Raw genomic sequence first — 144,179 nt, 5'->3', positions numbered from 1 at the left:
ATATCCGCAGCAGGTCTCCAAGGTGAACAGCCTCTGGCGTGTTAGAACAAGGCGGCGTAAGGGAAGTCGGCAAGTCAGATCCGTAACTTCGGGATAAGGATTGGCTCTAAGGGCTGGGTCGGTCAGGCTGAGGTGCGAATTGGATGGAAGTTCAAATTGTAGCCCTGAATACCCCCATTCCATCAAACCCAAACACAATAATAATCATTACAATAAGCCCAATTCAGCCAGTATTTTCAGCGTTTAGCTCTGAATGACCTCGACAATGCACATATTTGTAAACTGCAAATGTTAAGCTTTAATTTGATACTAAATATGTGATAATAGCTTAAGATTTGGCTCATTTACAATGATTTAGGTGAGAACAGGTCCACAACTCAGCTCTGAATGACCTCGACAAGGCCTACTTGACCTCTGATCTCTTTGCCTGCGAGCAACGCACAACACTGAGGTTGGGCTAGAGTGAAACTGCACAACACGAGCTTTCCAACGATGTGATACACATTCTGATTCAATATTGTTTTAATGAACAATAAATAAATCCGTACAGGCATCTGAACCAAAACAGCTGCCGCTCTGCCAAGGCCCTCATACAGGCTCCACTTTAAATCTCCTCTTTCACTCTCTGTACAAGACACAGTAAAATCATGCACATATTTGTAAACTGCAAATGTTAAGCTTTAATTTGATACTAAATATGTGATAATTGTCACGGCAGGGATCCAATGAGGCACGGAGATAGAACCAATTGCGAGTAAGTCTTTTATTAAGGGCAATCCAAAAGGGTAAACAGTCCAGGCAGAGGTCGATACCAAACAAAACCAAACCAAACATAAACATATACATAAACATAAACAAACAAGGACACAAGGCAAGAGCACGACAAGATGACGGACATGAATTAACAACGACTCCGTGCCACAAACTAAGACAGACCGGGTTATATACACAAGGAGAGACAATTGCTAATGGGAAACTGACAGGGTGTGATGATAGGTAATTAGTGACAGCTGGGTGCAATAATAAAGCAGGGACATGAGGAATGTGATTAAATGTAATTTTATTAATAAGATTCGGGGGGAGCGCGTCAGATACTTAGCCTAATCAACACAGGTGGACCATAATCAAGTAATCAATCCCATAGGATAAATATCGCTGACTTACCTCTATCCATTGACGGTTTATCAGCATGATGGTTCGCTTCGTCCGTCATCTTACCACAGACCCAATTTTCGTACCAACGAAGAGAGCTACACAGGGGATTTATAAGACCTGCTGCTGCTTTTCTCGGACCCGAGATCATTTCTACCCAGCCAAACACGGCCGTTGAGCAGCATTAAGCGTCATCGTGACAGCTGCTCTCCTCGCCAAGCCACACGTCGTGGCCAATAGACCGTGCAAGCTCCGAGCTCGCCTTGCTCGACACAACAAACTCAAAATTCATCTAAAACGTATCCGCTATAGTGTTTCAACGCAGGATAGCAAGTGTGAGTAAAATAACTGTCGCCTTTTAAAGTCCACATGAAATCAAAATTGACTATATTTACTTTGTTTGCCTAAATTGATCGTTTTGTGCGGAACAATTCATCCATGCGAGCCAATCCACACAAAAAAAAATAAAAAAAAAAATTCTGCCTTCATAATCTTTAATCAAAATCTGAAAATGCCCCCCCCCCTCTGCATTGGAGGACCTTCACTGATGATGTAGGCTTGAGGAATTTGGTGTCTGCTTAATCCATAACCACGCCCCTCAAACTGACACTGACAGGCTGCCTGTGTGTAGCGAGCTTTGACAGCGTGTGAAAGGAGAGATGGCAAGGAGGTGCATTTTTGTAAATGATCCTCGGTGTGTTCCTGTTCTCATCTTCCTTTTCCTGCTGAAACTAAATTGTGGTGATTCAGGTGGCAAGTAATCCTCAACAACCGATTGTAAACTTGCATTTAGATCTGCCTCTATTTTTCGAATTAAACGCCTACTTATCTAGATCCAATCAGGTGCTAGTTGGAAAATAAGCCACGCCCACTACTTTCCTCATTTATTATTCCGTTTCTCTCGGAAATACGTCACAACACTGGAGAAAAGTCGTTTGCAACTTCCGTTTCACGGGGACTTTAAGGACCGTAATACGAAAAAACTGGCAAATAAACATCTTTAGAAACCACTTGGAAGCGAATAGCACATAACTGCCATTAACCCATTTGCTTGCAAGCATCGCCAACCGCCCCAGTTTATTATCGTTCATTTTCACAGCACGTTAAACATCACTCCCTTACTTGATCTGGATAAACCCGGCATCAATTGAAAGCCAATTGACCAATATTTCGATAAAACATCATTTCAGTGACAGTTATTAAGTAATTATGTCAGGAAAACAATTCCTATTCCTGAACCGTAAACATTGAAGTGTTAGCTCGTGGACAAATGTTGATCATGGATCTAGTCAGAAAGAATCATGAGCAGAAACATCTTTATTTTGGGTATGTAATTTCTGTCTCCATGTCAAAAATGGGGGGTGACTGGTAAGGGGTTAATGTTATTGCTGTAATCATGTCTTTCGGTACAACGTCTTACAAGACTAAACATGCTTCATCTTTCCAATAGCCTCTGTTTCCACAGTCCATACTACAACGTGAAAACAGCGTTCCAAACGTATCCGCTCGGGAAACAGTCTAAAGAGCCCGGAGGCCAAACGAGAGGAAAGATGCTTTTCCAACAGGAACCTAATAATGTGGACAAGGCTTGAGGAATTGTCAAATCAGGCAACCAATTGCTGAGCTGGTGACACAGTAGGCTACCCATTCATTTTTAGCTTGCCCCATCAAATGTTACTAACCTTTTTTTTTTTTACTCTTCCCACAGCCAACATCTACAGCAGCCGAAGCAAGTAGCCTTGCACGTACCTCCTCACTGCCGCAGCAGTGTCTGCTCCCGCAGAGGCCTTTCCTATACCTCCTCACTGCCGCAGCAGTTACTGCTCCCGCAGGAGCCTTACCTGTACCTCATCACTGTCGCAGCAGCGTCTGCTCCCGCAGGAGCCTTTCCCGTATCTCCCCACTGCCGCAGCAGTGTCTGCTCCCGCAGGAGCCTTTCCTATACCTCCTCACTGCCGCAGCAGTGTCTGCTCCCGCAGGAGCCTTTCCCGTATCTCTCCACTGCCGCAGCAGTGTCTGCTCCCGCAGGAGCCTTTCCTATACCTCCTCACTGCCGCAGCAGTGTCTGCTCCCGCAGAAGCCTTCCCTATACCCCCCCACTGCCGCAGCAGCGTCTGCTCCCGCAGGAGCCTTTCCCGTATCTCCCCACTGCCGCAGAAGTGTCTGCTCCCGCAGGAGCCTTTCCTATACCTCCCCACTGCCGCAGCAGTGTCTGCTCCCGCAGGAGCCTTTCCTGTACCTCCCCACTGCCGCAGTAGTGTCTGCTCCCGCAGGAGCCTTTCCTGTACCTCCTCACTGCCGCAGCAGTGTCTGCTCCCGCAGGAGCCTTTCCTATACCTCCTCACTGCCGCAGCAGTGTCTGCTCCCGCAGGAGCCTTTCCTATACCTCCTCACTGCCGCAGCAGTATCTGCTCCTGCAGGAGCCTTTCCCGTATCTCCCCACTGCCACAGCAGCGTCTGTTCACAAGCAAAAAAAAATAAATAAATAAAAAAGTAATAATAATAATTTCCGCTTCTAGGTATGCCAGGCATCCTAGGTTGCGGTGACAGCATCATGTATCGACAATAGCCAAGACGATATTAGGCCCATTCTCCAATCAACGTTTTTTTTTTTTTTTTTTTTTATTATAATTATCAGGCGGCCTACCATAATTCGGCTATCAAACCGCTCCGTTATCCCATCTCAGCACTGCACTTCACGCTCGCCCGTGCTCTCAAAGGATGACGTGAGCCTGCAGGTGGCAAAGAAGTCTCCATCCACAAATAGACATGCATCGTTTGCAGATATAAGGTATTCCATCGTACTTTACCAGGTAAATCTGATACGTGCCACATTTTAAAGGAGCTCTCACTAACGGAGTTTAATGCCACAGTTACATTAGAATGCATCTCATTCTGGTCTCAGGGGCGGCGCGTCGGTCCCATCATGAGGCATGTGGTCCGGAGCGCGTAAGACCAAGGCATCATTTCAACCGAACTCACTCCAAATATATGAACTTACCGGTTTTTGAATACCTTATATTTAAGGCATTTGTTTACGTCCATATTAGGGTTAAATCGTTGGACTTTAAATGGAATCTACTATAGTTTAAAAAAAAAAAAAAAAAAAAAAAAAAAAAAAAATACTTTCACTGGACAAGCGAGATGACAATAGTGCCGACTACATGAACTAGCAGTTTTAAATATAGTATTTTATATTTAATGCCAGTTTATCAGTACGTCCAAAAAATATATATATTTTTTCCGATTATTGGTGATTCCATAGGCTTTTTCGTGCATCTGCATGGTTAAAATGGCAAATAGTAAGCTCAGACAAGTATAAAGAATCTTTTCTTACTCCACCCATGCACGATTACATCGTCGATATGTACCATCGATCTCATGTGCTGACAATATGACAATACGACAACGACCACATTGCTGATACACGGCACCTATTTGGGGTACACTGGCACAGGATATCCTATTTATTTTTGCACGCTTAATTTCGAATACAATGACTGCAACAAGATTTTTCGGACTCATTATCGGAAGCAGCTTATTGGATTTGCTAAACAATTATTCAAGTAAGCCTCACAGCGTCTACCCTCGTAGACAACCAAATCCTCCTCAGTATCGAACTCCCTGTCAGGCGCTGCAAGAGTGCTCCCGGTTGAGCCAACCTTTGCCTTCTTCGTTCAACTATCAGCAAAGCTTACTCGTATGACATCGTGAGTATTAAACTCCTGTCAGACGCTTTCCCGCTTAAGCAATCTTGGACTTTCCATCCGACCACCAGCGAAGCTTACCCGATTAAAAAGCTAGATTAACCCAAAAAAAAAAAAAAAAAACACCGGATGCCGGCCATAGCCTCCCGGCCAGATAACCTTACCTTTTCGATCCTATGACCAGCGAGGCTTCTCTCTTCGATGACAGGAGCTCGAGCTCCCATCGGATGCCGACGAGAGCCTCCCGGCCAGACAACCTCACCTTTTCCATTCTGCGGCCAACAAGGCTTACCCGTTCGTTGCCTGGAGCTCACACTCCCTTCGGACGTAGGTAAAAGCCCCTGGCTACCTGTTTTGCCATTCTGTCTTACGTACGGAGAGGTTTACCCATCCAATGCACGGAGTCAGGGCTCCCATTGAATGTAGGTGAGAGCTTCCCGGCTAGACAACCTTACCTTTTCGTCCTTTGGCCAGCGAGGCTTAACCGTTCGATTCCGGGAGCTAAGCTCCTGTCGGCCGAAGGTAAGAGCCTCCCGGCCGGACAACCTTTTCCGTCCTTCAGCCAGAGAGGTTTACCCGTTCGATTCCTGGAGCTAAGCTCCTATCGGACGTCGGTCAGAGCCTCCTGGCTAGACAACCTGACCTTTTCCATCCTTGGCCAGCGAGGCTCACCCGTTCGATGAGAGTGCTCCCATCGGACGCTGGCGAGAGCCTCCTGGCCAGCCAATCACGACCATTCCGCGTGGTCTAGGTTACAAAACCTACAAGCAAGCCGTTCGATGCCGCAGGCACCAAACACACAAATAAACCCTCCCTCCTTCCTACGGTCGCCAAGGCTTACCCGTCTCTTGCCGTGAGTAGCAAACTCCCATAAGACGCTGACGACAGCCTAACGACCACACAAACTTACCTTTTCCATCCTACGGCCTGCGAGGCTCACCCAGTTGTTTTTGGGGAACAGGAAGTCCCCGTTGGATGCGGACAAATGCCTCCTGGCCACCTATCGTTACCTTTTCTGTCACACATCTGGAGAGGCTTACCCGTTCGATGCGTGTGCTCCCTTCGGACGCCGGCGAGAGCCTCCCGGTTAGACAACCTTACCTTTTCCTTTTCTATGGTCAGCGAGGCTTACCCGTTCGATGCGCGTGCTCCCTTCGGACGCTGGCGAGAGCCTCCTGGACAGACTTGCTTTACGTTTCCACTCTACGGTCGGCGAGGCTTACCCGTTTGATGCGTGTGCTCCCTTCGGACGTCGGTAACAGTCTCTCGGCCACGCAACTTCCCTTTCCATTTGACGGTAGGCGAGGCTTAACCGTCCGACGCTACGAGTCTCGTCCTCTCGCCAAATCCTGCAAAAAATAAATAAATAAATAAATAACAATAATAACTCAGCTACCCTCAGCTACCCTCACATCTTTTAACCCCGCCTGGCGAGGCTTACCCGTTCGATGTTCTGAGTCTAATGCCCCATCGGATGCTGCGAGAGACCTCCCAGTCGGGTTTTCCTTTCCACTCTCCCCGTCCGGCGAGGCTTACCCGTCTGATGCGTGCGCTCCCTTCAGACGTCTGGCGAGAGTTCTCCCGGGCGGGCCTATGCTTGCCGGCCGCAAGTGAGTCTCATCCATCTAATGCCGTGAGTCGGGATCTCCCATCAGATGTCGCCAGAGTCCTCTTTGTCGGCCAGCCCAAAGCTTTTTATCTGCCAAACCGAGAGGACCCAGACGTCCGTCATTCTGAGTCTCAATCTCCTGTCGGAGGCTTCATGGGCCCTCTCGGTCAGCACTAGGCCCTTCACCCACTGAATAGCAGGGGCTATCAGCCAGTAGGGCCCGTACGCCGACACCGTGACCTATTCCGGTCGAGGCAACTCGGGTCCTCCCGGTCGGGCACCACAACCACGCTGCTCCTCCTCATCGGCCGGAAGGGCTCACCGTTCCAACGCCAAAAAGCTCCAGTTGAGCATCGGCTCGAGCCCTACTGACCGGGCGCCAACAACCACGTAGTTCACTAGCTGCAGCAGGTAGGGCCTACTCTCCCAACGCCCAAGTCGCTCCCTCCGGAGTACGTAGGCCCTTCCAACCTGCCAACGAGACGACTTCTCAAAAACCTAATCAGCCCCCGCCAGTACTCTATGCTTTTGGGGGGGCATTCCTTAAACTGGCGGCTGTCCTCCCGTATATTTGCTTTTTGGGGGGTACTCTAGGTTCGGGCCATTCCCGAGCTCGGAGCCCTTCCCCGGACAGCACGCCAAATACGCATTCCATACCTCAGCTAATTATATGTAAGCGTGAACTATTGAAATGTAATTTTATTAATAAGATTCGGGAGGAGCGCGTCAGATACTTAGCCTAATCAACACAGGTGGACCATAATCAAGTAATCAATCCCATAGGATAAATATCACTGACTTACCTCTATCCATTGACGGTTTATCAGCATCCCTCCTCCACCCCATCTCCTCACTTCAAGTTCACTTTATAAATAGACGGGGAAGGGGGGGGTACTCTAGGTTCGGGCCATTCCCGAGCTCGGAGCCCTTCCCCGGACAGCACGCCAAATACGCATTCCATACCTCAGCTAATTATATGTAAGCGTGAACTATTGAAATGAAGTGAAAGACACCGTGGGAAAAGAGGACATCTAGTGGACACCCAGGGAACACAACCCAGACACTGTGACAATAATAGCTTAAGATTTGGCTTATTTACAATGATTTTGGTGAGAACAGGTCCACAACTAAGCTCTGAATGACCTCGACAAGGCCTACTTGACCCCTTACGTGATCTTGAGCCTATAGGAGGCTCAGATTTTCAGCTGTGATACACCACATTTTAGCCCTTAATCCACACTTTCCATCAAGCCCAAACACAACAATATAGCCCAATGTGACAGCTAATAATAATCGTTACAATAAATCCAATTAAGGCAGTATTGTCAGTGCTCCCAAATATTGTCATAATATTAACCAGGCTGTACAGGCCAGGAGACTCAGATTTTTTGCTGTGATACACCAAATTGTAGTCCTTAATCCACACTTTCCATCAAGCCCAAACACAACAATATAGACCAAAGCGACAGCTATTAATAATCATTACCATAAACCCAATTAAGGCAGTATTGTCAGCGCTTCAAAATATTGTCAAAATATTAACCAGGCTGTACAGGCCAGGAGACTCCGATTTTTTGCTGCGATACACCAAATTGTAGTCCTTAATGCCTACTTTCCATCAAGCCCAAACACAACAATATAGCCCAACGTGACAGCTATTAATAATCATTACAATAAACCCAATTCAGGCAGTATTGTCAGCGCTTCAGAATTTTGTCTAAATATTAACCAGGCTGTACAGGCCAGGAAAGTCATATTTTCAGTTGGTTGATACATAAATGTACAGATGTGATTCAGGCCTTCCCATAGATATCAATATCAACACAGTAGGACAGACGATTCAAGGCCAATCCGGCCTGCTTATGCATATTTTGTGCACTTTTATGAAAGCGGCCATTTTGGCACTTTGAGATTTTCATGATATTGAGGCATCGTCGGAACCGGATCGTCAAGACGAGAACAACCGCGCCCAGGCCGACTTTCTGACACGAACGGAAAGCGAGAAAATGGCGACCAAGCGTTGGCGTATTTTCGTGCTGCACATGTGCTGAGGTCAGTCTCCAAACACAAAATAATTCATAAAAAATCAAAACAAGGTCCTGCGAACGCAGCACAGGTGCTCAGGGGATCGGGCGGCCTGGGGGCACCACGCCCAACCGTCGTTTCGCCCATCCAACGCATTTAGGGCCGAAAAATTATCCATATTCAGCGTTGAGGCGATATTGGATTGGTTGGACGGGCGTGTCCGGTGGCGAAGGGCATTGGACCTTGGTACGCCCGCGCTCGGCCGGCCCTTAGGCACAACCCCCCGTTGGTTTCCACACCCCCGGGCGCGCGGTTTCCGATCTGCCGTTTTGAAATATGCAGCGCATATGCAGCATATGCAGGGTTGACTCGAAAAAAATTTTCAATATAGAAAAATATAGCTCGTCGGAATCGCGACGAGAAATCGTACGCCAATCTGCGAGAATCAACTTCGGGTGTAAAAGTTGGGTCATCCTGTTGAGTAGTTTTCTTCTCCAAGAAATTGTATTAATAGAAAAATCTAGATCAAGTTAACATAGAAGTGGCTTGATTTCTAGATCTGTTGTATCTAGTAGCGATTTGTGGGTTGTTTTTAGGCGGAAATATTACGGATGTGGATCCACTTTGTAACTGAGTGCAAAGATGCAAACGTGCTGAAATGGACAGTCCATCAAAGGCATGTAAAGTTCTACCTTGGCATCATAGTGTTTCTTTGAGTTCCCTCTAAGAACTTCTGATTTTTTTTTTATGTTTTTAGGGGGAAATATTACATTTATGGATCCACTTTGTAACAGACAGTAAAGACACAAACTTGCAGTGTTTATTGTGATCCGTGAAGTGATATGAGTCAAAATTTTTAGTAGTTTTCTTCTCCAAGAAATTGTATTAATAGAAAAATCTAGATCAAGTTAACATAGAAGTGGCTTGATTTCTAGATCTGTTGTATCTACTAGCGATTTGTGGGTTGTTTTTAGGCGGAAATATTACGGATGTGGATCCATTTTGTAACTGAGTGCAAAGATGCAAACGTGCTGAAATGGACAGACCATCAAAGGCATTTAATGTTCTACCTTGGCATCATAGTGTTTCTTTGAGTGCCCTCTAGGGTCTCAATTATCTTGAATTTTAAATCTGTATTAGCTGCTGGCATTTTTATTTTTTTAGGGGGACATATAACGAATGTGTTATTGAGTATTTGTTATTGAGTGCAAAGACTCAAACGTGCTTAAATAGACAAAGTTCATCAAAGGCATTTAAAGTATGTGTGAAGTGATATGAGTCAAAACTTCGAGTAGTTTTCCTCTCCAAGAAATTATATAAAAAGAAAAATCAAGATCAAGTTAACATAAATAGTTACAGACAGACAGACAGACAGATAGACAGACAGATAGATAGATAGATAGATAGATAGATAGATAGATAGATAGATAGATAGATAGATAGATAGATAGATAGATAGAGTTATTTGAGGTTACACATGAATGGATAAAAGTTGTGAATTCTCTTTTACATATTACGGTTTTGGATCCATGTTTATATATGTTATAGCACAAAAATGGATGGAAAGCCGTTTCCGCGATATGAGAGAAAATTGTTAATAAAAAAATTGGTTATATTGCAGAAGGCGTGGCAAATCTTGTCCCAGTTATTTTTTATACATTTCACAATGAATGACATTCTATCTTTATTTTCTTAGAAACTCTATAAAGCTTCAAATTAGAGATTCACTGTTTGCAGCGCCCTAACTTCATACACCCACTCTAGTGCCATTAAAATAGCTATCCTCTCTGCTGTATATACTGAAGCACCATCTGTTATCCTTCCAGCCTTCCTCACCTCAAACTCTGGAACATAGTATGCAGCCCCTGTCCTTCCAGTCTCTTTACTCTTTGACCCATCTGTATAAATTTGAAGAAACGTGTGTAGTATGATTTTTTTAATATACTCATATACATATGTATTTAACCTGAGTCCTACATTTCCCTTCTGTTTTCATGTAATTTTATGTCTATTTCCGGTTGATCTATTATCCAGAGTGGAATTGGGGATACTACCACTATTGGAGCAAATGATATTGACTCTAGCCCAGCTTCATTAACCCACTTCTTTATTTTCCATGCAAATCCTTTACCAGTTGCATTTCAAATTTCCCAGCAATCATTCATAACTTCCCTTACAGGATGACTATCTTTTTGTCCTAGCAGGTTTACCCAGTATGCCATTGCTAGTTTCTGTCTTCTTATGACATTTCTGATGTCTCTACTTGTAATGCTGCAATGGGTGTGGCTTTAACTCCTCCTAAAATTAGTCTTAATATAAAATCTACATGGTCCTTCCATGATAATTTGTCATCAAACCATACTCCTACTTAAATTTTGAAACTTTCTCTAAAGAAGACCCATATAATTTAAGTAGTTGATTCTCTTTCATTTTCATCCTTGTAAATATTTGGTAACATGTTTTAGATATTGAGAATTTGAATCCCCATTCTAACGACCATTTTTCAACTACTTCTATAGCTTCTTGAATTTTATTCATATTAAAAGACATATTCCTTCCTCTTTTCCACATGATACCATCATCTGCGTATAACCCAGTGCTGATTCCCGGAGCCAATTTTCCAAATATATAACTATATTAAAGGGACTGTAAGTAGGAATTACTCCCATCTAGTGGTGAAATTGTATTTTGCATTCAAACCAGAGCCCTATTAGACATTCTCTGATTCAAACTAATTTTGCTCTCCAGCGCCTCGCTTTTTCAAATGCGCGTTGCATCTACGGTAGGCGATATGTACCAAAAAGCTTTGACAGGATGTCTTCTAATAGCACTTCGTTTTGGCGACGATGTTTTCTTCTCCTGTGGCGCGGCATATGTATGGTCCATAATAAGAATGCAATCCAGACTTTTAAACTTGCCGGTGCAGTTTCAAGCGCCTCTCACTGCTCTGCACCTGCGTTTCTGGCTCTGACCGAAAACGCGTTGTGGAAACGCATTGCCTTAGTACTTTTTGTCCCTCTCTGCTATTATAGTTTTGCAAGATGGCAGAACTACATGGAAGCCTCCGTCGACCTACCCGTCCCATGTATATAAAGATAATAAATTCTTTATTTACGAGGATTAGTTTAAACATTGGCATAGGTATTTGTACACCATTGAGGGCATATTTATGAATAAAAATATTGATTTTAGATAATAAAATACCTAAAAAGTTACTTATTGTCCCTTTAAATAATATAGGAATAATCACACTTCCCTGAGGAGTTCCGTTTTCCACACTTAGAATTTGAGATACTTCACCACCCACTTTAACTTGAATTTTTCTGTCAAATAAAAAACTTAAAACCCAATTATACATTATTCCTTCTATTCCTATGCTCTTCATTTTAATAAGTAATCCCTCCTTCCACAACATATCATATGCTTTTTCAATATCAAAGTAAACTGCCACTAATCCCTCTTTAACCGCTATAGCTTTCTTTACATCTGTTTCCAGTTTTACTAATGCATCTAATGTTGATCGTACTTTCCTAAAACCATATTGAGATGTCAAGGCTCCCTTGATGGCTCTGGGTCACTGCTCCTTTTTGTGAGTGGTAACGACAGTCAAAGTTCATGACGACACACCCGACAAACGAGACTGTCATAAGGCCGCTAGAGGGCGCTTGATGCTTGCACAAACGACATATGTGGTCGTTTTTAGGAGGACAGTCTCGTTATTTAGATGAAATGAGATTAAATATATGTTACATTTAAACCAAAGACTATAGAATACCCGTATGACTTTGACTGCATTCCAGCAAAAAATCCAGTCAGCATAATCAATTCCAGCAAAAAATCCAGTCAGCATAATCAATTCCAGCAAAAAAATCCAGTCAGCATAATCAAAGCATGATTGGTGTGTCGAACATTTACAGTAGGCTATTATTTACAAAAGTATTCAGAACGTTAAGGAGATCGAAATGAAGGTGAAAAAATATATATAAAAATATAACCAATAATAATAGTGTAATAATAATAATATAGAAAATATAGCTGCAAGCAGCAATAACGGGGCCAAGCAATACAGAAGCAAGCTTCAGACGAACGGCAGGAAAGAGTAATTAAAACATTTTTAAGATTATTTTAGGCAAAATGGCTTGAAAACAATGAACACAACAACTAGAAATAGGATTTATTGGCTTATCACGTGTAACCAATAGGTGGTGCTGTTACCAAATTAGTTTGGAATGGTCCGTGTGAGGTGACAATGACACATACAAATTTTGGTGCAAAAATGTTAAAGCTTTGCTGAGATACAGCCTCAAATGCATGTTGGCATCCTTCCAGCAAATTTGTTGATGCGCTAAATAAAAACCGTTTCGTATATAGACACAAAATCCATATCTTTTAGGTAACTCAGTATGAAGATGATATGAATCAATTTTGGTGAAAATCAGACTAACGGTTGATGAGGAGTTCAAAAAAGTAGGTTTTGACTGAAATTCAAGATGGCGGACAATGCATTTGTTTAGTATAGCATTTTATTTCACAAAACTGTATTGAAGTCAATGGGAATTTCATGTTTTGTTCTATTATAGCGCCACCAAGAGGCTCAGTCCCACCATTTTTTTTGTGTGTCACCAGAGTGAGCCCATACATATGCATGTCAATTTTGGTGAAAATATCTCAATTCACTTCAGAGTTATAGACATTTATATGAATAAACACATAAAAAATGACTGACTCTTGACTTTGATTGAATTTTACTACCCCTTACTATCAATATTTTGGCATTTGGCCATTGACTGTTTAGCTATCGACCTATGTTTCCGAACTTCTGACGGTGGTTTCGTCTCGATCAGACAACCGGTTTCGAAGATATAGCCAAATGTTTTTTAAGCGCTAAATCACAACGCTACACAAACCGTAAGGCGAAACCTAGCATGTTTGGTATCGTAGGACTCGGTAAGGATTCAGGAGTCCAATTTGATGAGTCTCGTGAAAATAAGTCGACCACACCCAGAGTTATAAGCATTTAAAAAAAGATGACCACTGAAGCACTTACAGTAACCCTCTGGCAATCAAGTTTCAAGGGATACAGCAGTTAAAGGGTTAATCCGACCCATCTAGACTTTGAAATCACATACACAGAACAATATATATAACTTTAGTAACACTTTATTTTAATATATATAAAAAATGTATAAGGTGTGCATCGTAGCTGACACCTAAATGAACACATTACAATTGTTTTATGACTGCAAGTCTTTCTCCTCAAATACTATTGAGCTTCAAATTTGTGTTTGAGCCCATGTGAAAAAGTAGCATAATTTACATATGACTTACAGTTTGTTTTAATAAATATCAAACATTCAATTTAATTGTGCATTATAGCTGTCACCTAGATGAACAATTACAGTTGTTTTAATGTAAGTCATTCTCTTCAAATGCTACTGACGTTAGAAAAGTGTATAACAATTTCACATGTAACTTTTTTTTTTTTGGGATGGTGCCCCCTCTGGGAGTTGGTGCCCTAAGACGGTCCCTAAATTTGAGACTCTCGAATGTCCAATGTCAAGCCAACTTTATGCCTGTTTTTGTTTTGTTTTTTACTTTCTTTAGTTTTCTTTTCTCTGTGCCGGATTGCTGATGTCCTATACATGGGCATAGATGTCCATCCATCAATAACGAACATTCATCTGCAAACATGAGGTGCGAGCGGTCGCGAGCGCGGATTGGAGAATGGCGCATGTTTTTTTTTTTGAGCAACAGGGATGGTGCCCCCTCTGTGAGTTGGTGCACTACGAAGACTGCGTACTCTGCATATAGGGAACGGCGGTACTATCTGGAAGATATATTCCTCAAACCGTCTTACAAGAGGAGGTGATGCTAGTCCTTCAAGAATCTCTCAAAACCTATCTGTTCATAAAGCCTATATATAAAGTCTTAATATAGTATTCCACAATACGTCATGCTATTCTAATTAAGTCATTTTTTGGGATCTTTTTACGTCTCTGAGAACCTGACACATTGTAATTCGTAGACTCCAGGAAAGTTGCAGTTCTGGATAATGGTGGCACTGTAGACTAAATTCTCCCTGATTGTTTCACACCTAATTCTTCACTTTAATTCTTCATTCTTTTGCAGTTTACGTGTTTCCGGTCTTCTCCACCTGTTTTTTTTCTGACCCTTCTGACCCAGTAAGCTTTTTCTGCCCAGTGGTCATGTCTTTACTTTGCAATTAATGTAGTGATCTAATTGTGAATATTTCTCATGAGGATCTAATAATTTAGTTTTTTTTCAGTCTGAGTTTAATGTCTTTTTTTGGCTCATTTTATCAGTAAAGGAAAATGTGCCTCATAATTCTTCACACCTGAATATAAGGAGTTTTTTTTCTCTTCCAGTCTTCCTGGTCAACTAAATGTATATCACACTCGTTCCCTTCTCTAGTGCAGGTCAACCAATTCTCATCCCATTCGTCAATATTTGTGATATCACAAATCCCGGAAAATGTTTGTTGTAGTCCCAACAATTTGTTCGTTGTAGTTTTTAAAAAGTGATTTTTGTTAAATAAAATATCTCCTTTTGAATTGGACTTTCAGCTTTGTAACTTTGCAGAACTTTTTTATCCTGAAACAGCAACATTACAGACTAACTAAAGTTGAAAAAGTGAAAAAGCCTAATAGCACTCCTTTAATAGGCATTATTAAGCAGTTCATAAATACAGCTATAAATATTTTGTTATTGAGCATATCTATAAAGTTCAATCATTGTACTTTCATACTTTAAGGATCAATTTATCATTTATAAATTATTGCATTATTTACAAACCAGTTATTAAGGAGTTGTCAGTGGTTTATGAGATCATTAAGAAAGTGAAATTAAATGATTAATTAACTATTTTAGTGTAAATATATAAATCTTATTATTTAGACACATAATAATAGTTGGTCAGTTTGCTAATAACTGCTTTATTGACATATATTCCAGCTGTAATTCATGATAAAGTAAGGTTTTTATAAAATATTTAGTAATTGCCAGCTATCTATTTTTGTGAGCTCGTCTAAAGTGAGAACTATTTATACATTTATAGCATTCACAAAGGAGATTTAAAGAATCATTGATCTTCCAAACTGAAAAGTTAAACACAACACAGAGGGATAAAGAACACAGAAATATTTGTACACTCTGTACACTCGATAAAAAAAATTAAATATAAACGTATGCAATCATATTATATATATATTTATATATATAAATTAAAGTGTACAGTTTTCTTTTATTGCATCTTGAAATAAATATTTCTGAGTTCTGTGTTTGTTTGTTTTTTGTTTTGTTTTAAAAAGATTACAGCCTTTAATCTCCTCAAAATAAATGTGCATATAAACCATGAACAGTTTAATTATAGCTGTATTTAAAAAATGCTTACTAACAACTATTAGTTTTGGGAGAAGGCTATATAAAGCATGAACTGACTATTTACTAATGCTTAGCTAATGAGTGCAGCTATTATGAAGTGTTACCAATGCATTTACTAATGTTAACAAATGAGACATTATTTTAAAGTGTTACCAGATCCTTAAATAATTTAAAAGTGTTTTGTTATGATTTTATTGATCTATAAGCATTTGTGAAATAGTTCTGCTTGCATTACAGCTTAGTCTTGATCTGTGAGCTGAACAGTTTTACTGTTACATCCATGAGATTATGTTAATTAAAATAAATGTCATGTCACAGGGTGTCAGAGGTCAGTATCAAATGAGTTTGAAATTATTATTTGCAGCACAAATAAGTATTTTTTTTTTTATTCCTGAAACTGTCAGAAAAGGATAAGGCCTAAGAGATTTCTTAAGCTGTAATGAAAACAGCACAATTAGCAACAACAACAAAAAAATAACTATTTAAAATACAGTTTTTTTTCTGGTGATTAAAGAGATGTTTAAGTCTCTCTCTCTCTCTTTCTCTCTCTCTGTCTGTCTGCCACTCAGCTCATGCCCATCCCCCACTCTCACACACACACACACACACACACACACACACACACACACACACACACACACACACACACTCAGTCAGCACACATACATTCCTCAGACAGAGGGACAGAGTGAGTTGAGATGTCTGACAATTAATGGTTCCCTTTTTTACTGTCATTTCAAAAAATCACCACGACAAAACCATTCAAGCTATCCAAAATTCATTCGCAATTTCAGTTCCTTAATGTTTTTTCTTCATGTAGACAAAGTTTGGTGTGTATAGTGTACTTCCCCTGTGAGGAGTATGCATTAATTCACAACTGTAAAATCTCAAAAATACACATTCAAATCAAAATAGCCGACTTCCTGTTGGTCGTAGCTGATGACTGTGAATTAGAAAGTTGTCCGTCTTGATAAGAACAATATACGTACAGTGGCGGTTCTAGACCAATTTTACTGGGGGGGCCAAGGTTGTTATCAGAGGGACACATCAACACTGACAAAAGTGTTCAAAAAATATAAATACAAAAAAATAATACATAATAATACAATAACACAAAGTATTCCAGTTGCAGTCAAAGTCTTTATTGATTTTTTTTTTTAAATGATAATTTACAAGGAAATCAAACAAAACATCCTTGTTGGCTTCAGCAACAATGCCATGTTCAAGCCTTCAACATAGCTATTTCAGCATAAAACAAAGTATTTATTTCAGTAACAATACTGACAATGAAAACAAACAATATAAAACAAGTGCATCCACTATAGCCTTTATAAGGTTAGTCTAGATGGTCTCTGTATCCCAGTCTACTTTCCTATATAGGAATTCAAATTACAGCAACTGTATTCTGCGGTTTTGGTGATTTCTAGCAAAACGATCAACAAATGACTCAAGATTTAAAGCCTTTGCCCTCCTTGACTCAATGCTCAGTACACCCAGATTGCTTAACCTGTCATCATTCGTGGTGGATCTGAGGTAGGTTTTCACCAGCTTTAAAGTAGAAAAACTCCGCTCACAAGAAGCAGTGCTCACCGGGATCGCAACGGCTATTTTGCAGAGTCTGTAGAGCTAAAAAAAACATCTCTATATGGCTCAATGAACTGTACCAGCTCCACTGTACTGGAGGGTCTCTGCATCTCGGTCTGTATTTTCCTGTCCAAGATCCTGCTAAACTGATGCAGTTCATGTCCCAAATCCTCAATACTTGAATCATACAATCGAGCAAATGAGTACAGAGCTGTCTCTTTTAGAAATGCATCATTTTTAGGGTTTAGAGCCTGGATGCTGTTCATTATGTCACAGTTTGTCCTGGAAAAATGCCTGTTAATCTCACTGAGCATCAGATCAATGATAGGGTAGAAGAAGGTTGTGCGAAACCCGTCTTTACCTCGTTCCGACTCTCTCTGACCAACAGTGGTCATCACACAGTGCTCACCGAGTTTAGAGCTTAGCATTTTTTGTCGTTTTGCCGGTGGCTGTGTTGCTTCACATTGTCCAGAAATGTTCAACACCTCATCCCAAACATCATCAAAAAACAATTCCTGCAGAAATAATGTCTGAACTAAAGCTTCAACTAAATCTACAGCTTTTGAAATATCAAGAGTCGAGGCCTGTAGCATATCAGAGAGAAGTTTTGTTTCTCCAAACACTTTACGGAGAGTAACAAGATGCACTATGAACTCAAGATCTATCTGTGCTAGCAGACCTCGAGCCTCAACGGATCTTTCACCATTATGTTCTTGGGCTATCTCTTGCAGGAGCCGCTTGAGTGCAGGCAGTCGATCCATAACGTAGAGCTATAAATCGGCATGCCCAACGTGTGTCACTTAATCGCTGAAGCTCTCTTGGTGCCCCTTCATACATCTCTCTTTGTATAGCTAGCCATTTAGGATGAACAGCTGATCCAGATGTGAACATGTAAAGTTTCTCTAGTAAAGAGAAAAACTCCTCGGCCTCCGGGACAGCTTTGATTGTATCTACTAAAACGAGGTTTAGACAGTGGGCACTACAATGGATATAAAAAGCATATTTTGCTTGCTCTTTGATTCTTGCCTGGACTCCAGAATGCTTACCACTCATGACAGAAGCCCCATCATATGCTTGACCTACCAGGTTCTTTTTGTACTCTAGGCCATGACTTTCAGAAAACTTTCCTGGATAGCTCCATTGTAGTAATATCTCAGCACCAGAGAGATCGGTTCCTTTTTCTTTACATCTTTTGTTTCGTCAGCCATGATGCTGAAGACTTCACTGCTTTTTACTTCTTCTGCAATTTCAGTTCGAACCATGTCCGCTAAACAATCTAGAACCTCATTCTGGATTATTTTGCTTGTATACTTTGCATTATGAAATGATGTTAACCTTTTTTTAACAGCTTTATCATGGTTACCAATTGTCTCTAGAATTGCCATGAAGTTCCCTCTGTTATCAGAGTCTACAGACTCATTGTGACCTCTTTGGGCCATGTTTGGAGTTGCAGTAAGTAGCAGCACTTCCCCTATAGTTTTTATGTATTCCCTGTTTTCTCTGATCTGTCTGTTGTGTTCCTTATTTAAGACATTTACCAGTGTTGCATTAGCTGCTGCAGCTTTCTGATAATCCCGCCAGCTAACCATAGCTTGTTTGTGCCTCTCAGATCTTGCATGCATTGCAAAACCCCCCACTTTATAGGTTGCCTTCTTCCAGTTTTTGAATCCGGATGGCGAGTCAAAGACTGTGTCAGGACTATTAGGAGGGCTAAAATGTCTGCATGCGTAACAATACGCAGAGTCCGAGTTTTTTGAATACTCAAGCCAGGGGTAGATGTGGTACCAGGCTGCCTTGAAGCTCCTCCTTCTGTCCCCCATCAAAGTTCTTGGGAACAATTTAAGGTTTGGCTGCATCGGTGGGTCTTCTCTACATTTGCTGATATCTGTGGAGAAAGACAAACCCAATACATGTAAATATATATTCTATAAAGACACACACTCTCTCTCACACTCACACTCACACTCACACAAAATAAAAGGTAAACTTGTTATACTAATCCACACATGATTATAAAAGGGAATCCCCTCTGTATTGTGTAAATGTTCGGAACATTGATTAAAGTGCACATTTCCTAATGCTGCTCTCTCTCTAAATTTCAATAAGCTTTATTGGCATGACTGTAAATTTGCAAATACTGTACAATAATAAAAGTTAAATCAGGAAATGTACAAATTACAAATAAAGCAAGTAAATCAGAAAATAAGAAAATTATGGGAAAGAAATGTGCATATAACAGATGATTTAAACATAAAATTAAATTATGTAATTGATTAATTTATCTCTCTCTCTCTCTCTCTCTCTCATACACTTTATGCAAATGCTTTTCTTTTTCCACATCACAAACCTGATGGTCCAGTGCTTGTTGATGCACATGGATCCTCTGTCTGTGTCTCAAACTCTACTTGTATGTCTCCCTCAGGCTCGTCTTCACTATTAGGATCTTCATCTTGCTCTTGTTCCTGCTCTGTGGCCTTACTGCTAATCTCACCAAAGTTCACTGGCTCTCTTTCTGTGGCTCTCTCAGCCTCCTCACACATCTCTGCATCTCTGTCTGGCTCGGTCTCAACATTTTCCTTGTCATCTTTCTTTTGGGGGCAGAAATAGGACACAATGTCCCTTTTTCTCCTCATTTTGAACTATTGACAAAAAAGCTAATGAGAGGAATACACAACATCAGCAAACCAGAATATGAATATTACATATGATAGGTGCTGGCTTTCTTGGATTTGTGTTGTGATATAGTGAGCCTATGTGCTTATGTAGTACCCTCACCGCCTGATGAGGGGAGATATATTTAAATATTAATACAGGACACAGAGCTGTTGCTGCTTCAATCATCAGAGTCTGTATTGGGTTTTTTTCATACAATGAATGTAAAAAAGTTCAATCACTCTTATGTCAATAAATGACAGTGCATCACTTCAAGAGTAGGTTAATCACAATATACAGAATTACATACAGTATTTTTCCTTTACTACTGATTAAGCAGATGTACTATGAAATATTCACTGATAACATAGATAGCATTTTACACGTGAATATATCGTAAAATTGTGTTCATATTTGCCAGAATTATTCTTTATGATACATTTTTAGTACAGACACTCATTTTCAAAGTCATTTGGCACTTACAACTTACTCATTGCATTATTTCACCAAAACACATCTCATTTGTGGACTTACTCTAACATTGCGCCTTCTCTCTGGGACCGCATGGTCTCCATCACTAGCATGAAATGTATAACTAGCACGCGTGACGCAGCACACATACGTGAATAGAAGCGAACTTTTACATGTCCGTGATAACAGTAAACTTAAACACTTTAAACCATGCAATTAACATTTCTTAACCTCTTACATGTCAAAACACATACTCTTATTGCTTTTATGTAATTCATACCTGATGAGGGGAGATATATTTATATATTAGTACAGGACACGGAGCTGTTGTGTTGCTGCTTCTATCATCAGAGTCTGTGTTTGAGCAGCGCGCGCGCATCCCCTCCTTAAGCAGGCGAACACTCCCAAAAGGTAAAAGCAATCAAATAATCGAACGATGGAGCAGGGAACATTAATCGTCAACGAAATAACCACTAACACATTTAAGAAATACATTATCTTGCCGTCACATCTTACATATCTTTTACTATTTATTTACTTATTTATTTACAATTACTTATCTACTTTTGTAACCACCACACTTACATCTGGGTTCTGTTAACTAAAGTGTGTGGAGGCTGGAGAGTCTTCTTCTTCATCTCTGAACAAACTAAGTTTGAACTTTCCTCTTTGTTTCTGGAATGTTTGAAGAACATGTTCACTTCGGATTCTAACAAATTCCTCTTTCCATCTTTACAACGCCGTTACCATTACTGACGATAAAAAACGTTACTGACAGTGTGTTATTACTATTGTAAAATAATTAAGAGAGATGGCAGAGTGATACGTTTCAATCTGGAAAATACGCTCAGTGTTTGAGTAAAAGAAGGGTTGCTGTGAACGGTGTAAGCTCAGAATAAAGCAGTCAACAACATTACCTGACCAGAAGTCTTACTTTATAACAGTTACACAAAAGATACTAGCTTTGCTTACCTTAAATCTCAGCGGTAATTCTTGTTGTATGACTCCGGTTCTGTAGACGTGTATTCCCTTTTTCCCGGCCGCGGCGCGCAACAGTCAGTGAGCTTCTGGCGTGTAACTGTCTAAAACGCTCCAATGGGGCCGGCGACTGGAACCAAGTGCGACACGCATTTGTTCCGCCTGTCACATCAGGTCGAATTATTGTGATACATCGTGCTGCATTGTAGCCTATCGAAGGCGCCGCAACTGATCAAATGCGCAGTTGTTTGGTGTGATTTTACGATTCCAAATTTAGGGGGGCCAGAGGGGGGGCCAAGCTTGGTGACACGGGGGCACTGCCCCCCCCCCTGGCCCCCCCCTAGAACCGCCAGTGTATACGTACCGAGTTTGGTGTCTGTAACTAAAACTAACCTCCCCACTTTTGACAAAAGGTGGCGCTATAGAGTGCCTCTTCCACACCCTTTTAAAAGCTTTTTCCATTGTCTAGCTATCAATAATACTGATATGTGTTTTGAGTTTCATGTAAATCTGAGATTGTTATCTGCCTCAAAATCACCATAACAGAATATTCAAGTTTGACACGTTGCCATGGCAACAATATATAAGATATCAATATCCCCACAACACATTTACATCGGCCATGTTTTGTCATTATTTTGACGAAGTTTGAAGCAAATCGTGTAAAAATAAGATACTGAATTCAAAGCATATTGAAAATGACTCATTTCCTGCTGCCAGTTGGTGGCGCTATAACTTTGACCCTTAATATTCACATATTTACATTCGATATCATACATTGAACAAATCGATGAAGTTTGATCAAACTCAGGCAACGTATGTGGATGTTATTAGGCATTTCCTGTTTCTCATTTTTTGCCCTAATTTCAACGCCATGCCACGGACAAACCGTTCGAGATATCATAAATCCCCTCACAATTTTTCATCCCCAATGTCTTGAGATCATGTTGACCGAGTTTGGTGGCAATCGGCAAAAAGACCTATGACAAGTATTTCAAATTCCAGAGCATGCGCTTTTTACATAACTTTAAATAGCTGACTTCCTGTTGGGCGGAGCCTATGACATAGAGCGCAAAAGTTGTTCAGCTCAATGAGATCTATAAGTGTACTGAGTTTCATATAAATATATGCAAGTGTGTGTGAGCTATGGTTCAAGATTTCTGACTGTGCTCCAGGGGGCGCTGTAGAGCCCCTGTGCCACGCCCGGGTCCCAGTCTCTGCGACGTCCTGATGGCCGCAGGTTCCAATGTATGTGCCAATTTTCAAGAGTTTTTGAGCATGTTAAGGCCCCCCAAATCCCCCGGAAGGTTTAATAAAAAATAAAAATAATAATAAATATAGCTGCAAGCAGCGATGGCGGGCTCAAGCCATCAGTGCAACACCACCCCGGTGGCATCGGGAAACCTGTGCCCAGCGGGCATAAGCATTTACAGTAACCCTCTGGCAATCAAGTTTCAAGGGATACAGCAGTTAAAGGGTTAATCCGACCCATCTAGACTTTGAAATCACATACACAGAACATATATAACTTTAGTAACACTTTATTTTAATATATATAAAAAATGTATAAGGTGTGCATTGTAGCTGACACCTAAATGAACACATTACAATTGTTTTATGACTGCAAGTCTTTCTCCTCAAATGCTATTGAGCTTCAAATTTGTGTTTGAGCCCATGTGAAAAAGTAGCATAATTTACATATGACTTACAGTTTGTTTTAATAAATATCAAACATTCAATTTAATTGTGCATTATAGCTGTCACCTAGATGAACAATTACAGTTGTTTTTATGCCTGTAAGTCATTCTCTTCAAATGCTACTGACGTTAGAAAAGTGTATAACAATTTCACATGTAACTTTTTTTTTTTTGGGATGGTGCCCCCTCTGTGAGTTGGTGCCCTACGAAGACTGCATACTCTGCATATAGGGAGCTATCTGGAAGATATATTCCTCAAACCGTCGTACAAAGAGGAGGTGATGCTAGTCCTTCAAGAATCTCTATTAGATTTAGAATATCTGTTTATAAAGCCTATATATAAAGTCTTAATATAGTATTCCACAATACGTTGTGCTATTCTAATATTATTGCTGTTTTTTATTGACATTGTTATTTGCTGTTATTTTCTGTTTTAATATTGTTACTGTTGTTACTTGTTGTACTGTGACCTTAAATGAAAGGCGCCTTAAATAAAATGCATTATATATATATATATATATATATATATATATATATATATATATATATATATATATATATATATATAAATTCAAGTGTACCGTTTTCTTTTACTGCATCTTGAAATAAATATTTCTGAGTTCTGTGTTTGTTTGTTTTTTGTTTTGTTTTAAAAAGATTACAGCCTTTAATCTCCTCAAAATAAATGTGCATATAAACCATGAACAGTTTAATTATAGCTGTATTTAAAAAATGCTTACTAACAACTATTAGTTTTGGGAGAAGGCTATATAAAGCATGAACTGACTATTTACTAATGCTTAGCTAATGAGTGCAGCTATTATGAAGTGTTACCAATGCATTTACTAATGTTAACAAATGAGACATTATTTTAAAGTGTTACCAGATCCTTAAATAATTTAAAAGTGTTTTGTTATGATTTTATTGATCTATAAGCATTTGTGAAATAGTTCTGCTTGCATTACAGCTTAGTCTTGATCTGTGAGCTGAACAGTTTTACTGTTACATCCATGAGATTATGTTAATTAAAATAAATGTCATGTCACAGGGTGTCAGAGGTCAGTATCAAATGAGTTTGAAATTATTATTTGCAGCACAAATAAGTATTTTTTTTTTATTCCTGAAACTGTCAGAAAAGGATAAGGCCTAAGAGATTTCTTAAGCTGTAATGAAAACAGCACAATTAGCAACAACAACAAAAAAATAACTATTTAAAATACAGTTTTTTTTCTGGTGATTAAAGAGATGTTTAAGTCTCTTTCTCTCTCTCTCTCTCTCTCTTTCTCTCTCTCTCTCTCTCGCTGTCTGTCTGCCACTCAGCTCATGACCATCACCCACTCTCACACACACACACACACACACACACACACACTCAGTCAGCACACATACATTCCTCAAACAGAGGGACAGAGTGAGTTGAGATGTCTGACATTTACTGGTTCCTTTTTTACTGTCATTTCAAAAAATCACCAAGACAAAACCATTCAAGCTATCCAAAATTCATTCGCACCAGTTCTGTAAGATAAATTCTTTAAACAGTGGTAAAAGAGGATGTGGTGCTGATCCTTCAAGAGTCACTCAAAACTTATCTGTCCATAAAGCCTATAAAGAACTATTCTTAATATACAGTATTTCACAATACTTCAGCATGTTATTCTAATTAAGTGAGGGTCATTTCATCAGTAAAATACATATTATTTTTCTTTGAAAGATTTCTACAAATGATTTAAATCATACTCGTTTCTACAATAATTATTTAAAAGTAATCCTATAGCTCCATCTGGTGGCCATTATTGGTACTAAGAATTGCAAGCTTGATTTATAAGTAATGATAGTTTTAATTTTATGCTGGCTCCTGAACATGATAAAGCTATGAAACTTACTGTGCTTCCTTCAAATGATGACTTCTACGTATATAAAAAAATATGAAGAGTTAGAATGAAAATTTTTAAAGATATAGTAAAATAACTATTGTATTGTTTTATGTTACTTTAATAAATCGCTATGGCCACACCATTTACAGTATCCTAAACCCATTCGCAATTTAACATCTTCAGTATATTAGCATCATGTTGAAAAAGTTTGGTGTGAACTACTTGTGTCTTCTTGGAGGAGTATGAATTCATTTACAGGCTGATTTTATCATAAATCCACAATAAAATTTCTGGGTTCTGTATCAATCTGTGTTGTTGTTTGTTTATTTATTTATTTATTTATTTTTCATAGGAAGATAACGGACCCTTTACTCTCCTTTTTAATAAATGTGCTTATAAACCAAGAACAAGCTATTTATAGCTGTATTTATAAACTGCTTACTACTGACTATTAATATTGGGACAAGGCTTTATAAAGCATGAACTGACTATTTACTAATGAGTGCAGTTATTATGAAGTGTTATCAATGCATTTGCTAATGTTAACAAATTAGACATTATTTTACAGTGTTATAAAATCCTTTAATGATTTATAAGCATTTGTGAAAGTTCTGCTTGCATTACAGCTTAGTCTTGATCTGTGAGCTGAACAGATTTACTGTTACATCCATGAGATTATGAAAATTCAGATACATGTCATGTCACAGGGTGTCAGAGGTCAGTATCAAATGAGTTTAAAATTATTATTTGCAGCACAAATAAGGTTTTTTAGGATTTTTAAAAATCCCTAAACCGTCAGAAAAGGATAAGGCCTAAGATATTTCTATGTGAGGGGCTAAATTTATTTTTGTTTTTATAATTAGAATGCATAAACTATGAAATTATACAAAATGTATAAAAAAGTACAACATTTATTGTTTTCCAATGATTTTTATTTATTTATTTAATTTATTTTTTTGGATTTACATTTAAAAAAAATAACCTACTTCAATCATTCTAAACAGCTTGAATAAAACCCATTAATATTTATTATAGACCTCTGTTACTGTCTATAATCTAACAAACAAGTTTATTATGAAAATAAAAGTGTGTACACCAGATAAATTGGAAGATAAAGAAATTGCTAACAATAGTATAATAGAGCATGTTTGAGGTTTTTAGGCGTTTAGATGCAGAAATGGACAAATCAAATGTAAAATAAAATGTACTTGATTTAATTAAATATAGATTAATTCTTGTTAGAGAAAAATAAATAAATAAATACGTACACACATAAAAAAGCAGCTAAGACGAATGAGTTTCCTTTTTTAATATATAGATTAAAATTGAAGACACAGCAGCTGGTAAATGTGGTCACTTAATATTCAAATCCAGTAGATCCACTTCAGATTTATTTCTCAACAGTTTATGTTCACGTGGCTGATTTCATTTATATTCGCCAAGCTATTATGTATTTTGAAATAATCTTGTCCGTGATGTGTTCGTTCGTATGACGAAAGGCAGAATCCTGCAGCTCGAGAGATATATGTTAATCTGCCAGTCTTTCACACTTTAACGGGTCACAAACACCTGCATTTAGCTCTTGTTGTGTTATAATGGGTGTATTGTGTGCATTTGTGGTAATATTTTATTTTAAAAAGCTCTTAAACAAGAATAAATTTGTTAGTTTTGAACTTGTGACACTGTACGCGCTGATCGGAGCGGTGATTTCAGATAGGCAGCCACAAATATTTCATTTTCACACAAACAGTTCAAAAACATCTGAATTTAGCTCTTGGTGTGTTCTAATTGGTGAATTGTGTGATATCGCTGTAAAATTTTATTTTTAATAGCTATAAAACAAGAATAAAGTCTTTTTTTCTGAGCTCGTCATTCCACACGCTCCTGCTCAGAGCGGTGATTCATCTCTCGTCTTTCTCACGTATCACTGACCACACATCAGTTATTAATGAGCCCTGACCCGGTAATAATCAGATATGTTGGTTTAGCTAGTCAGTATGAACTAAATCTAAGTATTTATTTGTATTTTTAACTGATTTAAAAGAGAAACTAAAGGTTTTTTTTTCTGTATGAAAAAAGGTTTTGAAGTGTTTGGAATTTAAAAATGCAGGACAATTAATAATTCCCTTTCTACTGTCATTTAAAAAAATCACCACGACAAAACCGTTCAAGCTATCCAAAATCCATTTATCAGTTTAAGTTCTTCAATGTTTTGGCATCATGTAGACAAAGTTTGGTGTGTATAGTGTTACTCTCCTCTGAGCAGTATGCATTAATTCACAGCTAAATGTAAAAAAAATCCACATTCAAATCAAATTCAAATCAAATCGTAGCTGATGACTGTGAATTAGAAAGTTGTCCGTCTTGATAAGAACAATTTATGTACCGAGTTTGGTGTCTGTAGCTAAAACTAACCCCTCCACTTTTGACAAAAGGTGGCGCTATAGAGTGCCTCTTCCACGCCCTCTTATGAACTTTTGCCAGTGTCTAGTTATCATTAATACTGATATGTGTTCTGAATTTCGTGAAATTCTAAGTATGTTATATGCCTCAAAATCATCTGAAAACCCTTCCAGTTTGACATGTTGCCACGGCAACAATATTTTTAGATATCGATATCCCCACAGGAGATTTAAATCGGCTGTGTTTTAACATTATTCTGATGAAGTTTGAAGCAAATTGAGTAAAAATAACATGCTGAATTCAAAGCATTTTGAAAGTGACACACTTCCTGCTGCCAGTTGGTGGCGCTATAACTTTGACTCCTAATAGTCACATATATGCAATCGACATCATACAACAAATAATCTGATGAAGTTTGATTTAAATCAGGAAATGTATGTGGATGCTATTAGACCGGTCCTGTTTCTCATTTCTCGCCATAATTTCAACGCCTCGCCACGAGCAAACCGTTCGAGATATCAAAAATCCCCTGGCAATTTTTCATCCCCAATGTCTTGAGATCATGTTGACCGAGTTTGGTGGCAATCGGCAAAAAGACCTATGACAAGTATTTCAAATTCCAGAGCATGCGCTTTTTACATAACTTTAAATAGCTGACTTCCTGTTGGGCGGAGCCTATGACATGCAATATGAAAGTTGTTCGGCACGATGAGATCTATATGTGTACTGAGTTTCATATGAATATGTGCAAGTATGTGTGAGCTATACATCAACATTTCCGACTAAGATCCAGGGGGCGCCGTAGAGCCCCTGTGCCACGCCCGGGTCCCAGCCTCCGCGGGCTCCTAAAGGCCACATATTCCAAGGTGTGTTCAAATTTTCAAGAGTTTTTGAGTATGTTGAGGGTCCCAAAAGCCCCCAAAACTTTGACGGAAAATATCAATACTAAACCCTAAATAGCCAACTTCCTGTTGGGCGGAGCCTATGATATGCAATACGAAAGTTGTTTGGATTGATGAGATCTATATCTTTACCGAGTTTCATACGTCTACGAGCAAGTATGTATGATATATGGCCCTCCATATTCCAGGGGGCGCTGTAGAGCCCCTGTGCCACGCCCGTGTATCAGTCTCTGCCCGGTTCTAATGGCCGCAGGTTCCAAGGTGTGTGCCAATTTTCAAGAGATTTCGAGCATGTTAAGGACCCCAAAAGCCCCCGTAACGTTAGAAAAAAATAAAGAAAATAATAATAATAATAATAAAAAATAATCCTAAGGAAAACAATAGGGCTCTCATCCTCCAGGCTTGAGCCCTAATAATAAGAATAATCCTTACGGGAACAATAGGGCTCTTCGCCCCTTCGGGCTTGAGCCCTAACAAGAATAATCTTGGACAGTGTTTTCTCTACTTCCTGTTGGCCTTCTGTAGCAAATTGTAGCTCCGTGTAGCTGTTCTTATTTTATTTTTTCTCTAGAATCTTTATCTTACTATCACTCTCTGTTTTTTAAAGTGGTAAAATATAACTTAATTCACACCATATTTCTGATATTATCGATCAATCTTATCAGATTAACTTTGTTCACTTTTATTTTATATCCGTGAGTGCAGTACACCTGCAAAGCGTTAGCACTCGTTAGCTTGTCATTAGCGTTTTCATTCGAACCTATCGCTGTTTTCTTTTCTCCTCTCCTCTCCCTCGCTCCAGTTTTCACAAGTTCATCAAACAACCGCAGTAAGAATATTTCATCAAGCACGGTGAGTAATGGCTTCTCCCGTCATTGTTACTTGCACCTCTTGCCACATGTACAGTTTATCTATCTCTGTCGCTGATGAGGGATTCACATGTGATAAATGCAGGGAAATAGTTAGGCTGACAGAGAAGATTTCAGAATTAGAGACACGCATCCAAACTTTAATTGAGGACAGTAAGAATGTTAGGGCTCTAGATACGGCTTTGGATGCGTCTAGCTCAGGGATTCCTGTACATTGTTCGGTTCCGGAAACAGAGCCCCAGCAGCAGGGCAACTGGGTGACGGTGAGGCAGCGTAGTTGTGGGTCAAAACACCGCTCTTTTGTTCCGATCAAAACATTAAACAGGTTCTCCCCACTCAGTGATGCACCCACTGAGAAACCTGATGAAAGTGCTCTAGTTATTGGTGATTCTATTGTACGGAACGTGAATATAGAGACACCAGCCACCATAGTCAAATGTTTACCGGGAGCCAGAGCACCTGACATCTTGGCAAATTTAAAAGTGCTGGCTAATGCTAAACGTAAATACAGTAAGATTGTTATTCATGCTGGCGCTAATGATGTTCGACTTCGCCAGTCGGAGATCACTAAAAATAACATTAAAGAGGTGTGTGAACTTGCAAGCACGATGTCAGACACTGTAATATGCTCTGGTCCCCTCCCTGCTTACCGTGGTGATGAGATGCATAGCAGATTGTCATCACTCAATGGCTGGATGTCTAAGTGGTGCCCACAGAATAACATAGGTTTCATAGACAATTGGACGAGCTTTTGGGGCAGACCTGACCTGTTTAAAAGAGATGGTCTTCATCCCTCCTGGGGTGGCGCCACTCTTCTCTCTAGAAATATGGCAAATAGTCTTCGTGTTTATACTTGACTAACTGGGGCCCAGGTCAGGAAGCAGACAGACTGGCTAAACCGACCGTCTGCTAGCTGCCTCCCGTCACAGAGGTCAGTTAATTCTCAGCACATAGAGACTTTTTCACCTAGATATCACACTATAGAGACTGTGTCTGTTCCCCGAACTAGAAAATACAAAAAACGTCCAAACCAAGTTAAGATTAACAATTTAATTGAGGTTCAACAAATAAAAAACAGAAGCAATATGGATAAACAAATGATAAAGCTTGGCTTATTGAATATCAGATCCCTTTCTACGAAAACACTTTTTGTAAATAATATGATTACTGATCATAATATAGATGTACTCTGTTTGACAGAAACCTGGCTAAAACCTGATGATTACATTATTTTAAATGAGTCCATCCCCCAAGATTACTGTTATAAACATGAGCCGCGTCTAAAAGGCAAAGGGGGAGGTGTTGCTTCAATTTATAACAACGTTTTCAGGATTTCTCAGAGGGCAGGCTTCAAGTATAACTCGTTTGAAGTAATGGTGCTTCATATAACATTATCCAGAGAAACAAATGTTAATGATAAATCCCCTGTTATGTTTGTACTGGCTACTGTATACAGGCCACCAGGGCACCATACAGACTTTATTAAAGAGTTTGGTGATTTTACATCCGAGTTAGTTCTGGCTGCAGATAAAGTTTTAATAGTTGGTGATTTTAATATCCATGTTGATAATGAAAACAATGCATTGGGATCAGCATTTATAGACATTCTGAACTCTATTGGTGTTAGACAACACGTTTCAGGACCTACTCATTGTCGAAATCATACTCTAGATTTAATACTGTCACATGGAATTGATGTTGATGGTGTTGAAATTATTCAGCCAAGTGATGATATCTCAGATCATTATTTAGTTCTTTGCAAAATTCATATAGCCAAAATTGTAAATTCTACTTCTTGTTACAAGTATGGAAGAACCATCACTTCTAACACAAAAGACTGCTTTTTAAGTTATCTTCCTGATGTATCCAAATTCCTTAGCATATCCAAAACCTCAGAACAACTTGATGATGTAACAGAAACTATGGACTCTCTCTTTTCTAGCACTTTAAATAAAGTTGCTCCTTTACGCTTAAGGAAGGTTAAGGAAAACAGTTTGACACCATGGTATAATGAGCATACTCGCACCCTAAAGAGAGCAGCCCGAAAAATGGAGCGCAGCTGGAGGAAAACAAAACTAGAGGTATTTCGTATTGCTTGGCGGGAAAGTAACATATCCTACAGAAAAGCATTAAAAACTGCTAGATCCGATTACTTTTCTTCTCTTTTAGAAGAAAACAAACATAACCCCAGGTATTTATTCAATACAGTGGCTAAATTAACGAAAAATAAAGCCTCAACAAGTGTTGACATTTCCCAACACCACAGCAGTAATGACTTTATGAACTACTTTACTTCTAAAATCGATACTATTAGAGATAAAATTGCAACCATTCAGCCGTCAGCTACAGTATCACATCAGACAGTGCACTATAGACCCCCTGAGGAACAGTTCCACTCATTCTCTACTATAGGAGAGGAAGAATTGTATAAACTTGTTAAATCATCTAAACCAACAACATGTATGTTAGACCACCTCTTTTAGCTCCTAAAAGAGGTGCTTCCAGAAGTCATAGATCCTCTTCTGACTATTATTAATTCCTCATTGTCATTAGGATATGTCCCCAAAACCTCCAAACTGGCTGTTATTAAGCCTCTCATCAAAAAACCACAACTTGACCCCAAAGAACTAGTTAATTATAGACCAATCTCGAATCTCCCTTTTCTGTCCAAGATACTAGAAAAGGTGGTATCCTCACAATTATATTCCTTCTTAGAGAAAAATGGTATATGTGAGGATTTCCAGTCAGGATTTAGACCGTATCATAGTACTGAGACTGCTCTCCTTAGAGTTACAAATGATCTGCTCTTATCATCTGATCGTGGGTGTATCTCTCTATTAGTTTTATTGGATCTTAGTGCTGCGTTTGACACAATTGACCACAACATTCTTTTGCATAGACTTGAACACTTTGTTGGCATCAGTGGAAGTGCATTAGCATGGTTTAAATCGTACTTATATGACCGCCATCAGTTCGTAGCAGTGAATGAAGATGTATCCTATCGATCACAAATGCAGTATGGAGTACCTCAAGGCTCAGTACTAGGGCCGCTACTCTTCACGCTTTATATGTTACCCTTGGGAGATATCATCAGGAAACATGGTGTTAGCTTTCACTGTTATGCTGATGATACTCAGCTCTATATTTCTTCGCAGCCCGGTGAAACACACCAATTTGAAAAACTAATGGATTGCATAGTCGATATAAAAAACTGGATGACGAGTAATTTCTTACTGCTAAATTCTGAAAAAACAGAGGTGTTAATTATAGGACCTAAAAACTCTGCTTGTAATAAACTAGAACACTGTCTAAGACTTGATGGTTGCTCTGTCAATTCTTCGTCATCAGTTAGGAACCTACACTCTAAAAAACACTGGGTTAAAAACAACCCAAATTGGGTTGTTTTTAACACAACCGCTGGGTAAATATAGGACAGAACCCATATGGGGTTAAACTAACCCAAGAAGTTGGGTTATTAATTTTAACCCAGCAAATGGGTTGTTTTTTCTACCCAAAAATTGGTTATTTTTACAAAAATAATGGGTTAATTTGATTTCATAAATGGGTTATATTTTCAAAGGAAATTTTTATTCCTTTTAAAATTAAATATACCACATGATAAACAAACAGGTCAACATTGTATTAGCTTTATTTTTCTTTCAGCATATTACACTTTGTAATTACACTTTACCTCAACCAAAAATCCAAGAGATCATACAAAACTAAAACAATAAAATTTCATTTATAAACCGCATTCAAAACAATTTCTTTCATTTTTATGGTTTGCCTCTGTAGTTGAAAAACTGTAAATGTTTTAACATTTTTTTTAATTCATAAACTCCAGAGAACCACAAGGTTTATTAATAATTTTTTTAACAAATAATTCATATTATTCTCAATCCATATGCTCATGAAATTAAAACGCCAAATGTTTGAACATTTGTACAAATTCATGAACTCCAAAAAAACTCAAGGTTTACTAAAACCTTTTTTGTTTTTTGTTTTTTTGTTTTTTACAAATAAATTGTATTATTTTTAATCCATATGCACATGAAATTAAAACTCTAAAATACTTTACCTCAAGAACAACTGTTTGTTACAAAGCATACTTGTTTTAAGTCTACATTATGGACCTGTTGTTTTTAGTCTACAAAATGAACACAAAAATAAATCTATGAAATACAACGTATTGGCAGTAAAACATTTCTACATAAAATTGTATTTGATAATCATCAGTATGTGCACATAAAGTAATAAGCTTCCTCAAGCAATAAAACAGTTGTTTATACAAAAAAACTGAACAACAACAAAAATCTCATGTGCAAATAAAATTTAAACTAAAATGCTACATCGTGTTCTTGAACCACTGTTTGTTCAAAGAACCTCTTATAATCTACTTGCAAGAATGTAGTGCTGAGTGCAAAAATTTTACTGTTGGGGATTCACTTCCCTCCAACTCAAAAATATTTTGAATAAACTCCCAACTATAGAAACACTGTTTTGGGTAGTTTACATCAAAAACATAAAACGATTTGAAGCATACATCTACTGCCCCAATGAGAGTGCTTTGCTCCAAAGCTTCTCCTGCGAGAATGACAAATGCCTGTGAATCAATGTGTCCATTTTCAAGTGACAGGACATGAGGGTAAGGTCTTGATGCTTCAGCCTGCTGGAGGTACTCGACCATATTTGTTCCAACCTAAAGGACAGATAATGCAAATGAATAAAGGTGAAACAGAATGGAAGTGTCAGGGGTGTGGGTATGGGTGGTGGGTTGGGGAGTTAATCGAAACAGTTTATTCAATCAAGCTGTCTTTAGAAACAATAGGTCTTGTATAGCCAGAGCTTTGGATGAGGCAAAATACCTGAAAATTATTACAGCTTGATCTGGACCACTTTGACAGAACCACTACAGGGATGCAAAGCAAGTCAAAAGAGTTTTGGTAACACTTTAAAATACTTTAATTTTACTTTAATTTAACACTTTTAATTTCTACATTTAATATTCTGCCCTACAAAAGCAAAAGACCTTAACTTGCTAGATTGTGAAACTGAAAAAAAAGACTGTTTTTTATTTGTCTAGTCAAATTAATTATAGCTAGGACACTAGAAATATGTCAATTAGATGTTTTAGTAATGAAAATTATCTACAGAAAAAAAAAAATTGTGAGCTCAGACTTGATTTTTACAGCTATTTTGAAGTTACTGTACTGGACAACAAAGAACAATCTCAGATGTTAAAGGTCCTTTATGGAACCATTTAGACAACAAAGGTTCTTCTATTTCTTGAGTCGTACTTACAGGCTGAATGTCAATGAAAGCTTTTTTGCTTTCATCAATGCTGGGCCGGACTGTTTTTCTGCCAATTTTGTAGGGTGGAGGTGGAAGCAAAACAGGTAACAGCTTTAGTGCAAGATTTCCCTTTGCATCTGTAGGAAAATAATATTACATTCATCAACACTACTAAAAACAGTAGCGAGCTGTCATTTAGTAAAAACTAAAGTAGAATATAGGGCCAGATTTACTAAACAGGACAAATTAGCGTGAGTCCAAAATCCCATAAAAGTGTAGACTGAAGTGTAAAGTTCTGCTGTTGATCCACTGACAATATGCAAATTAAAAAACACAAGACACATAATGACCAACATATTCTACCAAGAGCATCAGAAATTAAAAGCAATGTTATAACGTCTTTGTCTGGCATTCAAAATAAATTAGATGAGGAGAAAATGCTGCATTTTTCTAGCAGCAATTATTGCCAAGCACAAAAATGGGTTAAAATATATAAACTACCACAAATAATGCAGTAATGTTAGTTGCAAAAATAATTTGCCCAATTTTTCATCACTGCATTTCTTTAGTAATCCTGACAGTAGTATGGTGCAAGCTATTAGTAAATCTGGCCCATAATATCAAAATATTGTAGAAACATTTTAACCTTCTGTCATTTCTTCAGCTGTACATGGAAGCTTTGCTTCTCGCTTCGCAAAAAGCAAGATCCTGTCAGTATACCAGGGAAGCCATTTTTCAAACAGTTTTGGGGCTGCATCTTGATGTAAAATGTGAAAGTCCTGTGCAATCTAAAAGCAAAAATAACAACAAAAAAAACTTTTCTTAAAAAAAGACTAAATATAACTCATGTTACCATATGATAAGGACAATATGTTAACATACCATGCCTGGGGTAGTTAGCCGAGGAAACTCGTGGAGGACCTCAAACATATTTTTTGAGTTGTTTGCCCTTATCCACTGTGCTCTGTACAAGGCAGTTTCTCGCATGTACTGTTCCACCTGGCTGATGGGCTGTGTGTTGTTTCTCAGTCATTGTTTAATTTCCTCAGCTCTCTCTTCAGATATGGTTGATTCTACTGGACAAAGAAATAACAATGCTGTTAATCAAATAAAGGCTTACGAAACATTTTTACATGTAAAAGGATTAGTTTCCAGAAAAACAGAAATACTCTTCAGAGCTTTTCAACATTTTAACTAGTAGATCCTGGATGTTTCTAAACTCCATGCAAACTGATTCCTGAATTAAACTGGTTAACATTTCACTTTGCTCATAACTTATTCAGGGTCAACAATTAATCCTGGGTATTCATAAACTTGCGATTTACACTGTACATTTCTAAACCATGAATTAATGTTCTTATTTGCATATTTGATGTGTCAGTGGCAATGTTTGGATAAATGCTGCATGTAGATAAAATTACATAACAGCTTTAACATTGTGCACTGCACACTCATATTATATTGAACTCTTCTTAACACAATGTTTCTGTGAAATATACAATCAAAAAAAAAAAAATCATAATAAACAATAATTAAAAAAACACCATGTTGCTACATTTAGTATTGGCTTTATACATCTAAGACACCTGCATCTGTCATATTAACATTTTGTCAAAATCAAGCAAGAGTTTTTTTAAGCAAACTTATTGAAAGACCAGTTCTTTATTCATTCTTGCACTGTACCCCAGTAACATCTAATAAAAAGAAATGGCAAATCTGCTGTATTCCAAGTGAAAGAGATACACTGCAGCATATTAGCTGGGTACACCACATACTGACTGCACCCTCTTTTTTATTTCTGTTCATTAAATTTCTTTTAAGTCATCTTAAAGTCATGGGAGTTTGAGTTTGAAGGGATTATTTTTTGCATGAACCACTGCTTTAAGAATTTAGTCTACCCATTACCTGGCATGACTGTCCTGCATGGTGCATCTTCTTTCTCTCCTTGTGGTCGTCTCAAACGCCTCAGTCGCTTTCGTATGTTCCTCAGTCTCTCTTCAATAAACCCAGTGGCTGGTCTATTATTTCGGCATTGGGCATACCATGTTTCCTGGAAAGACAAAAAAATGTTTATGAATATACAATACACATGAGCACAGGGCCTGAATTTCAGCACGGGATTGTGGATATCGTGAAAAATTCTACACATTTCTGCAGGTTTTGAAATTATAATGAGGCCAAAATTAAAATATAATGTAAACTAGGCTTGTACTTTACACACATTCGCATATAGACAGAAAAGATAAACCTCTTCACATGAGCAAAAATGTCCTTAACAGCAGAGTGGACCGAATACTGCGGTCTATTTAAACTGACCAGTGTAACCTTTCATATGTTTGGTTGACTGTATTTTATTTTGATAATGAACAGCAGAGGTGGAAAGTAACGAATTACATTTACTCGCGTTACTGTAATTGAGTAGCTTTTTTGTGTACTAATACTTTTTAAAGTAATTTTTTAAATCTGTAATTTTACTTTTACTTAAGTATATTTTGTTTGAAGTATTGTACTTCGCTACATTTTAAAACACATTAATTACTGAGTAAAAAAAAATAAAAAAAATAAATCGCTCCCTGGAAACTACGGCAGTAAATAATGGGCAGGAGGGCAAACTGGCGCTAAAATCACAAGAAAGATGCAGACGGACAAAACAGGCGTTAGTGTTGCAGACACCGCTGAAAACGAAACCCCGTCATATTCTGCAGTTGAACTCGAAGGAAATGAAGTGAACCCCTGGCCATATGTATGCTCTATTATGCTGTGTAAGCTGTACTTGCCTAGGAAGACCAAACTAGCAGCTTATAAAATCTCGACAAGACATCAACCCTTCACAAGAATGTAGAGCTAAGCTAAATAATTGCATCGTTGCATTGGTGGTTAAAATGAAGCTTTGACATTTTAGCAAGAGGTTTTGCACAAATTAGCCAAAAAGACCGTGGTGAGGAGTGTGCTATTTTTGTTTTAATGATGTGCGCGCGCATTTATAGTGCGTTCTTTCACTGTGTGATTCAGTCTCCTAAAATGCATTTAGAATGATCACAAAATTGAAGATATAGGGGCAGAAAATTCACATATTTATATAATTTCATATATTAAATCAAAATCACACAAAGAATGCCATCGTTTCCTCCAAATATCATCATGAATATATACATGCATATATATATAACAGTTCAGTAAACAAGTTAATTAAGAGACTTGCGTTTTAGACACCATATTGCCTTTTTAGCTCTATTTCTACAACAGAAAATAATTCCAAACACATCCACCAAAGCACAGTTTTGCGTCTCTGAGCAACGTGACAGTGTTTCGTTCCTGAATGAATCAAACGTTTAAATGATTCGGTTCAATCGCAATGACTCACTTATTAACAGTGACTTGCTGACACTGGCCATTTTAATTTCACATTTAAAGTATCTTTTGATTTTTTTTTAATAATTAATTTCTTATCATTTCAAATGAGTATTCAACATTTTATGTCTTGTATATCAAAACATTATTCATGCATTTGTAACTGCAGGTTAAATGCATTCTTGTCCTGCACTAAACAGTGTAATACATCTAAATGCCACTTCCAATTAATCTTCTGCATTTCCTCTGCATTAAAAGATGAGTTTGTTGATACTGATTTGCCTGGTAACAGCCCAAATGTTTTATTATTCTAAATAACTGATTCCTTTAATTAAAAACAACTAGTTTGAGATTGAGTTTAGTTCTAACCCTGCTCCAGCACACATATCATGTAGTTTTCAAATAAACCTAAATGATTAGATTAGCTGGATCAGGTGTGTTTAATTAGGGTTAAATCTAAACTGTGCAGGACTGTGGCCCTCCAGGAACTGAGTTTGACACCCTTGGCCTGTCCCATTTTGACTCCCTCCCACTGTTAAAATGTAACTAAGTAATTTTTACTCTGAGTAAATTTTAAATGAGCTACTTTTTACTTTTACTTGAGTAGATTTTTAGACTGGTACTTTTACTTGTACTTAAGTAAAATTTCATTAATGTAATGGTACTTTTACTTGAGTAGAATATTTTTGTACTCTTTCCACCTCTGATGAACAGACAGCAATGTAAGTTTGAATTGCTAGAATATGTGGGATGTGTGCGTGTGGAGGCTTCGGCGCGATCGAACAGCTGAAACATAAAAAAAAATAATAATAAAAAAAAAATTTGGAGTAAGATATAATCCGCAAAAGTTTTTACTTTTATTTTGCACACTCACAATAAAAACAGAAGATTTGTGCTTTCGTAAAATAAAGCAAACGAACAGAGCGTTGTCATCCTTTCCTTTCCATGAACTTGTTTATAGATCTGTTGATATAGATCTGTTAGCTTAATTAAGTCAGATATATTATTATATATATATTTTTTTTATGAAAACAAATTGTTATTTTTATTTTAGGCTTATTACTTACATAGCCTATACATTTTACTTAAAACATCAAATTTTGTCCCAGGGCTTGAAAACCTGTGCTCTAGGATGTGTGAACGATGGTCTTATTGTGGCGTCACCATTTAGTGACATCATTGAATGCTCTGGGAAAACAGTGGAAAAATAGTTATTGTCAGTGTCGGTGAATACAGCATTTATTTTTTTACAAATTATAAACCCCTGATTATGAAAAGTGTGGTATAAAAGCTTTGTTTAGGCCTATCAGAGGAAAATGTTACATCCATGCCTCTGGACGCCGTTCGAGCCCATAGACTACATTTACGCAGCTTTGTCTGGTTTGCCGGTTGTTCATGAAGAATTCATTCCGATTTATTAATTTGTATTAATAAAAAAATATTTTAATTAATTAATGGGTTAAGGAACAAAATTAATGAAATATGGACAGTGGACACAAATTAATAAATTGTAGGAACGAATTAACAAGTTGTAGGAATAAGTAGCCTTTTAGTCCTGTGTCCCGCAGCCCTAAGCCCGATATGAAACAGTTATCTGGGGAAAAATGAAGTTACTACATTTCTGTTGCTTTCCATGTTGAAGAACTTTGTGTTGTTTCTATTTTACTGTACTTTTAAAGTTTAAATCACATTAAAAGCTTAATTTGTACATTATGAATGAATGATGATGCATTTATATACCATCACCTTCACTCACAGCCGCTCGCACGTGTTTTGCACATGAGCCGCACACAGCCCAAAATGAAATGGGTTAATCGACCATCGATAGCTTTAATAGATTGCATCTCTTACCGACAATTAATCGATTGTTGATTAATGGTTGACATCCCTACTTCACATCCATATCTACATTATGTTTGCACTACAAGCGAGCTGCACACTGCAGTACAACACTTTGGCACACATTTCGGGCAGTAGACAAAATTGTCACTTACATTTTAAATATTCCAGCAGTTTAAACAATTCTGTACCCATGCTCTCTCTGACACACATACACAGAAACATGTAGTATTTACATAGCAACAAATCTTACTACTCACATAACCACAGGCAGTTTTATCGTGCAGACAGGGGAATGCTTGTACCAAGGCAGATGCTAGACCCTTTTTTGTGTCCGAGCTTGGTCTATGAACAAGAAAAAACAAAAACAGTGAATAATCAGAACAAACAATTGTCCAACCAGAATATCTTAATTAGTTCTACTTACGTTTCTCCAAATTTCTCAATTAGGTATGACACTAAAATTCTGATCATGCAACGTCTCTGTTTAATGGTGACAAAATTGTCCTTATCAAGACTCTCAACAATCAACCTGCCTTCATATGAGTTGTTGAGGATTGTGTGGACATCCTAAATTCAAATGCCCAGAATAATTATGTTAAAAGTTGCATTAGTAATAAAAAATATGTTAATTTCTTATTTTGAGATGTGGGACTTACAAAAAATGGGATGACATGCAAAACAATAGGCGTATCCGGATCCAGCATTGTTGCATCATCTTCTCTTTGGCAAGGAGGTGTGGGAGTTGGTGGCTCATTTGGGCTTGTAATTGGGGCAATGGAGGGCACAACATTTTCTTTCTAAGCAAGAAGATATTAGACACATACACACACACACACACACACACACAGACACACACTTCCAGAAAACTTAAAGGGATAGTTCATCCAAAAATGAAAATTATGTAATTAATAACTTACCCTCATGTCGTTCCAAACCCGTGAGACCTCCATTTATCTTCAGAACACAGTTTAAGATATTTTAGATTTAGTCCGAGAGCTCTCAGTCCCTCCATTGAAACTGTGTGTACGGTATACTGTCCATGTCCAGAAAGGTCAGAAAAACATCATCAAAGTAGTCCATGTGACATCAGAGGGTCAGTTAGAATATTTTGAAGCTTCGAAAATACATCTTGGTCCAAAAATACAAAAACTATGACTTTATTCATCATTGTCTTCTCTTCGGGATCTGTTCTGAGCGTGTTCACTGCAGTGTAGTGATATCCGGTTTGCGAACGATCCGGTTAAATCGAGTGATTTGTTCGCGAACCGGATATCACTAAACTGCAGTGAACGCTCTCACAACAGATCCGGAAGAGAAGACGATGCCGAATTAAGTCGTAGTTCTTGCTATTTTTGGACCAAAATGTATTTTCGATGCTTCAAAATATTCTAACTGACCCTCTGATGTCACATGGACTACTTTGAAGATGTTTTTATTAACTTTCTGGACATGGACGCTACACCGTACACACAGTTTCAATGGAGGGACTGAGAGCTCTCGGACTAAATCTAAAATATCTTAAACTGTGTCTTACGGAGGTCTTACAGGTTTGGAACGACATGAGGGTGAGTCATTAATGACATAATTTTCCTTTTTGGGTGAACTATCCCTTTAATCTAATACAACTTAACATATGCATTATACATATATACACACACACAGGTTGTAGTGTTGCAAAGATCATATGTACAGGATACGTGAGTCTTACTGATTCTAGGTCTGTATGACCTAAAAGATTCTATAGCGCAGGGGAATGTATAAACAATGATCATCTTCTTTGTATGACCTGACAGTGTGTAGTGGATGATGATCAATCAGTTCTTTCACATCAACAGCAATCAAAATGTGAGTGGGGGTCACACAATATGCAAACAAATGCCTCTCAAAGCCTATTGTTTCCCATTTCTGAACAACAAGCTTTACTGATGGTGTTTTTGATGTTTGCTCCATCAACAGGATGGTTTGTAAGAGCCCAAACTGGGGTTCTCCATCTGTGTCGTAGGCAAGGAACACTGTCATGCCTGGTCGGTATCCTGTACCATTTACCTTAACCCATTCAGGCACAAACACTTCACTGAACAGTGGGAACCCTGTCAAACCACTTTGGATGTTTTTGAATTCTTCTAAAGTGGCCAGAAAGGAACTCTGCCCTGGGCCAACTTCCACATTGTGGCTCAAAATTGTGCCAGAAAGAAAATCATAACACTGCATCATCTGATGCCGAAACGCCATTGTCTTGCAGATGTTGCGGAAGTTGCATGTGATGTGACTAATCCGTTTAAAGAAACCATGTTTGGCCTCAAAGCGCATTGACCAAAACTGCATCAGGGGGCCTAGCTTCTGAATTGCTGTTGGGTAATGCAGCATGAAGTGGTGTTTTGGCCGCAAATGTAGGTGGGGAAAGAGCTCCAGAAAAAGGCAGTGATGCTCCTCAATGATCTTTCTCAAGAACTCTGTTGCTGGAACAGTGAGAGAAGGAGAAAAAATAAACTCCATACACTGGAGCAGGAGCAACAGAAGTTGCCACTCTTTGTTTCCCACTGGTATCAGGTCACCAATCATGGTAGGCAGTAACCTAAGTAAGCACCACATCTGAGCTGCAGATTGGTGCATAGACTTGTCTAGGTTTCTGAGGTCAGTTTTGCTTATTAGAGAAGGTTTGTTGCTTTTATCACAAAACCCATAATCAAAGCTTGTGATTCTGTTGTTCAGCTTGTCAAGCGTAAGATGTTTTTGTTCAATTAATGAACTCAAGACAAGTTTCACTTCATATGGCCCCACACCTTCAAGGATGTCATGCATTATGTCTGGAGCCACATTTTGAGTTACGTGATAAGACATCAAGTTGTTCAGCATGCTGTCTCTTTTTAACCCTGTCTCAGTGGGGTTTCCTATGAGCAAATCTGCCTCATGACTGCAGATGTCACGCAATAGCATTACATCTTCTGATGTCTGAACCCGCAAGACATCTCTATGTGCTTTGCACCATCTGCAGACATAATTTCCAGAGAAGCTTTCAGAATAGCCAAGAATGGCATTTACACCCAAATTATCCCCCAAGACTTGGACAACCGCAAACTTAACAGTACCTTTGAAGTTTGGAGTGTTCAGAATGATGCCATCAGTCTCAAGAGACCTGAGTTCTGCAACAATAGGGCTTAACAATGCATCAAGGCCATAGGTCTTTGCATCGTCAGTTTTGTACACTGCTAAAAGGAAATGTGACCGTAAGCTTGACAACAACTCTGGTGGCAGGCTCTTTATGATGAAATATAAAAAGCCTAACTTATGAGTCATAGTCTTCGATCCCAGAGGATTGACAGTTTCACAGTCATCATTATAGAGCAGAATAGGGATTGAAATCTCTTTCAAGAAAAGTGGGTGTGTTTTACAAAACTCCCCATCAAAGACATCCTGAAGTGCTTCTCTGTTTTTCTGCTGCCATGACAGCATGGTTTCCAACATGCCAGGAATGTTAAGTACCTGGGCTAAAATTTGCTTCAGTGGAATACGCTGAAACGTATCAGGAACAGCTACTTGTTTAACAACGCCTGTGGAAGAGTCTGTTTGCTGTACATAAGAAACTCCAGGCAGCCCTTCCTCAATGGGCTGAATGAAGGTACCTGATTTTGCAAAATACTTCATCTGTTTATAATCTGACTCCAGGCCTCTGAAGGGCTCTGCAGCATTTGTGAACTCCTGTCTGAGTTCCTCTACCTCTGGAGTATGTTCATGGCCAAATGTCTGAAATAATGACATGGTCTTTGATTGTAGTTTCCCGACAATGTCACTAATTAAACTGGAGGTCTGTCGGACTACCAAGTTTATGGTGGAAAATGTCTGAGAAGGTTTAGATCTCAGGTTAGCTAGAAAAAGAGCTACCCGTTTGGTAATGCTGTCCTGCTCCAAATCATCCCATTCATTTTCAGCATCCTGTACTGGTTCCTCTGTGCTATATAGGAGTTCAAAGGACTGGTCTGGACCACCACTGGCCTCACAAAGAGGCTCTTCGGCCTGGTCTCTATGCTGCAGTAGGTGCCTAATGTAAGACCTTATGTATGAAAATGTTCTGCCACAACCATTTTCACTACATTGAAAGTATGTTGTGGAACTGTTTACATTGTGCACTGCACGTAAATGTGTAAAAAGACACTTTGTGTCACCAGGAATCTGCCTTTTACATCTAAAGCATATAAATGGCATCTGTTCAACAAGGCAAAACTGCAGTGAGTTTTGTGTGAATAGTGTCTAATAATTAAGTATCCGACCCAGTTCTAGCAACTCACAAATTCTTTGTAGTATTTCAGGAACTTCAGCCTAAGACCGATCTTTGGAATTAGGCATTTAATGGTCCCCTCATCTAAAAGCAAAAAACTCTCCTCATCAATTGCCTGTTCTGAAAAAGAAAAACAAAAGAAACAAATTCTTTTACATTTACATAACGTATGACTCTTCGACAGTTTACCAAAAACTATAACACCCAAAATGAGATTATATACGTCTGTTTTGTGTTGTTTATTATATCTAGAGCCAGATGTACATAACCCTCACCCTCATTCTATCTTATTTATTTATCTTATTTATAAATATCTTATTTTGTGTTCAACAGAAGAAAGTCATGGTAGTTTGGAACAACATATGTAAGAGTAAATGACAACATTTTGCAGAAATGTAAATTAGCATAAAATTTCCAGCATAAAAAAAATCCTGATAATTTACTCACCCACATGTTATTCAAAATTCATGTTCAGTCAAAAAGAAATTAAGGTTTTTGAGGAAAACATTACAAGTTTTTTTTTCCATATAGTGGACTTTAATAGTGGCCAACGGGCTGAAGGTTCAAATTGCAGTTTAAGGCCCAATCCCAATTCTTTTTTTATACCCCTTCCCCTACCCCTCCGCCTACCTCTTCCCCTTATCCCTTAAAACAGAGTGTCAAGGGGTAGGGGAGAAAATATTCCCCTAAGGATTGGGACACCACTATTATACCGTCACACGTCATCATTCTTCATCTAGCTCTTACAATACACACATTCACTGGTGTGCTGGTGTGCATTAGAGCCGTTAATTATCTTTCTGTATTAATGAGCTGCTTACTGACACACACACACACACACGCGTATTTCAGAAATCGGGCAGCTCACACATCCAAGAGAAAATAAACTTGTCAACGCTTCCCCACGACTTTTATTAAATACAGTTTAAATACTGAATCGCTACATTATATTTTCCAGCGACGAGAGCTGTTTTTAAGTAAACTCACTCTAAACATATAAAGCCACAGACGCAACTTCCATTTCTCTCTCTTTCTTTCTCTCTCCAATAGGCAATATTTGAGAAAATGGTTTAGCGATTTCTAATTATTGGGGGGATTAGCCCACATCAATGTCTACGGCAGTTATCGCCCTGATCAGACATATGCTATGGCACTATCATGCTGTCTGTAATGATATGACGTTAGCAAATATTAGAGATTGCAAACATTTCTTTGAGTAACATGACCATTAATATGAACTCACAATTGAATGTAACATAAAACAAATGATTACTTTTCGTTAAAATCTTTATTTATGCCAAAAAAGCTTACATTTGTGTCTTTTTGTTCGCTGTAGCAGCCATGTTTCTGAGATAATTCATACCCCTTTGTTTGAAGTGTGGTCCCGAAAAATCTTCGTTTGAAGGGCTATCTGGCCCTTCCCCTTACCCCTACCCCTACAAACAAAAGAGAATCGAGACACCCCTACCCCTTCGCGAGGGGTAGGGGAAGGGCTAAGGGGTAGAATTGGGATTGGGCCTAAATGCAGCTTCTAAGGGCTCTACATGATCTCAGCTCTAAAAAAATATATATATATATATATATATATATATATATATGTATGTGTATATTAAATTTAGATACTTTTTAAATGCAAATGCTTTTAAAAAGATAATACATTTAAAATATAAAAATACATATAAATGTTAATCTATTTAGAAAATGACAGATCATTTCACTAGATAAGACTCTTATTTTTTTGCTGGGATCATGTAGTGCCCTTTGAAGCTGCATTTTGAACCTGCAATCTGTTATGCAGAACTCTGTATGTATGGAGAAAAATCCTGGAATATTTTCCTCAAAAAACTTAATTTCTTTTTGACTGAAGAAAGAAAGACATGAACATCTTGCATGACATGGGGGTGAGTAAATTATTGGGAAATTTCTATTCTGGAACTAATCCAATTATTTTGGCAAAGAAACACCCACGCAAAGTAGATTGCATTCGAATTGTTAAACACAGCTACCTGTGTCTATAAATAACTTGCATCTGTGTGCAGCATTATTCTCTTTTAGAAAATATAGTATAGTATAGTGATTTTATTAACACAAGTCGTGGGGCAGGGCTGATAAGTTTCTGTACTGAATGATTGTGTGTGTGTGTACAGGGTGATCTCAGATCTCTATGTGCAAATTACGTATGCGTGTTTCAGTGAAACATTATTTATATACAACTGTGAATAAGCTGAAATTGAACTACCTGTGCATTAAACAGATTTGTGCCACAATTTGCAGCTAATCAGAATTAAGTATTCAGACAGAGTATGGTATAATTTAAGAATAGTGTATGGTCTTTATGGCTTTATTGGATGGTGAAAGGACAGGACAAATATGACATAACAGGAAATAACAGTGAAATTTACCTTCAAAACTATTGACAAGTTCTGGAAGCTGCCATTCAGTTAACTTTTTCTGAACAAAGCAATCCATCCATGCATAATCAAAACACCTAAAACACAAAAACACAGACCTTCACTTACAGCAGACAGTTTTATTTCTGATGCATTATTCGACCATTATTTCTCCTTTCAGTGTCATACATACAACATAAATTTTAGTCAGTCAAAACTTATTTTGAGGTAAACTATCCCTCATAGTCAAAGAAATATTTATTTAATTACGGGTATTTGATCTTAAACTGAATTGCCCCATAATCAGATTTAAAATATATTTTTTTAATTATTCAATTAAATGGTGTACATACAAGAGGGTGAGTAACTGATGACAAAATTTCCATTTTCATGTGAACATTGAAGGCATAGTAGCAAAGACTACAGATATATACAGTATGCCTGAAAATGACTTTGATATTAGTGAATTACCGAAGGTTTACCAGTGACATCTGGTGATGACAAATGCTGTCATGACATCAGGAATGTTGTTTCTGGCTCCAAGCGTCCACTTGTTTCAAGTCTTAACATACATTTATGAGTAACTATTTATTCGTATTACAAATAAAATAAGCTTTTAAATACTCAGGTGTAAACTGTAGTCTGTGAGATCACAGCATTCCGGATACCAATATTTTAAACATTAATAATTCGTTATGTCAAATAATAATTTAGGACTAATAATTAATAATTTGTCAAATGATGTTCTTAGAACAGTTTTTATGGTGCAATCAAGCCCTCCTGGGAAGTTAGTATGTATGAGTCGACAAATCGAAATAATGACGTAGGGTGCGAGTTTGCCATCTATTAGCTCTCTATATGAAGCACGAAATTTAGAGTCACAGAAAGAAAAACGTTTTGTTGAAAAATGCACAATACATAATATTCCAATCTAGGATGAAGTCATTACGTTCATTAACAATAATTTGGGACAAATGTAATGCAATGTAATGTAAAATTATGTGAGTGGCAGCGCTGAGGCGCTCTGTGCGCAGGATTTTTAACAGCGCCCAAAGTCGCAGCTGGGATCCTCGGACAGTCGCCGGTGTGCAATTCACTCATAAAAAACTATTTGTGCTAAGTTTACAGATTAGGTGCAGCACGGCGCGGTCCAGTGTGTGGCCGCCTTAAGCCTGGAGTAGCATTTTATTTCAAAGAATCGTTTTAGAAGAGGACCCTGTAAGCTAGGCTAGTAACGTTAGTTTGTTTTTCCCGGAATGAGGGTAACGTTAAGTTAGGAGGAGAGGGAAAAACCTCAAGAGTCACGGTTCGCTACTGGTCGGTCCTAACTAAAGGGTATAACCACAGTAACGTTACCGGACCTTTTTAATAATAGTAACAGCTGTTTTTTAATGGTTTATGGCAATTTTATAAACAATGTATGGTAATAATTCAAATTAGATGAGTTAAAAGTGTCACCTCGAGCGTTTTTTTTGGGTTTGTGGGTTTGCCACCAAGGACAGTCAAGAGCAGGTCTGAGGGAAAAAAACCGATATATTTTAATCCAAGATTAATTGACACTTACCTGGATTTCAAATAATAATACTAATAAATAAATAAATGATTAGAAATGTATTTTAATTGTGAAAAAAAACGAAACTCACATCAAACAGAAAAAAATACGTTAAACCTTGTAACGTTATCTCTGGTTCTCGCAAATGCAGGATGCTTTATGATCCGTCATACAAATGATATTTTAAAATCAGAACGGCACATTTTTGCAAAACGGTAACGATTCAATGATAAAAGACCATTACAAACCTTTATTTCACCAGAAAAAAGGCTGAAGTCAGTCTGCTTGAAAGGTGCACCGTAGAATTTCTCCTGCTAACGATCCAAAATGCCCGCGACAGATGACCCAAAAATTGGGTTGTTTTGACTTAGCACTGCATGCAGTAGGATGGGGGATGGGCAGATTTGTGTACAAAAGGTGGTTTTCTGAAATTTATTACCAGAGATTTGCTTAAAGGTTGTAATGGACAAAAATCTAATTTTAATAATCTAAAAAGGCAAGGAATGCGCGTTTACATCACATTGATCTCGTGGCATTGAAATTGACTGACTTAATGGACTTTGAAGTAAATTATGTCATATAACAGTTAGTTAAGAAGAAAACTTAAGACTTTGACAAAAGGGGTGTTTAAAACATAAAAACAACAGTAGAAAACGTATTTACTATCCAGCAGGCATTACAAACCAGCAAATCAAAACGAGCGAAGCTGGCGGTACATTTAATGTCATGTAAACTTGACTGTTGTCGCACATTATTTTTGCCTTTGTATAACCCTCAGTATTATGTTTTTTGTGTAAATATGTTAAAAAAAATACATGTTAAATGTATAAATATATTGATACGAACCTTATTTCTCCAAATATTACAGCGTGTGTGTGGCATCCACCTCCACCTCGAATTCAGTCAGCCCGCGCTGCGCTGATCCTGCGCTGAGTTGATTTGACCCAATGAGCTGGGTTATTGCGTCCGAGTGGGGGAAGGGGTGCATTGATTCAGGTCTCAGTGAAAACTACCCAGAAAATAACCCAGCGGTTGGGTTACACATAACTACCCAAAAACTACCCAAGACTGAGAAAATAACCCCAAAAAATTACCCAAATGGCTCAACCCAGCACTTGGGTAGAAAAAATAACCCAGGATTTTTTAGTGTGTAGGTGTGCTATTTGATCGCAATCTTTCCTTAGAAAGCCACGTTTCTAGCATTTGTAAAACTGCATTTTTCCATCTCAAAAATATATCTAAATTACGGCCTATGCTCTCAATGTCAAATGCAGAAATGTTAATCCATGCATTTATGACCTCAAGGTTAGATTATTGTAATGATTTATTGGGTGGTTGTTCTGCACGCTTAGTAAACAAACTACAGCTAGTCCAAAATGCAGCAGCAAGAGTTCTTACTAGAACCAGGAAGTATGACCATATTAGCCCGGTCCTGTCAACACTTCACTGGCTCCCTATCAAGCATCGCATAGATTTTAAAATATTGCTTATTACTTATAAAGCCCTGAATGGTTTAGCACCTCAGTATTTGAATGAGCTCCTTTTACATTATAATCCTCTACGTCCGCTACGTTCTCAAAACTCAGGCAATTTGATAATACCTAGAATATCCAAATCAACTGCAGGCGGCAGATCCTTTTCCTATTTGGCGCCCAAACTCTGGAATAACCTACCTAACATTGTTCGGGAGGCAGACACACTCTTGCAGTTTAAATCTAGATTAAAGACCCATCTCTTTAACCTGGCATACACATAACATACTAATATGCTTTTATTATCCAAATCCGTTAAAGGATTTTTAGGCTGCATTAATTAGGTAAACCGGAACCGGAAACACTTCCCATAACACCCTATGTACTTGCTACATCATTAGAAGAATGGCATCTACGCTAATATTTGTTTGTTTCTCTCTTGTTCCGAGGTCACCGTGGCCACCAGATCCAGTCTGTGTCCAGATCAGAGGGTCACTGCAGTCACCCGGATCCAGTACGTATCCAGACCAGATGCTGGATCAGCACCTAGAAAGGACCTCTACATCCCTGAAAGACAGCGGAGACCAGGACAACTAGAGCCCCAGATACAGATCCCCTGTAAAGACCTTGTCTCAGAGGAGCACCAGGACAAGACCACAGGAAAAAGATGATTCTTCTGCACAATCTGACTTTGCTGCAGCCTGGAATTGAACTACTGGTTTCGTCTGGTCAGAGGAGAACTGGCCCCCCAACTGAGCCTGGTTTCTCCCAAGGTTTTTTCTCCATTCTGTCACCGATGGAGTTTCGGTTCCTTGCCGCTGTCGCCTCTGGCTTGCTTAGTTGGGGACACTTCATCTACAGCGATATCGTTGACTTGATTGCAAATAAATGCACAGACACTATTTAACTGAACAGAGATAACATTACTAAATCCAATGATGAACTGCCTTTAACTATCATTTTTGCATTATTGACACAGTCTTCCTAATGAATGTTGTTCAGTTGCTTTGACGCAATGTATTTTGTTTAAAGCGCTATATAAATAAAGGTGACATTGACATTGACAATAATCCTTAGGGGAACAATGGGGCTCTTCGCCCCTTCGGGCTTGAGCCCTAATAAGAACGGGAACAATTTCAATAGGGTCCTACGCACCTTCGGTGCTTGGCCCCTAATAATACGGGGGAAAGACGATCAGTTAGTTAATGGACTCACAAGACAATGATCAAATATTTTACATCTATTTTATATTATGCACTTTATATAACATTTATTCATGATAAACTTAATTTGAATGCTGACGATCGCATACAGCCGGTAGACAAGGCCTATGGTCATTATAATAATTTAAAAAAATTATATAATAATATAATAATGTATATATATATTATAGCGGATATTAGAGCGGATATTAGAGCGGTCGAGTGGATAAATATCCAAAATAACCTGTACGTGTAGGAAACAGTCACGGCTCGTATCAATATTTTATATGCATTTATGAGAGAGGGAGAGCAGTTATATTAGGCGCGTTCGACTTGAAGCAGCGCTGCACAGAATGATCACCTGTATGACATCAAAGTACCGCGAGAGCGATTCGAATGCATTGGATATGTGTGCTCTCTTATCGCTCTCGCGGTACTTTAATGTCATACAGTGATCCTTCTGTGCGTGCAGAGGTGCTTCAAGTCAAACGCGTCTATCAACTTCGTGCGTTTGTTTCTGGTTGTAAAATCATGTCGTATATCATCTCGTCTGTACGATTTTCGTGCCATGTGCGTGGACGTACGATTTTCCGACCATCCGAATTCGCACTGTGTACGCCCGCCTTTATGGGGCGGTCTTACTGCACTTTTCTCTCCATTGACTACCATTTATACGCATGCAAATGCGTCAGACCGGAAACGCAAGCTCATGCGAAAAATTTCGCATTTCGCTGCGTTCCAAAGTTCAAGTTTGGTGAACTCTGACCTGCGAATTCGCATCACGTGAAGATGTGGGAGCAGTAAAAGATTGATACGTCACTGCGTGACCTCTCTGTACAGAAATTCAAAAATGAAGGAAGCAATATATAGGCTTGTTTGAGATGAGCAAAATCTGCGCAGAACCGATCACCGGTGATCAGCGTGAGATGCATGACGGTTAGAAATGTGTCCGAGTGATGTCCGCCTTGCTCTGATGTCATGCTGACGTATGTCAAAAATCTCTCGCGAGCGCAAGGCGCACATGTCGGATTCTGCAGTCGGGCGCAGTTGCTCTCTACCGACTGCGCTGATCAAAAGCACGATGGGAAACGACTTGCTCATGACACAGCTTAATGGTCATTGGTTTAAACAACTGTGATGTAATATTCTCTTTTAAAATGTTTGGTTTTAAAACTCTAATATCATGTTTTATGTGTATATGTTATGTGTGAATATTCCCAAACTATCTGACAGTGAGATTTCTTTGGGTTATGCAATTAAATTTTTATTTTAAAAAAATCTAATAAATAAAAACACATACACTTATTGATGCAACTCAACATAATTGGGTGCAAAAATAAAGACATGATAAAAAGATATGAAACAATTCAGCAGACATTGCACTTTTTTCAGAAAAAAAGTTACATTGTTTCCTGAGTGTCGTATATGAAGCACCTGACTAAAAAGGAAAAAAAAAAAAGTAGGCTAAATCATGTCCACAATTTACAATTTCATTTCCTAGATTTGCTTAATCGTGTACAATATTTATAAATCGAGAGAACGAATTAGTAAATCGTGCACAAGATTTATTTATATTTTTCTTGCATGCCATGTGCGGGGCTCCGTGTTTAATACTGCTTCACTATCAGAAGATAAACCTAAACAATGTTGCAATTACCAAAAAAACATAATTCTTGAGCTTCTCAGAAGATTAAAAAAAAAAAAACATTCATTAAGAGTTAAGATATGAAAAATGAACAATATAGAGATTTTCTCAGACTTTCTCAGAAGAATCTGTGATCTCTGATTACTGACTGTGGAGAATACTCTTTCAGACAGTGCTGAGGAGGCAGAGTTAGGTGCTGGACAGCCGATAGAGAAGAGGAAGAGTGTGTTTCTTACCCCAGCAGCAGAAGACAGGCTCTTTGAGGGAAGGATAGGAGGCTTGATGCAGGGTTTTATTGTGGAACAAGGCTTCTTCTCAGCACCTGATGTTCTTCAGGAAAGGGTTCCTCTAGTGTAGTGTCAGACACTCAGATTTCTTGCAAACTGGAATCTTTTAATAACATTTAGCATATTATTGTGGTCATGTTCATAGTTTTTATTATAACACCTTTCTAGCAGCTGAAAGGAAGAATCTTTTCTTGGTTTTCAAGACAAGTCTCTTCTGCTCACCAAGGCTAAATTAAAATCAAAATTACAAAAAAAAAAAATATTGTAAAAAGAAATAACAGTTTTCATACTCTTTTTCGAATATACTTTAAAATTTATTTATTGAAATAATTATGAGGCAAAGCTGAATTTTTCTGTAACTTTACTCCAGTCTTCAGTGTCACATGATCTTTTTCATACACTGATTTGCTACTTGGGAAACATTGCTGATTATCATCAATCAGTGCATTCACATGCAGCTAATCGCATTACTGCCGCTATGATCAAAGTGTACATCTGCTCATGACGTACATGATGTGAATCACATCTGCAGTTAGCTTACTACGGTCGTTAGTTCCACTGAACTCTATTGGTAATGAAGGAACTTGTGACCACAGTTGGTTTTAGGGAAACGCACCCCATATTAGAAATGATGGGGAAGAAAACTTAGCATTTCTGGAGTCAAATTTTTTCGTCATGATTATTTTATAAACACAAAGTTCAAAACATTAAAAAAAAAAAAAGGTAATCTTTTGTAAAATTACAGAAGTCTTCTCTACCACTGGTATTCAATTTTATGCAACCTTGCTATTAGGCTTCCAAAAAAAATACTAGTGTAGACAAAAATTTTGGGCAGCACAACTGTTTTCAACTGATAATAATCAGAAAAATGTATTGAGCAGTAAATCACCATATTAGAATGATTTCTGAAGATCATGTGACACTGAAGACTGGAGGAATTAATCCTGAAAATAGCTGTGCATTATAGAAATAAACTATATTTTTTAAAATATATTTAAAAAGTTTGACCATTGTGTACATTGCTACATTTAAATGAAAACTCCACTTGTAATAAACAATGCACACATTCTCAAAGAACTTACATCCTGGTGATTACTTCCTTCCCTCACTGCTGTCAGTTCCCTTCAGTCGTTCCCAGACCTCCTCGTTTATAATCTTTCCCTCAAATCTACAGAAACAAACATAGTCACGAATTGCAATAGTTATATAACTATAATCACAATACTCAATTATATATATAATTATAAATATACATTGAATCGGCACACAAGTATCGGGATAGTATTGAATTGGCAGATTAGCGTATCATCCCAGCCCTAGTTACTACAGTCAAAACAATGAAACTCTCTTCAAGAGCGCACAATAACTACGATTTAAAACTGTTAAAAGAAAATGCTCAAAATATTGCACACATATAATACACAACATCAATATCTCTTTCCTTGGTGAACATTTCTATGAGTAATGCTGCACGCAGTGACTCGGTATTGTTTCTAGCGCTTCCTTTTGCGCACTGGTTGTGTATAAGCACTGCGCACTGTATAGGAGCCATACCCTTTCGTATTATAATACTTTAGCACAATGAAAGATTATTAAGTTTTTCTTGTTCTGTCCCATCTACCACATGTTGCTGCCTTCATTACTTCATTAGTGGGGTATACATTTAAAAGAAATGTATTTTACGCACACACACACACACATATTCATATGTATATATATATATATATATATATATATATATATATATATATATATATATTTATATATATGCATATACACACATACACACATACTTTTGCAGATCCTGTCATACCGGTGACTGGATGTTGCTGCAATAGACGCATTTTGCAGCATTAAGGTTAACAATTAATCGATTAATTGATCGTTAATTTAAAGGATGATTGATCATGGAAATGATCAAAAACTGACATCCCTACACAGAAGTATAGAAATTCTACATTGATTTAAAAAAAATCTTTATAAAAAAAGGCACTGATATTGGATCGGAATTGGCATATCTGAAATATTGGTATCCTTGCATCCCTAAATCCAACCCTGTGGAATGTACCGCACTGTACTCATAGTGACAGCCAATCACATTAGTTTTCTGGTATTGCCTGCACACAATTAACTAGCGTCTGCGCTAGGGTATTATATAAGGCGATCTGATTGGAGGACGGCTGCATTGATGCTTGAAAAGTTTTCAACTTCTGCCACGAGCAACGGAACAACAGTTAATTTCGCCATGCTTGACGTCACTCCATTCAAAGTAAACAAGAGGCATTCATGATGAATGATCTCTTGATCCTGGATCCTTGCTGCCATCAACTTGGAGATGATTTGGATGATATGTGGTTGTGTCTAAAAGGTAATGAATCAACGTTACAAGAATACTGATAGCAGCACTATTGATCCTGTAGCTTGTATGAAGGTTTTCAGTACCGAACAAGTCAGGAACCAAATTAGTACCAGATCTTGAAACTAGGGCTGGGATAAACGATTATTTTTAAACGATTAATCTAGCGATTATTTTTTTCCGATGCATCGATTAATCTAACGATTAATTTTCCCAGACCGATTCGATTTCGATTATCTCCCCATTAATTGACTACTAACAATTTATACATGTTGATTTACAAATCTGAATGAAAAAAACATTTATTCCTTAACATTGCAATATATGTTTATTGCTCTTAAAATTACAAAATAAAAGACTGACTAAGAATGCATTACTTTGCACTTGTATAGAGATAGCATTCAATAAAACCTTGAAAACACATAGCTTACTGAAACAAGCTTACTGAACACATAGGGCCTAGCATTCAATAAAAAAGTTCTTCTTTCTTCTTTCAAAAAGGTCACCCAAAATACTTGTTTAGAGGAATTAAAAGAATACAGTAACCAATGTAAACTTGAGGGCTTTAAGCTAATACAGAGAGTGCTTTTCCAAAAAAAAACAAAAAAAAAAAAACAGTGGGAGCCAGCAGCCTGTCATGGAGAAAAAAAAAACTCAGAATGCTCCACGTGAAACTTTGGCGTTCCTCCCTTTTTCTATCGTGTCTAATGATTTTGGTTAATATGCACGAGGGAGGGAGGGACTGAGAGAGAGAGAGAGAGAGAGGGAGGGAGAGAGAGCGAGAGAGAGAGAGAGAGCTCGTGTAGTTTGAAGACTGTGAGTGCGCGAGCGCACGTGAAACTTTGGTGTTTCGCCCTTTTTCTATCGTGTCTAATGATTTTGGTTAATATGCACGAGGGAGGGAGGGACTGAGAGAGAGAGAGAGGGAGGGAGAGAGAGAGAGAGAGAGAGAGAGAGAGAGCTCGTGTAGTTTGAAGACTGTGAGTGCGCGAGCGCACGTGAAACTTTGGTGTTTCGCCCTTTTTCTATCGTGTTTAATGATTTTGATTAATATGCACAAGGGAGAGAGAGAGCGCTCGTGTTGTTTGAAGACTGTGAGTGCGCGCGCAGCCGGGGCTCTCTCTCGCACGCGCCCTGTCACTGTCACTCACCGATCAAATATGGCTTTGACAGCCGCCAAAAAAAAAAAGATCAATGCAGAAAAACCCCTGGATTGGTTATATAATGTTGGACAGAATGTTGATCCAGCCATCGCGTATATTCAGCGCACATAAGGTAAACGTTTTGCAAACGTTTTTTAGAGAAATAAAAACAGGTCGACGAATCGATGCACATATTTTGCGTCGACGTATTTTTTGCGTTGACGTCATCGATGACCTCGACGCATTGTCCCGGCCCTACTTGAAACCCATCTCTACTTGTAATAGTTGTCTTGTTGCTGCTGCCCAAACTGTCTCTTCAACTGATGATAAATATATGTTCATTTTACAGCAATAAATAATAAATTTAAACTACTTGGTGGTAACAAATGAATATATATTTTTTATAAGGAACTGAATCATTGACTCAACTGGTGGCAGTCAGGACCTAAAAAAAGTGAACCATTTGTTTACTTTTTTTTTAGACTAAAGTATCAGATCTATTTCAGAATTAAACTGGCATTAAAAAGCATGCATGTGAAAAACACCATTAACACCAATAATGAGCAGATGACAGAATTTACAAGCCTGCCACTTGAGGGAGAAAAGGGGAAATGATTAATCCCACATACACTGAACATGATTTCGGCAGCCTCTGTCTAATTAACGTTAAACTTTATACAGCGGTTTATATTCAAGTTCACAATATGAGCATCATCAAGAGCGAGCGGAAAACATTCAAACAAACTAATTAAGGTTACTATGGTTAAAATTCTGTTTTTGACTCATTCCTTAATCACGTGACAGCCCCATACGCTAAACCAATGCAGTCTGAGCCGGAAATATAATTTATTAGTTCATCTTTTGGGTCTATTGAGTTTTTGACTCGTTCCTTAATCACTTGACAGACCCATATGCTAAACCAATGTAGTCTGAGCCAGAAAGAGAATCGATTAGTTCATCTTTTGGGTCTATCGGGTTGTTGACTCGTTCCTTAATCATGTGACAGACCCATACGCTAAACTAATGCAGTCTAAGCCGGAAAGAGAATTAATTGGTTCATCTTTTGGGTCTATCGAGTTTTTGACTCGTTCCTTAATCATGTGACAGACACATATGCTAAACCAATGCTGTCTGAGCTGGAAAGAGAATTGATTAGTTCATCTTTCGGGTCGAGTCGTTCTTTAACCACGTGACAGACCCATGCGCTAAACCAATGCAGTCTGAGCTGGAACGAGAATTGATTATTTCATCTTTTGGGTCTATCTGGTTTTTGACTCTTTCCTTAATCACATGAAAGATCCATACGCTAAACCAATGCAGTATTGAACCGGAAAGAGAATTGATTAGTTAATTTTTCAGGTCTTCGGGTTGTTCGTTCTTTTGTCCCGTGATGTGACAGCATTGGCTAGAGAAATTTGTTAATTTACAACCTTCCTTATAAATTTGGGCATAAGTACTTATTATTATTTTTCGATTATAATTATTATTTACTCTTAAAGTTACCTGATGCATTTCTGGTTTCAAATTGTCATGATGATACTTTTTCATAACACTGAATGTGGTAATAAAGAGTTGGTTAGGCTTAAACATTTTTCCATATGATGGTGAAATCACTTTGATTTGTTTGGTTGTTGTTTTTTTACAGTGGATTCTAATCTTCAAAAATGACCTTGTTGTATAATTTGTCTTTTGAGTTCACCCTTCAGATTAGACTATAGAACTGTAGTGTTACTTGTTTAGGATTCATAATGTTATTTGCTTTTAGTTTATGTCATTATGTAATTTTTGAGAAATCATCTTATACATATATTAGACCAATATATCATGTTTTCCTAGGAAAAGCAATTATCATACCAGCAAACTCAAAATTGGATTAAAAATGAACAAACTAGGCTATAAATAGTTTGTTTGTTTAAACTGCGATTTGTATTTGTTCGTTCGGGTGCAGGAGGATGCGAACGTCCTGAATGAGAGCTCGGTTCAGTGTTGCTGTCCGTGAGACGCGGCTCTCTTGTGCGCACCGAACTGAGCGCGTGAGTCACCAGCTACTCAGTTCAGCTTTCCTGCATTTTGTGTTTGAAGGCTTTAAACTCTTTTGAATGTTTCACTAGTTCACTCTTACATATAATTAGCTGAGGTATAGTATGCGTATTTGGCGTGCTGTCCGGGGAAGGGCTCCGAGCTTGCAAATGGCCCGAACCTAGAGTACCCACCAAAAAGCAAATGTACAAGAGGACAGCCGCCAGTGTAACGCCCCCCCCCAAAAAATAGCATAGAGTACTGGCGGGGCTCATTTGGTTTTCTGAGAAGTCATCTCATTGGCAGGCTGGAAGGGCCTACGTACTCCAGAGGGAGCGACTTAGGCGTTGGGAGAGTAGGCCCTACCAGCTGCAGGTAGTGAACTACGTGGTTGTTGGCGCCCGGTCGGTAGGGCTCGAGCCGATACTCAACGGGAGCTTGAGGCGTGGGAACGGTGAGCCCTACCGGCCGATGAAGAGGGGCAGCGTGGTTGAGGTGCCCGACCGGGAGGACCCGAGTTGCCTCGACCAGAATAGGTCACGGTGTCAGCGTACGGGCCCTACTGGCTGATAGCCCCTGCTATTCAGTGGGCGAAGGGCCTAATGCTGACCGAGAGGGCCCATGAAGCCTCCGACAGGAGATTGAGACTCAGGATGACGGACGTCTGGGTCCTCTCGGTTGGGCAGACAAAAAGCTTTGGGCTGGCCGACAAGGAGGACTCTGGCGACATCCGAAGGGAGATCCCGACTCACGGCATCGGATGGATGAGACTCGCTTGCGGCCGGCAAGCATAGGCCCGACCGGGAGAACTCTCATCAGAAGGGAGCGCACGCATCAGACGGGTAAGCCTTGTCGGACGGGAGAGTGGAAAGGAAAACCCGACTGGGAGAACTCTCGCAGCATCCAATGGGGTGGGGCTCTTGCCGGCATCCGAAGGGAGCACACGCATCGAACGGGTAAGCCTCTCCTGATGTGGGACAGTAAAGGTAACAATAGGTGGCCATGAAGCTCTCGCCAGCATCGAACGGAGACTTCCTGGGTAAGCCTCGCAGGCTGTAGGATGGAAAAGGTAAGTTTGTGTGGTCGTGAGGCTCTCGTCGACGTCTTATGGGAGTTTGCTACTCACGGCATGAGACGGGTAAGCCTTGACGACCGTAGGAAGGAGGGAGGGTTTATTTGTGTGTTTGGTACTTGCGACATCGGACGGCTTGCTTATGGGCTTTGCGACCTAAACCACGTGGAATGGTCGTGGTTGTCTGGCCAGGAGGCTCTTGCCAGCATCCGATGGGAGCACTCGCATCGGACGGGTGAGCCTCGCTGGCCAAAGAATGGAAAAGGTCAGGTTGTCTAGCCGGGAGGCTCTGACCGACGTCCGATAGGAGCTTAGCTCCAGGAATCGAACGGGTTAACCTCTCTGGCTGAAGGACGGAAAAGGTTGTCTAGCCGGGAGGCTCTTACCTTCGTCCGACTGGAGCTTAGCTCCCAGAATCGAACGGTTAAGCCTCGCTGGCCAAAAAAAGGAAAAGGTAACGTCTAGCCGGGAGGCTCTCACCTACGTCCAATGGGAGCCCTGACTCCATGCATTGGATGGGTAAACCTCTCCGTATGCAGTGTTGGGGAGTAACTAGTTACATGTAACGGCGTTAAGTAATTTAATTACAAAATTATTGTAACTGTAATTAGTTACAGTTACTAAGAAAAAATTAGTAATTAAATTACAGTTACTTATGAAATTTTTTATGATTACAAAGGGGATTACATTTGAATATTTACACACATCCACATACAGATTTAACTGATTTATTTACCAAATTGCACTGACTATTCTGAGACATACCGCCCCAATAATTACCGGGATGCGGAAAAACAGTCTGGTTCGTAGAATCCAGTCATAAAAACGGAATGCCTAACGCGGACGGAATATCCCACATTTTGGATGACTAAATCAAAAGTAGGTCAGTACACTTGAATCAAAACATTACACCGACTAGTGTCTGTGAATATAAAGCCCCAAAAATGCAATATATGACTTGCACATTCTGCGTGTCTGTGGAAATCAGGCGCGGACTGGACACCGGGAGAACCGGGACAATTCCCTGTGGCCTGGCAGCCGATTTTGCCCCACTATTTAATATCATTATTGTATAATTGCCTGCCGAATGTACTAAAGCGATCATTTGCGAATCCGGCATTTTATAATTAAATCTCTAATAAGTCATGAATTGTTAGCCATGACTCGCGCGCTCTCCGCGCCTCCGCCAAACGGTTTGGATCAGACTCCGAGTAATCAATGCGAGAGAGAGAGAGAGAGAGAGAATAGAGTGGACTGCTGGAGCAGAGAAGCAGAACTACTGTTCAGGGTCTCAGGTCAGTTTCATCTGTAAAGATGCTTTTTTGTCTTTGTTTTTTTATTTATTTAATCAAGCAGCAGCACGTTGCTCATCAGTCATCACTCAAAATACTATATAAAGGACATCATTATTATCTGTTGTAATGTTACGGTAGTAATTTAGCTGAAAAATAATCAGATTTTTTTTATAGGTTTAGGGGGAGCTACGACAGACTCAACACAACCCTTACGAAAATTAACATTTTAATATTTAACTATAAATCCAGAGAAAATGGTTACTATTGTTTAACTGAGATAACCAAAAATGTAAAATTATTTTACAAATGTATTTATTTAAAAATAAATACAAATCCATTTGCAAAAAAAACAAACCAAAAAAAAACAAGGTTGTTTAACATTAATATAGGCTAATAAAAGCATGGTAATTTTTTGTAAGGGAAAAACATGACTCGTGTACAGTGTTAGGATTTTTCTATAAAGATATTGTAGTATTGTAGAGTATTGTATTGTAAAGTATAGTTTTGTTTTGTTCAATCTTGAGTATTAAAGTCATGGTAGAGATGGATAACAGGGCAAAATAAAGAGACTGAAGAGAAAAATGGAAGTGAAGGTGAAGTTCAGGAGAAAACTTTTAATTATTTTGCATGTCCCCAAATTAAAGATTTAAATCTTTTTTATGTCAGGTCCATACAAAAAATAGTTTTGTTCATGAATTTGTTTGTATGAGTCTGAATGTTTTTCCCAGTCTGCCCCTCCTGTAAATTAATGGCAAAGACATGGTTTCATTTACTACACATAGGCCTACTGAAGCTCGCAGTGTTTTCAACCTCTGCCATCTCAATATAGGAGTACACGAGCACATAAACATAATTTCTAGAACTGCTCTGTTTCACTTCATGTGCATTTTACTTATTTTGAGAAAACTATCATCATATACAGAGACAGCAGTTTCAAAAAAACACCAATGTTTCAGGAGTTTATTACACAGAATACGTCACATGCTTATTAGATAACTGTATTTAAGGTGATGTACTGTATATGCTTTTATTTATTATTCTTTAATTTTCACAAATTTAGAAAAGTAATCAAAAAGTACTCAAAAGTAATTAGTTACATTACTTTAATAAAGTAATTGAAAAAGTTACACTACTATTACATTTTAAACAGGGTAACTTGTAATCTGTAACCTATTACATTTCCAAAGTAACCTTCCCAACACTGACCGTACGTAAGACAGAATGGCAAAAAGGGTAGCCGGGGGCTTTCACCTACGTCCGAAGGGAGTGTGAGCTCTTGGCAACGAACGGGTAAGCCTTGCTGGCCGTGGAATGGAAAAGGTGAGGTTGTCTGGCTGGGAGGCTCTCGTCAGCATCCGATGGGAGCTCGAGCTCCTGGCATCGAAGAGAGAAGCCTCGCCGGCCATAGGATAGAAAAGGTAAGGTTATCTGGACTGGAGGCTATGGCCGGCATCCGGTGTTTTTTTTTTATTATTATTTTTTTATTTTATTTTATTTTTTTTTATTTATTTATTTTATTTTTTTCTATTTGTGACACCGGATGGGTAGTCTCTCCGGCCATTAGAGGGAAAATTGATATTGTTTTACCTGCGAAGCACCCGTTGGTGTTCGGCAAAAGCTTAATTTGCGGTATTGGATGAGTTCGTCTTGCCATCGGAGGGAAAATTTGTTTTAGCTGTGATGTACTCATTGGTGTTCGATAGGTAAGTGTCTCTGACTGAAAGAATTATTATTATTTTTTTAATTGGGTTAATCGGGCATTAATCGGGTAAGCTTCGCTGGTGGTCGAATGGAAAGTCCAAGATTGCTTAAGCAGAAAAGCATCTGACAGGAGTTTAATACTCGCGATGTCATACGAGTAAGCTTTGCTGATAGTTGAACGGAGAAGGCAAAGGTTCTCAACCGGGAGCACCTCTTGCAGTGCCTGACAGGGATTTCAATACTAAGGATGATTTGGTTGTCTACGAGGGTAGACGCTGTGAGGCTTACTTGAATAATTGTTTAGCCAATCGAATGAGCTGCTTCCGATAACGAGTCAGAAAAATCTTGGTGCAGTCATTGTATTCGAAATGAAGCAGGCAAATATAAATTGGATTTCCTTTGCCAGTGTACCCGGAATAGGTGCCATATCAGCGATGTGGTCGTTGTCGAATCGTCATATTGTCAGCACATGAGATCGATGGTACATATCAACGATGTAATCGTGCATGGGTGGAGTGAGAGAAAGATTCTTTATTCTTGTCTGAGCTTACTATATGCCATTTTAACCATGCCGGTGCATGAAAAAGAGCCTATGGAATCACTAATAATCGAAAAATATACTTTCGGACGTACTAAACTGGCATTAAATATAAAATACTATATTTAAAACAGCTAGTTCATGTAGTCGGCACTACTGTCATCTCGTTTGTCCTGTGAAATTTATTTAAAAAAAAATTTCTCTCATCTGCGCATGGAAGTTATCAGTCTAAATGTTCTGCAAAATTAGTCAATGGTGCAAAATCAATAGTAGATTCCATTGAAAGTCCAACGATTTAACGCTAATATGGCCGTAAACGAACGCCTTAAATATAAGGTATTCAAAAACCGGTAAGTTCATATATTTGGAGTGAGTTCGGTTGAACTGATGCCTTGGTCATACGCGCTCCGGACCACATGCCTCATGATGGGAACGACGCGCCGCCCGGGAAACAAAAATGAGATGCGTTCTAACATAAGTGTGGCATTAAACTCCGTTAGTGAGAGCTCGTTTAAAATATGGCACGTATCGGATTACCTGTTAAAGTACGATGGAACACCTTATATCTGCAAACAATGTATGTCTATTTGTGGATGGAGACTTCTTCGCCGCCTACCGGCTCACATCATCCTTTGAGAGCACGGGCGAGCGTGAAGTGCAGTGCTGGGATGGGATAACGGAGCGGTTTGATAGCCGAATTAAGGTAGGCCGCCTAATAATTATAATAAAAAACATTGATTGGAGAAGGAGCCTAATATCGTCTCGGCTATTGTCGATACATGATACTATCACCGCAACCTAGGATGCATGTCATACCTTTTAAGCGGAGGTGATTTTTTTATTTGTTTATTTTTTTCTCTCTTTTGTGTGTGAGCAGACACTGCTGCGGCAGTGGGGAGATACAGGATAGGCTCCTGCGTGAGCAGACACTGCTGCGGCAGTGGGGAGATACAGGATAGGCTCCTGCGTGAGCAGACACTGCTGCGGCAGTGGGGAGATACAGGATAGGCTCCTGCGTGAGCAGACACTGCTGCGGTAGTGAGGGGAGATACAGGATAGGCTCCTGCGTGAGCAGACACTGCTGCGGTAGTGAGGGGAGATACAGGATAGGCTCCTGCGTGAGCAGACACTGCTGCGGTAGTGGGGAGATACAGGATAGGCTCCTGCGGGAGCAGACACTGCTGCGGCAGTGGGGAGATAAGGGAGAGGCTCCTGCGGGAGCAGACACTGCTGCGGCAGTGGGGAGATACAGGATAGGCTCCTGCGGGAGCAGACACTGCTGCGGCAGTGGGGAGATACAGGATAGGCTCCTGCGGGAGCAGACACTGCTGCGGCAGTGGGGAGATACAGGATAGGCTCCTGCGGGAGCAGACACTGCTGCGGCAGTGGGGAGATACAGGATAGGCTCCTGCGGGAGCAGACACTGCTGCGGCAGTGGGGAGATACAGGATAGGCTCCTGCGGGAGCAGACACTGCTGCGGCAGTGGGGAGATACAGGAAAGGCTCTTACGGGAGCAGACACTGCTGCAGCAGTGAGGACATGCGAAAAACAGAGAAGTAAAGGGGAGCATGAGAAGAGGAGGAGAGATAGCTGTTTGGGCCACCTGCAGAGCTTGCTTCGGCTGCTGTAGATATAAAAAGGGTTAGTAACATTTGATGGGGCAAGCTAAAAATGAATGGGTAGCCTACTGTGTTGCCAGCTTAGCAATTGGTTGCCTGATTTGACAATTCCTCAAGCCTTGTCCACATTATTATGTTCCTGTTGGAAAAGCATCTTTCCTCTCATTTGCCCTCCGGCCTTTTTAGACGGTCTCCAGAATGGATACGTTTGGAACGCTGTTTTCACAGTGTAGTATGGACTGTGAAAACAGAGGCTTTGGGAAACGATGAAGCATGCTTAGTCTTGTAAGACGTTGTACCGAAAGACATGATTATAGCAGTAACGTTAACCCCTTACCAGTCCCCCCCGATTTTTGGCATGGAGACAGAAATTACATACCCAAAATAAAAATGTTTCTGCTCATGGTTCTTTCTGACTAGATACATGATCAACATTTGTCCACGATCTGACACTTCGACGTTACCGTTCAGGAATCGGAATCGTTTCCTGACATGAATTACTAAATAACTGTCACTGAAATGGTTTTTTATCGAAATATTGATGCACGGTTTATCCAGATCAAGTAAGAGAGTGATGTTTAACGTGCTGTGAAAGTGAAACGATAATAAACTGGGGCCGTTGGCAATGCTTGCAAGCAAATGGGTTAATAGCAGTTATGTGCTATTTGCTTCCAAGTGGTTTCTAAAAATATTTACTTGCCTGTTTTTTGTATTACGGTCCTAAAAAGGCGACAGTAATTTTACTCACACTTGCTATCCTGTGTCAAAACACAAGGGCAGATGCGTTTTAGATTAATTTTGAGTGATCACGCCGGTGAATGATGAAATAGGTCCCTAAATAATTTGGTCCTACCCGAATATGGTAAATGGTAAATGGACTGCATTTATATAGCACTTTCAACAGACCCCATGGCCATCCAAAGCGCTTTACAAGTTGCCTCACATTCACCCATTCACACACTCATTCATACACCGACGGCGATGCCAGCCATGCAAGGCGCTATCTAGCTCATCGGGAGCAGCTGGGGTTAGGTGTCTTGCTCAAGGATATATATATATATCTATATATATATATATCGTGGAACTTATTTCTGTATCTGCATTTACTACACTAATCTAGACTAATTGAGACTTGTCATGGCACTTGTATACTGTAGTTGTTCTCTGGTTGACCTGACTGCTTCTATTGTTCTCATTTGTAAGTCGCTTTGAATAAAAGCGTCTGCTAAATGATTAAATGTAAATGTATAATTTCAGTGAGGTAAGGCGAATGTAATGTCTTGGACATTTAAGTGTGGATGAAGGCTTCGTGGTTAAAGGTGGCATCATCATCCGACGGAACTACGTGTCGTTTGTGTCTGTATCCAAATCTATGCGCACTCCACACGCCAGATCAGCAGGTGGCGGTAATGCATCTTTACGCTGGTTTGCCAAAACCGCCATGAAACACTAGTAGAAGAAGACGGAACTGCGCCTAATAGAACTATATATAGAACTAATAAGTTCTATATATATATATATATATATATATATATATATATATGCTAAGTAATCCTATGATGAGGATGTCAAAATAAGCAACTAAGATCTCACCTTTCCGAGCAAACATTGATAAACATATATTGCCATGTTTGTCACTTTGTTGTTCCCTTAAAATTTGGTCTGTATGGTTTTTCATCTCGTTTCTTTATTTTTTTTTTTGTGTTGTGGGCATTTGCAGCATGGGTGTGTTAATTTGATGAAGATGGTTTCTTTTCTTAGTTTTTTTCTTTCATGTGTAGCTGAGCTGAGCTCTCTCGACCACATCCTGCTAGAAGTGAAAGAGATTTCAGATCTGTTCAACACGGAAGAAGGAGATCTAGTACTATTTGAGGTGAGTGTTTCATCTTTCTTTCGCTGTTTTGATTCCATTGATAAGTTCCTGCTGCTTTAGTGCAGTGCTGAAGTAATTTTGATGGTTTTATTTAAAGCTCTAAATGTGGTGATCAAATGTGTCTCTGCCAGGAGGCTGGAAAGTTGGTTTTATGTTGGACATTCCTAAGACATTCAATCTTTTCTTCAGCATGAATTAGTGTCAAGGCATAACATTCATGGCTCATGCTGTATCTCGTTCAGGTTACATTTAAACGTAGGGATGGGCGAATCAATCCTGAAGTATCAATATATCGATTCTGATGCGAGTATTCAGTGAAAGATTATAATCTGAATAGCGCGTTCAGCGCGGGGGCGTGGTCACATTAGATATAATGAAGGGAGACGTGAAAAACGGACATCGCGTTGTTTTCATATGGATTACTTTAACACAGAATATCTGTTTTCGGCAGCACTTATTTAGTTTAAAAGTAGACATGTCAAGCTTTCTATAGATATCTCTCTCATGTATCTTCGTTGAGTATTCACGGAGTTACAGTTCATTTTAATGACGTGTTTGTAAATGAAGATCAGCGCAGACAAAGGCTGCAGACAGCACACCTTGTTTGTTATCTTTATTTTATAAATGCACAAAGTTTTGTTGTTATTATGTCTGTATGCAAAAAAAGAAGACCCTTTACAAATTCGATTGATGTATTGCTCTTATCTGTACGATTAAAACTGAAAGTGTAATTTAAGTTCTATTCGTGGTTATCAGGAGATAACAAGTATACGCGTTAATCGACTCTAGAGGGTTAACATCAGGTATCTTTAATAACTCTTTTTTGGGGGCTTGAAAACATAAGCTTTTGAACACGATGCCTGTATCATCTCCGTGTATTAAAAAAAAACATGAATTTGTGAATTACATTTTTGCACTGTGTTTCTTAGTCGCCAACTCCTGGCCTGGTATGCCAACAGTATTCATTAGCATAGTGTTTTGTTTTTCTTTCTCAAAGAAAGTTTTTTTTTTTTTTTACTTATTTTTTTGTGCCATTTAACTCATTTTGAATGGTTAATTTCTAAGCATCTCAATTGATTAATTCTAATAAGTTCTTATGTATTAAATTGAATTAATAATATTGCTTGTAATCTATTGCCACAATTTTATTAAGTAATAATAGTGTATTATTTTTTTTAACAGTGTACACCAGCTACGCACACATTTCCTATCATGTATGAGCGTGAAAGATGATTGAACCAATCAGAGTAGGCATCGGCTGGGTTTGCATGTGCAACCCCGCCTCTATCTGCAGGCTGCAGCCAGGTGCTTCTTGTTTTGTCCAATAAATACAATTTTTTCGTAATAATATTTTATACATTTTACTTATTTTTTTCCTTATTGAATGATTGCTTTTTTGTATACATTTTTTATTATTTTTTTACTTATTGAATGATTGCTTGTAAGCATCTCATTTGATTAATTCTAATTAATTCTAATGTGTTAAATTTAATTAATAATATTGCTTGTAATCTGTTGCCACAATTTTATTGAGTAAATATAGAGTATCACTTTTTACAGTGCACTGTAATAATTCTCTGATAATTATAAGTGAATATCAAGGGACGGCAAAAATAAAAAAATTAGAATGCAGGATATTAGCACATGTGGGTTTCTCCGTTATCTCGCACATGACGTAAGCTGCTCTGACCCAGTGTTATGAGATTTTCAGTTTCAGTGGAAGGAGCATACATGAATATTCATGAGTTTCCTGGACATGCGCAGAACCAATTGGTACTGAGAATTTCAGTTTATATTTTTTTATCAGTTTACACGTTTTGTGCAGTCGTCCCTGACTGAATGACTGCAGACATTCTTTGTGTAATGTTAGGATAAATAGGCCTGCAGCATCTTAGGCTAGTAGTATACATTGATTTCAGTTCGCTGTGCTGTAGCTTGCAGTGTGTTTTAAAACCGGGTCTGTCATTAGTTATCATTTGAGTACAACAGCTGAAATAAACTTGTATTTGTGGACTAATCAGTTTTTCAGCAGCTTAATGAAAGAATTTGCAGCCTTAAATTGCAGACTACATTTCTGTTATCAATAAGGAGAACCAGACCCATTATAAACGTAAATATGCTTGATTGAATTAGATTAATTTTACATTTTAAAATTTAAATCACGATCAAGGAGACCAGTGTTTCCTCTTGTTGGGCTCTTGACCTCTCAGTCTTTGGTATTAATTTTATGCTGACTGATTTCACAGAGTGTTTATAAACACGTTTAGCTTAACCAATTTCTGATTAAATGTATATTGGATTACATTAGCATTGTTAATAACTTCAGACGTAGTGATATTGTAAAAATAAATATATAATAAAATAATTTACACAAAAAGTTTTCGTCGTCAGCAATTACAGCAGTTAAATTAAGAGGGGTGTTTTCATCCTGAATATAATGAAAGGGTAGTGAATTTGAACAATGCACAAGGGTTAATTATGTACTTGAGTGTAAGGGAGCCTTGGTATCTAATCAATATGGTTTTAGGAAAAGGACGATCAACATTAGATGCATTAGTAAAACTGGAAAAATATATAATGAATACTATAGCAGTTAAAGAGGGATTAGTGACAGTTTACTTAGATATTGAAAAAAACATATGATATGTTATGGAAGGTGGGATTACTTATTAAAATGAAGAGTATTGGAGTAGAAGGAAGAATGTTTAATTGGGTTTTAAGTTTTTTTTTTTTTTTTTTGACAGAACAATTCAAGTTAATGTTGGTGGTAAAGTATTTTAAACTTTAAGTGTGTAAAATGGAACGCCTCAGGGAAGTGTGATTCGTCCTATATTATTTAATATAATGATTAATGATATATTTAGAAAAGTGGCCGGGAAATAGCACTTGGTTATATGCAGACGATGGTATAATGTGGAAAAGAGGAAGGAATATGTCTTTTAATATGAATACTATTCAAGAAGCCATAGAAGTAGTTGAAAAATGGTTGTTAGAATGGGGATTTAAAACATGTAACCAGATATATACAAGGAAGGAAATAGAAGATAAAAAAAATACTTAAATTATATGGGTCTTCTTTAGAGAAAGTGTCAAAATTTAAGTATGTAGGATTATGGTTTGATGACAAATTATCATGGAAGGACCATATAGATTTTGTATTAAAGAAATGGGGATAAGAGTGGGGTGCTGATAACAAGTAGAGATAACAAGTACAAGTAGAAACATCAGAAATCTTGCTAACTTTTCCTCCACAGCAAACTCAATGAGATCAGAACCAAATCTGCAAATCTGTGAATTAATCTAGATGTTTGACACTACTAGCTAACTAGCTTTTGACAAATCACTCACTCTATATACTGTACAGTACTATACACAAAAAAAAACTATGCATAATATATAGTGTTTACATCGTACAGAACATTTGTATTGTTCAGTATTGACAATGTTTAGTGCAGCCTTCAGTTATCCTTAATGGCCTACTATCTGTCTGACATGAAAAACACTTCAAGGACCACACCAGCTTTCATAATTTTTCAAGTGTATTTCTAATGATTCCTCACTCCAAACGTATCCTTGAAGTAGCATTTATTCTCATATATATTTCTTTACCTATCAAGACAATTTTAGCAAATTCTCAACTTCCGGTTGAAGCAAAATGGACATATAGGACACGTACCTCTCGTAAAGCATACGATTCTAAACCAGTGTTCATTTTGACTGCAAATTTTGATTTAGTTTTAGTCAAAGTCTTTTATTCATTTTACATGAATTCTGTGTTCCTGTAGCTCAAGTGGTAGAGCATTGCCTTTAGTAAGTGCAATGTTGCTGGTTCGATTCCCGGGGAACACATTATAGATAAAAATTGTTAGCCTGAATGCACTGTAAGTCACTTTTGGATAAAAGTGTCTGCTACATGCATTTAATTTAATTTAATTTAATTTAATTTAATTTAATTTAATTTAATTTAATTTAATTTAATTTAATTTAATTTAAAATGCCATTTTAGTTTTAGTCATATTTTAGTCTTCAGAATTGTTTTAGTTTTAGTCAAGTTTTAGTCGACGAAATACAATAAGATTTTAGTCGACTTAATGTAAAATCGAATGGGTTTGGTTAAATTGTAATGCATTAATTTTGAATTTCTCAAAAATTTCCAAACCCACTATATACTCCCGGAGAAAACATCTTTTAATTAACCTGTTAATATGAATAATTTTTAAAGTTTGAACATGCAATACAGACACAGATTTAAATGCAGTGACATTTAATTGACAATTAATGATTTTTTTCACAGACGAAAACCAGACGATAACTAAATAAAAAATATAGCTGCAAGCAGCAATTACGGGGCCAAGCACTCCAGCGGAAAGTTAAGGAGCTAAGCATGGCATGGAACATCACACGAAGTGCAACAATGAGCAATCATACCAATTTTAGGATGATTGTAATTTAAATGGCTGAAAAATCATAAATACAACCACTAGTAAAAGATTAAATGGCCTATCACTTTTGACCAACAGGTGGCTCTGTAATCAAATCATTTTGATGTGTTCTGTGTGAGATGACAATAACACTCAAAAAGTTTAGTGTCAATATGCTAAAGCATTACAGAGATACAGCCTGAAGTGTAATTTTGGCATGATGCCTCAAATTCGTTGCAGTGGTATGCAAAAACGGTTTTGTCTATCGACACAAAATCCATAACCCATAATTTTGTCAGGACAGTCTGAAGATCATCTGATTCAATTTAGGTGAAAATTGGTTGATGAGGAGTTTGAAAAAGTAGGTTTACAACATAAATCGGACAGGAAGTTCGGCTTACTCTGGTATATTCAGTATCTATGTTATCGGTATAAGCCAGGGAATATTTTGAGACCAGTTTCATTGCAATAGGCTAATTCAATAAAACGTTATTAGAATTTTAATAAGTCTAATTATTAACCGTTAATGAATGGTTTATTACTCTTGACCAATAGGTGGCGCTGTTACCAAATTTATGTGGCATGGTCAGTGTGAGGTGACGATAACACATACAAAGTTTGGTGCAAATATGTCGAAGCTTTGCAGAGATACAGTCTCAAATACATTTTGGCACCCTTCCGGCAAATTCGTTGCTGGGCTATATGAGAACCATTTTGTATAATGACACGAAATCCATAACGTTTTGCCAGCATGGTCTGAAGATGATCCACGTCAAATTTGGTGAAAATCGGTCTAGGAGGAGTTTGAAAAAGTAGGTTTTCAACATTAATCAAAATGGCAGACAGGAAGTATGGCCAATTATCGCATAATTGGTATCAATGCTCTCGGCATGACCCACAGAAAATAGCGAGACCATTTTCATTTCTATAGTCTAATGTATTCAAAAGTTATTAGCATTTTTGTGATATTTCATTATTACTCTTGACTACAAGGTGGCGCTGCCGCCAAACTATTTGAATACCTTCAGGGCATGGAGCCGAATTTTTTTCGTAAATTATTTTCGTAACGATACGATGCTGCGTTCAAAAAATACAGCATTTTAAAACATAATTTAAAATGGCCGACGCCTAAAATGCCAACACAGGAAAATTTGAGTCGACATGACTCACTGAATCTAAAGAGACCAGTTGTGTGACACACCAAGTTTGGTCTCAATATGCCAAATCGTTGCCGAGATATAGCCTCACATGCATTTTTGCGTGCTTTTCGTCAAATTTGTTAATGTGTCATTTGAGAACGGTTGGACGTAGGGCTGCACAATGTGTCGTTTAAGCATCGATATCGCAATGTACAAATCCACGATACTCACATCGCAGGATGTGCGATGTAGGCTGTCATAATTGATCCGTTATTCATTAACTGTACGGGCCAGCTGCTCCCCGGCCCTTGACGAATGTGATTCGCGGATTAATTGCACAGCTTAACCATCATAGAGTGAAAGTTTATCATTTGCATGTGTTTTTAAAGTTCCTGTCAGTTTAATAGGGTGCATATAAGAACGAGCAGAGAGAGCGAGAGAGAGAGAGAGGGCGCGCACGCGCTCACCTTCACCGTCTTCAAACAACACGAGCGCTGTCTTGCTCTCTCTCCCTCTCGCATATTAATCAAAATCAATTGACACGATGGTGTCAAGAGAAAAAAAAAAACTATCCAGTGATGAAATGTTTTCTGTGTTGTCAAATCTTGTGCGATATCCTAAACTGCAGAGATAATTACACGTTTGATTTGCGAACTAATGATTCCTTTGAAACGATTCAATTTAATGAATGGTTTAAACAACTGACCTGTCCAACACTGAACTCACGAGACGTCTGAATTGCTGTATAAAAAAATGTGTAACACTTTACAATAATGTTCTATTTGTTCAACTATTTAACTACATTATTTAACATTTACTATTACTAAACTGCACTTCTACATCATTGTTAATTTCAACATTTATGCTATAGCCTTCATTGTTGAAATCAAAAGTTGTACAGTATTTGTTAACATAGTTAATGCACTGTAAAATAACATTACCAAACAATGAACAGCTGTGTTTTTATAAACTAAGATAAACAAAGATAAATAAATATAGTAACAAAAGTATTGCTCGTGGTAAGTTCATGTTAGTTAATATGTTAATTCAAACCTTAATATGTTAATTCAAAAATTCAAACCTTATCCTAAAGTTACAAACAAATAATTTACTCTAATTTAAATAATACTCTGATGTTTAAATAATTTAAAATGAGAATGTAGGTGTGCTCACCCCATTTTTGTTTGTAAGAAAAAATTAGATTAGATTTCATATCGCAATATATATCGCAGATAAATAAAATATCGCAATGTCATTTTTTACCAATATCGTGCAGCCCTAGTTGGAAGTATCAACTTGAATTCCATAACTTTTTTGCCAGCGCAATTCATTAAGGTGTAGACGATTTGAAAAATTTGCGAATGTTGCATTACTATACTGAAACAAATGCTTTTCAACCAGTGTCTGCAGAGTTAAGAATGACATTAATGTGCAGCATTTTGTTCAAATAGAGACATATTTGTGAATATAAATGTGAATAACACTAATAAAAGTTTGTATTAAATGATCATAATTTGTGCATGTAGCGATTAAAATGTGAATTTATGGATCAGGCGACGCGTTTGAATTCATTCACGTCTCTTCTGAGTTGATTCATTTGAATTTTGAGACTTTCATTCTGCCGTTTTAAGGGGCGGTCACACTAGAATTTAAACGTGCAAAATTATTTTGGACGCCGCTGCGAATATGGGCGGGAGCAAGATAAAATGGTCTCTCCTCAATTATCACATGGAATAATATGTGCATGTATTGTGTCTTTTGCGACGGCGTCGAAAGCGTCTTATTATATTGTACTCTCTGTATCTCTCTCTATATATAAATATATACTTGCACCCTAAGCAATAAAAAATTATAAAACGTCCTCATTCAAATGTACCATCTGTTCCTGTTTCCATTGACACTGCGAACCATGCAGCTTCTTTTTTTTCATAATCTTTTAAATATGTATTATATAAAATAGGATGCTGCGCTACAGCTGAAGTTATATAGCGCTTCCTTCATTTTTAAATTTCTGTACAGAGAGGTCACGCAGTGACGTATCGATCTTCTACTTGTCCCACAGCTTCACGTGATGCGAATTCGCAGGTCAGAGTTCACCAAACTTGAACTTTGGAACGCAGCGAAATGCGAAATTTTTTGCATGAGCTTGCGTTTCCGGTCTGACGCATTCGCATGCGTATGAATGGAAGTCAATGGAACGAAAAGTGCAGTGTGACCGCCCCACACACACTGCTGAGCCACAGAAATCAGCGACCACTAGATGGCACTATAGCCCCAGTCACATGTGCGCATAACATTGAGTAAGGTTTCATGAATGTTACATTGTGTTTTCATTGTTTCTTTTTGGCTTGGCTATTCTCCTCTGCCTGTAGAAATATATTAAACATGTCTTATAGAAATTGTTCTAACTTAACTTGTCATAAGACGGAATAGTTTATATTAATTTTGCCAAACAAGAACTTTGTAACAATAGCTTACCAAGGTGTTTTTTTTTTTTGTCATTCAACGGTACATTGTCAGTTATTCCTTCCTTGTAGCCTATTATTATTATTATTATTATTATTATTATGCAAAGATGAAGTAGACAATGCTGATTAGCCATCTTCGCACTGCAACAATTGCATACGCTGCAGCCTTTCCATTATCAGAATAAAATACAGTTACTAACATCATTTTGTTCAATCTGTAGTAACATTTTCAAAACTCTAAACACAATTAGCACATCCTCAGTCTGTTGTGACCATACCTTCAACACAATCCATGTTGTTTTCACACAATATTCAGTAAATTCACATTTCTAAAATGCTTAATTTTTCTTTACACATAAGCTTACCCCATACCAAAATCAAAGATCTTCATCTTTTTTACAATTGCTTGGACACAGCATGACAGAAATGAAGACATCATGTTCCAAACTTTAGTGTAAAGCCTCTACTTTGGCAACAACAGCAACTCAAAAGTATTTGTATAAAATATTGTAACAACTGATTTTTAAGTTACAGATCACTGAAATATTTAGAAATGGTTTATTAAAGTTGGAGGAATAGTCAGGTGTTGATATATATATATATATATATTTAATTAGCCTACAAAAAACTCTTATGCATTGCAAGCCTTGCGTCGCATTGTGCTGGGTGTATGATAGGGCCCAAGGATTTAAAATATTCTTCAATTATATCTTACCACAGCCTGTATGACAGTGATGTACTCTGCAGAGGAGAATTTAGCAGGGGGTTCTTTATAGTAACAGCTGATATTCCCTGATTTTATCACATTTTAATGTATGCCTGACAGTGTTGACAAAAAGGGGGAACACCACTTTGAAACCTTATGAAACACGCAAGTGTTATTGAAAAACAACCTTGCTTTAATATGATATGTTATTAAGTGTTGATTTTGATTAAACATGCTTTTTTATCATTAAAAAAACATTATCAACATTATAAATTTCTATCAGTTTTATAGCATATGAATGATTGAACCCTCTCTGTGGACACACTGTTTTAGATGTAAAGAGAAGACACAATAAGTGTCATAGATTTCATATAATAATGATAAAATTAAATTGAAGGGGATCCTTTTGTTAAATACATTCTGTTATTAATCCTTCACATTCACAACATTTACAACTGAAAATATGTTCATTTTTAAACCTAGTAGCAGGTGCAAATAGCAGGCATTTAGTGAGAGAAGTTCTTCTATTCATTGTATTATTTTATCATTATTTTATATGATTCTTAGGGAACAAAACCCAATATTATTTTTTCTTTAAATGTAGTGAATAATAAAGCCACACAGAGACATTTAATAACTTATATTTTTAAACTGCTGCAAAATCGTATTTACTTATTTTCAAAGAGTTGCTTATTTATTTCTGAAAAGTGTCTGGTGATATTGGAGTAATTTAAAAGCTTTTTCTTCCTGTCCAACAGCAGTGAGTGGGTGAAGGACGATGGCATCTGGTCAGCAGGATTGGGACACACAAGATGAGCCGGAAAGAAAAAAGCAGAACCTTGAGGAAGGTAAAGAAGAAGAGAATATCAGTTATGTTAAAGTTATCATTTAGGAAATGTAGTGAATCTCTCTGTTTGTACTCTAGACCAGAAGAGCAGCATTGCTAACACTGGAGTCAGTGTTAATGTGAATGCTGAGACTGGAGGATCTGTAAATGCTCCCGTACTCACTGGAAACATCATCACTGCTCCAGTGACCATCAACTACAGCACTGGAGGACATGGTACTGTCACTGTAACTGTGCTTACTGAGACACACTTCTCACTAGCAGTCAGTGAAATAATGCTGAGTGATCGTGAACACTATTACTGTTAAAGTTCATGTAAAAATTAGATCTCTCTTCCTCGTCAGTTCATTAATGATTGTTTCTCAGTCAGCAATGGTCTGCACTCACACACAAACAGAGTCATGTCCTAAATCTTCAATCTTTATTGAGCCATTTACACATTTTATACTTTGGATAGAAAGTTGTCGCCCCAGAGAGCGTACAAAGATAAAATCATAAAATCAATAATTTCTTACTCGTTAACACAGTTGGAACAAAAAAATATGGAATGGAAACAATAGCACAGCAGGTAGGAATAAAAGGACGATAAACATACATCACTTGAGAAATAACTTCTTAAAAAAATACACAGGAGGCTATGTGACATTTCTTCACTCAAAATTTTCCATGGTGACTGAACAGAAGGGAAGTGAATGGTGACTCATAATACACTCAGGAGAATAACTGGCAGGGCTTTGAGATTTATGGTCATATTGTTCTTATGCAGACATACTTTACAGTATTTTCTTTCATGTATCTGTGTATTTTGTCACACATTTTTTTACTTCTGTCCTTTTTCTCTCTCTTCACAGAGCCCCGAAAAATCTCAGAGACAGAGGCAGCAGAGAAACACACCGAAAAACAAGGTGCAGTCTTATCAGTGGTATTCAAAACATTTTATATATATATATATATGCATTCACTGCCAGCTGTTCCTGAAGCCCTGTCCTCTGAACTGAGTTTACAAATTTCACATTGAAAAAAGTACATATTCCCGGATGATTTGATTTAAATGCTTAATTCAATAGAGACATGACAAATGTAGTGAATTAAATTGAAAACCATTACCAAATCCCCTTTAAGACAAGTAATTTCACTTGACGGCTTTCTTTGAAATGCCTCTCAAGCAGCCATTTCAGTCATGCAAGTGCAACTCCTGCGTCTCTGATTGAGGAATATATAATTCTCCAAAGCTATTCACCATGCTTATGGCTACCTTTTTAAATCAACAATGAAATCTGACAACTGTGTCATAAAATGTTTTTCTTATGCTCAGATAGTGTTAAAAAATCTTATTCTTGCACATACACAGTCCTAAGAGCATTTCATATTAACATATTAATATTAACTAGTAACCAATTTGCAGCATTATTAGCATCTCACAACAAGGAGTATCACAGGAATACTAGTGAATGCACTGAATTGAGCAGGAAAAACAGGCAGTGCTATGCTAATTGAATACTCCTTAATCGATACAAGAATAATAGCTGATCACTGAACAATAACAGAAAATATATATGCAGCGATTTCTTCACATGTACACACACTGTAACCCAGTATAATGTAAGTGTAAGTCAATGTATTTAAAGTAAATCTGAATGAACTAGAATACAGCTGCCAGAATCTCCATCATCTCACATGTGCTGCATCTCTCTGTAACCTGCGATTCAGCTCCGCCTCCCGTGGTGAAGTTGCAGCCGCACTGAACAATCAGATTGGTCAGAATCATCCGGGACTTAGAGACAGCTGAGCATTTTGTACAATATATGTATATTTAAAGAACTTGGTGTTCATTTCAAAAGTGGTTTAATTACAATATGCTGAATGAATTCTGAAGAGATCACGATGATAAAAGCTTTATCATGTTTCTTAAAAAAAAAATTATTCTGTTTTTGTTTTTCCCTGTTTAATTAACTTAATCATATTTTATAACATCAGATCTGATTCTGAAAAAATTCTTGGAAACTCACAAAGCCAACATGAAAAAGAAAGCAGAATGCATTTCTGAGGGAAAGAAAGAAAATGAAGCAAATCTCCAGGCTGTTTACACAGAGCTCTTCATCACTGTGGGAGATATGAAAGATGTTCATCAGGAACATGAGATTCTGAAGATTGATGATGCTATCAACAAGAAAAAACAAACAGAGGACAAACCAATCCAATGCAATGATGTATTTAAATTATTAGAAGACAAGAAGAAGATTGTGCTGACTAAGGGAGTTTCTGGCATTGGAAAAACTGTCTCTGTGCACAAGTTCATCCTGGACTGGGCAGAAGGAAAAGCCAATCAGGATATAAAGTGTGTGTTCCTGCTTCCATTCAGAGAGATTAACTTTATGAACGATGAAGATTTCAGTCTCCATGAGTTTCTGCTGGAATTTTATCCTGAACTGGGGGGCCTGGAGAAAACCAACTTATATAAGGAAAGCAATATAGTGTTTATTTTTGATGGACTTGATGAGAGTCATCTGCCTTTGAATTTTAATACTAGAACATCAACAAGAGCCATTGTTGAGAAAAGATCATCAGTAGATATGCTGTTTACAGGTCTGGTCAAAGGTCAGCTGCTTCCATTAGCTCTGGTCTGGGTGACATCACGACCAGCAGCAGCCAATCAGATCCCTCCTCAGTATGTGGGTTTGTTCACAGAGGTGCGAGGATTCACAGACCAACAGAAGGAGGAGTATTTTAGAAAGAAAATCACAGATGAGACCCTGGCCTCCAGAATCATCACACACATTAAGACATCTTGTAGTCTCTACATCATGTGCCACATTCCTCTGTTCTGCTGGATCACAGCCACAGTACTTCAGGATATTCTCATCAAGAACAGTGAAGAGAACTTCAGCACAACACTCACTGAAATGTACATCCACTTTCTGCTGATACAGATGAACATCAAAAGCCAAAAGTATGACGTAAAAGCAGAAAGAGAATATACAAAGAACTTAGATTCAAACAGAACAATGATTTTAAAGTTAGCCAAGCTAGCATTTGAAGAGCTGAAGAAGAAAAACAGTGTGTTCTATGAGAAAGATCTGAAAGCATGTGGTATTTTTGTGAGTAAAGACACTGAGTTCACAGGAATGATCACTGAGATCTTTAAGAAGGAAGATGGACTTCATGACAAGAAGGTCTTCTCCTTTATGCATCTGAGTGTTCAAGAGTTTCTCGCTGCAGTGCATGTGTTCCTCTGTTACCTGAACAAAAACATGCAAGAGCTTGAGTTTTTCTTTGATAAGCCAGAAGAAAAAAGCAAATTGCAGAAGCACCAGGTTTTCTCTGATGAGCCAGAAGAAAATAGCACATTGCAGGAGCACCAGTTTTTCTCTGATGAGCCGGAAGAAAATAGCACATTGCAGGAGCTTCAGTTTTTCTTTGATAAGCCAGAAGAAAAAAACACATTGCAGGGGCTACTGCAGAAGGCTGTTGATAAAGCCACGGAGAGTAAGAGAGGACATTTAGACCTGTTCCTGCGGTTTCTGGTGGGCATTACACTGGAATCCAGTCAAAACCTGCTCCAAGGTCTGATCACACACACTGAAGACACCACAAAGAGCATCAGACAAACAACTCAATACATTAAACAAGAGCTAAACAGTTACTCGATCTCAAATGAAGCTTCAGTCAACCTATTCTACTGTTTGCTTGAGCTCAAGGATCGTTCATTATATGAGGAAATCCAGAGATACCTCAGTTCAGATGAACATCCGGGAAGAAAACTCTCATCTTCAATGTGTTCAGTGCTGACCTATATACTGCTGATGTCAGAGAAGGTGCTGGATGAGTTCAACCCAAAGAGATTCACATCATCTTCAAACTACAAGAGACTCATTCCAGCTGTGAGATGCTGCAGAACAGCACTGTGAGTAATTTCACTGACAGTTGTTTGACCAAATATGTTATTCTGCATCACTAGATAATTGCCAAAATATGTAAAATATCTTGTTGTCCTGATTATGAAGGACAAAATAAGTTATTGCAGACACACTGAGCATAAGAAAATAATCAGAATAATCCTTCTGTTTGGGCAGATTTGATGGCTGTGGTCTTGATGAGACATGCTGTGAAACTGTATGTTCAGCGCTCCACTCGTCAGACTCTCATCTGAGAGAGCTTGACCTGAGTAGAAATCACTTGCAGGATTCAGGAGTGAAGCTGGTGTATGATGGACTGAAGAGTTCACACTGTCAGCTGAACATATTGAGGTTTGACATTCACTGAATCATTGTGTTACAATATGTGGAAGAATTTGCTAGCAGATTTTCCTGTGTATATTGTAGAATATATGTATGAATGATTTTTATATTATGATATTATGATATATAATATATTGTAAAAGAAAGAATAACTATAACTTCTGAAAGTGACCAACAGTGTTTTAGCATTATATAAAAAGTATTGACACAAATCAGAAAATGTAATATACCACAGCAAAAACTATAGTCTGATAAAAGTTCAAACATGATTAGTGTACAGTCAGTTAACCCTCTGGAGTCGATCCTCGCTTATATGCGTGTTGAGGCATTTTCTCCTGATAACCCCGAAAAGAACTTAAATTATAATTTCAATTTTGATCAGATATGAGCAATACATCAATCAAATCTGTGAAAGGGTTTAATTTTACTTGTATACACACATAATAACAACGAAACTTTGTGCATTTATAAAATAAAGAAAACAAACAAGGTGTTCTGTCTGCAGCCTTGGTCTGCGGTGATCTACATTTAGAAACGCTTAGAAACTAAACAAGTGCTACCAAAAACAAATATTCTGTGATAAAGTAATCCATATGAAAATAACGTGATGTCTGTGTTTCACATCTCCCTTCATTACAGTAGGTTGACAACCTAAATGGGCATACCGCCGCGTGTACAAGTAAAACAACAATAACATTATGATATAACATTGTACAGTCTACAGTCTACAGTCTACGGCTACAGTCTACTCATCAAAAATTAAAAGAAGACCTTTACACAAAGGATCATATGCATGCTATTGTTATTAAACAGTAAATAAATATAAGGCCTATGTGTGTGTGTGTGTGTGTGTGTGTGTGTATGTGTGTATATATATATATATATATATATGTATACACACACACAAACACATAGATGAATATATATATATATATATATATATATATAGTTTAAAAAAAAAATCTTCAGGTTCGATATGCAGAGCGAAATGAGAACGGTCCAACTATAATTATTAATAATAATAATAACAATAATTATTATTTACTCTATTATTATTCTTGATTTTTCAAACTGCTAACACTGCATTTTTTAAATGCAGCTATTCACCGTGATATTCGGTACGAGCAGCGTTTCACTTTGGCATATTGCTCATTATGATTTTTTTCCGTCGGTACTGAAACACGCATGAACTACAAAGCCTATTTTGCAACATCACGAATATGGAAACGTTTGGATTTCTCCTGAGTGAGAGAATGAGAGAGCCCAACCTTACCTTATGTTGGCTTTAAATTATTATTATTATTATTTTGTTTATACCTAAGCCTATATTATTATATACTGCAATTATATTTATTCATTAGAATTATATATTTTTAATTCTTGTTTTGTTCTGATAAATTTCTTAAATTTAAAGGATTTGTTTTAAAGTGAAGGGAACTAAAAAAATCCTGCTGGTACATTATAACATTATTAGGGCAGCCGCTATTATTTCTAAATGTAATAAAATGCAACTTATACATGACTTATATATATTTTTCCTCTCACAAACTTAATTATTTTTTAGCGTGTTTGAGAAAAACAACATGCAGAGGAGCGTATGGTCCAGGTCTCTATGCCTGAGAGCTTCTCCAAATACCACTGTTTTGCGCTTGGTGTAACCTAAAAAAAACTGTATTACATTGCTCCTATGTTTTCCATATGTATATTTTGAGGTACTGGAGCAGTTTTTAATGCAGCAGTAACTTCCAGGCATGGTAAAACAGTGCGGAATTGCAAAAAACTCCACTACTACCAAGTTAACAACACATGTAAACAATCCTGTTTTGCCGCCGGTGTCCTGCCAACATGGCGGAAACTGTGATATCAAGGGGAGGGGCTCTGTGCTATGACGACATTTCCTCACTCTCAATGAAAAGACCGAGCTGAAGGTGGAGCGATTTGATCAATCAGATGAAAGCAGCGTTTCAGCTCCGCCCACAAGTGCGAATGAAATATTGAAGCTATAAACTGAAATGATCAAAACGTAGACGGACCAACTGTCTTTTCCATGTTGTCTCACTTGAATCTTCTTCTTGAGTATTGAGTCTCTTGACCTTCTGCAAGCCCCGCCTTGTTCACGCTGTGATTGACATGGCGGGAGGGGGCGGAGACGTGACCGGCTCGGAATGCATTTTCAATTTGCACATTGAATTTTGCTACATTCATTGCGGGACATTGAATGAAAATGCAATCGTAAGTGTCTTGACTGTGAGTGTTAATGCAATTAAGAAAAACAGCATTTGAATGATAATTTTGCCACAGTTTTTGCTTGAACATGTTATACATATCTAATCATTTCTGTAATACATTTTCATTTTAATTTTGCAACTTATAAAGCGACAAAATTAGTATTCATTATACATATTAAAACTAGTGTGTGAAATGGCAAATAAAAATTGTGTAATTTAATTTTCATTTTCATTTTGCACCATACGTTGCACAAATGTATTGGAAAATGTAAATATAGAAATGCATTGCCATTTTACATATTGCATTTTGCATATTACATTCCAAATTGAATATTGCTACCCATATGCTTCCATACTAATCTAGTCTAGCCAGGTGTTTTATGTTTTTTTTTTTTTTCATCTGAAAATGACTTTGTGCAGCAAATTCACTTCACGTGCTCTGGCGCAGATCCGCCTCGGGAAAAAATAAGGGACGATCCAAATATTTGTTTTGCTTTACCTATTTATGTAGGCTACAATTATTAAAAAATAATAATAATAAATAAATGAATAATAATAAAATAATGTCATTAAGAAAATGCCATCGGCCTGAGAAATTTTGACCATTATAGAATTGTGACTTTAAAGGTTAGTGATTTAGGAGGTGAAAATACTGTAAAATTACAAATGGCATGGATTTTAGAGCATAACAACTGAAGGTTTATGAAACGTTAGCCAATAAAGCATTTTTTTTAAACAATGGAATTTAAAGTTGTGAACTAAAATATTATTTCAATCATACAGCATGTGAATAAATAAAATGCTAACTTTTCATAACATTTCAGTATTCATGAAATGCATAACATTTCTGGTGTTTGGATTTTTACTTCAATATAATGAGATCCAAGTTTAAGAATAGCCCTAGACCCTTAGCCCTAGTTTCTCTCTCTCTCTCTCTCTCTCTCTCTCTCTCTCTCTATTTAACTCTCTATTTAACAGCATTAGCTCAATGAAATACGTCTTCCTTCAGTTAGAATGAATGTTTTCCTGCCTTGCTAAATGTTCGTCTCATGATTAATAAGTTGTATTCGCCTCAATCTGATTTAGTAAAGTCAAACCGCAGACATTGAAGCTGCTTCACTGAGCACGAGTCCCACGCGCCGTGAGGCGGGAGCAGCTGCAGAGGATTCCGCTTGGTCTTAAAGCCTTCCGAAAACACCCACGATCACAAATAACAATGATTTTCATAATATAATGATTGATTATCAATTGATAATTTGTTATTATCATTATGGTCTTGTGAAAATAATACGGGCTGCGAGAAAATAATGAATACAAAGAGTAGGGCTGCTGAGTGCAGGCATTTTTCAGCCCAGTAACATGAAAACACATCGCTCCTCACAGACAAAAAACAGACCGAATTCAGTTCAGCTGGAGGGGGCTGGGTTTTTTGGGGGGTTGTTATGTATGGCTTGTGGGGGTCGAGATAAAGGTGTGAATCTCTTGCTCTTTCATATGGACAGTGTCTTATGAGGCTTTCGAACTTGCTCAACAGGCTTATATAGGACTGTTGTTTTGGTTATAGACTAAAAATTGGTCTGCCCCCACCAGTGATGCGCAGGTTGATCAAAAATGAGCGGGTGCCTGTGGTCGCCCTCAGTTACCCTCAGTTATGAGTCATTCAAAAATATTTTTAATGATATTCGGGTCGCGGTCGGTCGGGTCCTAGTACTAGACACATTTTTGAAATACATAGGTCTACACTTTATTGGCTAAATAACTGTCATGATGATGACGCACGAGCTCAGTCTGCACGTAGAGATGGAGGCGGCAAAGAAGACTGCATGGGGAGCAACATCGCTGTTTTTGGTAAAACATGATTTTGACGACTTCATAAAGTTTTGTTTTATAGAAAACTCTTTTTAAAAGATTTTTGTTTTGTATAAATTGTGTCTTAATTTTGATCAATGTTTTATCAGTCATTTGTCCGTATTTAATAAATATGAAGCAAATATATAGCCTAGCAGACAATGTAAGAAAGGCGCCGGCAGGATCACTTGCATTGCATGTGAACTAAACTCAGCGTGTGCCTCACAGATTTGAGAAATATAGGCTATATATTACAGCTTGAAATGTCTTCTTTTAAACGAAAATATTCAAACCAAAATAAACGGGCTACTCTGATGATGTAATCCATATGAAATGTGCATTTCTCTCTGTCGTTCATGGCGAGTCCGCATCGTCAACTTCATCTTTGCAGCAACACAGAAAACACCAGTTTATTACTAAACAATAAAATGACTCCTTCCATATTTTCGAACCAGCGGGCCGTTCTGGGTTGAGCGAGACCCCACGGAATGAGCGAGCGGATCGGGATATTCAGAAATGTGCTCTCCGCTCACGAGCTCGGACCGGAACAAACCCGAGCCTCAATGTCTGCTGACCTTGCAGAAACATACAAATAGACATAGCCAGACTAGACTATTTTAGTACAAAATATGAGTTTACTGATGATTTTTTTAATAATTCTTGACAAAATTATAATATATTACATTTTTTTTTTTTTTTTTTTGCCTAGTTAGTGTTGCCTACGTTCCTATGGCCCAATGATGCTACGATGAGCATTTACTGCTTTTTAAAAATGCGGGTCAGGAAGCGGGTCGGGTACAATATTTTATTTTTATTTTTTTGCGGTCCGAGTTGTGGGCGGGTTAGTTGAAAACATCGGTCGGGTGCGGGTTATTAATACATTGACCCGCGCGTCACTGGCCCTCACGTAAGATTTTTCTGGTTCTAGTCGTTCATTTGTTATATTCAACTATAAATATTAATGAATATTAATTCACATTTTGCATATGCATTACAACGTAAATAATTTTTACATGCAATTATCCCAAATAAAACCAAAGAAGATTTGTAATGAAGATAAAACAAATAAGAATAAATGCTGCAAATCTACCATCACACGTGCAGTGCAAATCTTGCACATATTTTACACACCTGCATTTAAATGCAGCTGCAATTTTTTTATTAAATTATATAAAAGCAAGTAGGGCTGGGTGATAAATTGATTTTATCGATTAACTCGAATGTATAATTTACATTGGTTTGTTTGAATAAAATCGTTTTTCTTTTTAACATCCACCGATGCTCCACTCAGGGATCAACCCTCCCCGCGCGTCTGACAGAGACATGCTGCAGAGTATGAGTGGAGTAGTGTGATTCTGACTGGGTGTCGTGGTTTTCACTCACTCTAAGAGCCTCCATCACGAGTACAATTCATGCCAACAGCCAGTAATATAACTGCATATTCAGCAAGAATTCATGTTAAACATATTTAGCTATATAGCTTGATCATAAGGTTACAATGACTGCAGTAGTCGAGCGGGATGTTACAGGCTATAATAGTTTGTCTGTTCCTTTTACTGATTATTTTCGGGTTAAAGCATGATTTTAACAGATACAGCACATTCACATGCAATCGCTTTAGCAATAATGCTTTCAAACAAATGTAATCTTACAGTGTTACTACATTATCAGTAGGCTATCTGATTTTGAAATCTTGAAGGAATGAATCGATCTGTTTAGATAAAATAACTGACAAAAATGTACTGTTATTTTCCTCAAAAACAAAATTTGCACAGCAAAAAGCAGCAATTAAATATTTAATGCTTCCAATGTTATTAGTTTGGCATGTGATAGGGAAAAAAAGTTTACACACAATAGCCTAAGCCACTTTCAAACTCTCCTGTTATTTTTATTTTTTTATAGGCTACGTTATGAACATAACATTTCAAACATACTGAAATACTTTATCCACGGAGTGAAGGCGGAGCTGATGCTCTAAACGCAGATGAGAAGTTGTTGCTGCTCACAGACTCTGCTGCCGAGATGTTTCACCCGTTGAAATCAAGATGACCGCGGCAGCACAAGCACAGCACATCAGCCAAAAATCAACCTGCAACAATGCTCGTTGATCGACTCGCCAAGCTTTACTTTTGTAGGTCGCATGGCAGTAAATAATACAGTAATATGACCATGCAGTCAATACAGACATTTAATAAAAACATTAATAACAAACAGGGCTGTAACATAACCCATTAAAAAACGCACGTTAGGTCTACACCGGACACAAGTGGCGTGATCCAACAAAAGACAACAGAACTCATTTATGGATACACTGGACACGATCCCCATCAAGTGAACTGATGCATATTCTATTTATGACGAAATGTACTAACACTGCGTTTAGATGATTTGACACTGTAGTGTGATGTCATCAAGTTTAGACACACTTTTAGTGCAGAGGGGCGCAGCACTACAACCAGCGGCATAACGAGATGTAAATATAGACTAGAAAATATATTTACACTAGCTCTGTCCTCCGTCCATGACACTGACTCACTGCGGAGCTGCCAGTTTTAATCTGAACAGCTCTTACCGCTGAGTGGATGGTTAGATGCATGATGGGCTAGTATTAACAAAAAAATATAATAAAATAAAATAAAGGTCTTTCCAGCATTAAGGTAATAACATTACTGTTTTTTAATCATCTTGTCTCAGTTATAAATTTGACTGGTAAATGAATGATAAAGAACTATATTAAAACTTGTTTTGAAAAATGTCTTTGTCATTTGAATATTGATTTTAAAATCGATTTAAATCATAAATCGGATTTGGTCTGAAAAAATTGGGGATTTTTTTTTAGGCCATATGCTATCGCCCAGCCCTAAAAGCAAGTAAAGAAGGCTCCCTTTAAAATCACTTGAGTTGTCAATTAATAAAGCTCTTATTTACATTGTGTGCATTTTGTTGATTATAATGAGAGAATTGAGTTTAATCGTGAGGACGTTTTATTAATCCATCCATTCTTTAGGGTTTCAAAGATTTAGCTAAATCGTGCAGGTTTCATTTATTCGTTTCTTGTTTTAGGCTAATAAGACCTAAATAATGGGAACAAAATTATACAGTGCTTCACGTTTTACTAAACATGCAACAATTTCTTAATCAGTGTACAGACAAATGTCTTTATCCCAGGAAGTTATCTGTCAAAATAAAGGATAGGTAACGAATCAAAAAAATGCATGTTGTTTTATTAAAGGAATTTTAAAATATTAATTAAAATATAGGCATAATATATGAAAATATTGACATTTTGCATATTAATCCATTTAGCCTACTCCCCTATAATAGGCTACCACTTTTAATGCTCCGATGCAAAGTAAACCACAATTTCTTTTGAATAATATAACACATAATTCATATAATATATATATAATACTGCACACCTTTTAAATGTATCAAATCTAAAATATGGTTTAATACAATGTAGTTTAGAGAGAATATAAGCACAGGCTCAGGGACAGCTTGACATTTATCCTGCTTGAATTCGTTCTAAGAAATGCACATAAGTACCAAACTTTCATCTGGGAATATTAAATATATGAAATATGCACCAGAGTTTTTCTTTCATTTTCCCTGACTGAAGCCATCAAATGTAACAGATCAGCGAGGCAAAACTGACGTCTATTTGTGGAAATGTGCTTTGATGCGCTTGTTTGATAACTTGTGGTTAAAGCGCCACTAAGCGTTCAAAAGCTGCAAATGCATTTTACAGACGCGGCGGCGGTAGAAATGGCATTTTGGATGGCCACCTACTGTATATTTAATGCGACCACGCCCACGAGCTGAACGTTCTATTGAATCTCTATTGAGATTATAATGTTTCACTTGAAGCTCGCGGCTTGAATACGCCCATACAACAGAAAACAAAGCAGCGATACTGTTCGTGTTTTTTGTTTTTTTTACTGTTTGCTTTGCGCTGAGAGGAATAAGACATAATTCACCCCAAGAAGATTTGCTGAGGACAGGGAACTACACTAACCTTTTCCACTGTTGGCTCTTACGCTACTAACTTTGTCAGTTACTGGCGCAAAACATGATTTGGTCACAAAAATTATTTATAGTAGGCCGCTCTGGATTATAATGAACAATAATAAACAGTATTGCATACAGATGTGCTTTTTATTTTACTTGCCATCTTTTAAACCACATTCCTTCTTGTTTTATTTGTTACAGTACACACAGTGCATTGCTCCATCTTGGTACCTTTACCCAGGGCCGTAGCTGGGGTTAGAGGGGCCCTGGTGCAGGTTGTACAGTGGGCCCCGTCTTAAATTGTTTAATTTGTACTGTATGTTCAGTCTTTTTATTTATTTTTTAGTTTTTTTTTAGTTTTTTAAGTTTGTAGGTATCCAGAAACTAATTTAAAATAGCACTGCATAGTCTTCACTGTAAAATAAAATACACAGTCAAACCAAAGTGTATTCAGACACCTTCCACATTTCTCACATTATCACAGTTTATTTGCTATAGTTTAGAAATTGGAAATAAAATATGACAAGAACTCAAGAGTTAAACTGTGTCAGAACAAATTCCTCTTGATAATGTCAGATGACTTTGATAGAAAGATATGTCAAGTCAAGTCAAGTCACCTTTATTTATATAGCGCTTTAAACAAAATACATTGCGTCAAAGCAACTGAACAACATTCATTAGGAAAACAGTGTGTCAATAATACAAAATGATAGTTAAAGGCAATTCATCATTGAATTCAGTGATATCATCTCTGTTCAGTTTAAATAGTGTCTGTGCATTTATTTGCAATCAAGTCAACGATATCGCTGTAGATGAAGTGACCCCAACTAAGCAAGCCAGAGGCGACAGCGGCAAGGAACCGAAACTCCATCGGTGACAGAATGGAGAAAAAAACCTTGGGAGAAACCAGGCTCAGTTGGGGGGGCAGTTCTCCTCTGACCAGACGAAACCAGTAGTTCAATTCCAGGCTGCAGCAAAGTCAGATTGTGCAGAAGAATCATCTGTTTCCTGTGGTCTTGTCCTGGTGCTCCTCTGAGACAAGGTCTTTACAGGGGATCTGTATCTGGGGCTCTAGTTGTCCTGGTGTCCGCTGTCTTTCAGGGATGTAGAGGTCCTTTCTAGGTGCTGATCCACCATCTGGTCTGGATACGTACTGGATCCGGGTGACTGCAGTGACTCTCTGATCTGGATACAGAATGGATCTGGTGGCTACGGTGATCTCGGAATAAGAGAGAAACAGACTAATATTAGCGTAGATGCCATTCTTCTAATGATGTATCAAGTACATTGTGGTCATTAAAAATCCCAGGATGTCTTTCGAAAAGAGTAGAGGTGTGACCTCGGCATCCTGGCTAAATTCGCCCTTTGGCCTCTGACCATCATGGCCTCCTAACAATCCCCATATCTGCTGATTGGCTTCATCACTCTGTCTCCTCTCCACCAGTAAGCTAGTGTGTGGTGGGCGTTCTGGCGCACTATGGCTGCCGTCGCATCATCCAGGTGGATGCTGCACACTGGTGGTGGATGAGGAGATACCCCCAGACTATGTAAAGCGCTTTGAGTGCCTAGAAAAGCGCTATATAAATGTAATGAATTATTAATTATTATTACATCAGGTGTTATGGGTAGTGTTCCCGGTTCTGGTTTACCTAATTAATGCAGCCTAAAAATCCTTTAACAGATTTGGATATTAAAAGCATATTAGTATGTTATGTGTATGCCAGGTTAAAGAGATGGGTCTTTAATCTAGATTTAAACTGCAAGAGTGTGTCTGCCTCCCGAACAATGTTAGGTAGGTTATTCCAGAGTTTAGGCGCCAAATAGGAAAAGGATCTGCCGCCCGCAGTTGATTCTGATATTCTAGGTATTATCAAATTAGAGCTTAGATTCTCTGCCCGAGCCCGAGCCTGACCCGACCCGACCCGACCCGCGGGCTGGGCCGGGCCGATATTTCCCGCCACCGTCCTCGGGCCGGGTCGGGTCGGGCCCTTGATAAAGCACGTCAGGTGTCATGCGCAGCGTCTCGTCCACTCGCAGTCTCGCATGCGTGATGCACACCTGCTGATGCACACCTGCTGTGCGTGCTGTACTATTCAGTAGAATAAGTGAATATATATATTTATATAAGTGAGTATAACGGCCCACATATTACAAATGGTCGGGTTTAAATCGGCCTCGGGCTCATAATTACAGTGAACGTGTCGGGCCGGGCCGGGCTCGGACACAACGTGCTCGGGCTCGGGTAGGGTCGGGCTTGATTTGTTGGGCCCGATCTAAGCTCTATATCAAATTGCCTGAGTTTTGAGAACGTATCGGATAATTATACCAAACTTATAATTGTAACAGTTTCCTACTTCGGTGTGTTACAAACATAATTTTGGTGTCTTTAGAAAGAAGACCCTTTGGGCTTTACTTTTTATCAACCAGATTTGATAATGCTCAAAAATAGTAAAAGTTCAATCTAGAAAAGTAATGGGTTGAAAGCCACATGTCTCATGAGTTTCTATTTCAAATCTGAATAAAATATCATGAAAAATGAGACTCCTGCTAATATTTTTCTGAGACTATGTCTACAGCCCCCACCCCCCAAATATAAGAAAATATATTTCCCAATAGTATTGAAGCCTTCTACAAACTATTTAGTCAGCAAACATTCCACTGCATGGTTTTTTTCAGTTATAAAACACTAGACAGAATCTTAGACATCATATAAGTGATTTATTTGAGCACTAGAAAAATACAATAAGAATAATTTGAGTAAGAAAAATAAGAATAATAAGAAGAATAAAAAAAGATTTAACTTTGTTTGCCAATTTTCATCCTGAGATTGCTAGAAATGCATCATTTACAATGAATTACGATGCAAATAAGTGCTGATGTGCTGATGGCCACTTATACAGATGGTAATAACACAAATGCGCTATAAAGTAAATAATCCACTCTCTCTATTAATATAGACGCGTTCACTTTGATAGCCGTGATCATACAGTAATAGCGAGCTGATTTGGGCTGATTTGCACTCAAACAGATGGTAATCATGCAGATACATTCACATTCAACATAAAACACAATCTCACATGTATAAAAACTGTTGAAAAATAAAACTAAGAAAGAAAAAGGGCGAGCGCTATAAGTTCCGCCTCCATCAGCTGACAGCTGCGTCAGAGCGCGTCACGAGGGAGCGCCAAATTCAAATATACTATTTTTCGCCTAATTCATTTTCCGGTGGATCGCCTCATTCTGTTTGTGACACTGTACGCTGCAAAACCATGCCGTTGTTTTACTACCAAGACGCAGATTCCGACCTTGAGTTATTCCATAACTGACGCAAACAGTTCTGTTGCTGAAGAACTGAAACGCAAACGTAAAGGAATTATGATCCATATTACAACGTTATTGCTTCATTGGACTAAACGTGCTTCATGAGATGTTGTTCAGTGGACCCTTACCTTTCTAACTAAACCGGGATTTACAGCTGTGGATGTGTTTATGACTCGTTATTAGGACGGATCTGGTATGTACAGCGTTTCTAATGTTCATGTTTGTATGTGTACTGCTTAAACAAATGTAGCAAATACAATCTTTATAAGCTTTGCATCGAAAAACAGCGATCTGTCGTCGATGCTTGAGGCTAAGATCTTTATAATGATACATAGTTTGTCAAGATTAAATTTGTCCTGTTTCATTTAATCTATTCATAAACACTGACACGTGTGAGTTGAGAGGCTTTGAGGACGAGGGCGTCAGGGTGCAGGCTAAGAGGTTAATGTTTTGATCGGAACAGAAGAGCGATGTTTTGACCCACGACTATGCTGCCTCACTGTCACCCAGTTGCCCTGCTACAAGGGCTCTGTTGCCGGAACCGAACAATGTACAGAAATCCCTGAGCTAGACACATCCAAAGGGTCTACTTGTAATGGAATCAACCAAAACTTCAGACCACAATCAGTATGACAATATTTATACAACTATAAATACTTTGTTGAACCGTTACCAAGCAAGCAATGCTTAAATTATTTTCAGTCCGTGGTGTGAAAAGGTTGCATTAGCAATTAAAGAAACACTTAAGCAAAACATGGTCATGGTCAAGTATATTATTTATATACTTCTATCAGGTCTCGCATAACTTGTAAATATTTAACTAATTGGACATTTACCAAACTATAATTCCTGACAAAATGTATAATCAAGTGAAACATTATGAAGTTTCATTCACGTCATCTTATTGTTATGCACTACTAGTATCAGTGGCCTTCACAATAATGTTAATAATGTAGTTTATCATTTAGTTTATTTGAGGGCACATAAACAATATACACCTTGTAAATGCTATTTATGTGATGTTCATTTATATATTTAAACATTACACAATACCAGTCAATACCAGTTTGCTAATGCCGTAATTTATTTTAAATTTAAGCAATAAAGTATTTTTACTATTTAAAATAACTGATTTCCCTTTGAATATAATTTACAATTTAATTTATTCCTGTGATCAAATCTACATTTTCAGCTTCATTACTCCAGTCTTACTCCAAGTGTAACAATATACACAATACATTCAAAGGTTTGGAGTCAGTATATATAGAAATTAAAACGTATATTTAGCACACACATGATGATAAATAAAAATGATTAATAGAATAAATGTTAAAATGCTGTTCTTTCGGTTTATCAACAAAAAAAACATGAAATAAATATTCTCAGCTCTTTTCAGCATTAACCCTCTGAGGTCTAAGGTTATTTTTGGGGCCTGGAGAAGTTTTGTCTTGCCCTGACATTTGTGCTTTTTTCTTTTGCTTACACACATCTAAATGGCTAAAGTCTAATCTCACTGTAATCAGCACAAACTGGGCTATAATAATATGTGTGCAGCCTGTATGTACATGATTGTGTTTTTGAGAAAAAAAAAATGTATGCGTGGATAGTGTAAAAATGAAAATGTTAAATCCCTTGAATAAGGCCATAAAAACAGATAAAGAACATTGGTTCCCGGGACTTTTGAGAACTGGAGCTTGTAGCCTAGAATTTTTATGTCTAAATTATGTGAAAATCATCGTTTTTTTCTCACTCACTGAGAACAATATATTGATTTAAATTTTCTAAGACACTTTTTGTTTGTATAAGTCATATGCGCTTAGGCGTCAACTATCATGAATATCATTGTGATTTACACCTGAGAAGACAAAGGATTGCATAATGAGCCTTTCAGTCAAGTGTGTCACTGAGAGGGAAGAGTTACAAGAAAGAATGTGAAACAAAATAAATCTATATAATTTTATTTTTGTAGTCTATTTAGAATATATTTAATTATCCCACAAAATAATTTAATATACACTTAAGAATGCAGATAAACAATTTATTAGGAACGATAAGAGCTGACTTTCAAAGCTGAATGTTTTTGCATCATTACTCCAGTCACACAACCCTTCAGAAATCCTTTTAACAATCTGATTTTCTAAAAAAAAAAAAAAAAAAAATATATATATATATATATATATACACAGTATATTGTTATTATTATCATTATTAATGTTGAAAAGAGCTGAGAATATTTTTTCAGGTTCTTTTTTTGATAAATTGAAAAACAGCAGATACATTTACAATTATTTGTTACATATATTGTTATTGAAACTGCATAATGTTTCACTTGTTTATACATTTATTCAGGAATTATAGTTTGGAAAAAGTCTAGCTAGTAAAATGTTTACACGTTATGTGAAAACTGGTACAAGTATATAAATAAATAAAAAGAGACTTACTCATTTTTATAATCTTTGCTGAATAAAGCACTTCATTCTTTTTTTCTGACAAAATCCAAATCTCAAATCCTAAGGTAATCCACATCACATCTTTTTGGGGTGAATTATGTCTTGTTCCTCTCATCGCAAGTCGCGGTGCGTTGTTTTCTGTTGTGTGGGCATATTGAAACCACGCGCTTCAGTGAAACATTATAATCTGAATAGGGCGTTCAGCGCGGGGGCATGGTTGCATTAGAAGATAATGAAGGAAAACTTGTTTAGTTTAAAAGTAGACATGTCAAGCTTTCTATAGATATATCATCATGTCTCTTTGTTGAGTATTCACTGAGTTACAGTTCATTTTAATGACGCATTTGTAAATGAAGATCACCGCAGACCAAGGCTGCAGACAGCACACCTTGTTTGTTACCTTTATTTTATAAATGCACACATTTTTGTTATTATTAAATCTGTATACAAAAAAGTAGACCCTTTACAAATTCGATTGGTGTATTGCTCTTATCTGTACGATCAAAATTGAAAGTGTAATTTAAGTTCCCTTTCAGTTGGTCACGTTCTACATTACGTCAGAAAGATACTGATGAATGGGATCTCACCTGAGAGCACAGTCACCTTCGAGTGGTTACAAAACGAGCCAATGGTATGCCGAGTACCTTGGTCTGTGGAATTTGCATCGCGAGCTCCGCACCGCAGAGCGGGTATATAAGGAGCAGCGCGAGCAACTTGCATTCAAGCTTTCGAGGTGTCTGTATCCTCAACCACCTCAACGACTGGCTGATTCTAGCTCACTCTCGAGCATGGTTGTGTGAGCACAGGGATCTGGTGCTCAGACACCTCGCCCAGCTGGGTCTTCAGGTCAACTGGGAAAAGAGCAAACTCTCCCCTGTGCAGAGGATCTCTTTTCTCGGTATGGAAATAGACTCGGTCACGATGTTCACGCGGCTTACAAACGAGCGCGCGCAGTGACTGCTGAATTACCTGAGACAATTCGAGGGCAAGAGAGCGGTTCCACTGAAACGGTTTCAGAGGCTCCTAGGGCATATGGCATCCACGGCGGCAGTCATACCGCTCGGGTTACACCATATTTGACCACTTCAGCACTGGCTTCATGACCGAGTCCCGAGATGCGCATTGCAACAGGGCACGCTCTGAGTGACCGTCACTCCGGCCTGCCTCCAAACCTTCAACCGGTGGTTGGACCTCTCGTTTCTACAGGCTGGCGTTCCCCTAGAACCTGTGTCCAGACATGTTGTGGTCTCAACAGATGCCTCTGCCACTGGCTGGGGTGCCATGCGCAACAGGCATGCTGTGTCAGGCTCCTGGACGTGACCCCAACTTCAGTGGCATGTCAATTGCCTCGAGTTGCTAGCAGTACGGCTTGCACTGCACTGCTTCGGGGCACTGCTAAAGGACAAGCACGTTCTGGTCTGTATGGACAACACTGCGACTGTAGCGTACATCAACCATCAAGGCAGTCTACACTACCGCCGCATGTCACAACTCGCTCGGCATCTCCTCTTGTGGAGTCAGAAGCATCTGAGGTCGCTTCGTGCCATTCACATCCCGGTCAGACTCAATCGTGCAGCCGACGAGCTCTCATGGCAGCAGTCTCGCCCCGGGGAATGGAGACTCCACCCCCAGTCGGTTCCGCTGATTTGGGAATGCTTCGGAGACGCTCAGGTAGACCTGTTTGCCTCTCCAGAAAATTCCCACTGCCAGTTGCCAGGGCACACTTGGCATGGATGCGCTGGCACATGGCTGGCCGATGGGCCTGTGCAAGTATGCATTTCCCTCAGTGAGCCTGCTTGCACAGACATTGTGCAAGATCAGGGAGGACGAGAAGCAGGTCCTAATGGTTGCGCCTTTTTAACCCAGCCAGACCTGGTTCCCCGTACTCCTCACGGCAGCCCCTCCCTGGCCAATTCCTCCAAGGAAAGACCTTCTTTCTCAGAGATGGGGGCACCCTCTGGCACCCATGCCCTGATCCTTGGAACCTACATGTGTGGGTTCTAGACGGGTCACGGAAGGTTTAGGTACCTTGCCACATCAGGTGATAGCTACCATCACTTCTGTTACAGCCGTGTCCACCAGACACACCTATGCTTTGAAGTGGAACCTCTTCGTCACTTGGTGTTCTTCACGTAGTAATGACCCCTGGAAATGCCTGATTGGGTCAGTGCTTTCCTTAATTCAGGAAGGGTTGGAACGAAGGCTGTCTCCTTCCACCCTGAATGTCTATGTGGCCACCATTTCGGCTCACCAAGACCCTGTTGAAGGTAAGTCTTTTGGGAAGCATGATCTGATCATCAGGTTCCTGAGAGGGGCCAGGAGGTTCAATCCGCCTCGCCATCAGCAAGTCCCCTCTTGGGACCTCGCAGTGGTTCTGTCGGCACTGCAGAGGGCTCACTTCGAACCCTTGCTCTCAGTAGAGATAAAGTTTCTATCATTGAAAACTGCGCTCCTGACGGCTTTGGCATTGGTAAAGAGGGTTTGGGAACCTGCAGGCAATTTTGGTTGAAGAAGCGTGCTTAGAATTCGGGCCGGCCAACTCTCACGTTGTGTTGAGACCCCGGCCTAGGTACGTGCCCAAAGTTCCTTTTTAGGGAACTACTTTAAGGGATCAAGTGGTGAACTTGCAAGCACTGCCCCTGGAGGAGGCAGACCCAACTCTGGCCCTGCTCTGTCCAGTACGTACGCTCCGCACTTACGTAGACAGAACTCAGTGCTTTAGGACCTCAGACCAGCTCTTTGTCTGTTACGGAGGCCAGCAGAAGGGAAAGGCTGTCTCCTAGCAGAGGTTATCCCAATGGATAGTGGATGCTATTGTCCTGGCTTATCAGGCTCAAGAACTGCCATTTCCCCTAGGGGTGAGAGCTCACTCAACTAGGAGTGTAGCTTCCTCCTGGGCACTGGCGCATGGCGCCTCGCTAACAGACATCTGTAGAGCTGCGAATTCCAACACATTTGTGAGATTTTATAATCTCTGTGTAGAGCCCGTGTGCTCCCTGGTACTCGCCCCTTCGGGCCAGTAAGGACCTGCTCAGTGTCAATCCGCTTGCTGCACCATGCCATTCCACAGACTGGATGCGTACACTATTCCCCTCAGGTGAGTTCCTCAGTCAGAACCCTGGGTTCCTCCAGCACTGTTGATGTCCAGCTCTTGCGTACATGCCCTTTGGTCAGCCCTGTGTGGGACTAGGTGCCTCCATGTGTTGTGATTCCCCTTTGTCCACAGTAAGTCTCTTTGTAGCATGTGTATTTCTCTTGGCAAGATCCTTGCCAGCTCTGTTGTTGAAACTTCCACCCTGGAGGCTGGGAACCTTTAGAGTTCATGTGTATCACCACCTTGGATCGTTACCTGCCTTTTTAAGTCCTCCTTCGAGCAGGCAGCCTGCTAGCATACGTCCCGCTGGAATATCCTATCCAGTGTATTCCGTGTCAGCTATAGGCCCTCACTCGTGCTGGCCTCACGACAGGGTGCGATCTCTCTCACGGGTCACTGGAAGACAGCCATGTGGCATTTTGTAAGGGACCCCATTCGTTAGTCTCTTTCTTACGTAATGTAGAATGTTACCGACTGAAAGAGAATGTCTCGGTTATGTATGTAACCCTCGTTCCCTGAAGAATGGAACGGAGACGTTACATCTCCTTGCCACATCGCTGTTCCGCTGAACGGCCGGGTCACTGGTTCGTCTCCTCAGCAAAGACTTGAATGCGAGTTGCTTGCGCTGCTCCTTATATACCCGCTCTGCGGGGCGGAGCTCACGATGCAAATTCCGCAGACCAAGGTACTCGGCGTACCACTGGCTGGTTTTTTAACCACTCGAAGGTGATTGGTCTCTCGGGCGAGATCCCATTCGTCAGTCTCTTTCTGATGTAACGTCTCCGTTCCCTCCTTCAGGGAACGAGGGTTACATAGGTAACCGAGATGTTTTTTTCTGGGTTATCAGGATAAAATGCCTCATCACACATATACGTGGGCATCGACTCCAGAGGGCTAATAATAATAATAAATATATATATATTCTCTGTGTTTCAGCAAATGAAATGATTTTTGGTGACAAATCTTATTTTGACACACATTTGGGGAAAATGCTTTGAAAATTAACTTAATACACTGTGGGCAAATTCACTACCCTTTCGTTATGTTCGTGGATGAAAACATCCACTAAATTAAACTGCTGTAAAAATGTATCAGATAAATATTTTTTTTTCTTTTTCTTTTTCATAAATCTATTAATCAACCTCAGTCCTGATCAAAACTACCAAATGTTAAAATAAATCCAAGATTTTAACTCTTTAATTACCAAGTTCAAAAATGATGTCGTTGATTTGGGAAAACAGAAAAAAACACACAAAATGACATTTTCAATATAAAAAGTGTTTGTGGACTGGATAATTTGTAACCTTTTTCACAGTCTTGGGCATGTCAAAGATTAGTAACATCATTGGCTTTGATGCATTGTTAGTTTTTGTGCAGCATTAAATTAAAAAAATGTCTCCCGCATTTATGGTTTGTGGCTGTTTTTGCCCCATTGACTTCCATTATAATGATTTTTTTTTATTGCAAAGCCATGACACCATAAATCATACATTCTTGATTGTTTGTGGTTTTCCCTGTTGGGAAAAGGTAAAATATATATATATTTTTTTTTACAGTTGATAACTAGGTGGGACCATTAACCCTTTAGATAGGCATGTGCAAAAAAAGGCTTCGTTTCTGGCTTGTATATGGAGATATATGGAGTATAATAGTAAATTATATGTGTGTGTGTGTGAGAGAGAGAGAGATAAAGAAAAAGAGAGGGTTTTAGAGAGACCTCTGTGCACTTACCTTGATGTATCTGAAAAAATCCAAATATGCACCTAATGGTCTCAGAACTACATGGAGTAAACCATATAAAAGGAGTGTGTTTATGCACATGCTGCCTTTTGATGGTGAAAAGTATGGATGGCCTATGTGTGAAATGCTTGTCTTTTCTTGAAGCTATAGCAAGTTTAAAACCTTAAAATCCTTCAATGATAAACTTTAGATTTTTCTGTAAAAAAATAAACTTTGCATCAGATTTATGAACATAATTTATTATGAACCAAAATGCAACACAAACTACAAATAAACTGCAGCTCACTGGAGGGGTCAAGCTGCATAATTATTTCTAAACCTTTGGTACAAGTCAAGCCCTTTCTCGTGTTGCTTGCTGCTCTTCTCACCATTAAATGACCAGCAGGATGGCATGCAAGTGTTTAAATCCACGTATTTTGCTTTTGTTTAGTCTATACTTATCACCACCATTAAAAAGCAGCAGGTGCATAAATACACTTTTGTTTTACTCCATGTAGTTCTGAGAGCTGAGGTGTACATTTTGATTTTCTCAAATACATCAAGGTAAGTGTGCAAAGGTCTCTCTCTCACACACACACACACAATATAATATGCTGTTATACTCCATATAGCTCCATATACAAAACAGAAACTAAGCTTTTTTGCACAGGCTTATCTAAGGGGTTAATGGTCCCACCTAGTGATCAACTGTAAAAATAACAAATTTTGCCTCTTCCCAACAGGGAAAACAACCAACCATCAAGAATGGATGATTTTATGGTGTCATGGTTTTAGGGCTAGGTACCCGAACTTTGATGCCTTCATGGTATCGACTGAAAAACTTCGATACTATGAGTATTGAAAAATTATTCATCTTTCGGTGGCAAATTTCGGTTCCAAAAGCCAAGCAGGTGTTTTTTTTATTTTATTTTTTTTGCCAAGCAGCTGTGTCTGTGTGAGCTTGTAGCATACGTGCATGTAAGGACCTAAATTTGCCGTGATTGGCTGTCCACCACCACGTGACGTGACGGGGAGGATTTCTGAAGATACTCGCAGTCACACAACACAAGTGTAGTGTTTTTTCTCAAAACGTTTCCGTTTTACAATGCCAAAGAGGTCTAAAGTGTGGCTATACTTTATAAAAGTGGATGCCGAGCCAGCAAAGTGCAACATATGCGATAAGAGTATTGCAAAGCCGGCAATACCACCAATTTAATGAAGCATTTGTTTGGATGAGTGTTTTGCCCACCCTCCCTGTTTAGTTTGGTCTACTCCATTGCGTATCTTGAAACACACTCCCTTTCACGTCATCTAAAAACAGAGAGAGAGAGACAGATTTATCCAGTACAACAAATTTCTCTAAGCAGCAGGCCACTGTATACGTTCACTTAAAACATAACCGACTGTGTTTACGAGGATATTTGCAGAGACAATTAGTTTGATATAATTGTGTGTGTATGTGTTAATTCAGAAGTTACGATACGCGAAAGATGAATTCATTCTCTGTACGTGCATTGTCTGAAATGCTGCACACAGCGCATGCTTTGAATGAGTGCGCGCAAGCTCCGATCGCGCGCTAATTGTTTAAAACGCTTGAATCAGCAATATTTAGAAACAAGTGCATACGATTAGCTACGATCCGTTTCACCCCTTGAAGCGAGTGAACAACGCGAAACAAGTTAGGAGTTTTACATCACTATTCACGATAGCCCATCGGACTGGAAAACACAATAGCCCCGGGGAGTGGGGCTAACGATTTTGCGAGCCCTGCACCTAAGATCTATCCAGTTTGTGAAACACTGGTTTCCACACTTGTTTCGTTAAACAAAATAAATTATTATTTTAAAAGATTGACTCAAAAGAATCATCAGTTCACTAATCGGATCATGAACTTGTATTACCGAGCCAAAGATTATCTATTATTGAACATCTCGAATGAATAAAGACTTCAAGTTCATCTGTTAAGCACATAAAGCTATTGTTTGAGTTTATAAACTTATATTTCATGCATGATTCGTATGGATCTGCTAACTGAATGCAAAGTATGATTTCTAGAAGAATGTTTGTGTCTTGATGAGCATGTATCGCTCACTAGGAGTCACTAAATGAACAGATGCTGTTCTTTTTTATTTTATTCAACGGAGGATCAGTTGCCCTATTGGTTAAAATCCCCAAACTGTTTACTTAAATATTAAATTAATAAATGACATCAAAACAGGGGCGTTTGCGTTATGATGTGGTGGGCTGCTGTGGGCCAGAATGTCCAGGGCAACTTTTTGGTCCCAGTCCACCCCTGAATGGCGCACCCCTATCCAAAAAGCACAACCAGTTGTATTAATAATGTTATCCTGAGTGTGAAGTGTTACTAGAATTTGTTTTAATTAAGGTGAAAAATAAAAGTTTTGTGTTTAATGTATTTGTGTTGATGTTGAAATGGATTTTAAAACATATGGTATTGAAAAAAGTATCGTTAGGAACCGGTATCGAAACTGAGGTCTCGAAATTGGCACCGGATCGAAAGATTTTGAACAATACCCAGCCCACTGGCCACTTTGCAATCAAACAATTTTGTTATAACAGCCACAAACAATGAATGAGGGAGAAAAAAATAAAATCTAATGCTGCACAAAAACTAAAATTGCATCAAAGCCAATGTTTTTACTAATCTTTGACATAACTGACTGTGTTTATGACAATGATCGCCAAGAAGGGTACTGTTGACATAATTCTGTGTGTATGTGTCTGTTCAAACATGAGGAGATGCAAAAGATGAATCTTGGTGATCGTGCACCATCTGAAACTTGTCTCTTTGCACGCATGCGGCAGAACTACGGAGATGCTGTGCACTTCAGGTGTGAGTCAGGCAGCAAGATAAGAAGGAAAAGAGTTGTTTTCTGCAACTAATTGCACTTAACTTTTTTTAACATCAAGTAATTCTCTGTTATATGCGTCAAACTAAAACTTTGACCTTTTGCAACTATTTGATTTAAGTAGTCTATTATTAAAATGATTCAGATACTGCACGTCTATTTTGATATTTATATCTGCGATATTTCAATAATTTCGCTATATTGTGCAGCCCTAGTTTTTTTTGACAGGCCTTGATATTTGTGTTACTAATACCATAATATCAGTTTACGTTGTATTTAGGAGAAACATGCAGTCTAGATTAAAAACCTGATAAACACATTAATTAGGGCTGCTCCGATCACGGTCGGCCAATCGTTAATGCGCATCTCGTCAGTAAAGCCGGTTCTCTAATCAGCGTAAATTCCGTGATTTCACATAGAGCAGCTGTTTACGACACAGAGCCGTTTTTAACTGAGAAAATGCGCAATTAAACGCTGAAAATGAACGTGGATTTGCACAGCTTCTCAGTTAACAATGGCTCTGTGTAGTAACAGCTGCTCTATGTGAAATCATGCACCTGATGGAATTTACCGCTGATTAGAGAACCGGCTTTACTGATGAGATGCGCATAACGATCGCCGATCGTGATCGAAGCGACACTAACATTAATATGACTGCTTGTTTTGTTTTCTTCACAGGCTATGTGGCTGTAATCTCACTGTTCAGTCCTGTGAAAGTTTATCATTAGCTCTACAATCCTCAACCTCCTGTCTGAAAGAGCTGGACCTGAGCAACAATGACCTGAACGATTCTGGAGTTAAGCTTATTTCTGATGGACTGAAGAGTTCACACTGCCAGCTAGAGATACTGAGGTTTGGTTTCAAACACTTTCATTGACCCCCCCCCCCCCATTTAATTAATAATTGAAAATAATATTGCTAAGATTGATTCTGTGTGTGCAAATGCTGTGTTTTTCTTGTTCAGATTTTCCATCTGTAATCTCACTACTCTTTCTTGTGAGAGTTTGTCATCAGTTTTACAATCCTCAAACTCCTTTCTGAAAGAGCTGGACCTGAGCAACAATGACCTGATGGATTCTGGAGTGAAGCTTATTTCTGATGGACTGAAGAGTTCACACTGTCAGCTGGAGATACTGAGGTTTGGTTTCAAACACTTTCATTGACCCCCCCCCCCCCCCCCCCCCCCTATTTAATTAATAATTGAAAATGATATTGCTAAGATTCTGTGTGTGCAAATGATGTTTTTCTTGTTCAGATTTTCCATATGTAATCTCACTACTCATTCTTGTGTCAACTGGGAGAAATGGGGTCACATTATGTGCCAGAAAATGCTTAACGTCATGTCAGCGCCCTATGTTTAGAGTTTGTTTGGGTAACGTTACTGTTTGATTATGGATGCTGTTAAGGTGGTACTCATTTTTACGTTTGTGCAAACGCTTTTGGTCTGTTTGCATTTGCAAACACAACTGCTGTATTATATCGAGGAGCAGATGTTTTGAAAGGAACAGGAAGTTGCTCGATTTTGAGGACTCTGATTGGCTTGCATGGCTTTATCCTTCTCCCTACACTGCCGCCCATAGGTTTGGCATAGTTATGATGGCGCTCGACAGCGTGTTTATGCGGGTTGATGTAAACGACAACTTTTTTGAAAACGATGTTGTGTGCACGATGTTATTTTTGAAAACGGAGGGGGGGAAATATTCGTTTCTCTAAATACCCGGCTATGTGTAAATGTGGCATTAGGTGTGAAGCTGCTTTCTGATGAACTGAAGATAAACTGTAACCTCGAAATACTGAGGTAAACCGTTTTCCATAAAATAATTAACAACATGCTACCACATTTTGTTTGAGAGAATAGCATGACACTGTATTCGTTACCACACAAGAAAATCATGAATCTATAATTTTTTTTTTTTTAACAAATCTATGGTTTAGTAATTGAAAACAAAGATATAAATAGTATTGTAATTTTACTGTGAATGTATATACAGTCAGGTCCATGTATTTTGACATTTTTTGACATTTAATATTTTCATAATTGTGATTCTTTATGCCACCAGAAAAGAATTACAAATAAAACAATTAAGATGGAATTGAAGTGCAGACTATAAGCTTTAATTCAAGGGGTTGAACAAAAACAACATAGATTGCTTAATTACAACCATTTTTACACACAGCCATTTTCAGGGGCTCAAATGTAATTGGAAAAATAAATGTAATCATAAATAAAATATTTTGTTAAAAATCTTATGCAGGCAATGACTGCATTTAGTCTGGACATCAGCAGAGACTGTACAGTAAAATCCAGTGCCAAGATCCCAATTTAGGCGAACACTGACCTCGATATTTGTAACTTAATTGATAACAAAACTAAAACATCAACATCTAAAGTCAATCTTGTTAGTAATGCGTGATGCTGTTTGTGGAGATTTTAAATTAGAGATTTAATGTCTTCTATCTTGTGTTGATTTCAGCTGTGGCTGAAGTCAGCTGTGGGTCTTGTATTTCTGCTTTTAAAAATATATTTTTTTCTGTTCTTGTTCTCTTTTTTTTTTTCTCAGTGATTCAGTTTGTTAACAGCAGGTGTTCTTCAATAATGCTCAATCATCAATTACTAAACTAATTATCTTATTAACTTTAACACTGCTTCAGTGTTAACATTCTGGGAGTGTTAATTTAATACTGGGGGTTTTACGGTGTTGGTTTCTCCTTTTGTGATGCATTTTCAGGCTGCAGCTGTCTTCAGTTTTTGTTTGTTTGTGGCTCTTTCTGACTTTATTTTTGTCTTCAGCAAGTTAAATTATGCTCAATCGGGTTGAGATCAGGAGATTGACTCGGCCATTGTGGAATAATCCACTTTTTTCCTTCAAAAACTCCTGGGTTGCTTTTGCTGTATGTTTTGGGTCATTGTCCATTTCTGCTATAAAGTGCCGCCCAATCAACTGTGCTGCATTTGACTGAATCTGGGCAGAGAGTATATCTCTGTACACTTCAGAAATCATCCGACTGCTTCTACTGCCACTGGAAACCATGCTGATGTTTCAGGGCAAAGTCTAATCTGGCCTTGTTTGAAGCTTGTGGTGAGCACTCTGTGTTTGATCTGGTGAAATTTTCCAAGTACTTCTCGCTACAGACTGTAGCGTGGTGACGTCACTTATGTATGTGTTACCACGCATGTGCAAAGTGACATAAGGTATGTTTATAAAACGCATGCGCAGTAGAGCTGTAACGATACACCAAACCCACGATTCGGTTCGTATCACGATTTTTGACCCACGATACAAACCTCGATATGGGGGGGGGGCTTTGACAAAACAGTTCAAAAGATATTTTGAGGAAAGAAAATATATTTGTATTAACCCTCTGGAGTCTAAGGGTATTTTTGGGGCCTGGAGAAGTTTTGTCATGCCCTGACACTTGTGCTTTTTTCAGTTTCTTATAAATATCTAAATGGGTAAAGTATAATCTTACTGTAATCAGCACAAACTGGGCAATAATAATGTGAAATGCATGTATGTACATTGTATTTTTGAGAAAAAAAAATGTTATGTGTGGTTAGTGGAAAAACTAAAAATGTTAAAACGAAAAAAAAACACAAAGAACATTGGTTCCCGGGATTTTTGATAACTGGAGCTTGTAGCCTAGAATTTTACTTTCTAAATTATGTGAAAATCATCTTGTTTACTCACTCACAGAAAACAATATATTGATTTAAATTTTCTAAGACACTTTTTGTTGGATTAAAGTCATATGTGAGTAGGTGTCAACTATCATGAATATCATTGTGATTTACACCTGAGAAGACAAAGGCCTGCATAATGAGCCTTTCAGTCAGGTGTGTCCCTGAGAGGGAAGGGTTACAAGAAAGAATGTAACCCTTACATTCTTATTATCATAATTATTATTATTAATGTTGAAAAGAGCTGAGAATTTTTTTTTTTGTTTGTTTTTTAGGGGGGGATCAATTAAAAGAGCACCATTTTTTTGTTACATTTGTTACAGTTACATTTATTTGTTACATTTTATATTTTTTACATCAAGCATTTGAATGATATAGTATTGCATATTGTTATTGAAACTTCATAATATTTGACTTAATTATACATTTAGTCAGGAATTATAGTTTGGAAAGTCTAACTAGTAAAATGTTAACCCGTTATGTGAAAACTAGTACAAGTATATAAATAAATAAAAAGAGACTTACTCATGTTTATGATCTCTGCTGAATTAAGTACTTCATTCTTTTTTTTTCTGAGGAAATCCATTTCTCAAATCCTCTTTTTGGGGTATATTATGTCTTCCTCTCATCGCAAAGCAAACGGTAAAATAAAAAGAACTTGAAGAACCGTCTCACTGCTTTTTCTTCTGTTATGGGCATATTCAAGCCGCGCGTTTCAGTTTGAATCTGTATAGAGTGTTCAGCGCGGGGGCGTGGTCACATTAGTTATAATGAAGGGAGACGTGAAAAACGGACATCGCGTTGTTTTCATATGGATTACTTTATCACAGCACTTGTTTAGTTTAAAAGTAGACATGTCAAGCTTTCTATAGATATCTCTCTCATGTCTCTTCGTTGAGTATTCACTGAGCTACAGTTCATTTTAATGACGTGTTTGTACATGACGATCAGCGCAGACAAAGGCTGCAGACAGCACACCTTGTTTGTTATCTTTATTTTATAAGTGCACAAAGTTTTGTTATGTCTGTATCCAAAAAAAAAGTACGCCCTTTACAGATTTGATTGATGTATTGCTCTTATCTGTACGATTAAAACTGAAAGTGTAATTTAAGTTATTTTCGGGGTTATCAGGAGAAAATGACTCATAATGCGTATCTGCGTTAATCGACTCCTTCAAACGTATTTTATAATGTTAACTTCAAATAATACTTATAGTAATTAAAAAATGTGGTAGCATTGGATCTGGACAGGAAGGATAACTCTCGGAGGGGTGTGTCGCGATTCTGCCTTCTCACATCGCGATACAGGTTCGTGGACCTGCGTATCGCGATTTCGATTTCATATCGTTACAGCCCTAATGCGCAGTAATGTTCATTCACTTCCAGATGTTCGAAAGGAATGGTGGATTTGAGATTCAGTGGCAGTAAAGTAAAGGCGCCCCCTGGAACACAGTCAGAAATGTATAGCACACACATACTTGCACGCATTTCATATATAACTTCGTACCCTTATAGATCTCATTGTGCCGAACAAATTTTGTATTGCATGTCATAGGCTCCACCCAGCAGGAAGTCATCTATTTAGAGCTATGTAAAAAGTGCATGCTTTGGAATTTGATATACTTGTCATAGGTTTTTTACCCGATTGCCACCTAACTCGGTCAATATGATCTCAAGACATTGGGAATGAAAAATTGGCAGGGGATTTTTGATATCTCGAACGCTTTGCTCGTGGTGCGAGGCGTTGAATTTATGGCGAGAAATGAGAAACAGGAAGTGTCTAATACATCCACATACATTACCTTTTATTTTAATTAAACTTCATCAATTTGTTCGTTTTATAATGTCAGTCGCATAGTTGTGAATATTAGGAGTCAAACTTATAGCGCCACCAACTGGCAGCAGGAAGTGTCATTTTCAAAATGCTTTGAATTCAGCATATTATTTGTACTCGATTTGCTTCCAACTTCATCAGAATAATGACAAAACACAGCCGATGTAAAACTGTTGAGGGTATATTGATATCTAAAATATTGTTGCTGTGGCAACATGTCAAACTGGAATATTTTAAGACGGATAACATGCTTAGAATTTCCTGATACTCCAACACGCATCAGTATTTATGACATCTAGACACTGGCAAAAGCTCATAAAAGGGCGTGGAGGAGGCACTCTACAGCGCCACCTTTTGTGGGGGAGTTAGTTTTAACTGCACACACCAAATTTGGTACATATATTGTTCTTATCAAGACAGACAACTTTCTAATTCAGTCATCAGCTACGACCAACAGGAAGTCGGCTATTTTGATTTGAATATGGATTTTTGGAAATATATAGCTGTGAATTAATGCATACTGCTCAGTGGGGAAGTACACTGTACGCACCAAACTTTGTCTGCATGATGCCAAAACATTGAGGAACTTAAATTGCGAATGGATTTTGGATAGTTTAGCCGTGGTGATTTTTTTTGAAATGACAGTATAAAGGGAATCATTAATTGTCCTTTAAGAAGATCATACTATGTCTATTTTTGAAGCAATTGATAGCAAAATTCTGGAAGACATAGTGCAGCACCTAAAATTGTCAACCTGCTATCTTGACACACTTCCTACATCTTTTTTCAAAAGTGTGCTTAACTGCTTAGAAGCAGATCTTTTAGAAGTGGTGAACGCCTCACTTCTTTCTGGGACATTTCCAAACTCCTTTAAAAACTGCAGTTGTTAAGCCCCTCCAGAAAAAGAGCAATTTTGATAACACCATTTTGAGCAATTTTAGACCAATATCTAATCTTCCTTTTATAGGCAAAATTATAGGAAAGGTAGTTTTTAATCAGCTGAACAAATACTTAAACTCAAATGGATACCTGGACAATTTTCAATCGGGTTTTCGACTGCAGCACAGAGACCGCACTCAATAAGATAATAGATGATATTCACTTAAATTGTGACTGAGATCTAGCAATACCAGCACCGATATTTTGCCAGTGATGCGTTTGACACTATCGATCATAACATACTACTAGAGAGACTGGAAAGCTGGGTCAGGCTTTCTGGGATGGTACTCAAATGGTTCAGGTCATACTTAGAAGGGAGAGACTATTATGCGAGTATAGGAGAGCATAAGTCTAAGTGGACGTCCATGACATGCGGAGTCCCACAAGGGTCAATTCTTGCACTGCTCTTGTTTAGCCTGTATATGCTCCCAATAAGTCAAATAATGAGAGAGAACCAAATTGCCTATCACAGCTATGCTGATGATACCCAGATTTACCTAGCCTTATCTCCAAATGACTACAGCCCCATTGACTCCCTCTGCCAATGCATTGATGAAATTTATAGTTATATGTTCCAGAAATTCCTTCAGTTAAACAAGGAAAAAACTGAAGTCATTGCATTTGGAAACAAAGATGAACTGTTCAAGGTGAATGCATACCTTGACTCTAGGGGTCAAACAACTAAAAATCAAGTCAGGAATCTATCATTTAAAAAACATTGCAAGAATTAGATGTTTTGTTTCCAGCCAAGACTTGGAGAAACTTGTTCATGCCTTTATCACCAGCAGGGTAGACTATTGTAATGGGTTCCTCACCGGCCTTCCCAAAAAGACCATTAGACAGCTGTAGCTCATCCAGAACGCTGCTGCCAGGATTCTGACATATCACACCAGTCCTCAGGTCCTTACACTGGCTTCCATTTACATTTAGGATTGATTTTAAAGTACTTTTACTCGTGTATATAATCACTGAATGACCTAGGACCGAAATATATTGCAGATGTGTTAACTGAATATAAACAGACCACTCAGATCATTAGGATCGAGTCAGTTAGAAATACCAAGGGTTGACACAAAAAAGGGGAGTCCGCCTTTAGTTACTATGCCGCCTGCAGTTGGAATCAGCTTCCAGAAGAGATCAGATGTGCTAAAACACTAGTCACATTTAAATCTAGCCTTAAAACTCATCTGTTTATCTGGGCGTTTATTGAATGAGCACTGTGAAATGTCCGAACTTATTGCACTATATTTTCACTTTTTTTATTTATTTTATGTAAAATCATTTTCTAACGGTTTTAAATTCATTTTAAATAAGTACATTTTTAAATTTTAAAAGTTTTAAAACTGGTTGTTTTATTCTTGGTATTTTTCTTCATTATTATTTTACTTTCTATTATGTAAAGCACTTTGAATTACCATTGTGTACGAAATGTGCTGTGTAAATAAACTTGCCTTGTCTTACCCAGTGTATTCTGTGACAGCTATAGGCCCTCACTTGTGCTGGCCTCACAACAGGGTGCCGTCACTCACACGGGTCACTGGAAGACAGCCATGTGGCGTTTTGTAAGGGACCCCATTCGTCAGTCTCTTTCTGATGTAATGTAGAACATGACCGACTGAAAGGGACCGTCTCGGTTACATATGTAACCCTCGTATGTAACGTCCCCTTGCCACATCGCTGTTCCGCTGAACGGCCGGGTCTCTGGGCTTGGCTCTTCAGCGAAGACTTGAGTCCAAGTTGCTCGTGCTGCTCCTTTATATACCTTGCGGTGTAAATTCCGCAGACTAAGGTACTCTGTGTACCATTGGCTCGTTTTGTAACCACTCGAAGGTGATTGGGCTCTCAAGCGAAATCCCATTCGTCAGTCTCTTTCTGATGTGTCCGTTCCCGTCCTTCAGAGAATGAGGGTTACATATGTAACCGAGACTATTTCAGTTTTATCACGTGATAGAATGTCTGAGACCTCCTTAAGGCGTACAGCTGACCCATATAATCTGCTGCCTATAATGCATCACACTAAGATTGCTGTATAGACAAAAATCCAATTGAGTAAGCATTTTTAAACATTAGCTCACTAAAAAATAAATAATTTCGGATCAATTTCTCTTCCATGAGAGTAGCATACTTTCTGTTCTTGACGATAATGTAAATTCTAGGGGCAAGGCTTCTAAGCCGGGGTGTTTCTAGGACCATGATATATGTGGTGGCTGAAAACAATTGTCACTTTAATATCAAGTTCCGATTATTTGTACGTTGGGATTGACGGCATATGAATATTTTATGAATCACACATGAATGCTGTTGATTTATGCACTTGAATCAGGACTCATTTTTATGTATGATTGATGAACGTAGGCCAAGATGTTTAATGTCCAATGATTTAGAGAAATTTTGTTTTTTCATGATAATGCTGAATGAACACATTATCTTTTATGCAATGACACGGCAAGATAAATAAAAAATGGCACTTCAAGTTTTAACCCTGGGTGTCTATTGATAATATAGAAATAACTTGTGCCTATTCTTAAATACATTTGTACTTTAACCTCTTAGCCTGCACCCTGACGCCAGCGTCCTCAACTCCCCTCAACCCACATGTGTCAATGTTTACAAATAGAGTAAATTAGACGGGCCAAATTTAATCTTGACATACTATGTATCATTAAAAAGATCCAAGCCACAAGCATCGACAACAGATCGCTGTTTTTCAAAGGAAAGCTTATAAAGAATGTATTTGCAAAATTTGTGTAAGCAGTACACATCAAAACATGAAAATGCAGTACAAACCAGATTTGTCGTAATAACGAGTCATAAACGCATCCATAGGTGTAAATCCCATATTAGTTAGGAAGGTAAGGGTCCACTGAACGACATCTCATGGAGCAAGTTTAGTCCAACGAAGCAATAACATTGTAATATGGATAATTCCATTGCTTACGTTTCAGTTCTTCAGGGACATAATTGTTTGTGTCAGTTATGGAATAACTCGCGCACAGAAACTGCATCTTGGTAGTAAAAAAAATTCATGGTTTTGTAGAGTACAGTGTCACAAACCGAATGAGATGATCAATGAATAAAAAATTTAAAAATATTCGAATTATTATTTGAATTATGGCGCCCTCTCGTGACTGCTCGTGACGCACACTCCTACACACCTGTCATCTGAAACTTAGCGATCGCCTTTTTCTTCATTTGTTTTATTTTTCAACAGTTTTCATGTATGTGTGGGTGTGTTTTATGTTGAATGTGTCTGTATCTGCATGATTACCATCTGTTTGAGGGCAAATCAGCTCGCTTTTACTGTGTAATCATGGCTATCAATGTGAACGCCATATATATGAATGGAGTGTGATTTATTTACTTTATGGTGTATTTATATGATTACCATCTCTATAACTGGCTATCAACACAAGCACGTATTTTTATTGTAATTCATTGTAAATTCTGCATTTCTAACAATCTCCGGGTGTTCTGTAATTGGCATACAAAGATAAATCTTTTTTTATTTTTATTATTTTTCTTACTCAAATTATTTTTATTGTATTTTTCTAGTGCTCAAATAAATCACTTATATGATGTGTACGTTTCTGTCTAGTGTTTTATAACTGAAAAACATGCAGTGGTATGTTTAATGACTAAAATAGTTTGTAGATCCCTTCAATATATATACAGTACAGACCAAAAGTTTGGACACCTTCTCATTCAAAGAGTTTTCTTTTTTTTCATGACTATGAAAATTGTAGAGTCACACTAAAGGCATCAAAACTATGAATTAACACATGTGGAATTATATACATAACAAAAAAGTGTGAAACAACTGAAAATGTCATATTGTAGGTTCTTCAAAGTAGCCACCTGGATACACAGCTGCTTTTTTCTTGCCATAATACAAATTCTAACAGTCTATTCAGTAGGACTATCAGCTAAGTACAGGAAAACGAGTGGCCATCATTACTTTAAGAAATTAAGGTCAGTCAGTCTGAAAAATTTGGAAACCTTTGAAAGTGTCCCAAAGTCCAGTCACAAAAACCATCTAGCGCTACAAAGAACCTGGCTCACATGCGGACCGCCCCAGGAAAGGAAGACCAAGAGTCACCTCTGCTGCGGAGGAAAAGTTAATCCGAGTCACCAGCCTCAGAAACCGCAGGTTAACAGCAACTCAGATTAGAGACCAGGTCAATGGCACACGGAGTTCTAGCAGCAGACACATCTCTAGAACAACTGTTAAGAGGAGACTGTGTGAATCAGGCCTTCATGGTAGAATATCTGCTAGGAAACCACTGCTAAAGAAAGGCAACAAGCAGAAGAGACTTGTTTGGGCTAAAGAACACAAGGAATGGACATTAGTCCAAATTTGAGATCTTTGGTTCCAACCACTGTGTTTTTGTGCGATGCAGAAAAGGTGAATGGATGGACTCTACATGCCTGGTTCCCACCGTGAAGCATGGAGGAGGAGGTGTGATGGTGTGGGGGTGCTTTGCTGTTGACACTGTTGGGGATTTATTCAAAATTGAAGGCATACTGAACCAGCATGGCTACCAAAGCATCTTGCAGCGGCATGCTATTCCATCCGGTTTGCGTTTAGTTGGACTATCATTTATTTTTCAACAGGACAATGACCCCAAACACACCTCCAGGCTGTGTAAGGGCTATTTGACCAAGAAGGAGAGTGATGGGGTGCTGCGCCAGATGACCTGGCCTCCACAGTCACCGGACCTGAACCCAATCGAGATGGTTTGGGGTGAGCTGGACCGCAGAGTAAAGGCAAAAGGGCCAACAAGTGCTAAGCATCTCTGGGAACTCCTTCAAGACTGTTGGAAGACAATTTCAGGTGTCTACCTCTTGAAGCTCATCAAGAGAATGCCAAGAGTGTGCAAAGCAGTAATCAAAGCAAAAGGTGGCTACTTTGAAGAACCTAGAATATGACATATTTTCAGTTGTTTCATACTTTTTTTTTTATGTATATAATTCCACGTGTGTTAATTCATAGTTTTGATGCCTTCAGTGTGAATCTACAATTTTCATAGTCATGAAAATAAAGAAAACTCTTTGAATGAAAGGTGTGTCCAAACTTTTGGTCTGTACTATATATATATATATATATATATATATATATATATATATATATACAACCCGAATTCCGGAAAAGTTGGGACGTTTTTTAAATTTTAATAAAATGAAAACTAAAAGACTTTCAAATCACATGAGCCAATATTTTATTCACAATAGAACATAGATAACATAGCAAATGTTTAAACTGAGAAAGTTTACAATTTTATGCACAAAATGAGCTCATTTCAATTTTGATTTCTGCTACAGGTCTCAAAATAGTTGGGACGGGGCATGTTTACCATGGTGTAGCATCTCCTTTTCTTTTCAAAACAGTTTGAAGACGTCTGGGCATTGAGGCTATGAGTTGCTGGAGTTTTGCTGTTGGAATTTGGTCCCATTCTTGCCTTACATAGATTTCCAGCTGCTGAAGAGTTCGTGGTCGTCTTTGACGTATTTTTCGTTTAATGATGCGCCAAATGTTCTCTATAGGTGAAAGATCTGGACTGCAGGCAGGCCAGGTTAGCACCCGGACTCTTCTACGACGAAGCCATGCTGTTGTTATAGCTGCAGTATGTGGTTTTGCATTGTCCTGCTGAAATAAACAAGGCCTTCCCTGAAATAGACGTTGTTTGGAGGGAAGCATATGTTGCTCTAAAACCTTTATATACCTTTCAGCATTCACAGAGCCTTCCAAAACATGCAAGCTGCCCATACCGTATGCACTTATGCACCCCCATACCATCAGAGATGCTGGCTTTTGAACTGAACGCTGATAACATGCTGGAAGGTCTCCCTCCTCTTTAGCCCGGAGGACACGGCGTCCGTGATTTCCAACAAGAATGTCAAATTTGGACTCGTCTGACCATAAAACACTATTCCACTTTGAAATAGTCCATTTTAAATGAGCCTTGGCCCACAGGACACGACGGCGCTTCTGGACCATGTTCACATATGGCTTCCTTTTTGCATGATAGAGCTTTAGTTGGCATCTGCTGATGGCACGGCGGATTGTGTTTACCGACAGTGGTTTCTGAAAGTATTCCTGGGCCCATTTAGTAATGTCATTGACACAATCATGCCGATGAGTGATGCAGTGTCGTCTGAGAGCCCGAAGACCACGGGCATCCAATAAAGGTCTCCGGCCTTGTCCCTTACGCACAGAGATTTCTCCAGTTTCTCGGAATCTTTTGATGATGTTATGCACTGTAGATGATGAGATTTGCAAAGCCTTTGCAATTTGACGTTGAGGAACATTGTTTTTAAAGTTTTCCACAATTTTTTTACGCAGTCTTTCACAGATTGGAGAGCCTCTGCCCATCTTTACTTCTGAGAGACTCTGCTTCTCTAAGACAAAGCTTTTATAGCTAATCATGTTACAGACCTGATATCAATTAACTTAATCACTAGATGTTCTCCCAGCTGAATCTTTTCAAAACTGCTTGCTTTTTTAGCCATTTGTTGCCCCCGTGCCAACTTTTTTGAGACCTGTAGCAGGCATTAAATTTTAAATGAGCTAATTAAGTGGATAAAAGTGTAAAATTTCTCAGTTTAAACATTTGCTACGATATCTATGTTCTATTGTGAATAAAATATTGGCTCATGTGATTTGAAATTCCTTTAGTTTTCATTTTATTAAAATTTAAAAAACGTCCCAACTTTTCCGGAATTCGGGTTGTATATATATATATATATATATATATATATATATATATATATATACATACTAGTGCATCTCAATAAATTATAATGTCATGGAAAAGTTAATTTATTTCAGTAATTCAACTCAAACTGTGAAACTTGTGTATTAAATAAATTCAGCTCACAGACTGAGGTAATTTAAGAATTTGGTTACATTAATTGTGATGATTTTGGCTCACATTTAACAAAAACCCACCAATTCACTATCTCAACAAATTAGAATAATTCATAAGACCAATAAAAAAAATCAGTTAATAAAAAAAAAGTGAATTGTTGGCCTTCTGGAAAGCATGTTAATTTACTGTACATGTACTCAATACTTGGTAGGGGCTCCTTTTGCTTTAATTACTGCCTCAGTTCAGCGTGGCATGGAGGTGATGAGTTTGTGGCACTGCTGAGGTGGTATGGAAGCCCAGGTTTCTTTGATGGTGGCCTTCAGCTCATCTGCATTTTTTGGTGTCTTGTTTCACATTTGCCTCTTGACAATACGTCATAGTTTTTCTCTGGGGGTTCAGTTCTGGTGAGTTTGCTGGCCAGTCAAGCACACAGGCACCATGGTCATTTAACCAACTTTTGGTGCTTTTTGCAGTGTGGGCAGGTGCCAAATCCTGTTGGAAAATTAAATTAGCATATTCAAAAAGCTGGTCAGCAGAAGGAAGCATGAAGTGCTCCAAAATTTATTGGTAAATGGGTGCAGTGACTTTGGTTTTCAAAAAACACATTGGACCAACACCAGCAGATGACATTGCACCCCACATCATCACAGACTGTGGAAACTTAACACTGGAGTTCAAGCAACTTGAGCTATGAGCTTCTCCAGCCTTCCTCCAGACTCTAGGACCTTGGTTTACAAGGATAAAATACAAAACTTGCTCTCATCTGAAAAGAAGACTTTGGACCACTGAGCAACAGTCCAGTTCTTCTTATCCTTAGCCCAGGTAAGACGCCTCAGGAGTGGCTTAACAACAGGAAAACTACAGCTGTAGCCAAATTCCTTGACACATCTGTGTATAGTGGCTCTTGATGCCTTGAACCCAGCCTCAGTGCATTCCTTGTGAAGTTCACTCATTCTTGAATAAATTTTGCTTGACAATCCTCATAAGGCTGTGGTTCTCTCGGTTGGTTGTGCATCTTTTTCTTCTACACTTTTTCCTTCCACTCAACTTTCTGTTGACAAGCTTGGATACAGCACTCTGTGAACAGCCAGCTTCTTTGGCAATGAATGTTTGTGGCTCACCCTCCTTGTGAAGGGTGTCAATGGTTGTCTTCTGGACAACTGTCAGATCAGCAGTCTTCCCCATGAATGTGTAGCCTAGTGTACCAAACCGAGAGACAATTTTTAATCATCACAATTAAAATAACCAAAGACTTGGACTACTTCAGCCTGTGTGCATTGAATTTATTTAATCCACGTTTCACAATTTGTGTTGAAATACTGAAATAATTGAACTTTTCCACAACATTCTAATTTGAGATGCACCTGTATGTATATATATATATATATGTGTGTGTGTGTGTGTGTGTACACTTGGTAAATTTTTATATTCGTGGGGGGGGCTAGACATAGTCTCAGAGAAATGGTTGCAGGAATCTAATTTCTTTTGGCGTCGTCTTCAGATTTGTAATAGAAACTCATTAGACATGTGACTTTCAACCCATTACTTTTCTAGATTGCTCCAGGACTGATATCATGTCTTTTTATATATAAAAAAATTCAGTGTGGTGAAATAAACAAAGGCACTTTAGTGTCTATAACTTTTAATATTTTTGAACATTGTCAACTCAGGTTGATAAAAGGTACAGCCCAAAGGATCTTCTTTCCAAAAATACCAAAATTATGTGTGTAACACTCTGAAGTAAGGAACTGTTACAGTTTTAAGTCAGCTGTCAGTCCCTATAATGGGGGTTAGCCAGCACCCCCCATTATGGGACTCACAGCTGAAAGTGCCCTACCTAACTTAAAATTGTAACCGTCAAGATTAAAATTGTCCCGTTTCATTTAATGTATTTGTAAACATTGACAACTGTTTCTGATTATTATATTTTTATTGGTGAAACTGCATAAAATAACAGCATGTGTAAATGACTGCCAAACTAATGTGATGTGGACTGTCGCTGTGTGTCTGTAGGTTGTCTGGCTGTATGGTGACAGAGGAAGGCTGTGGTTATTTGTCTTCAGCTCTGAGTTCAAACCCCTCCCACCTGAGAGAGCTGGATCTGAGCTACAATCACCCAGGAGATTCAGGAGTGAAGCTACTCTCTACAAAACTCAAGAATCTGAACAAACTCAAGTATGTTGAGCAGCAAGTTTTTAGGTTTTATTATTTTAATTACTCAATGTCTTTATGTAGATAGAAGTCTAGGGGTTTCTAGAGGACACAACAATATAACAGATTGAAACAGCACTAGTATAAGCCCTGTCCAAACCCGATTCTCCCTATACACAAAGTACACAAGCTGTGTAGGGCCCCCTTGATCTCAGAGATTATTTAATTTTCATTTTCATTTAATTTCAATTTTGAATTTGGCCAGCATTTATGAAAACATGAATGTTCTTTTTTTTATATGGTGTGCTGTCACCCTTTCTACTTAAAAATCTGTCAAATCATGTAATGTAAATGTCATACAGTCTCTTGCTCAAACCGATTGGCTTTTCATGTTTACATCAAGCACAAAATGAACATGAATAAACATCAAAGTATTTTTTCAACCACAGTATATACATTTTTCAAAGTTAAGTCCACCAAAGTTAATCTACTCTCCTTTCTGATTTGTGGTTAAGGCTAGAAGGGATACAGCTGTGGCTACTGGGCATGTGCATTTACATATTTTCCGAGACCACAATATAATTTGAAACCTATGCAAATTGTTTTAAAAAGCACATGGTGTCATAGTTTCATTACTTAAGAGTGTCACAGTTACCATCTTTTTGCACTAAAGGTGCTGTCATAATTTAATGAATGGGAAGATGACATGAAGCGATTTGAGGTTTGCATCATTCTTGGCAAGAATTGAGCTTATTTAGACACAGAACCATCTATTTAGTTCCACAACACAGAAGTTTCAGGAGAGGGAGTAAAAAAAGACACCACAAACGGCAGCTGCTACTGACCCAGCATCACCTTAGCTGTTCATTTCTTAAGGTCTGGTTTTATTTGGTTTAATGTGCTTTAGACCAGTTCAGCCTTTGTGAAACCAAACAAGACCAGTGGGACAATTCTGAGCAGATTGAGTGGTTTCTTTTGTCTTGTTATTTGCTGTGAATTGAATATTTAGTTGAATAATGATAGTATGTTTTAACATGTTGTTTTATCTAGATTATATTGTTTTCATAATCATTGGAAGCAAAGATCATAACTGGATATATAAAACAACTTTGTATGTGTTTTATAGTGTGGATCATGGAGAAGAATATTACGTAATTACAGAAGGACTACACAAATGTATGTATAAACACACACATTTAAGGTGCAGGTTCATTTAATTGCCTGACAGTTATTTGACAATATGATGTTTAGGTAATACACAAGCAGAGTATATGAGTGGAGAGGTGTGATTTTGAATGGAGCAAGAAGCTGATTTTTTTCACTTGCTCCGAGACTGTTCCTCCCCCGCTTCTATCACAAGTACAATTCATGCCTATGGCCCATTATATAACTGCATATTTAGCAAGAATTCACATGTAAAAAAAATATATTAAGCTAGCTTGGTAGAGATCGGTCACTCAAATAAAAAAGAATGTCAAAGCTATGATGCTTTATATTTTCAGGAAAAAGCATGATTTAAACGGGTACAGCACTTATCTATACGCAATTGCTCACTTAATAATGCATTCATACAGTGCTTCTTCATCTGTATCTGATTTTGAATAAGCAGAAAGCTGTGAGAAATGCACCGATCCATAGGTAAAATATCTGATGAAAACGTACTGTTTTCATAAGATTCGTAAGATCTGTTATGAACAGACCTGTGATATTTCAAACAATCTGAAATACTTTAGAAGCGGAGCGGTGTTTTTGGTGTCAGTGAACGAGGAGTGGAGCAGGAAATGGTGTACCCATAGTGAAACTGGAGTGTAGTGATTATTAAATGCTCTGAGAGCGGAGGGTAAATTGTTATAATTCGGTCTTATTAGTTAACACTACCTAGCGAGTAAATTAGTCACACTGTATTATTGCCAGTGACTAGATTATTGTCTTCCTTGTTTATGCTTTGTTCTGTTCCCTATTGTGCCATGTTAATTTCTTGGAGTAATCGTACTCTTGCGCAATAATATCTCACCTCCACAGATCCAAAATAAATCTGCTATTATTAATGATTGGTCTTCATACATTTCTATTGAAAGTAATTATATAGTTTGATTTTCACATTCTTCAAGTGCTAATTTACTTTCTTTAGTTGTTCCGAATGCTAAATGTTCTGGAGCTCTAGAAGGAATTCCTGATTTCCAAGAATATTTCTTATCTATATACTAAATATCACATTTTCCTTTAAATTTGTCCACATCTTGTGTTTCTCCTGTTTTTTGGAAACACTTATATTCTTGTTTATAATCTATGCTATACCATTCTGAAATCTCTACTTTCTGTTTTTCAATTTTTATATTTTGGCTGACATCTGAATACTGACACCAAGAAACCCAGAGTGGTCTAAAGAATGAATATGTTAACCCCTTACCAGTCACTCCCCATTTTTGGCATGGAGATAGAACTGACATACCCAAAATAAAAAGTTTTCTGCTCATGATTCTTTCTGTCTAGATACATAATCAACATTTGTTCACAAAGCTGACACTTCAAAGTTTACTCCTCAGGAATCAGAATTACTCAGACTGTTATGATAATAGAGATATATAAGCTCAAACATAAAAATAAAAATATTAAAAACATTTTTTAAATGTATTTTAAAAATTGTTGCTGTAAGGATATGATTTTAGAAACACCCTGAAGCTAAAGCTACAAGTCTACCAAAGCTTAATTTGAAAATGTCATAATCTAATCTATAAAACTGTGAATTTTATGAAATATTTTCTAAGGCCATGTCATGTGTGTTTTTAGAGAAGGCTAATCTGATTGATTTATGGCACTTGTCATCTCTGTAAAATCTCACATGTAAACACTCCTGTCTGCTTTGTCTGTGTTTTGTCTCTGAAAACTCCCCATTTCATTATTCTATTGTTCTCACCAAACGAGTCTTTCACACCTCTGCCAGGTATGACACATTATCCGCATTATTCTTTTATTCTTTTGCTTTTATTCCATCTTTATTAGCCTTTGTTGTGGTTATTTCAAGCTTTACAGAGCCACCAAGCTGCTATCTCACTTCAGTCTCCGTATGCATCTAGTCCTTATTTATCAAAAGTCTTACTATAAAAATACAACAAAACATTTTCTTATGACCTTACGTGAATTGTGACCGAAATGCATTATGAAGAAGAAATGCACCTGCTATTAGTAGCATTAGAGCTAATGTTAGCATCAAGCTACATCAGACAATTTATGAAATTATTAGTACACTTTTACTCAATACTCAATTTAACCCTCTGGAGTCGATTAACACGTATACACGTTATGAGTCATTTTCTCCTGATAACCCCGAAAAGAACTTAAATTACACTTTCAGTTTTGATTGTACAGATAAGAGCACTACATCAATCGAATCTGTAAAGGATCTGCTTTATTTTGTATGCAGACATAATAACAGAACTTTGTGCACTTAAAATAAAAATAACAAACAAGGTGTGCTGTCTGCAGCCTTTGTCTGGGCTTATCTTCATTTACAAACATGTCATTAAAATGAACTGTAACTCCGCGAATACTCAACAAAGAGACATGAGAGATAGATCTATAGAAAGCCTGACATGTCTACTTTTAAACTAAACAAGTTCTGCCCAAAAACAAATATTCTTTGATAAAGTAATCCATATAAAAGCAACACAATGTCCATTTTACACGTCTCCCTTCATTATATGTAATGTGACCACTCCCTGCGCTGAACGCTCTATTCAGATTCTAACGCGCGGCTTGAATACGCCCATAACAGAAGACAACCCAGCCAGACTGTTCTTCAAGTTGTTTTTATTTTACTGTTTGCTTCACGATGAGAGGAATAAGACATAATTCGCCCAGAAAAGATTTGATATGGTTGAGGTAAAAGTGCTTTAAAAGTGGGGGCGGCAGTGGCTCAGTGGTTCATGTAGGTTGTCTACAAACCGGAAGGTTGGTGGTTCGATCCCCGGCTCCACCAAGTGTCGAGGTGTCCTTGAGCAAAACACCTAACCCCAGCTGCTCCCGACGAGTTGGATGGCGCCTTGAATGGCAGACACCGCAGTCGGTGTGTGAATGTGTGTGTGAATGTGAGGCAAATTGTAAAGCGCTTTTGATGGCCATGTGGTCTGTTGAAAGCGCTATATAAATGCAGTCCATTTACCATTTACTTTATTCAGCAGAGATCATAAACATGAGTAAGTCTCTTTTTATTTATTTATATACTTTATTTATATACTACACAACGTGTAAATCTTTTACTAGTCAGACTTTTTCCAAACTATAATTACTGACTAAATGTATAATCAAGTGAAATATTATGAAGTTTCAGTAACAATATACAATCCTATACAATTCAAAAGCTTGATGTAAATAATATAAATGTAACAAATAAATGTAACCGTAACAAACAATGCTGTTCTTTCAATTTATTCCCCCTAAAAAAACTGAAAAAAAAAATTCTCAGCTCTTTTCAACATTAATAATAATAATAATAATAATAATGATGATAAATATAGCTGCAAGCAGCGATACGGGGCCAAGCCCTGCAAGGCAGAGCAAGCAAAAGCCGATGTAGCGCAATGTGGAGCCAGAAGAGCAAAACATCAGAAATGTAATGTACATCAGGCACAGCAGGTTCTGTAAGCACATCAATTACAGCTTTTAAGCACCAACAGCAGTGCGGAGCCAGAAGAACAAAAAGAGCAGAAATTGAATATACATGTAAATGTACATCAAGCACAGCAGCACAGCAAGCATTTAAGCACCAACAGCAGTGCAGAGCCGGAGGGAATTTAAATGACAACTTTATACACAACTTTAAAGTCTTCCCACATGGGACTCGAACCCACGACCTCTCAGGTTTGGGACCAGTGCCTTACCAGAGTGAGCCACATTAGTTGACGCACATTAGGCATGACACAGAAGTGAGGTTAAGGTTTGAGAATGAACTCTCAAAAGCTTGAAGTAGCATTTTAGCCAGGTTAGCATGCTATGCTAAAAAATGATAGCTTGCTCAAAGTTAACCAGATAGCTCAAGAGACACATTAGAGTGAATAGAAACGTGTTAGCATGTTAGCTAATTAGCATGCTAAGCTAGCTAGCAAAAATCAACTAGCACAGGCACGGTCAACTTTAGAGCTGTACATGTCGGGAACGGGAGGGAATATCAAAAATCTGTTCAGTCATTTCTGTCTGGCCCGGTCTGAAGTTCATATGATAAATTTTTGAACAAAATTGAACAAGATTTCAGGGAGGAGTAGCGAAAAAAGTTTTTCATTCAATTCAATATGGCGGACAGACGCCATGTTGGAAAATTAAAAATGAGACGTCATACGATTCGGCATAAGCCACGGAATTAAATGACAAAAATAACAAAAAAACATCAATATTTACAGTAGTTATAAGGGGTTTTGCAAGAATCTTTATATCTCTTGAACACTAGGTGGCGCTGTCTTCAAACTTCCGGGGTACCTCCAGGGCATGGTGTTGATGATGCCTATTTTTGTGAAGATTTGTCCAGTAGATCAAAAGATATAGCAATTTATGACAACATTTGAGCACATGTTTGGACAAAATTAGACCAATTTTGAAGGAGGAGAAGTGAAAAAACTGCATACTGTACTTTTCAAAATGGCCACTACTGTAATGGGCGGAGTCTTAATGTAAGATATTGGTTCTGATCAGCATGATGAGATGAATCAGGTGTACTAGGTTTCATTTTTCTAGATCAAAGGGTTCAAAAGTTATAACAATTTCAATGTTGAATTTTTGAACTGCTGGTGGCGCTATAGAGTTTGGCCTAGAGACCCCAAAGCTGGTCAGATCACTAATAATAATGACCATCTCTACATCTCTAAGTGTGCCAAATTTCATCATTTTCCCTTCATAGGGCTGCCATAGACGCCCAGTGAGTATTATAATAATAATAATAATAATAATAATTAAAGCTGCAAGCAGCGATGAACGGGCCCTCGCACCCGGGCTCACCGGCAGCGAGTGGCTTTAGTAAATAGGTGAACGGTGAGAAATATGCATTTAAACTCATAAATATAAGTGGAATATATCAATGTTTATTCCATGTATGTGCCAATCTTTCTGTTGCCAGCAGGTGGCGCTATCATTATAGTGGAAAATTGGCCTTCAGATGTGTTCAGGCCAGGACTCTTATCGAACATGCGGAGTCTGGGGAAGATCGAACATTTTATGCCTGAGTTACAACAACGTCTCTTGCTGTGGCGAGACATCAAATTTTGTCATGGCGCCATGGACACGCCCTTTAACAAAAACTGAAGATCTCCGCAATTTAACATTGCACAGGCCTTTAGATTAGACTGACCACAAAAACATACATTAATGTCAAAAGATTTCTAGGAGTAGTTTGTCGCAGCGTAAAACATGTCACTTCCTGTTGCCAGCAGGTGGCACTATGACTATAACTGAATATGGGCATATAGATCTGTTAAGGGCAGAAGTCTTATCTAACATGTGAAGTTTGGGGCAGATTGGACATTGTATGTCTGAGTTACAGCAACTTCCTTTTTCATGGCGAAACATCGAAATTTTCCAGGCCGCCATGGTCACGCCCTTTAACGAAACCTCAAGATCTTCGCAATTTAACATCGCAAAGGCCTTTAGATTTAACTGACCAAGTTTGGTGTTGATCTGAATAAATCTCTAGGAGGAGTTTGTTAAAGTACAACCCCTGAAAATAGCAAAAACAACGCCAATTTTGCAGAGAAAATTTCTAAATAACCGACTTTCTGTTGGGATTCGGATTTCGTACCAAGACACTTTTTTGTAGGTATTGGTGTGTTACATGTGTGTACCGATTTTTGTACATGTACGTGAAACATAGCTTGAGACGCACTCTGTTGAAAGTGTATATGCACTCAGTTGAAAGTGTATAGGTGGCGCTATTGAGCCATTTTGCCACACCCAATGGAATATTGGCTTTCAGATCTGTTCAGGCCAGGACCCTTATCACACATGTGAAGTTTGGGCAAGATCGGACATTTTATGCCTGAGTTATAACATCTTTTATTCCCATGGCGACACATCGAACTTCGTCACGGCGCCATGGACACGCCTTTTAACGAAAACTCAAGATCTTCACAACTAAACATCACACAGGTCTTTAGATTAGACTGACCACAAAAATAACATTGATGTCATAAAATTTCTAGGAGTAGTTTGTCGCAGTGTAAAATATTTCACTTCCTGTTGCCAATAGGTGGCGCTATGACTATAACTGAATATGGGCATGTAGATCTGTTAAGGGCAGAAGTCTTATCTAACATGTGAAGTTTGGGGCAGATTGGACATTGTATGTCTGGGTTACAGCAACTTCCTTTTTCATGGCGAAACATCGAAATTTGTCAGGCCGCCATGGACACGCCCTTTAACGAAACCTCAAGATCTTCGCAATTTAACATCGCAAAGGCCTTTAGATTAGGCATACCAAATTTGGTGTTGATTTGAAGAAATCTCTAGGAGGAGTTCGTTAAAATAAAACACATGGAAATGACCAAAATTACACAAAATTTGCTCATAATATTAAAAATAACCGACTTCCTGTTGGGTTTAGAATTTTGCTCCAAGAGTCTTTTTTGTAGGTATTGGTGCGTTACATATGTGTGCCAATTTTGGTGCATGTACGTAAAACATAGCTGGAAGGCTGTTGATTTTCTTAGTATAGATGGCGCTGTCGAGCCATTTTGCCACACCCTCTTCTGAATCCTATATCAGACTAAAATTTTCACCAGGTTTGACGTGTGTGCAAAGTTTCATGACTTTTTGAGCATGTTTAAGCCCTCAAAAATGCGATTCATTCGGGATAATAATAATAATAATAATAATAATAATAATAATAAACAAAGCAGATACAAGAGGGTCCTCGCACCTCGGTGCTCGGGCCCTACTAATAATTAATTATAAACGGAGCAATTCCAAGAGGGTCCTCGCACCATCGCTGCTCGGGCCCTAAATATAGCTGCAAGCAGCGATATGGGGCCAAGCCCTGCAAGGCAGAGCAAGCAAAAGCCGATGTAGCGTAATGCGGAGCCAGAAGAGCAAAACATCAGAAATGTAATGTACATCAGGCACAGCAGGTTCTGTAAGCACATCAATTACAGCATTTAAGCACCAACAGCAGTGCGGAGCCAGAAGAACAAAAAGAGCAGAAATTGAATATACATGTAAATGTACATCAAGCACAGCAGCACAGCAAGCATTTAAGCACCAACAGCAGTGGAGAGCCGGAGGGAATTTAAATGACAACTTTATACACAACTTTAAAGTCTTCCCACATGGGACTTGAACCCACGACCAGAATGGTTCGGGATTCTAGATACATGGTTTTGCAGATTGCGCCACTCAGAGGACGTACAATCACAAACTGCAGAGGAGAGGTTCAGTGTAAGTATGAGCACAAAGAAGCAAGTTAACCAGATTAGCATGCTACGCTAAAAATGCTAACGTTGCTAAAACTTAACCAGATAGGTCAAGAGACCCATTAGAGTGAATAGAAACTTGTTAGCATTTTAGCTAATTAGCATGCTAAGCTAACTAGCAGAAATCAACTAGCACAGGCACGGTCAACTTCGGAGCTGTACATGTCAGGAACGGGAGTGAATATCATAAATCTGTTCAGTCATTTCTGTCAGGCCTGGTCTGAAGTTCATGTGATAAAATTTTGAACAAAATTGAACAAAATTTCAGGGAGGAGTAGCGAAAAAACAGTTTCTCATTCAATTCAATATGGCGGACAGACGCCATGTTGGAAAATTAAAAATGAGACATCATACGATTCGGCATAACCCACGGAATAAAATGACATAAAAATAACAAAAAATGATCAATATCTACAGTAGTTATAAGGGGTTTTGCAAGAATCTTTATATCTCTTGAACACTAGGTGGCGCTGTCTTCAAACTTCCAGGGTACCTCCGGGGCATGGTGTTGATGATGCCTACCGATTTTTGTGAAGATTTGTCCAGTAGATCAAAAGATATAGCAATTTATGTCAAAATTCAAAATGGCGGACGGGTGGTCCAGGTGGTCTTGACAAAATTGGCATCCACAGATTCGGAATGATCTAAAGAATCCATAGACACCAAGATCATAATTTTCTGATGAATTGTTCAGAAGTTTTGAGCAAAAAAGTGCATTTTTGCTATCTCAACACCCATAGGTGGCGCTATTCCCAAATTTGGCATGGAACCTCAGATCATGCTTCCGATGAGGTGTACCAATTTTCGTTTCGATTGATCAAAGTTTGGCCGAGCTATAGCTTCTAAACCAATTTTGGGTCGACCTCGTTAAGTTTGCGACATCATAACTTTTTTTTCCAGTATAGCAAAAAAATCAGGGACAGTACTTTTATGCGGCTCAGTCCGAAGATCATTTGAGCACATGGTTGGACAAAATTAGACCAATTTTGAAGGAGTAGCGAAAAAACTGCATACTGTACTATTCAAAATGGCCACTACTGTAATGGGCGGAGTCTTAACCCTCTTGGCGCCACGGTCGAGTTTACTCGACAAGATGCGGCACTGAATAAAACGGCCGATTTTGTCAAATAGGGTGTCAAATTTTATGCAACCTCCCCTGCAACAAATAGCAGACATGTAATACTTCATCTCTGACTCAAAAAAACGTAATGCTCCTATACAAAATCTTCGAGCTAGAGCGCATTGAATCAGTGCGAAAAAAAAGCGGAGCTAGTGTGAGACTGAGCCATTTTATCTGACCAATATTGTCAACGTCAGCGAGTATTGGCATTAGATTATTATTATTATCATTATTATTATTATCTAATGGCATCAATAAAGCTTCAATAAAGCCGCAATGAGGTGTTGGGACTTCTATTCGCGGACACTGATTCTGAAGGGGAATAGCTGCATTCAGAAGATGCCGGTGATACTGAAAGTGAAAGTATAGCCCTTCACCAAGCACAAACGGTGAATCCTTTGCCTAACGTAAATGGTCCTTTGCCAAATGTCAGAGGTGTGAACAATGTTTGTCGGGGTCAGAGTGTTCATAGCGAAATAAGCAGGCGTGTTATTGTTGAGGGGGCGAGGCGGGAGATTTTTACCGCACTAGACATGTATATTTGTCTTCTGACCACGCCTCTCCACAATCGCGGCGACAGTATTGTAGTGGAGACTTTGTCTAATGCCACTGGGTATGTTAGACGAGGTCGAAGTATTCATAGGACAGTTAGGAGGCAAGGTGGGGAGTTTCATGAAAATTCTATAATTCAAGATGGCCACCCCCATATGACGTCATAATAAGCAAATTAGATGGGAAAATAAAATCCCTACATAAACATTGGGGCATCCTTAATATTTGTATAATTGACAAAGTCTCTATCTTTTATAAATTTTAAGATATAGCCTTCTGAAATTAAGATGTCAAAATCGAACGTTTTAGGAAAAAACCTCTGGCGCCTAAAGGGTTAATGTAAGATATTGGTTCTGATCAGCATGATGAGATGAATCAGGTGTACTAAGTTTCATTTTTCTAGATCAAAGGGTTCAAAAGTTATAACAATTTCAATGTTGAATTTTTGAACTGCTGGTGGCGCTATAGAGTTTGGCCTAGAGACCCCAAAGTTGGTCAGATCACTAATAATGACCATCTCTACAAGTGTGCCAAATTTCATCATTTTCCCATGTTCCCTTCATAGGACTGCCATAGACGCGCAGTGAGAATAATAATAATAATAATAATAATAAAGAAAACGTACAGATACAATAGGTGCCTCAGCCCCTTCGGGGCCTGGCCCCTAATAATAAAGAAAACGTACAGATACAATAGGTGCCTCAGCCCCATCGGGGCTTGGCCCCTAATAATAACAATAAATGTTTTTTTTAGAAAATAAGAAGATTGTTAAAAGGATTTCTGAAGGATTGTGTGACTGGAGTAATGATGTAAAAAAATCAGTTTGAGTGTCAGCTTTGATTGTTCCTAATAAACTGTTTAACTGCTCCCCCAAGTGGATATTAAATTGTTGTGGGATAATTAAATATATTCTTAATAAACTACAAACATAAAATTATATAGATTTATTTTGTACTCTCATTCTTTCTTGTAACTCCTCCCTCTCAGTGGCACAGGCTCATTATGCAGCTCATTATGCAGGCCTTTGTCTTCTCAGGTGTAAATCTCAATGATATTCATGATAGTTGATGCCTACTCGCATATGAGTTACCAACCTAAAGTGTCTTCGAAAATTTAAATCAATATTTTTTTTTTTTCTGTGAGTAAACAAGATGATTTTCACACAATTCAGAAATAAAAATTATAAGCTACAAGCCCCAGTTCTCAAAAGTTCTGTATGTGTTTTATTGCCTTAAAGTGTTGTAACCCTCTCAGGCTCAAATTAAGTTTTAGTAACTTAGTTAAAAACTAAAAACCTTTACTAAAGTTACTGTTGCAAATTAGCAACGCCTGCCTTGAGAGGGTTAACCATCCATCCATCTTCTACCGCTTATCCGGGGCCGGGTCGCGGGGGCAGCAGTCTAAGCAGAGAACCCCAGACTTCCCTCTCCCTAGACACTTCCTCCAGCTCTTCTGGGGGGACACCGAGGCGTTCCCAGGCCAGCCGGGAGACATAGTCTCTCCAGCGTGTCCTAGGTCTCCCCCGGGGTCTCCTCCCAGTGGGATGTGCCCGGAACACCTTCCCGGGAAGGCGTCCAGGAGGCATCCGGAACAGATGCCCGAGCCACCTCAGCTGACCCCTCTCGATGTGGAGGAGCAGCGGCTCTACTCTGAGCTCCTCCCGGGTGACTGAGCTTCTCACCCTATCTCTAAGGGATCGCCCAGCCACCCTGCGGAGAAAGCACATTTCGGCCGCCTGTATCCGGGATCTTGTCCTTTCGGTCATGACCCAAAGCTCATGACCATAGGTGAGAGTAGGAACGTAGATTGACCGGTAAATCGAGAGCTTCGCCTTGCGGCTCAGCTCTTTCTTCACCACGACAGACCGGTACATCGACCGCATTACTGCAGAAGCTGCACCGATCCGTCTGTCAATCTCCCGTTCCATCCTTCCCTCACTCGTGAACAAGACCCCAAGATACTTAAACTCCTCCACTTGAGGCAGGAACTCTCCACCAACCTGAAGTGGGCAAGCCACCCTTTTCCGACTGAGGACCATGGCCTCGGATTTGGAGGTGCTGATTCTCATCCCAGCCGCTTCACACTCGGCTGCAAACCGTCCCAGTGCATGCTGAAGGTCCTGGCCTGATGAGGCCAACACGACAACATCATCCGCAAAGAGCAGAGACGAAATCATGTTGTCACCAAACCTGACCCCCTCCGGCCCCTGGCTGCGCCTAGAAATTCTGTCCATAAAAATCATGAACAGAACCGGCGACAAAGGGCAGCCCTGCCGGAGTCCAACACGCACCGGGAACAAGTCTGACTTACAGCTGGCAATACGAACCAAGCTCCTGCTCCGTTCGTACAGGGACCGGATAGCCCTTATCAAAGGGCCCCGGACCCCATACTCCCGGAGAACCCTCCACAGGCCGCCGCGAGGGACACAGTCGAATGCCTTCTCCAAATCCACAAAGCACATGTGGACTGGTTGGGCATACTCCCATGAACCCTCCAGCACCCTGTAGAGGGTATAGAGCTGGTCCAGTGTTCCACGGCCTGGACGAAAACCACACTGTTCCTCCTGAATCCGAGGTTCTACTATCGGCCGGATTCTCCTCTCCAGTACCCTGGCATAGACTTTCCCAGGGAGGCTGAGAAGTGTGATCCCCCTGTAGTTGGAACACACCCTTCGGTCCCCCTTCTTAAAAAGAGGGACCACCACCCCGGTCTGCCATCCCAGAGGCACCGTCCCCGACTGCCACGCGATGCTGCAGAGGCGTGTCAGCCAAGACAGCCCCACAACATCCAGAGACTTGAGGTACTCAGGGCGGATCTCATCCACCCCCGGTGCCTTGCCACCGAGGAGTTTCTTGACTACCTCGGTGACTTCAGCTTGGGTTATGGACGAGTCCACATCTGAGCCCTCAGCCTCTGCTTCCTCAATGGAAGACGTGACAGCGGGATTGAGGAGATCCTCGAAGTATTCCTTCCACCGTCCAACGACATCCCCAGTTGAGGTCAACAGCTCCCCACCTCTACTGTAAACAGCGTTGGTAGGGCACTGCTTCCCTCTCCTGAGGCGCCGGACGGTTTGCCAGAATCTCTTCGAGGCTGACCGATAGTCCTTCTCCATGGCCTCACCGAACTCCTCCCAGGCCCGAGTTTTTGCCTCCACAACCACCCGGGCTGTAGTCCGCTTGGCCTGCCGGTACCTGTCAGCTGCCTCTGGAGTCCCACAAGCCAACCAGGCCCGATAGGACTCCTTCTTCAGCTTGACGGCATCCCTTACTTCCGGTGTCCACCACCGGGTTCGGGGATTGCCGCCTCGAGAGGCACCGGAAACCTTACGGCCACAGCTCCGAGCGGCCGCTTCGACAATGGAGGTGGAGAACATGGTCCACTGGGACTCAATATCTCCAGCCTCCCTCGGGATCCGGTCGAAGCTCTGCCGGAGGTGGGAGTTGAAGATCTCTCTGACAGGAGACTCGGCCAAACGTTCCCAGCAGACCCTCACAGTACGTTTGGGTCTGCCGAGTCTGTCCAGCTTCCTCCCCCGCCATCGGATCCAACTCACCACCAGGTGGTGATCGGTTGACAGCTCCGCCCCTCTCTTCACCCGAGTGTCCAAGACATACGGCCGGAGGTCGGATGAAACGACCACAAAGTCAATCATCGACCTACGGCCTAGGGTGTCCTGGTGCCACGTGTACTGATGGACACCCTTATGCTTGAACATGGTGTTCGTTATGGACAAGCTGTAACTAGCACAGAAGTCCAATAACTGAACACCGCTCGGGTTCAGATCAGGGGGGCCGTTCCTCCCAATCACGCCCCTCCAGGTGTCACTGTCGTTGCCCACGTGGGCGTTGAAGTCCCCCAGTAAAACGACGGAGTCCCCAGTCGAAGCACTTTCCAGCACCCCTCCCAGAGACTCCAAGAAGGCTGGGTACTCTGCATTGCCGTTCGGCCCGTAGGCACAAACGACAGTGAGAGACCTATCCCCGACCCGAAGGCGCAGGGAAGCAACCCTCTCGTTCACCGGGGTAAACTCCAACACATGGCAGCTGAGCTGGGGGGCTATAAGCAAACCCACACCAGCCCGCCGCCTCTCACCTTGGGCAACTCCAGAGTGGTGAAGAGTCCATCCTCTCTCGAGGAGTGTGGTACCAGAGCCCAAGCTGTGCGTAGAGGTGAGTCCGACTATCGCTAGTCGGAACCTCTCTACCTCACGCACAATCTCGGGCTCCTTCCCCGCCAGTGAGGTGACGTTCCACGTCCCTAGAGCTAGTTTCCGTGTCCAGGGATCGGGCTGTCGAGGCCCCCGCCTTCGACTGCCACCCGATTGTCTAAGCACCGGCCCCTTACGGTCCCTCCTGTAGGTGGTGAGCCCACGGGAAGGCGGCCCCACGTCGCTCCTTCGGGCTGAGCCCGGCCGGACCCTGTGGGGGGAGGCCCGGCCACCAGGCGCTCGCATACGAGCCCCAACCCCGGGCCTGGCTCCAGGGTGGGGCCCCGGCTGCGCCATACCGGGCGACGTCACGGTCCTTTGATTGTTCCTTCTCATAAGGGGTTTTGAACCGCTCTTAGTCTGACCCGTCGCCTAGGACCTGTTTGCCTTGGGAAGGGAGAGGGTTAACACTTTTAGTTTTTCACTAACCACTAACAGGTGATCAGGGGGAGGGTTTAACGCCTCTGGGTGCTTCCGGACGAATTGAGGAGCCTCCTAAATAGGTTTATTAGAGGATTCTTTGACAATTGTGTAGAATTTCAAGAAGATAAGACATGTGCTATGAAACTGCTATGACTTGCAACATTGTAGCAGAAAATAACACTCCATGGAGATGTGTTCTCATGGTGGTCAGGGTGTCAAATAGGCTACTTGTGGTCACATAGGTTATCAGGGGGACATATAGGGTGCTTGTGGTGACATAGGTGATCAGGGGGACAGAGTCTGCTTGTGGTCACAGTCTTTAGTTTACCATTGGACAGATAGGCAGTCGGTGGTAACGTAGGTGGTGAGAGGGACAGATAGGCTGTTTGTGGTGTCACCGTTGATCAGGGGGAGGGTTTATGAAAGGAGAGACGCAATTGCAGCATTGCCATAGTCACACACGCAGTGCGCGCATGAACCATCCACAAATGCGCTTTCAGTGTGCTGAATACCCAGACACGGAAGACAATGCTCGCAGCCGTGTCAGAGGACAGTAAACGACCACATTCAGAAGGACACAGATGAAACAACGTCTTTAAAAAGATGTGAATTGTCTGTGATTTGCTCTTTTAGGAAATCTGCTCTCTGAGTTGAAGCGCCCAGGAGAAACGCCGTACCGCCAACCAGAACAGCTTCCCGACACACACTAGATCAGTGATCCTCAAATCTGGCTCGCGAGATCCACTTTCCTGCAGAGTTTAGCTCTAGCCCTAATCAAACACACCTGAATTTGCTAATCAATGTCTTCAGGATCATTAGAAAATCACAGGTAGGTTTGTTTGATTAGGGTTGGAGCTAAACTCTGCAAGAAAGTGGATCTCGCGAGCCAGATTTGAGGATCACTACACTAGATGAATTTATTATTCGGATATTTCGTGTGTACAGAGGTGTTCCAGTGTTGTTGTGAGCAGATTTGAACCAGGAAGTGTTCACGAACCATGTGACACGATCTGATGCTGTCCGGTTTTGGGACTGTCAGATTGACAAGCCGAACGTCCAATCAGAGTCTGTCTGGGTCACAGCTCGAGTACATGGAAGCAAACAGACAGAGACAGCAGTGGGAGAGGCTATTTATCATCAGATCGCGTAAATCAGTGGAAAATGAATAGAAATTATGATTCTGTCTGAAGAAATATGAAGTAAACATCAGTAAATATATCCATATATATCCGCAGATATGCATATTTGGTCTATAATATATATACACACACACACACACAGGCCTAATATTTATTTACTATTTAATAAAAATAGCATGCATATGATCCTTTTTGTAAAGGTCTTATTTTAATTGTTGTTTAGTGGACTGTATAGCCTAAGACTATCCTACATTTTGAAAATAACAAATTGTAAATTTTTAATGTTTTTTTTTTTAATGTTACAATGTTCAATATCAATGTTATTGTTGTTTTACTTCCTCCTTTTATCTCATTTTACAATTACATTCATTTCACAATCCGTTCCTTTGCACCACCTGCTGGTAGTTTTGCGAATTATTTTAACACGCGACTGAATTACAGTTACGGCGGTAAGGCCCAGATAGGCTGTCCACCTACAGTAGTTCTATATTAAAGATCATGTGTTCGATTTAATGATTCATTCATAATTCCTGATTCTGATTTGTTTTCTCTCCATCAGATTCCCATCAGCTCACTCTGGATCTGAACACGATGAATACACTCCTCCGTCTGTCTAATGGCGACATAGTGATTACTCACACTGACATAGATCACCAGTATCCTGATCATCCAGACAGATTTGATGGTGTGCCACAGGTGTTGTGTGAAGAGAGTGTGTGTGGACGCTGTTACTGGGAGCTACAGTGGAGTGGAGATGTGGATATATCAGTGTCATATAAGAGCATTGGCAGGAAGGGACAGGGTAATGAGTGTATGTTTGGATCTAATGATCAGTCCTGGAGTTTGTGCTGCTCTCCCTACAGTTACTCTTTCAGACACAATAACATATTGACTGTTCTCCCTGTGGAGCCCACAAGAGTGTATGATGATGATGATTTCCGTACAATGGGAGTGAATGAGGAGGATGCTCATTATATCAGAAGTATAGGATTATATGATGGTGATGATGATTATGATAATGATGATGATTTCAGTAGAATAGAAGTGTTTGATGAGGATATCAGGAGAATAGGAGTGTATGTGGATCACAGTGCAGGAACTCTGTCCTTCTACAGTGTCTCTGACTCAATGAGCCTCATCCACTCAGTCCAGACCACATTCACTCAGCCGCTCTATCCTGGGATTAGGGTTGGTTTTAGATCATCAGCGAAGCTGTGTGAGACTGGCGAGATATTCTACCCATAATGCTTTAAGCTGCATGAAGAGTTTAGCTCCAACCCTCATCAAACTCACCTACCTGTGATTTTCTAATGATCCTGAAGACACTGATTGGCAAGCTCAGGTGTGTTTGATTAGGGTTAGAGCTAAACTCTGCAGAAAAGTGGATCTTGTGGGCCAGATTTGAATATCCCTGTTCTAGAGTCTTTTCATCAGACCCGAGTAGTCCAGAGGACAAAGAGTAAAAGTCCTGCCATTTTTGTTCCACCCATAAACTCAGCAGCTGATTTCACCAGAGGAAGAACCAAGTCATTGCTTTCAAGTCACAAACGAGTTTTAAGTTAAATCCTCAAAGAGTTAAAGTTAATGAGATAATTAAGTGACTAATTAAATGAAGATTGGGCATTAGTGATGAACAGCTGCTGTTAACAATCAATATCACTGAAGAAAAGAGAAACAAAAGGACTACAACTGACTCCAGGCACAGCCTTGGATGAAATCAGTTGGAAGGAAAATAAACTTTGCCACTATAAATGTAGTCAGTGTTTGTTTCAGTTGGGCTCTTGAGCCTTTTAAAAATTCAGAAAAATCCTTATAAGCAATTGCAATATAGTTTCATAACAAAAACTTGTGCATTACTGAAAGAAACCTTGAATAAGCAGATTAACTTATGCTTTTGATGGATGCATGTTATTACTTTAATAATTCAATGTTATTAGTGAACCAAAGAGATTTAAAGAAAATAGTAACATCATTAAGCAAAAGCAACCACAATGCTTCAATTTTAAGAAAAAAAAAGCTGTATAGGATTAGGCTCTTAGACAAGAACATTTATCATATGATCCTCAACAGTGGTGAAAATAATTATTCATACTGCAGTGCATTATGGGAGTTTTTCATGCATTGCAGCATGAAGCATTTTGTTGATTGTCACCATTGTAGAGATTCATACGCTGGTTCTTGATGTCTGTGTGTGTGTCTAAAAAGTACTGAAGTTCAAATTTCTATATGTGTTACATAGAATAGTGTTCATCACTATTGCCCAATTGTCATTTAATTATTCACTTAATCATCTCATTAACTTTAACTGTTTGAGGATTTAACTTGAGACTCTTTTGCGACGTGAAAGTAATGACTTAGTTCCTCCCAGAGGTGGGGACAAGTCACACATGGTCAAGTCCAAGCATGTCACAAGTCTTAATCCTCAAGTCTCGAGTCAAGTCTCAAGTCACAGTTCAGATAAATCAAGCAAGTCAAGTCAAGCATTCACCCTAAGCAAGTCAAGTCGAGTCCTGATATGTTTCAAGTCAAGTCAAGTGAGTAATAAAATAAATAGAGGTAAATTTTGTTCGATACATATTTATTTTTGCACAGAAAATATGAACTTGTATACAATTATTATGTATCTTATTCATTATACATTTTCTATATATGAATCATACGCATATCTGTGCTACATTAATATCTGAAAATAAAATAAAATTGTGTTGTTTACACAAAACGTTTCGAGTCTAAGATGTATCGATTCTAAGATGTATAATCCAATCGTCCGATTGAATTTAATTGAAACAGTCTAAAATGTTTTGCATTTACTCAAACAGTACACTGACTGAACAGCTGTGAGGAGAGAACTGGAGATGAACATGAGCAGAGTCAGATAACGAACAAAAGATTTAATCGTTCTTGAGTCATGAACCTGTTGCATTGGTTTTCGGATCACCAGTACAATGCCAACCAAGAACCGTTTGCTTCGGACGCATCCGATTCGAGAACCGAGGAGCTGATGATACTGCGCATGTGTGATTCAGCGTGAAGCAGACCGACACACAGAGCGTCTGAACTGAACTGATTCTTTTGGTGATTGATTCTGAACTGATTCTGTGCTAGTGTTATGAGCGCGGGTAAACCGAAGGCTTGCAATCATCGCCAATGACGCCATTACATCGAGCGCAAAGGAACCGGTGAACCGATTTCTTCAACCGGTTTATTGAATCGAACTGTCCGAAAGAACCAGTTCATGGAAAAGAACCGAACTTCCCATCACGGTATAAGCGCAATGTCTTTTAGTTTCCACATGCAGTCCACACAAACACTTGAAAATGTGCACATTTAATACAGACATTAGAAAAAGAAAAAAACATATGAAACCAAGGCCAAATTATGACAAACATAAAATATTAATTCATTAACATACATTAGTAATCGTTATAGATCTCAGTGAAACTAACAATAAAGAGATTACTTTCTTACCTTACTTTGTGGTTCTTGAAATGTCAAAAAAAAATTGACATTGTCATGTCAGATATTCTTGCGTTTCATATTTTGCATCTGGCAAATCTTTTTTTATCGGAACGGTCCACTTCAAAGTCCTATTTGTGGAGCTTGACTACTGTCTGCCATGTTTGGCGCAGACTTTGTTCTCAAGTCAAAGTCAAGTCATTTTCATACTTTAATCAAGCAAGTCGCAAGTCCTGAAAACTCGAGTCAAGTCATGTGACTCGAGTCCCCCACCTCTGGTTCCTCCTCTGGTGAAATCAGCTACTGAGTTCATGAGTGGAACAAAAATATGTCATAACTTTTACTCTTTGGCCCTTGGACTATCCACCTCTGCTCTACATGACATTAATATGAACATGAATCAGAATAAATGTGTGTCATAGGGTGACCAAACGTGCCATTTTCCCAGGACACATCCTGGCCAGGATTTCTATATTGCCTAAAATATCCAGGTTTCGGCTTTGGTTTCCTGTTTTCATACTTAAGGTAATGACTGTTTGACCAATAACATGCAGACATTGTACGTAATTGACCAATTGTGTTGCGTGAGAAGGTGCGATCTACAGAGAATGGTCAAAGCGATGCAAATAAGTGTACATATTAGTGTTGGACTTGAGCTGCACTGAGCAGACCGATCGGGGTATGACATCAAAGTACTTTGAGAGCGATTCAGAAGCACAAGAAGCCATATGCTCCCTCCCTCACAGTACTTTGTCATGCAACAGTTGGTCAGTGCAGCGCAAACAAAGCCAAAACCTGGATATTTTATTCAATATAGAAATCCTGGCCAGGATGTGTCCTGGAAAAAATGCATGTTTGGTCACCCTAGTGTGTCACAAATCCTCATCTAGACAGTAAGATAATCTGTGGTGTTTTTTTTTTTTGCTTTTCTCAAACTCTTATGCTGTCTTGTGCGGATTAAAATCTGTCTTGTATTATTACTATCAAAATCTTATATAACATCTCATATATTATCATTCATCCAATTTTTCTCTATTATTTGTAATGAAACACAATGTCAAATCATCATGAGATCACATTTTAATTGATGATGATTGTGTGAAATGTCTGAATGCTGCATGAATTATGAATAAAATCAATTAATTGACTGAAATCAGTTTCAGAAGAGTTTCTTAAATTACTAAATATGACAGTAATCACAGCATTTAATAAAATATATTAATTCTAACTACAGTAAAGACATAGTCAATCGTTATGTGAGCTCCTGCAGTGAAAGAAGCTGACCGAATACTTTTAATGTTTTAATGACAGTCTAGTCACTGAACAAAATCACTTATTTTATTCACGAAAATGTCAAAACGTGTTCAAACATGTATGCTTTGCTGAAGTGATTTAAAACCTCTTAGCCTGCACCACGTCCACGCTCTCGTCCTCAAAGCCACTCAACTCGCACGTGTCAGTGTTTATGAATAGATTAAATGAAACGGGACAAATTTAATCTTGACAAACTATGTATCATTATAAAGATCTAAGCCTCAAGCATCGACGACAGAGCGCTGTTTTTCAATGGAAAGCTTATAAAGACTGTATTTGCTACATTTGTGTAAGCAGTACACATAAAAAACATGAACATTAGAAACGCAGTACATACCAGATCCGTCGTAATAAGGAGTCATAAACACATCCACAGCTGTAAATCCCGGTTTGGTTAGGAAGGTAAGGGTCCACGGAACGACATCTCATGAAGCACGTTTAGTCCAACGAAGCAATAACGTTGTAATATGGATCATAATTCCTTTGTTTTACGTTTCAGTTCTTCAGCGACAGAATTGTTTGCGTCCGTTATGGAATAACTCACGGTTGAAAACTGCGTCTTGGTAGTAAAAACACGGCATGGTTTTGCAGCGTACAGTGTCACAAACAGAATGAGGCGATCCACCGGAAAAAAGAATGAAAGATAGACGAATGATAGTTTATTTGAATTTTTGCGCTCCCTCGTGACACGCTCTGACGCACCTGTCAGCTGATGGAGGCGGAACTTATAGCGATCGCCTTTTTCTTTGTTTGTTTTATTTTTCAACAGTTTTTATATATGTGAGAGTGTGTTTTATGTTGAATGTGAATGTATCTGCATGATTACCATCTGTTTGAGTGCAAATCAGCCCAAAACAGCTCGCTATTACTGTATGATCACGACTATCAAAGTGAACGCGTCTATGTGAATCGAGAGAGTGGATTATTTACTTTGGCACATTTGTGTTATTACCATCTGTATAAGTGGCTATCAGCACATCAGCACTTATTTGCATCGTAATTCATTGTTTGCCAATTACAGAACATCCTGAGATTGCTAGAAATGCATATTTTACAAAGTTAAATCTTTTTTTTATTTTTCTTATTATTCTAATTTTTCTTACTCCAATTATTCTTATTGTATTTTTATAGTGCTCAAATAAATCACTTATATGATGTCTAAGTTTCTGTCTAGTGTTTTATAACTGAAAAAAACTGTGCAGTGGTATGTTTACTGACTAAATAGTTTGTAGAAGCTTTCAATACTATTGAGAAATATATTTTCTTATATTTGGGGGGTGGGGGGTGTAGACATAGTCTCACAAAAATATTTGCAGGAGTCTCATTTTTCATGATATTTTATTCAGATTTGAAATAGAAACTCATGAGACATGTGGCTTTCAACCCATTACTTTTCTAGATTGCTCCAGGACTCATTTCGTGTATTTTAAAATTCAAGGCACTTCAGTGTCTATAACTTTTAATATTTTTGAGCATTATCAAATCTGGTTGATAAAAGTAAAGCCCAAAGGGTCTTCTTTCTAAAGACACCACAATTATGTTTGTAACACACTGAAGTAGGAAACTGTTACAGTTATAAGTTAGTTAGATCACTTCAGCTGTGAGTCCCATGATGGGGGGTCAGGTTAACAGGTTAAACAAATAATAATATAGAAATAATACAAATATTACTTTAGCTGAAATATTTGTATCAACAATGGGCTCCTTTTTATAAATTTAATTAATTAGTTTTAACTTTATTTCCAAATTATTTATTTTATTTTATCATTTTAAACATCTACATTTTTAATTAACATTTTTTAACATCTTAAAAAAAGAATTTCTAAAATTCTAAAATAGATTTTTTTTTTATATCAATTCAACATGTTATTATTGCAATAATGGTACTCCACTGTTAAAAAAATATATATATTATTCCAAAATCTACATTTTATTTTATTGTTTTAATACACCATTTTCTTTTTCTATTGGTCTTTGGTCTTTGGAATTTCCACTCTGCTGTAAACAAAGCCGATTTCATACTACACTACCATTTTCTTTCCTTTTTTAAATGTAACTTTTGCTAAATTCTGACTTCAGAAATTGATCATTTGAATAAATAAAATTTAAATAATTTTCTATTTTTCCATTTTTTTAAATCTTAAAATATGCGCTGAGGGCTGTACCATTAGCGCGGGGGTGTGGCCGCAGACTGTTCCACAACGTGGCTTATGTCGGCTATCTTACTAAAACAGTGACACTGGAGGAGACATCTTATTAATAATAAACATACAGGCTATTATTTACAGACAAGCAGAAAAGCCCAGAATATGGAAGCAAACTGTGCTAAATTACATGTTAAGTGTAAGAATATGAATGCAACACGCAAAATTTGACGGGAAGCAATTTCCTCCCATAAAAAACTATGCCTTACACACACACATAACCACTGGAGACTTACTGGAGATATATTCATAAACATCAGCCACAGAAATCCGTCTACATGCTGTATATCTGTGTAATGTTTGAACTTTAAAAGCTACATTTGATTAACAGTGGTGTAGTGGAGGGCAGGAATACGGCATAGGCTATACCCACCTCTTTATCAGTCGGCTTTGCATATACCCACTTCTAAATCCCATCTGATGCACATTATTCAGTATAGTGTCCTGCATTACCCAAAATCATGACAGTCCACCATATGAGTAGCTAATCAAATAGCATGTAAATAAATGCAAATGTTCCCTAAAAAGAGCCAGTAAAGACAGTGATGCAGCCAGGATGCGCTGCCTTCGCTTTAAATATGATTGATGATTGCACCTGTTCACGCTCCGTCCCCCATCCCAGTCAAAGATGATGCCGACAGCGCAGGGGCGGATCTACTGGGGTGACATGGGGTGGCAAATGCCACCCTAAAAGAAAGCCGTGCCACCCCAGTTAACAGCAACGAATTAAAAGTTATGGCCAATTTGAAAATTTACGAGCGCGAATCTCCAATTTCCGACTGCAATAAATGCAACCGGCAGGAGAGGATACCAGAAAGGTACGAGACTGATTTGTTTGGAAAACTTTATGAATGCGCGCAACGCAAGGGAATCAGGAGTCGCGAGGAGACAAAGGTGGAAAGAGGTAAAAATTGATTATCTATCTATCAAGAAATGAAGCTTAAATGAAAGCACTCACTTTGAGATGATAAAAAAACTAACGTTACAGTGGTGTAGTCTCCTAAGTGATACGTTACCCACTTTTAAAAAGCTTGAGGATATGTAACAACTTTGTTTTGTGTCAGAACTTTCACACTTTCAAACATAAATTCATCCTGTCTGTGTTTGCAAAGCGACACTGATTGAATCGTTGAATTCAGTCACAAATAGAACTTATAAATCAGAACGTTATTTTAAATGAATATCACACAAGTTTTCATAGATGTTTCAATATTAATTTGCCAAAACAATAACACCATATTTTTCAAAAACTATTTCTAAAAGTACATTTGTATTTGTGCCTATAACGTTAATTTATTTATTATTATTGTCAGCTAATAAAGCCTATGCTTCAGGGACTATATTCATATAACATCTAAGGTTAAATGTAGCTCTTGACTGGTTGAGTTAGATGGTGATTATCACTAAACAGTAGAAAATCAGTCGAGTCTCCCCAGCTGTAAATGTCATTGGCTGTTAAAGTCAAAGGTGTTAAAGGTGTTTCTTATAATAAATTGAAATGTTGATAACACTTAATCCTTCATAATGCTCTCAATTACATGTCGATGAATACTGTTGTACCTGCTGAATATGAAGCAGTGTTGTTGTTGTTTTAAATATATATTTCTTATTTTGTATACAGTCAGTCAAAAACAGTATGCTTCCCCTCTCACACATCTGCCACTCAACACCTGTGTCTTAACCTTAATGTCTTTCCTGTGATAATGCCCCTTACTTCTATCACACTTCTATCTCCAATTAAGTGAGATCACATTGTATGGTCACTTATTCCTTATATGAACTGTTTCAAATGCAAGACATTGATTGCATGAGACTAAGTTTGTAAATGGCAGCCTGTGTCCTTTTGTAGAGTGTTCTTATACTATTTATCATCAAACTGTTATGACTGTGACTAAATTCAGTATATATACGTCTGCAATATGTTGCCACCCCTCAAAAATTCCTGCCAACCATGAGTTGGTCTGGTGTGTGTGCATGTCAGGGGAGATGCATAGTGGTAAAATATGTAATTATTGATTACTAATTTGAATCAGTAACAAAAACAATACCTTAATAATAAAAATAGAGGAAGCAGGTTTTTGAGATCAGCTCTTTTTTTAAACCGGTAAACTCCTGTAAACCTTTCAGTCTAAGGATCCAGTAAACACATAAGTTCAAAACAGCTCTAATACAGAGAAAATCCAACAGATTTCATTAGAGACCTTGGAGAGTCACACGCCCAGAATTATACTTTGCAGTATATTTGGCTTAAAAGCATGACGGTTTTATAATGGATGCTGGTTGAAGCCTGAAAGTGTTTTAGATTATGTACTGGTCGTTGTACTGATTCTGAATGGATTCATATAGTTACCTGTACAGTCAGGTCAAGACAGCAGGTTTAGTCATTGTGGCGGGGGGGCGTGGTTTAGCGAAGTCTGCAGCGGGAGAGAGAATCAGGAGACGAGCGGTGAGTGAGTGGGTTGGACGGAAACGATCAACACCTGTTTCTTGTTGGAGTAATTTGCCTGGAGAGAGTATAAAATGCCAGGAGAAACGGGAGCAGTTGAGAGAGAGATGGACTGCTGATGCGACCTGAGAACCGGAAGAAGTGACCCGGAAGTGCTATGCGTTTGAGTATATTGTTGTCAAAGTAAAAGTCACCATTGGTGTTTGCAAGGAATATTTATTTTTAAATCATAATAAACTCGTCAGCAGTCCAGCCGTCCAGCAATGTCCTCTTCCTTTCCTCACACGAACTCATTACACTGGTGCTGAAACCCGGGACTCGTGCCGCAAGTGGCTACTGGCCGAGGGAAGTGACGTGGAACACATCATCGACCTCGTGGTACTGGAGCAGTTCATCTCGATGGACCCGAGTGGGTCCAGTGCCACCGTCCCACGTCGCTGGACTCGGCTATCCATCTCGCAGAGGACCACATGGTGGTGCGCCCAGGGGGGCAGGGCTGATGGCTGCTGGAGGGGACAGTGCTTCCATTTCTCTGCTCTCTCCACGCCAATTTCCCAATCCACTCCCTACCATTGCGGTGGGGAGGTCTGGGCTGGCCTGTTGGCGTTGTGGGGACCCAGAGCATTTCGTGGACAGGTGTCCTGTGATGGAGGTGGGAACGATGATCCGGGTCCCTGATGTCCCACAGGCCACCCCCGGTCAGGCAGGCGAATACCAAATACCCGTTAGTATCAAGCGGGGTATATATCCTTGGTGGATTCAGGATGTAACCAAACCTCAATCCATCAAAGCCTGATGCAACCGGGGGCATTGGATACAAGCCGCGTGGTTAAGGTGCGGTGCATACACGGGGATATGGTGGAGTACCCTGTGATCCCGATCATCATTCAATTCAGGGGTCAAAAGCATAGTGTGGAGGTGGCGGTTAGTCCCCACCTCCGGCATCCGATAATTCTGGGAACAAATTGACCCGTGTTTACTTTTTTTTGGGGGTCGCTATGTGTGGATGCCTCTTGGGGAAATAAGGCACGGAAGGGGGATGCGCGTGTGCAGGCGGGAGAGACTGAGCCAGGACCGCTGGGTTCTGCTTCAGGGGAACCGAGCGAAATCGGGAGACTTATTCTCTCGGAGCGTGATGACTTTAATCTGGCGCAGTCTCAGGACGAGACATTAAAACATGCTTTCCAACAGGTCCGCTCTATCGATGGTCAGCCTCTCCATCCTGGCCACCCACTCACCTATCCGTATTTTGCCATTCTAAGAGATCGGTTGTATCGAGTGACCCAAGACGCTTGGACAAAAATAAATACAACCCAGTTGTTGATTCCGAAGACCCGCAGGGAAATGCTTTTCCATGCGGCTCATTCTAATCCTATGGCGGGCCATTTGGAACAGGTAGCAACACTGAATCGCTTCATGACTGTTTTTTTGGCCGGGCATTCATGAAAACGTGCGCAGGTGGTGCGCGTCTTGTCTGGAATGTCAGTTGGTGAATCCACCGGCTGCCCCAAAAACACCATTGCGCCCCCTTCCCTTAATGCAGGTCCCCTTCGAAAGAATTGGTATGGACCTCATTGGGCCATTAGAGCGATCTGCACAGGGACATCGCTTTGCATTAGTCAATAGACTATGCAACCCGATATCCTGGAGCAGTGGCTGTCCGCAACATTTCCTCTAAGAGTGTTGCGGACGCCCTGTTTTGTCTAATCTCCCAGGTGGGGGTTCCGAAAGAAATCCTCACCGACCAGGGCACGGCGTTTTCATGTACGCTACGCGAATTATACATATTAT

The 144,179-nt window shown here is 38.8% G+C and overlaps 2 protein-coding genes and 1 long non-coding RNA gene across 7 annotated transcripts; 1 reads left to right on the top strand and 2 right to left on the bottom strand.

Annotated features, from left to right (window-relative positions):
* Window positions 1–33,394: 33,394 nt before the first annotated feature.
* LOC132136875 (uncharacterized) lies at window positions 33,395–46,594 on the bottom strand. Of its 4 annotated transcripts, none has more exons than XM_059547416.1 (10): window positions 46,488–46,588; window positions 44,096–44,205; window positions 40,466–40,606; window positions 40,234–40,376; window positions 40,067–40,151; window positions 36,522–36,666; window positions 35,499–35,692; window positions 35,263–35,404; window positions 34,626–34,753; window positions 33,395–34,023 (listed from the first exon to the last, which is right to left on the bottom strand). In XM_059547416.1, exons 1-7 carry the CDS (start codon window positions 46,552–46,554, stop codon window positions 35,646–35,648), a joined length of 738 nt encoding a protein of 245 aa, XP_059403399.1. In that variant the 5' UTR covers window positions 46,555–46,588; the 3' UTR covers window positions 33,395–34,023; window positions 34,626–34,753; window positions 35,263–35,404; window positions 35,499–35,645. The 4 variants fall into 4 exon arrangements, 3 of the variants coding, with proteins under 3 accessions (XP_059403399.1, XP_059403401.1, XP_059403400.1); XM_059547418.1 differs by having other exon boundaries at window positions 35,499–35,689; XR_009431589.1 differs by lacking the exon at window positions 40,234–40,376 and having other exon boundaries at window positions 46,488–46,594.
* Window positions 46,595–47,954: 1,360 nt separating this feature from the next.
* On the bottom strand, window positions 47,955–49,175 carry LOC132136877 (uncharacterized). The gene is made up of 3 exons (XR_009431591.1): window positions 48,874–49,175; window positions 48,276–48,452; window positions 47,955–47,989 (listed from the first exon to the last, which is right to left on the bottom strand). It is a non-coding gene; the product is annotated as an uncharacterized LOC132136877 (long non-coding RNA).
* Window positions 49,176–75,739: 26,564 nt separating this feature from the next.
* Window positions 75,740–134,227, top strand: LOC132136870 (NACHT, LRR and PYD domains-containing protein 12-like). 2 transcript variants are annotated; one of them, XM_059547410.1, is made up of 10 exons: window positions 75,740–75,831; window positions 75,909–76,046; window positions 76,682–76,735; window positions 77,808–79,734; window positions 79,904–80,077; window positions 102,285–102,458; window positions 102,571–102,744; window positions 116,937–117,098; window positions 118,201–118,250; window positions 133,528–134,227. In XM_059547410.1, exons 1-10 carry the CDS (start codon window positions 75,762–75,764, stop codon window positions 134,211–134,213), a joined length of 3,609 nt encoding a protein of 1,202 aa, XP_059403393.1. In that variant the 5' UTR covers window positions 75,740–75,761; the 3' UTR covers window positions 134,214–134,227. The 2 variants fall into 2 exon arrangements, with proteins under 2 accessions (XP_059403393.1, XP_059403394.1); XM_059547411.1 differs by lacking the exon at window positions 102,285–102,458.
* The last annotated feature ends 9,952 nt before the right edge of the window (window positions 134,228–144,179 follow it).

This window comes from Carassius carassius, unplaced genomic scaffold (assembly GCF_963082965.1).
Source record: "Carassius carassius unplaced genomic scaffold, fCarCar2.1 SCAFFOLD_56, whole genome shotgun sequence".
In the NCBI taxonomy this organism is placed as follows: domain Eukaryota; kingdom Metazoa; phylum Chordata; class Actinopteri; order Cypriniformes; family Cyprinidae; genus Carassius; species Carassius carassius.
This window is presented reverse-complemented; position numbering and strand designations above follow the sequence as displayed.

Coding starts and splice junctions, on each gene's coding strand:
- LOC132136875 (XM_059547416.1), bottom strand. CDS start 46,554: ATGGATTGCTTTGTTCAGAAAAAGTTAACTGAATGGCAGCTTCCAGAA. Junction 40,152..40,233: donor ATTGAGAAATTTGGAGAAAC/GTAAGTAGAACT, acceptor TCTTGTTCATAG/ACCAAGCTCGGACACAAAAA. Junction 35,693..36,521: donor ATGCAGGACAGTCATGCCAG/GTAATGGGTAGA, acceptor TTCTTTGTCCAG/TAGAATCAACCATATCTGAA.
- LOC132136870 (XM_059547410.1), top strand. CDS start 75,762: ATGGCATCTGGTCAGCAGGATTGGGACACACAAGATGAGCCGGAAAGA. Junction 80,078..102,284: donor TGTCAGCTGAACATATTGAG/GTTTGACATTCA, acceptor TTTTCTTCACAG/GCTATGTGGCTGTAATCTCA. Junction 118,251..133,527: donor TACAGAAGGACTACACAAAT/GTATGTATAAAC, acceptor TCTCTCCATCAG/ATTCCCATCAGCTCACTCTG.